The 142223-nt window shown below is 44.9% G+C and overlaps 4 protein-coding genes and 1 pseudogene across 8 annotated transcripts in view; 4 read left to right on the top strand and 1 right to left on the bottom strand.

Moving 5' to 3' along the window:
• Positions 1 to 25440: 25440 nt before the first annotated feature.
• On the top strand, positions 25441 to 97181 carry GRB2 (growth factor receptor bound protein 2). 3 transcript variants are annotated; one of them, XM_036836094.1, is made up of 7 exons: positions 25460 to 25646; positions 31195 to 31220; positions 32748 to 32963; positions 85105 to 85202; positions 91263 to 91385; positions 94146 to 94314; positions 95071 to 97181. In XM_036836094.1, the coding sequence occupies exons 3-7, from the start codon at positions 32886 to 32888 to the stop codon at positions 95254 to 95256; spliced, it is 654 nt and encodes a 217-aa protein (XP_036691989.1). In that variant the 5' UTR covers positions 25460 to 25646; positions 31195 to 31220; positions 32748 to 32885; the 3' UTR covers positions 95257 to 97181. The 3 variants fall into 3 exon arrangements, with proteins under 3 accessions (XP_036691988.1, XP_036691989.1, XP_036691991.1); XM_036836093.1 differs by lacking the exon at positions 31195 to 31220 and having other exon boundaries at positions 25441 to 25646; XM_036836096.1 differs by lacking the exons at positions 25460 to 25646; positions 31195 to 31220 and adding an exon at positions 31305 to 31322.
• A 6586-nt stretch (positions 97182 to 103767) lies between these two features.
• Positions 103768 to 104081, top strand: LOC118886413 (annotated as a pseudogene).
• A 13607-nt stretch (positions 104082 to 117688) lies between these two features.
• On the top strand, positions 117689 to 134594 carry SLC25A19 (solute carrier family 25 member 19). The gene is made up of 8 exons (XM_036836089.1): positions 117689 to 117797; positions 118312 to 118364; positions 122950 to 123119; positions 123304 to 123459; positions 125137 to 125307; positions 130697 to 130880; positions 132220 to 132350; positions 133935 to 134594. Exons 3-8 carry the CDS (start codon positions 122988 to 122990, stop codon positions 134115 to 134117), a joined length of 957 nt encoding a protein of 318 aa, XP_036691984.1. The 5' UTR covers positions 117689 to 117797; positions 118312 to 118364; positions 122950 to 122987; the 3' UTR covers positions 134118 to 134594.
• Positions 134595 to 136240: 1646 nt separating this feature from the next.
• On the top strand, positions 136241 to 140554 carry MIF4GD (MIF4G domain containing). Of its 3 annotated transcripts, none has more exons than XM_036836088.1 (6): positions 136241 to 136388; positions 137555 to 137686; positions 138548 to 138657; positions 138856 to 139011; positions 139103 to 139195; positions 139774 to 140554. In XM_036836088.1, exons 2-6 carry the CDS (start codon positions 137599 to 137601, stop codon positions 139999 to 140001), a joined length of 675 nt encoding a protein of 224 aa, XP_036691983.1. In that variant the 5' UTR covers positions 136241 to 136388; positions 137555 to 137598; the 3' UTR covers positions 140002 to 140554. The 3 variants fall into 3 exon arrangements, with proteins under 3 accessions (XP_036691983.1, XP_036691982.1, XP_036691981.1); XM_036836087.1 differs by lacking the exon at positions 136241 to 136388 and adding an exon at positions 136537 to 136681; XM_036836086.1 differs by lacking the exon at positions 136241 to 136388 and adding an exon at positions 136570 to 136744.
• Positions 140455 to 142223, bottom strand: part of MRPS7 (mitochondrial ribosomal protein S7) — a 3259-nt gene continuing 1490 nt past the window's right edge. The window contains exons 4-5 of the mRNA XM_036836091.1: positions 141945 to 142112; positions 140455 to 141079 (exon numbers count right to left, since the gene is read on the bottom strand). Coding sequence (XP_036691986.1) covers positions 140858 to 141079; positions 141945 to 142112 — 390 coding nt within the window. The 3' untranslated portion in view covers positions 140455 to 140857. The remainder of the gene's footprint in view (positions 141080 to 141944; positions 142113 to 142223) is intronic.

The raw sequence follows: 142223 nt of genomic DNA, 5'->3' as shown, positions 1-142223 counted from the left end.
AAATAAACAAATAAATAAATTTATGGAAAAAATAATAAAGCCTCCAAAGTCAAGTTCATAGCCTCTTCCCTACACCAGCTTCCGTCTCCCAGTCCCCACCACCACCACCGTGCAGCAAGTGGCACTAGCAAATACCCAGCTGCTCCAGCCAAAACCTATCATCTTTGATTCCTTCCCTTTCTATATTTGATTATCAGCAAGCTTTATGGGCTCTAACTCCAAACTACAACCCTAATCTGTCTACTTCTCACTTCCAACTCTACCACCCTGGTTCAGGCCGCTATCAATACCTGCTGTACTACTGCAACAGCTCCTAATTATTGATAGGACCCTGCTTCTTCTCCGGCTGCCCCCAACAATCCAGTCTCTGCACAGTGGCTAGAGGGATCTTTTTTTTTATTTTTAATATTTATTTATTTAGGCTGTGCCGGGTCTTAGTTGTGGCACATGGGATTTTCGTTGTGGCGTGAGGGCTCTTCAGTTGTGGCATGCAGGCTCCTAGTTGTGGCATGCAGGCTCCTTATTTGTGGCATGTGGACTTCTTAGTTGCGGCATGCATGCGGGATCTAGTTCCCCAACCAGGGATCGAACCCAGACCCCCTGCATTGGGAGCGTGGAGTCTTACCCACTGGACCAAGAAGGAAGTCCCTAGAGGGATCTTTTTACAACATAAGTCACAACATGTTGCTCCCTTGCTTGAACTCCTTGCATGGCTTTCCATCATACTTAGACTAAAATCTCATGTCCTTACTATGATGTATTAGTTATCTATTGCTGTGTAACAAATTGCCCCCAAATTTGGTATTTTAAAAACAATAAGCATCTATTATCTCAGACAGTTTCTATGAGTTGGGAATATGGGAGAAGCTTGGCTGCATGATTCTGACTCTGGGGTCTCTCATGATGTTGCAGTCAAGATGCTGGCCAGTTATCTGAAGGCTTGACCGGGGCTACAAGACCCAAGGTGCCTGACTCATGTGCCTGGTAAGTTAATGCTGGTTGTTGGCGGGAGACCTCAGTTCCTCATCACATGGACCCTCCATAGGGCTGTATGAGTGGCCTCAGGACATGGCTGTTAACTTCTCCCCAGAGCAAATGATCCAAGGCAGAACAAGGCAGAAGCTCCAATGTCTTCTGTGACCTCTCCTTGGAAGTTATGCTCCATCATATCTACAATAACCTACAGGTGACACAAGATAGCCCCACTCAATGTGGGGGCGGAGGGACCACACAGGAAGTTAATACCAAGATGCAGGGATCACCGGGGACCACCTTGGAGGCTGGCTGTCACACATGTCCTACAAGACCTTACATAATCTGATCCCTACTTACATTTCCAGTCTTATTTCCTACCACTGCCACCTTGCTGCTCAGCATGCTCCAGCCACACTGGCCTTCTTTCTTTTTCTCCAACATGCCTGGTATGTTCCTGCTTCAGGACCTTTGCACTTGCTGTTCCCAGAATGCCCTTCCCCAAGAGGTTTTGTTTTGTTTTGTTTTGTTTTGGTTTTTTAATTTATTTTATTTTTACTTATTTATTTTTGGCTGCGTTGGGTCTTCGCTGCTGTGCGTGGGCTTTCTTTAGTTGCCGCGAGCAGGGGCTACTCTTCGTTGCGGTGCACGGGCTTCTCATTGTGGTGGCTTCTCTTGTTGGGAGCACGGGCTCTAGGCGCCTGGACTTCAGTAGTTGTGGCACACGTGCTCAGTAGTTGTGACTCACAGGCTCTAGAGCGCAGGCTCAGTAGTTGTGGCGCACGGGCTTAGTCGCTCCATGGCACGTGGGATCTTCCCGGACCAGGGATTGAACCCGCGTCCCCTGCATTGGCAGGCAGATTCTTAACCACTGTGCCACCAGGGAAGCCCGAGGTTTTCTTTTATAAATTTATTTATTGATATTTACTTTTGGCTACGTTGGGTCTTCATTTCTGCACGCAGGCTTTTCTCTCGTTGCAGCGAGTGGGGGCCACTCTTTGTTGCAGTGCGCGGGCTTCTCATTGCGGTGGCCTCTCTTGTTGTGGAGCACAGGCTCTAGGTGCACAGACTTCAGTAGTCGTGGCACGTGGGCTCAGTAGTTGTGTCTCATGGGCTCCAGAGCGCAGGCTCAGTAGTTGTGGCGCACTGGCTTAGTTGCTCTGCGGCATGTGGAATCTTCCTGGACCAGGCCTTGAACCCGTGTCCCCTGCACTGGCAGGCAGATTCTTAACCACTTTGCCACCAGGGAAGTCCCCCAAGAGGTTTTCATAGTCAGAATGTCCCTTTCTCTGAGGGGACTCCCCTGACCCCCAATTTAACATGCCCCCAGTCACTATCCCACTAGCTTTTTAATTTTTTTTTTAGAGTGCTGATCTCTATCTGCTATATTTTCTTGTTTATTTGTTCATTGTCAGTCTCCTCCACTAGGATACAAGCCTCATCTGAACAGGAAATTGAATCTATTTTGGTCATCGCTGCCTTCCCAGCACTTAGAACAGTGCCTGGCACATAGTCATGACTTTGACAAATGAGTGAATGAAGGGCTTTCCAAGGTCTGATGAAGTATCCACAAGAATATCCACCTGCTTCTGACTTCATGCTTTCTAAGCATCCTTCTGACAGCTTCTTTAGTCTCAGGACCATCTAGGAGATGTCCAGGGAGACACATGTGACTAATAATAATATTAGTAATAGTTAACCCTTGTGTGGGGTTTACTATGTACTATGCACTGTTTGAAGTTCTCTACATAACTCATAATAACCCTATGAGGATAGAAATACTGTCATTCCCATTTCAGAGGTGAGAAAAGTGAGGCCCAGAGGGTCCAAGTAGCTTACCATCAGATCACGTAGCTAATAAGTGATAGAGCAGGATTCAAGCCAGGCAGTCTGTCTCCAGAGGCCAAGTTCTTTTTTTTTTTTTTTTCAAACAGCTTTATTGAGATATAATTCATATGTCATGCAATTCAACCATTTAAAGGGTATCATTCAATGGCTTTTAGTATATTCACAGAGTTGTGCAACCATCACCACACCAATTAGAGAACATTTTCAGCACCTCAGAAAGAAACCCTGGGGCTTCGCTGGTGGCTCAGTGGTTAAGAATCTGCCTGCCAATGCAGGGGACACGGGTTCGATCCCTGGTCCGGGAAGATCCCACATGCTGCAGAGCAACGAAGCCCACGTGCCACAACTGCTGAGCCTGCGCTCTAGAGCCTGCGAACCACAACTACTGAGCCCGCATGCCACAACTACTGAAGCCTGCGTGCCTAGAGCCTGTGCTCCGCAACAAGAGAGGCCACTGCAATGAGAAGCCCGCGCACCACAACAAGGAGTGGCCCCCACTCGCCGCAACTAGAGAGAGCTCACACGCAGCAACAAAGACCCAATGCAGTCAAAAATAAATAAATAAAATAAATAAATTTTTAAAAAAAGAAAAAAAAGAAACCCTGTTACCCCCTAGCACTCAATTCCATTTGTCCCCAACCTCCTCCCCCAGTCTTAGGTAACCCCTAATCTACTTTCTATCTTTATGGATTTGTCTGTTCTGGACATTTCATATAAATGGAATCACACAACCTGTGATCTTTTGTGACTGGCTTATTTCACTCAGCACAACGTTTTCAAGGTTCATCCGTGTTGTGATGTGTACCGGCACTCCATTCCTTTTTTTTCTTTTTTAATATTTATTTATTTATTTGGTTGCGTGGGGTCTTAGTTGCGGAAGGCGGGCTCCTTAGTTGCGGCATGCGAACTCTTAGTTGCGGCATGCATGTGGGGTCTAGTTCCCTGGCCAGGGATCAAACCTGGGCCCCCTGAACTGGGAGCATGGAGTCTTAACCACTGTGCCACCAGGGAAGTCCGTCCATTCCTTTTAATTACTGAGTAATATTCTAGTATGGATAGACCACATTTTCTTTATCCATTCATCAGTTGGTGGCCATTTGAGTTATTTGGACTCTTTGGCTATTATGAATAATGTTGCTATGAACATGTGTGTTCATTTTTGTGTGGATGTGTGTTTTCATTTCTTGAGTAGATAGACACCTAGGAGTGAAATTGCTGGGTCATGTGGATACAGAGACCAGGCTCTTAAATGCTTTGCTCTACAGCCTCCTGTAGCAAACGAATACGTTGAACCAAATGGTCAGTTTGGCTTAAACTCTGTCAGTCTTGAGGGTCTTAGCACAACTGACACCTGCCAGACCCTAAGACCTGATCACTTCTGGGTAACCTAAAACCTAAGCGGTGAGGGGTTGGCCTGAGAATGACAGAAAATTCCCCCAGAGGAAAAACTATTGCCAGTTGCAGATTCCTATGTAAGGTCCTTCCCCCACTTCCTTTTCTAAGGGGAGAAATGAGTTTGTATCCATTCACCTGCCATCTTCTCATCCATGGCTCTTTCTGATCAAAGGCAGAAACGTGTGAGGTGACGGGTTAGTGTCTGGAGGTGCTGTCAATACCTGGAAATAGAATATTCCTGTTCCAAAAAAATTGGTCATTTTATTTATTTTTTATTTTTTAAATTTATTTGTTTATTTATGTATTTATTTTTGGCTGTGTTGGGCCTTTGTTGCTGCGCACAGGCTTTCTCTAGTTACCGTGAGCGGGGGTACTCTTCCTTTCAGTGTGCGGGCTTCTCATTGCAGTGGCTTCTCTTGTTGCGGAGCATGAGTTCTAGGCACACGGGCTTCAGTAGTTGTGGCATGTGGGCTCAGTAGTTGTGGCTTGCAGGCTCTAGAGCGCAGGCTCAGTAGTTGTGGCGCACGGGCTTAGTTGCTCCGCGGCATGTGGGATCTTCCTGCACCAGGGGATCAGGGCTCGAACCTGTGTCCCCTGCAATGGCAGGCAGACTCTTAACCACTGCGCCACCAGGGAAGTCCCAAAATTGGTCATTTTAGGGATCAAGTTCAGCTGAGGTCTTTCCCAGCCCTTCAGCTCAGGCTCACACCACCTTTCAGCCCCTTAGGAGCGAGGCTGCGTCCACTCACAGTGATGGGTCTTTCTCCCCAGGGAGCTTGTTCCAGCTTCCGGAATCAGGATGCACAGATGAAAGGACGTTAGCTATGCAATCCGCAAGACCCACCAGCCTTAAAGAAGGGGCAGGATGGGTTTGCCTGAGGGCAACGCCTGGGACTTCCCCTTCAGGTGTCTCTGCTGAGCTCTGGATAATCCCTTGCCAGGTTGGCGGTGTCACATGCTTCAGCTGTCACTGCCAACTTGCCCACCTGAGGGGGCCAGCCTGAGGGGCTTACTGGCACAGTGAGGACTGAGTGATCAATGTCAGCTCATAAACACAGGTGCCCTTCCTGGGGAGGCACTCCGGGGCTCAGGAGAAGACAGCCCCATGGCTGAGCAGTTCATCTGGGGTGTAAAGGCCAACAAACACAGGTTGTTGCCTTGGTTTTGTTTTGATTTTATCATGGGTGTGGTGAGCGTGCCGTTCAGAACCAAATGAACTTTAGCATTCCCTGAATGTCTTTATTGGACTGAAGTTCAGGTCTGTTTGCAGTTCTCATAATAAACCCTTGAACTCACTCTCCACCTTTCCTTTGGGTCCTCACAGAGCTTTTTACTGATGACCTAGGACATCCCTGTGAAATGGCCTGCAGAGTCAGTAACATCTTATCGTATACATAGCCTAGAAGGCAGAAATGTAGGACAACCGGGCTAAGTGGTTTTGCTCAGGATCGCATAGTAAATGGGCTGTGGGATGAGGCTGAAAACAAGCCCTAAGCTTGTCATTCATCACACCCTTCCCACAGCCGGAGAGCTTAAGCCTGAGTTTGCGAGGGGAAGGGGCATGAGGTGTAGGAGCAGATGCCTGCTGCGTGAACCCGCACACGCCCCGGATGCCAGCCGATTCGAACGTGCCCTTCCAGCTTCTAGCCTAGAAGGGAGAACCCCAGCTTAACTTGAAGGTACAGTATGTAGCTGGGTTCTTTTGTCTTTATCCTCGATAAACAGCCAGGCGATTCCAGGCTATTCCAGGGTCGCAGAAGAACAATTCGGCTCAAGCTATCGATGTGTAGTCCACAGATTTAAAAACTGAAAAGTGATGAAGACGAAATTTACCTGATGGGAAAAAACTTTAAATAAGAAAAGATACACATTTTTATATTGTTCTATTCAGCATTGTAATATTAGTTGCTTGATATAACTCATAATTCCCAAGTTAAGAATGATGTTTAAGAGGCCATCTGGGGAGAAAAATTATGTTCCTAAATGGTAAACATGTGAATTTCCTCTATGAAATGTATTCTCAGTGGAGGCGGTATTGCCCCTAGAGGGGGAAAAAAAAAATAGGTTTTTTTTTTTTTTTTAGATTCCATATACGTGTGTTAGCATATGGTATTTGTTTTTCTCTTTCTGACTTACTTCACTCTGTATGACAGACTCTACGTCCATCCACCTCACTACAAATAACTCAATTTCATTTCTTTTTATGACTGAGTAATATTCCATTGTATATACGTACCACATCTTCTTTATCCATTCATCTATCGATGGACACTTAGGTTGCTTCCATGTCCTGGCTATTACAAGGTTCTGATGAACCTAGGGGCAGGACAGGAATAAAGATGCAGATGTAGAGAATGGACTTGAGGACACGGGGAGGGGGAAGGGTAAGCTGGGACGAAGTGAGAGAGTAGCATTGACATATATACACTACCAAATGTAAACTAGATAGCTACTGGGAAGCAGCTGCATAGCACAGGGAGATCAGCTCGGTGCTCTGTGACCACCGAGAGGGGTGGGATAGAGAGGGTGGGAGGGAGACTCAAGAGGGAGGGGATATGAGGATATTTGTATACTTAGAGCTGATTCACTTTGTTATATAGCAGAAACTAACACACCATCGTAAAGCAATTATACTCCAATAAATATGTTAAAAAAAAATTGGTTCTTGGAAGATGAAAAAAATGAGATTTTGTAAGAGTTTGTGGTCTTCCAAAACTTAACTCTACCCAACACAATCTTATTTCTTAGTATTTAATTTCCCTCATGAAGGAGAATTTCATTTACTTTTTCCATTTTGGAGGAAATAATGAAAATTTTTAAAAATTTTCAAACACTGCTCCAAGAGAAGGTCCCCTTTCTCATGGAAAGATTCCGTCAGCCACAGCACATCTTTAGCTCTGATTTTTTTCTAGACGTCAATTATTAATTGAGAGTCAGATTCCCAGGGTCACAGCATTGGAATGAAGGCAGTCAGTCCTGCATAATCTGGAGGATGGCATCGTGCTGGGATTTGCCGGGCAGAGATGGGTGAGCACTGGGAAAGAAGAGGGTCTCGGGGCTCAGGCTGTCTCCATCCCCTGTGCTTCCTGGTCACATGGTTCACTCCAGTGGTTGCTCTCACTTGCAAGTGGTTAATTTCAAGAGCGTCATGAATGCAAACTTTGAGAAGGAAGGTAGGAGAATCTCTTTTTGCGCTGGTGCTAACACTGAATCACTGTGACCCTCAGTATTTAAAATCAAGTGTATGTCCCAAAATACTCGACCTTGGACAGAACCTGCAGACCTAGAACCTTACTTGCCGCTGCTTCCCAGGGTCTGTTATTCAAAGGCAGTCTACCTAATGTGGTTGCTTGTCAAGGGAGGATGTGGAGAGAGAGGTAATTGGACACCAGGACTAGAGGAAGACGAGGACCCTCGCTTGATCAAATGAGATAATATACGTGAAGATCCTGATTAGATGACATAATGCCTGTGAAGATGATTTTTTGCGCAGGATCCTAGCTCCCCAACCAGGGATGGAACCCGTGCCCCCTGCAGTGGAAGCGCGGAGTCCTAACCACCAGACTGCAAAGTATAGAAAGTATTTTGTAAATCCTCCCCCTAAAGATGTGAATAAGCTACATGAATAAAGGCAGGTTTATTTAAGGGTGATGAACAGATCCCTGCCTTGATTTCAACACAAAAACTTGGAATAATCGATGGATGTTTATGAAACTTCTCTATCTTCGGGTGACAGGGGCTCCGTGAGAGTGTGTGATATGTTATCAGCTGTTAGCCCACCTGGTCTTCTGCGGCCTCGTCTCGAACTGCTGGATGCTTAGTTATTTTTCATTACCATCCTGTCCTTTCTTCTTGTGTCCATAGAAACTACCAGTAATGCGGGGACTTGTCCTTTCACGGGGCCTCTAAGATTCTCACAGCTTTGCTCTGAGCCCGAGAGCTTTGCCCCTTTAGCCAGAAATAGGGCTGGTGCATGTACTGGTGGTGTCTTCTAAGTCAAACCCAAAGTGTCCCCTTTTCCATTTGAATACTGCCTAAGATGTGTCCCACTGAGAGGGTCCTGGCTCAGGATTTGGTCCTGGGGGATTAGAGGCTTCCTACTTTGATAAGCCCGAGAGTCAGTCATTCTGCAGAATAATCAGTGCCTCCAACATAAAAAGGCACATGTACTGAGAACCCAGCTTTGCTCTCGTGCAAAGAATGTGCATTAAATATGTTGCATCACTTTTGTGCCTTTTAAGGGTTTGGTTGACAAAGGAATTAGTGAGAAAGTTCCTAATATGTTTGATACAGTTGACACATCAGTGTTCTTACAGTCACTGAGGCAGAAGGATGTGAGGGTTACAAGTGGGGCCCAGTCAGATAAGCTCAAGTTTGAATTGCAGATCTGATACTTACCGGCTCTCTCAAAGTGCGACCTCTGGGCTTCCCTGGTGGCGCAGTGGTTGAGAATCTGCCTGCTAATGCAGGGGACACGGGTTCGAGCCCTGGTCTGGGAAGATCCCACATGCCGCGGAGCGGCTGGGCCCGTGAGCCACAACTACTGAGCATGCGCGTCTGGAGCCTGTGCCCCGCAACGGGAGGGTCCGCGATGGTGAGAGGCCCGCGCACCGCGATGAAGAGCGGTCCCCGCACCGCGATGAACAGTGGTCCCCACTTGCCGCAACTAGAGAAAGCCCTCGCACGAACCGAAGACCCAACACAGCCATAAATAAATAAATAAATAAAAATTAAAAAAAAAAAAAAAAGTGCGACCTCTCTTGAAGCCTCAGTTTCCTTATCTGTAGAATTTGGGTAACAAGAGAACCTTCTCATTGGCTTTTGGGATTTTTTTGGGTTTTGCTGTTGTTGTTGATTTTGGCAGCACTACACGGCTTGTGGGATCTTAGTTCCCCAACCAAGGATTGAACCCGGGCCCCCAGCAGTGAGAGTGCAGAGTCCTAACCACTGGACCGCCAAGGAATTCCCTAGCTTGTTTAGTAAGATAATGAGATCATGAACAGAAGACGCTAAGCCCAGTGCCTAGGACATAATGACTGTTCAGTCAAAGGTGGATGTGGTCCTTGTAGTTGTTAGTGAAATGGGGAGGTGAGTAAGACAGGGGGAAAAACGTGATTTGGAAGAAAAGGAGCTAAGTGAATTCCACACAGATTTTTACAAATCTTATGTTAAAAAAAAATTACTGTATTTATTTTGGAATAGGTGCAAAATATTGCACCTATTCCAAAATAAATATGTGCACAAAATCTGTGCACATAAATAATTCAAAAGAAACAAAGAGGGATGAAAAATAGGTCTCCCTCCTACCCCTTACCTCCCAGTTCCCCTCCCCTAGGCAACTAATATACCAATTTCCTGAGAATCCTCCCAGAAATGTTCAGTATTGAAAAAATTGCTTTGATATAGACTCACAGACATAGAAAACAACCTTATGGTTACCAAAGGGGGGAAGGGGGGGGGTGTGTAGATAAATTAGGAGTTTGGAATTAACAGATACACACTACTGTATCTAAAATAGATAACCAACAAGGACCTACTGTATAGCACAGGGAACTATATTCAAGATCTTGTAATAACATACAATGGAAAAGAAGCTGAAAAATAATATATATATATGTGTGTGTGTGTGTGTGTATATATATATATATATATATATATATATCTGAATCACTTTGCTCTATACCTGAAACTAACACAACATTGTAAATCAACTATACTTCAATTAAAAAAAAATTGCTTTGGAGGGAAATGAGTTTTGAAGGGCAGAAGACTTTGATATAATAAAGACAGCTGCCTGTGTGTCGTGTTGGACCCCAAGTGGAGGGAGTATTTTGAAAGCATATTTAGCTCTCTGCAGCCTGAGCCAGACTGGGTGAAGTCTTTCTAGCTATAATAAGACACATGGGCTCAGAAAAGCAATATGATTCAGAAGCAGGATTCACAGCTCCCGAAGCAGAGCCCCTCATGTTTGGTGGAGGATGTCAGGGCAGGGCAAAGCCACACTGAGAGATCTGAACTCTGGACTGTGGATTCATTCCCGACATTCCCCATGTGCCAAGCCCGCATTGTCGACATTCCGCTTGGGTTTAGGTCCTCTGCTCTCCTCCCCGGACAGGGATCCTGGGGGTCACATAGTTTTGCCTTCAGCTGCTGGAGGGGCCGGAGGACAGGTTAGAGGAGACAATGATGAGAAACCAAGGATCCTTTCTTGCATTCTCCCCCTGGCCTGCTGGAGTCCAGTTTCTATTCTGTAAAATGCACAGATCTTATATTTATCCAGGATCCACTGGGGAAATTTAAACCTGCTCAAGTCCCAAAATGCACCTGTTTAGTGGATAAACAGGGCTATTTGTTAATGGGGTATCTGTGTGTATATATGGAATCAAGGTATATATATGTCTCCAATCTTCTGTCAAGCAAATGGGTATTGAATCACCCAACTGAACGAGATTCTGCGACCTCGGTAACACATTCCAGTACTTAAGTCTACGTCAAAAAGTTCCCACTTGGATCTAACCTGAATTCACTAAGCCGACATTTGTCTGGTATCCAGTCATTAAGGAAAATGGCAGTGATCATCTTCGATGTACTTGAAAACATTCATTAGCCTTTGTCCCTTTAATACTAAATGAAAGTGCATCCAGGTTCTTTCATCTTCCATTTACATTCAATTTCTAACCTCTCAGTTACTGCTGTGACTGTCTGTATGCTCTCCTTTCTTGGCCTCCAAACCAGGCCAGAACTTTCCCTGTTCAGAATATCAGGAAAGACCCCTGACATAGCATCTTTTACTCCATTTTTCGCTTCCCCTGCATCCTCCAAGCCTTTGGAGATGCTTGCCTGGTTCGCCTTCAGTCTGAGTGTGTATAAGCTCAACTATATAAAGCAGATTTTCCCCATCTGACATTCCTAAATATCAGAGTGAGTGAATAAATGACACTCCCTTCTGGTCTGTAGGCAGTTCTGGTATTTATATTGATCTGAACCCATGATGATGCTTGTAGAGTGTCAATTTTCCTAAAGCCCAAACACTCACGTTAATTTGGGAGAGGGTGGAGGTTTGATTTCTTGAGTTGAGCCAAAGACTGAGGGACGGAGTTGATTCCTAGACCCAGAAAGCCTGCTGGCAACACTGTGAAACAAGTTGCTTTATTATTTTGGAGCTCAGAGCAGAAGAACAGAGATTGCCTTAGTAAGCTTCCAGGGATTTTGTGACTAGGTAAAGTCTCATAAAACACTCAGCTGGACAAAAAAGAAGTACAAGAAGCGGGGCGGGGTGGGGGGATGAGGCAGAACTGGAAAAGCAAAAAGTATTAGAATTGATTTACAAGCAATCCTATCCTATTTTCAAATAAAATGAGCCTTAAGAAAGCAGGTAAATGTACATGACTATTCCTCACAACACCCTACTGTTATTATGGCTGAGGACCCTGAAGCTTAGTTAGATGAGATCAGTTGTACCAAGTGCCTCATACAGCGCCCTGAAACATAGTTGGAAGTCAGGACAAGTTCGTTCTCTTCCTAATTGTATTGCTATTAACAAGAAGGGTTAAAGGAGTAATGGAGTTGACTGTTCTGCTAGTTGCCAATTAAACCCTCAGCTATATTGTCATATAAAACACAGGCAGTAAATTGCGTCTGTAGCCGAACTGCCCAGGGAGGGTTGTTCCCGGTGACAATCTGGTTTAAGTTGTCTGGCCACCTTGGGAGGGGCCTTGGGATGCCATTGAATCCCTGAAACCAGTCTTGTTTCTCTCAGTCCTGACAGTTATCTTGGTGTCATAGTCCAGACGCCATAATAACAGTAATAATAACAACAGTGAACATTTCTTAAGAGTTTTCTGAGGGCCAGGCTCTGACTTAAACGCACTCTATGTATTATTTCATTGAGGCTCCTAAGACAAAATGTTCAGACACTGAGGATCCTTGCCAGAAGGGAGGACACCAGAAACCTGGCCGCTAAGCTATCAAAATCTGAAAAAGTTTGAGAAAGAGAGAATAAATTCCATAATGCTCTGCCCTTGGGTCATAAAACCAAACGAATAGACTAGCAGAGACGAAAGATATTTCACACGAGAAGGCAGGGAAAATGCAGCTTTGTGGTTTATTCAATAAATGGGGAAATATGACTTCTGTTCGCTGGTAACCACAAAGAATTGAAACGTGCGGTTAAAGATTTAGGGGTTAAGGAGAGTGAGAGGGGAGGGTAGTCTTGTTTCTTCCTGACTTGTGTTCTGATTCCAGGGAACTGGGGTTTCCATTGCATAGGGTGCAACTGGATATTTTCTCCATGTTTCATCGCTGGGACCTGGCAAACGGCATTTCCTGGCACTCGGGAGCAGCGAGTCCCGACAGCAGCGAGGTCGAATCCATTTTTGGAGCCAAACGCCAGCATTCTTTTGCAGTGAGTTCTGCAACCTCAAGGTAGCGCTTCCCTAGAGTGACCTCTAGTGATGACCACAGGAGTTGCCCGATTTTCCAGCCTATGGAAGAATCCCCCTAAAAATATTGGACTCCCTGCGACAACAGAAGCCTCTTCCTTCTTTCCCTCACTAATTGCCCCGTGGAGGTGATGACAAGTAGGGCTGGCAACATGAGCAAGTTGAAGTCATTCCACTTGCTAATCAAAACCGTGAAGTATGCTTTCATGTGAAACACAAAAGCCCTGAATGTTTGAATGTTCCCAACCTTCCGACCATAGCAGTGATCACCCCGCATTGGAATGAGACACTTGTCCACCTGCCAGGGGTGCAGCCTGCCTGGTCACAGGGTGGCAGTGAGCGTTTTCTCTCCAGAGAGGCCTTAAGACTTTATAGGAAAAATAATGGTGATAATCTACAAACTGTTTTGAGATCGTTGGATGGTTGGTAGTATAGGTGTGTCTACTCAGGAGCCAACAGCTAAAAGATATGGCCTGATGCGTTTTTGTTTTAATCCATTATTTATTTTTTTTTGAAAATTTATTTATTTTATTTATTTTTGGCTGCGTTGGGTCTTCGTTGCTGATGCATTTTTAATAACTATGGGAAATGGATCCATGTGGGATAGTTAAAATGAACATGGGGAAAACTGAGATGTGTGTCTAAAAGGTTATGACTCAAACATTTTGCAACACTTTTACGATGCATTATCTTATTTTGCTTATTTGCTATTTTCACAACAACTCTGTTTGGAGATGTATTATTTTCCCCGTTTTTTCCCTGGTAAGGAAATTAAGTCACAAACAGGTGATACCACATAACAGAGATTACAGTGACAGAAAGGCTAGCACTGGAACTGCCTCTCTCGCCTTAAATCCTGTGTATTTATACGCTGTGTCTCCTGGGTCAGTCCTCCCAACCTCAAGCTGGAAACTGGGGTGTCATCCTTCATTCCTCGCTCTCACTCACCTCTCACTTTCAACCCATCAGCAAGATGCAACCACGTGTCTCCACAATCCGTTGCTGCAACCTGAGGTTTCTCCCTGCAGTGAAGGTCTCAGGTCTGTCCATCCCCACAGCCCTTCTGTCCATCTCCAACACATTATCCTAGTCCAAGCTCACTTAGATGGTTGAAACACGCTTCTGAAATTGTTGTTACATAGTTATTTGTTGACTGATTTGTTGTCCACCTTTCCCCACGGATTATAAGCTCCATGAGAGCAGGAACCTTGTCCTTTTAAATTCACCAAAGCACCCCCAGGGCCAACCTCATAACGCACATTCAGTGTGTTTGTGGAATGAATGAGTGAAAGAAAACATGCTAATTCAGCAATTCCACAGCCTATTAAAATACTCATTTCTAGAGCCCAAACCCCAGAGAATTTTTTTTCTTTTCTTTTTTTAAGATTTAATGTAATTAATTAATTAATTAATTTTTTTGGCCTTGCGTTGGGTCTTTGTTGCTGCCCGCAGGCTTTCTCTAGTTGTGGTGAGCGGGGGCTACTCTTCATTGCGGTGCACGGGCTTCTCCTTGCAATGGCTTCTCTTGTTGCGGAGCACGGGCTCTAGGTGCGTGGGCTTCAGTAGTTGCGGCACGCAGGCTCAGTAGTTGTGGTGCATGGGCTTAGTTGCTCCGCAGCATGTGGGATCTTCCCGGACCAGGGCTCGAACCCGTGTGCCTGAATTGGCAGGCAGATTCTTAACCACTGCGCCACCAGGGAAGTCCCAACCCCAGAGATTTTAATTTGTCTGGGTTGGGGACAGGTATCAAGATAGTATTTTTTAGGACTTCCCTGGTGGTCCAGTGAGTAAGACTCCTCGCTTCCAGTGCAGGGAGCCTGGGTTCCATCCCTGGTTGGGGAACTAGATCCCGAATTCCACAACTGAAGATCCCGCATGCAGCAATGAAGATCCCTTGTGCTGCAACTAAGACTCAGCGCAACCAAATAAATTAATAAATAAATTTTAAAAAGTGTACAGTTCAGTGGCATTAAGTACATTCACATCATGGTGCAACCATCACCACCATCCGTCTCCAGGACATTTTTCATCTTCCCAAACGGAAACTCTCCCCTCCCCCTCACCTCAGTCTCTGGTAAGCACTATTCAATATTTTTAAATATTCATATTTGTAAATGTTTATAAATATTCATTATATTTTTTTACAGCCCCCTAGCATATTCTTTTTTTTTCTTTTTCTTTTGGCAGCTCTGTGTGAGGCTTGCAGGATCTTAGGGACCAGGGATTGAGCCTGGGCCACGGAAGCGAAAGTGCTGAGTTAGCCACTGGACCATCAGGGAACTCCCCGCTAGCAGATTCTAACGTAAGGTCAGAATTGAGAACCGTGCACAGACAATCCATTCAGTCCCCTGTCTTTCAGGCCCTTGGCTTCCAGCCATCTTTCCCTCCACCCAACCTCAGCCACCCATTGCCAGGGTCTGACCCTACAGCCTGTCATCACTACCAGCCACGGCTGACCATCCCCATTTCGAGTGTCCCATTGTCTCAGCCCCATCTTCTATCTTCCCAGCTCCTTTTTACTCTCGTTTCCTCTCCCCAACAATCCTTTGGCTCCAGGGAAGCTTTAATCTATTCACCCTACTGCTTCTACACACACGCACACACACGCAAACACACTCTCACACTTATTTCTCCCTTTCTTCTCTTTTTCCTTTTTCTTTTTTCATTATGGTTAAATATACATATGTAACATAAATTTACTGTTTTAACCATTTATAAGTGTACAATGCAGTGTGCAACCATCATCACCATCCGTAAGGTAAGATAAGAACTTTCTTATCTCTCCAAACTGAAACTCAGTCCCCAACAAATACTCACTTCCCTTCCCCCTTTCTTTTGTGCCTGGCGTAGACTCCAAGACCCATCACTGTATCTGCTGCCTTGCATGCACCCTCCACCCCCCGACCCTGCCCCTCTTTGGTGGTGTTGGCCTGGCAAATCCCAAACGGGCACAACCAGGCTCTTCATCTGCCCTGTGTCTGCAACCAGGCAGCTGAATGTAACTTGTTAAAAGCAGGCAACCAGGCTGAGTGGCCTCTTTTCAATTTACACTCACAAATCTGAGTGGGACCTTAGCACCACCTGCAGTGTTACCCAAATTGGCTTGATCCCCCCCAGTCCAAAAGTTCAGTTTCATACCTTCTGATCAAAACAAACCTCCTGCACTCTTTCCCCCATCCCCAACCTCAGGTGTCAACCCCTTGCATTTAACTGAGAGAACAGAAGCCATCAGTATAGAAAGACTGCATCTGCCCTCCACCCCTGCCATCCACCCACCTACATCTGTCTTCACTTATGCTGCTACTCGTCCATGAAAATGGACGAATTGCAAGGACTTTGTTCCTCAATTCCCTTCTCTCTCCTGTATCCTGAAGTTTCCCTCTCTACTAGATAATTCCCTTCAGCACACAAAGCATGCCCTAATAGGTCCTATATTTAAAATCTCTTCCTTGGCCATCCAAATCCCACTCTTTTTTAAAAATTTTATTTTATCGAAGTATAGTTGATTTACAATGTTGTGTTAATTTCTGCTGTACAGCAAAGTGATTCAGTTATACATATATATACATTCTTTTTCATATTCTTTTCTTTTTCTTTCTTTCTTCTTTTTTGTCTGCATTGGGTCTTTGTTGCTGTGCGCGGGCTTTCTCTAGCTGTGGCGAGCGGGGGCTACTCTACGTGGCAGTGTGCAGGCTTCTCATTGCAGCGGCTTCTCTTGTTGTGGAGCACGGGCTCTAGGCGAGTGGGCTTCAGTAGTTGTGGCATGCGGGCTCAGTAGTTGTGGCACACGGGCTTAGTTGCTCCTAGGGCATGTGGGATCTTCCTGGACCAAGGATTGAACCCATGTCCCCTGCATTGACAGGTGGATTCTTAACCACTGCGCCACCAGGAAAGTCCCCATATTCTTTCCCATAATGGTTTATCGCAGGATATTGAATATAGTTCCCTGTGCTATACAGTAGGACCTTGTTGTTTATCCACCCTATATATAATAGTTTGCATCTGCTAACCCCAATCTCCCAATCCTTCCCTCCCCCTCTCCCCTCCCCCTTGGCAACCACAAATCTGTTCTCTATGTCTGTGAGTCTGTTTATGTTTCATAGATAAGTTCATTTATGTCCTATTTTAGATTCCACATATAAGTGATATCATATGGTATTTGTCTTTCTCTGACTTACTTCACTTAGTATAATAATCTCTAGGTCCATTTTTTTTTTGACTAATATCTACTATTTATTGGACAATTTGCAAAGCACTGTGCTACACATCACATACATTATTTCAACTGTTTCTCATGGAAGCCCTATGAGGTAGGTATTGTATCCACATCTTACAGAGAACACAACACAAATGCAAATGGCACTATTTCATTCCTTTCTATGGCTGAGTAGTATTCCATTGTATATATGTACCACATCTTCTTTATCCGTTCATCTGTCAATGGACATTTAGGTTGTTTCCATGTTCTGGCTATTGTGAATAGTGCTGCTATGAACATAGGGGTGCATGTGTCTTTTTGAATTATATTGTTTTGTCTGGATATGTAATCCCATAAGTGGGATTGCTGGATCATATGGCAACTCTATTTTTAGGTTTTTTCTTTTTTTTTCTGGCCATGCCCTGTGGCATGTGGGATCTTAGTTCCCTGACCAGGGATCGAACCTGGGCTCCCTGCATTGGAAGCGGAGAGTCTTAACTACTGGGCCTCCAGCGAAGTCCCTATTTTTAGTTTTTTGAGGAACCTCCATACTGTTCTCCATACTGTTCTCTTAGTTTTTTGAGGAACCTCCATACTGTTCTCCATAGTGGCTGCACGAATTTACATTCCCACCAACAGTGTAGGAGGGTTCCCCAAATCCTACTCTTTGCTCTGTTTTATAGCAAAACTCTTACAAAGAATTATCTGTACTTACTGCCTGCACTTCCTTACATTCCTTACTTCTCTTTCCCCCCAATTCTTTCTCTAATCTCCTCCATCAGACTCTCACCCGACCAGCTATTGAGACTGTTCTTGTCAATATCACCCACAATCTCCATCTCTCTAAATTCAGTGGTTGACTCAGTTTTCACCTTGCCCATCCTCTAGCAACATTGGACACAGCTGACTATCCCCTCCTTATGGAAACACTTAATTTCGCCATCCGGACATAGTCATAATATCTACCACGTCTTATTATTGTAGGGACTAAATAACGTACATAAAGCCCTTAGACTTTTCCTGGCCCCAAATTAGTGCTCAGTACCTGCCAGCTAGTCTTAAATATAATATTTTCATCTTTCATGGGAGGATGGGTTCATGTAATACTTGTCTAATTAAAACTTAGTTTGTAAAAAAAAAAAAAAAAAAATTAGGGAGTTCACTGGTGGTCCAGTGGTTAAGAATCAGCCTTCCAATGCAGGGGAGGTGGCTTCGATCCCTGGTCGGGGAATTAAGATCCCACATGCCATGGGGTAACTAAGCCTGCGCGCCACAACAAAGAGCCCATGTGCCACAATGAAAAATCCCACGTGTCACAACTAAGACCTGACACAACCAAAAATAAATAAATAAATAAATATTTTTTTTTGACCTATTTTTTTTTTTTTTTAATAGCTACTTTATTTATTTATTTATTTATTTATAGCTGTGTTGGGTCTTCGTTTCGTGCGAGGGCTTTCTCTAGTTGCGGCAAGCGGGGGCCACTCTTCATCGTGGTGCGGGGGCCACTCTTCATCGCGGTGCGCGGGCCTCTCACTATCGCTGCCTCTCTTGTTCCAGAGCACAGGCTCCAGACGCGCAGGCTCAGCAGTTGTGGCTCACGGGCCCAGTTGCTCCGCGGCATGTGGGATCTTCCCAGACCAGGGCTCGAACCCGTGTTCCCTGCATTAGCAGGCAGATTCTCAACCACTGAGCCACCAGGGAAGCCCAATAATTTTTTTTTTTAAAGAAAAAATTAAAAAGCAAAAGGACATCAGAGACTCAAATAATTTTTTTTAAATGGGAAATTTTAAGGGAGAAGGAGAGGGAGAGTCTCATATGCAGAATATCTAATTTTAAAAAAATATATAATAAAACCAATATTGGAGAAACTTCCTAGTATTAAAATCGCTAATGCTTCTTTCTCGCAGGCATAGGAACAGTGGGGACATTTCCACCCTTTGGATACATCACTTGAAATCTAGCTCAGGCCAAAATGGAATTGACTTCATCTCCTTAATGAACAGAATGTATTCTAATGAAAGAGCCACATGGAAAGTGAAACAGAAGGAATAGAGAAGGGCCACCCTCCTTGAACTTGACTCTGACATTGCTACAGAGAGCTGTCAGGATCAGAGTCCATTTGCTTATCCGGGCTTTTATTTTTTAATTTATTTACAATGTGGTGCTAAGAAGTGGCACCCACCCAGACCTCGACCACACCAATGGGCTTTACTGGCATTTCTCAGCCGCAGGCAGCTTAAGACCCAGGGGAGTACACTGGGGAAAGAGTCCCAAGTTCTCTCCTGCCCGTAGCAACTCACATCCTGATTCCTGTAATCAAGGATACATTGGGAAGATCCCAGAATCCCCACGACTCAATTATTCAGTAAGTATTGTCCCTCAAAGCCTGGTCCAAAGATGACCAGCCTAAGAATTACCTGCAGCTGCTTATTTAAAATGCATATTTCTGAGCCCTTCCCAGACCTAATGAGTTGAATATCTCTGGGTCACTGGAGCTTGCATTTTAAACAGGTCTCCAGGCGATTCTCTTGTGCATTAAAATGTGAGCACTGCTACATTAGAGAAGAATTGTTGGCCCTTTTCTCCATTTTAAAAACTCGCTATTTGGTCTAGAGGGGCCTCAACTTGGTTCTACCTATTAGAATGCCAGCTACTCTTCAAGACAACTCAGATACTACATCCTCTGTGAAGCCTTCCTGGACTCCCTATCCCCAAGTTCTCTCTCCTGGACTCCCTTCACCCTGAGTCCAGTGCTCCGAAAGCACTTGTTATGCGGTATTGCATTATTTGGAGTCAGGCTTTATCACCACTGGAGTTTATAAAGTTCTTAGGGACACTGACTTGTAAAAATTCATTTTTCTACCCGTCCACCATTGTCCCTAGTTCCCAATCTTGCACACAGTGTTCAATAAAAATTAGTCACATAAATGAATATTGTTTGGTAAAACTGATTTGGCGAATACCAAAGAGAAAAGAGGAGTGACGGCCGAGAGTGTGGAAGGAAGGAGACAGATAAGAAAGAAATTACAGAATTATAGCTGGTTACTATACTATGACTGTCAATGCCTAAGAAAAGTGGAGAGTGAGCGATATTTTAAGAAAAGATAGGATGTTTTGGCATAAATGTCTCTTAGCGATAACCGAGGAAGTGCTCCCCAACAGGCATGCCGCTTCGTTTATCTTTTCTGTTTCCTTCCTCTTTCCTTCTTCCCTTCCCCTGTTCCTCTTTCTAGCATTTCGCATCTACTTTCTCTCCCTTGTTTCTATTTACCTTCTTTTTTAAAAAAAATTTTTATGAGAACGTAATTGATTTTCAATGTTATGTTAGTTTCAGGTGTCTCCATTTACCTTCTTTAAAACTCCTTCTATCCTTCTACCATACCTTAAGCCAGCCTGTCATTTGGTTGCTAAACATTAATTACGAGGTGTCGACTGAAAAAAATGCACAACCTAAAGTGAAGAATTATGTTTTATTCAGCGGACATTCTGAGGACTTCAAGCCCAGGAGATAGGACTCTCAGATCACTCTGAGGGAAGGGGGGGCGAGCCAGGATATATAGGAGTTTTTGCAACAAAGACCAGGTTGTTAGAACATCAAAAGATTACTGTTAATTAAAGAAAACCAGATATCGCAAGTTAAGGAATTTAGCACTTTTCTCTATATGGGAAGAAGCAAGAGTCTGGGCTCACTGAAGTCATTCCTTTGAAATGCACCTCGGCTATCTGGGGCCAGTCTCTGGCTTTTCTCCATCCTGAACCCCCTCAGGGTGTACAGCTGGGGGTGACGGCAGTACCTGAGGGCTTGGCAGTGGGCAGCCTGTTTGTCTCCATCCTGAGCTCCCTCAGGGCTCACCACTGGGGCGGCTGTAATGTGATGGCTTGATGGCTGCAACATCCTTTGTTTACTGATACGGCAGGCAATATATTTCATCCACACAGGCATTAGACTAGGTGTGAGGAGCCGAGAAAACAAAACATGGTCCCTGTCCTTGAGGAACTTGTGGTCTAAAGGGGAGAAGGACAAGTAAGCAGATGGCTCACATATGGTCTTAACGAAAACAGGAATGATGGAGTTGCCAAGGGTGCTGTGAGAACACATTGGAGGGACCAGAGCATCACGGCAGGCTTCCTGGTGGAGGTGGCACTGCATTGAGATTTGGAGGACAGACAGGAGCCAGGCGATGGCAGGGAAGACAGGGAGAGGACGCATTCTAGCCCAAAGGGGCAGTATGCACAAAAACTTGGAGGTAAGAGAATTGTACAGTCATTCAGGAAGCTGCAAGTCATCCAGAAGAGTAGCTGAGGGCTTGGCAGTAGAAGAGTTGAAAGGGCTGAGGCTGGAGTTGCTGGCAGGGGCCAGCCACGAGGGCCATATGGGGCATGCTAAGGGCCTCCTCTGTGACCCCCTGATTTGATTTGTATTTCAGAGAGCCCACTCTGGCTGCATTGTAGTGACTTGGAAGGGGGCAGGATGATCGGTGAGCCCCCCAGGAAGGATGGTGGTGTGTTGGACCAGGTCAGGTGATGGAAACGGAGTCAGGAGGTAGAGGAAGGGAAGTCACAGGACTTGGTGTCCCGGTGGTAGGCTCAGCATCAGAGGCCACCCTCAAAGCTTGAGAAGTGTGCTAGAGCAGAGGAGATTCTAAGATAAGAACTTCCAAGATCAATTGAGCAGGTGGGAGTAGAATTTCAATGACCAATTTTGGTTGTCACTGGCTGTCTGGTTCTTTCCCACTAAAGAAAAACTCAGAACAGTGGGCTCAGAGGAGGTGCCTGAGATGGGCTTTCAAGGTTCAGTCAATGCCAGGGCAGTGTCCAGTTCTGACCGGCAGGTGGCATCACCACAACTCACAGAAAGCAAAGTGAGAAACCCTTTCCGACGACTCAAAATAACCGCAAACCCCAACCGAAAAAAGAGCCGTTTTGGTGATTAATTTCTGCATTCCAAAGCGACTGATGTGGCCAATTTGTAATTAGCAAGTTTTGCTACAGTTGCAACAGCTTTTCATACCAGGGAGTGGCTTGCACCTCACAATTTGCCTCTTGCTCCGATTTCTTTTTGCTATTTAACACGCATTCTAAATATTACTGCTTCTAGTGTGGATTTTTTTCTCTGCATGGAATGATCTTGGGAAGCATTCTCTCAAGTTTCTGAGTCTGTGTCTGCATAGAGGAGTTTTTAATCGAAGAGACAATGTAACAGATGTTGAAGGTTTTTTTTTTTTTTTAAGTCATCCCCAATCGCTTCATTTCAACACGATTATTTTTACTTTTAAATGTTCCCTTCCAAATCTGGTCCATAGGCATATATTTTTACATAGACATACTCAGAGTCTGTTTTATCAATTTTGAAAGGAAGCGCATCATTTTTTTTCTTTTCCCTTAGGTATCTAGTCTCTTCTGAGATCTCACCCACTTCCTTAGCTTCAAATATCACATTCGCACAGAAAGGCAGCCACAGCTTTATCTCTAGTCAACCTCCGGTATTTATTCATCCATCCCTCCATCCATCCATTAATTCACTCCAGGCACTGTGCTGGGGGCTGGGAATACAAATGTGAGAAGGTGTGGTCCTGTTTGGGAGCTTGTAGAGCATTTGGTGGTGGATGGGGAAGGGGGGAGAGTGAACAAACCATTATGCAGCAGTGAGATTGGAGGTCCAGTGGGAATTTTGAGGAAGAAACCTTAAAACTGACTTGGGGGCCTAAAGAAGGGGGAGAAGACCAACTGAGCAGAGGAAACTGAATGTGCAAAGATACAGACACTCAAAAGATCATGGCACCTTCCGGAAACCACAGTGGTTTAGTATTGGTGGAGTGTGTGTTGGCCAGAGACCGAGAGAGTGGGGCTGGCAGGCAGCGGCTGGATCCGTGAGGGTCTTGCACAGATCTTAGGACATTATCTTGTAGATGATAAGTAGCTTCGTTCCAATTGATTTTTCACTCTGCAGCTAGAGGGTGAATGTATTTTATAGATGAAAAGCTGACCACAGCCCACCCCTGCTTCAGTATCTCATAGAATCAAGTGGCAAGCGGGATCTTAGTTCCCCAACCAGGGATCAAGCCTGTGGAAGCGCGGAGTCCTAACCACTGGACACCAGGGAAGTACCTCACGTCCCTAGTTTTTAGCAGCACTGGAAAGGCCCAGCATGCCCCTCTCCAAATGCTTCACCCATGTGCCACATTCTTCATCCCAGCTGTAAATGGCTTCTGGAGTTCTCTCTTACTGTCTGGCCTTTGCACATGCTGTACCCTCTCCTGGAATACTCTTTTCCTCTCAGGCTAACAGAGTCTCAGTTGAAACCTCCCTCCTCAGTCTTCCCTGATCCTGGACTAGGTCAGGTCCCCTGCTGTGTGCTCCCAAAGCTGCCATTCCTGAGAGTGTTATATTCTCAGCGGCATGTCTTCCCCTTCAGACTGCGAGCTCTGTGACAGGTTATCCTGCTGTTTCCAGAGTAGATGCTCAGCTAATATTGTGCAGAGGAAGAATGAATGCATTGAGCTTTTGCACAGTGTACTGGATATTTCTACCTGCATGTCTCCCAGAATGATGAACTCTACATTTCCCAGACTGCGGCATCATCATCTTCTTACCTGTCCCTTCCCTGTACATGCCCTGCCCCACCACTTCCTGCCTAGTCAGCTCCTCCCCCTCTTTAAAAAAAATATTTATTTATTTGGCTGCGCTGGGTCTTAGTTGCGACATGCAGGATCTTTAGCTGCGGCATGCGAACTCTTAGTTGCAGCATGTGGGACCTAATTCCCTGTTGAGGGATTGAACTGGGCCCCCTGCACTGGGAGCATGGAGTCTTAGCCACTGGACCACCAGGGAAGTCCCAGCTCCTCCTTTTGACTGGCAAATGTGTCTGCTGTTCTCTCCACTCAAAACAAAGAACTGCAACTTTTCCCTCACTTCCTTCCCCTCTGTGCTCAGCAGCTAAGTCCTTCCCTTTCATTTCTTTTTTTTTTCTGGCCACCATTCTAGAACAAAATATCAAAGTGGGGGAAAAATATGGGTTTTAGAATAAGACAGGCCTAGGCTCAAATCTCAGATCTACTATATTTGGGTTTCCTTGGGTAAGTTTCTAACCTCTTTAAACCTCAATTTCCCAGTCTGTAAAATGGGGATATTATCCACTGTAGAAACACTATGACTTTAGTATACATCGGGTGGTGAATAGATGGTCCTCTTGTTATTTTCACCTCATGTCAGGCATCTCTTGCTCAAAAACCTTCAGAGGTTGTTACTCGTCAATGAAGCCTAAACTGTACATCTTGGCCTTGCCTCTCATTATTCCTCCCCCTAAATCCTAAACTCTGGCCAATCTGAAATATTGGCTGACTCCATCCCTCTTTCCTCTCTGCTTTCATGTTGGCAGTTCAAACACCAAGTCCTCCCTGATTACCTGAGCACCAAGTAACTGACTCCCTCCTCTGCAGTCCTGTATGTAGTTCAATGGCACTTAGGGCCAACTGTTTTGCCTTGCAGACTAGGCAACTCTCCTCTAGATGACAAACTGCTGAAAGCAGAGGCTTTGTTGGGTTCATCTATCACCCTGCATAGTGCCTTACATGAAGCTGATGTGAAAGAACAATTCATTCTCCTTATTTCAATGGGCTTGTTTTCTCTATAGAATCAGATGTTTGGTTATTCTCACGTCTAGCTATTTTGTTGGCTTCCAGGAAGCACCTTACCATTAGATGCTCTGTTCTCTCCTTTAACTGCAAAGAGCTTTTGGAACTGAAAAATAAAGAGTTACTCCTACAGGCCTCATCTTCTGCCACTCCCCGGTTACGAATCGAACTACTTAGCATTGCACGGAACACGACTCTCACACCTCGGTTCCTTTGTACGTGCGTGACGTTCCCTTCACCTGGAATGCTCTTACCCCTGCTTCTCTGGCGAACTCCTACACATCCTCCAAGACTCGGCTCAGACGTCACCACAATCACCTTCTCTGGGTAGGCTTTTCTGAGATGGGCAGAGTAGCGCCCCCCCCCCCCAACTTTTTAGCTTCCTCAGCACTCTCCAAATAATTCTAAAGGACTTAGGGCATAATTTGTTTGCTTTTCTTCCACTCTTCTAGAGTGTAGAATCTAGACCCTGAATTCCTTGAGGGCCGGGATTTCTGTTCGTCGTTGTACCTTCTACGCTTAGCATGTATTAGGCGCTTGATTCAATCTATGAGCGACTATGTTAATTCATCTAATACTGCAGAGTTTGTTTGGACCAGATTCTCAAATATTTCAAGACCTGGTCCTCTATTTGGAGTGCTTCACGCTGGAGGGAGATTCTCCCTCCAACCCCCCAGCCAAATTGCCTTGGTTTGGTGGAAGGGGAAAGGACGTGGATAAGAGTTACTCCTTCAGGGGTGAGCTCTAATTTACCCGCTCTGGCACCGAGAGGGTTACAGCAACCCCGGGGGTGGAGCCCTGCCGGTGCCACCTGCTGCGGGGCGGCCCGGCGCCTGCGCCCTGGCCTGTAGCTGGTCTACCTGCGGGGGCCTGGCCAAGGAGGAGCGCTTGCGCTCTGGGCCTTTTCCGCTGGGGGAAGTCTCGCGGGGGCGGGGCGGGGCGGGGCCGCGGGGGGAAGTTCTCGCGGGACCCCGACGAGGAGCGGAAGCGAGGCGGTAGTACCGCTTCAGCGACCGGACGGCGGCGGCGGCGGAGACTGTGGCGGTGACGGCGGCGGGAACAGTCGCTGCCCTCGCGGAGCAGCAGCGGGGTCGGCGGCCGCTCGCACCGTTGCGGAGGGGCCGGCCGGGCGCGGAGCGGAGCAGCTGCGCCACGGTGAGTACGGCCGGCGGCGGCGGCGCTGCTCCCGTGCCCTTTCCTCCCCTCTCCGCAGCGGGAGTCGGCCCGGGGGGCCCGGGCCTGCGTACCGAGGGCTGCCGGGCCTGGAGGTCGGGACAGTGAGGAACGGGGCGGGGAGCGGAATCCCCGGGCTCTGGGCTCCATGTTTCCCTTTCTGGGGCGCTTCCTTCCTGGGGACCTTTCTTCCCCTGACCCTTGGCTCGGGACAGAGCCCCGGACCCCGGGGCAAGAGGCTGGGGGGCTCCTAATTAAATTTCGTGCCTTTTTCGTGGGGGTTTGCCCAGAAGGGGCCCAGGAGAAGCCCGAGAGCACGGGGTACTCATTCTGTGAGTCAGTCTGACTTGGTCCGGGAGGCGGGGGATTCGCAGAGGGCTGCAAATGTGGTGATTGATGCTTCTTCGACCTGGACGGTCACCACGTCACCGTCTCCTGGTGTTTCGGGGCCGAATTTTGGGAGGAAACCCACCAACCTTATTAATACTGAGTGAGGATGTTTGCTACTGGAGCCAGTCAAGATGCCTTTGCTTCTGTAGCGCTTTTTTTTTTTTTTTTTTTTTGACTACTCTCTAAAAAACATTTGTCAAGAAAAATAAGCAGCAGTTGATTGGAATGCTGCGAGGAAAGATTTCAGTAAGAGAGGGGAAGGACTCACTGGTATTTTTCATTTGCAGCGCTCTCCGTGTCTATGATTTACATATGAGTTACAGCATATTTAGGGAGTTAAACTAGGCTGGCTTCAGATGCAGTAAGAATATAATTTGCAGAGGAGCCAAGTGCCTCGCAGTCTGACTTTTGGTACTGTGGATTATCAGAAAAAAGTGGGAAAGACACGAGAGAAATTAGCATTAGTTTCTTTGGCTTTCTAATGCCTCTTTCACTTTGTGCTCCCCAGTTGTTGCCTTCCCTTACTATTTTTCTCCATTCCACTGCGGACACTAAATGTTTACTCGTATAATGCAAGTCACTTGCCCCCTCCCCCCCCCCCGTTTTTTTCTAATCTACTTCCCCTTCCTCCTTTTCGTCCCCTCTCTGGCATAATTTTTCGAGGTTTCGGCTCTTCGGCACAATTTGGTTTCTCCCTCATATAAAGATCCCGTTTCTCTCCCGGGAAGATGCCCTCTTTCCTGCTTTATTCTTTACTTTTGAGCGTCCACTGTGTTCCTTCAGTCTGCCAGAAGGGTTGCTAGAGAGCCATGCGAACGTTCTCCCGCTGGGAACTGGGAGGCTCAAAGGATTGAATTCAGCTGTAAGTAATCAATACTGCCACTCGGTCACAGGTGTAGCTTGTGTTTTTGCCTTTTAGTTGTTTTCTTCACTTTTAGATCATGTTTTTGTGCCTGCTCATGCTTTTCTTCTTATGTCTGTTTTATGTTAGTAAGGGAGATCGGGTCATTTTGGGGCTTGTGTGACTTCTTTTTGGCTTTTAGTGGGGGTGGTGAATGTTAAAAACGAAAACCAACCATAGTCCTATATTACAATAGAATTAAGATAGCTTGAAACATTTAAGGGAATAGAATTTATTTAGACCATTGATGAATTAATTAAAGCTTGCCCGTTGTAATAGTACTAATTTATTCATTACCAGCCTTCTAAGATAAGGTGTCTTTTCCTGCATCTGTTATAATCAGCCTTCTTTGTTATTGTTGTTGGGTTTTGTTTTTGTTTTTGACAGAAAGAAAGAAATTTGTTCTGTTGCTCCTTCCTTTGTTCAAAATTTTCTGAATCCCAAAATTAAAAGTTAATTCTTGTCATCAGCTTTCTTTGATACTAAAAGAAAGCATTTAAATGTTTGACGCAGTTTCCTTCCTCAGCCAGTGTATTCAGATTTGAGGGACTACTATTAGGTTTTAAATACTAAGTTGGTGGTACTTACAGATTCTTCTCAATAATTCCTGTTATGTTGCACGTTATGCCGCAACAATTCTAATTGTTTCTTAGAACAGAAGAGTAATAGATTTTGGAGAAATGAAGTAATACAGAGTAGAGACCCACCATGGTCTCCTGAGAGAAACTAATATTAATAGTTACTTGCTCAATTCAGAAGAACTTTCCAGCACTCCTGAATGGCCATTGAGAGCCTTTCATTTTATTTGTCAAAGTTGGGTTTTTCCCAGTTATGCCAAGTGAATATGTATTATTGTCATTTTATGCAAAGACATTGTAGTGCATTGTCTGAGATGCAAAGTTTAAAATCTACTCAAGGCACCCTTACAGCACAGCAGTGATTTTTTAAATTTAGCATGCATAAGAATTACCTGTGACTCTTACTTAAAATTAGGTTCCTGGCTAAGGCCACTACGTTGCCAAACTCCAGAAGGCACCTCACAGTGAATCAGTCCCTGAATGGGGTGAGTTTGATGTAGCTGATCCAAGAACCAAAACTGTTGTCACAGGATGCACTCGTAAATTAATGAGACTGAAATGTGGCTTTAAATTACTCAAAGGTACACTTTCTGTATATACATAGTAAATGTTTAAAAGCCCAGTAGAATAAGTGACTATAGATGTGATTAGTTTTATATGTGTGAATATTTGAGCATAGTTAGGACTTGATTTGGAGGTATTTAATTTTAGTTTATACTTAACAGGACCGTTAATTTGCCTGCCAGAGCGTTCCTCTGAGTCCATATGTGAAGGGAAGTTCTAGATTTACTGAGAACACGTGGACTGAGATTTAAAGAGTTACTGGTGATGCTGGTTTAATACCTCTTAGCACTTTATGCCAGGGACTCAGCATTTACAGGTGCTGTCTCTTTTAATTAGCAAAATGACCTTATAAGCTGTAGATGCTATGATTTTCCCCATTTTCCAGCTGAGGGACACTGGGGATTAGAGAATGTAAGTTACTTCTCCAGTGTTGCCCACCTAGTTAATAAGTGGTACAGTGACAGTTGAATCCAGGTCTAACTCCAGAGCATCAGTAAGATTTTAGTTTTTGTTTTTTCTGACTACAAAAGCAATACATGCTTATAGTAAAGACAATAAAAACACAGTTGAGGTGTATGGTACAGAAAGGAAAAATATTCTGTGAACTCGCTTGCAGAGGTAATCATTGTTAACCTTTTGAATTTTTTTTTTTTTTAGCACACACTGATATATTATTTTATGGAAGTATGATAAACTAATTTTTCTGCAGTTTTTTTAAAAACTTGATAATAATGTATCTTGGTACTTATATAGAAAGATATTTCTTGTTATGCTCATGGATATTGATCAGGGATACATGTATTTTGCACATGGTATTTGTGTCACTATTTTAGTGAGATGAATCTGGGACGTGGCATTGCTTGTCCAAGGGTATGTATTTTAAATTTGTCAATAGGTGCTGTAAAATTACTCTCCAAAAACATTGAACTAATTAATTCCCTGATAGAGTGTGGGCTCTGTGGTGATTTTATTTTTATAATCAAGTAGTAAGCATATTGTTAGGCATATAGTAGCTGTTCAAAATGTTAATTTAATAAACGTTGGATAAAGAGTCTGAGAATCTCTTTATCCATAGTATCGCAGAGACTGGATGTTATAAATCTTTAACAAATTTGACAATTAGCAGGTGAAAGAAATCTCATTGTTCTAATTTGCCGTTTTTTTGTTTGTTTCGGTTTTTTTGGCTGCGCCATGTAGCTTGGGGGATTTCAGCTCCCCAACCAGGGACTGAACCCGGGCCATGGCAGTGTAAACCTTAATTTGCCATTTTTAATAATGAAGACAAACATCTAATATGTTTTAAGTAGAGTCACGCTTTAACTTAATTTGAGTGACTTAATGTCAGGCTCTGTCTAAAGCGCTTCATATATGTCTATTATCTATATTACCTAATTCAATGCTCAGTGAATCTTATGAAGTTGGTGATTTTATACCCATTTTACAGATGAGAAAACTGAGGCTTGTTTAAAAGCCTTGCCCAAAAGTATAGCTGGTAAGCATCAAGGTCATTACTTGAACTTGGGGTCAGCCTGCCTTTACAAACTATGCAGGCTTAACACTAAGCTATACTGGCCCAGTAAAGCATACTGGCCCAGTAAAGTGTCGCGTATTTTATTTTCTGTGAATTTTGGGAAGAAGAGAGTTGAATGGAAGACAGAAAATAAAATCCTACAAATACCTTTAGGAGATTGCAGTTTACGGTACAGTGCGTATTGCTTTAAATGAACAGTTCAAGCTGCACTTGCCTTGTTAAAATTCTCTGCTTGTGATGGGCTGCAGGGTGTGTGCTGGTAACAGTTCAGACATACTCTGTCATCAGGCTTCAGGGTTAAATGTACTCCCAGCCCATTTTCTTGAGAAATTTACAGCAACATCTACTCTGTTAAAAACATTATACATTGTGTCCGCTTTCAGATTTCTTTCTTTTTAAGTAATTAATGCGGTGTATGTGATAGAATTTTTTTGTCTTTAATGAAACACACCCTTTTGAATTTCTTTAGCCTGCATGTTTTTCGGTGGATAGCCTAATAACCTGGCCTCCTCTGGTTTTCTCTGTGAGATGCTAATTTTTACTTGGCACCACCGCAAAAGTATTGATTGGTTGGTTTTCATTCCTATTAAACTGTATCTTACAAAGCAATTGTTACTTGAAACGTGATTTTCAAGAGTGTTGTCTGTTTAAGTTTTCTCTAGGAAACCTGTGGTAGATAAGTTGAGCAACAGCAGGAGAGCAAATGTTGAAAACTCTTGGTTTTTATGGTCTGCCTGTTCAGTCACACTGCAGCTGTCTGGAATCATGAATGACATAGAAGTTTATGCCCTGTTACTGCATAGTACCTTGACAGTGACAGTGCTTTAGGTTTCTGTCTGATTTCTGTTTTTCAAAAATGAAACTTTTAAAGTTTTTTGGATCTGTGCAATTATTCTTCAACTTCCCATCATTGATACATAGTCCCAACAATCAGACCTGAAGACCAGTGAAAATAAATGGTCAGGTCAGGGTATGGAAAATATTGATAGGCGTGTAGCGGAGATTTTGGAGCAGCTGTAATAAGTTTTAAATAGGTACACACTGGAAAGTAGGCAAAAAAGGAGAAACAGTTATTAATTCCGGGAAAAATTGAAGGATTGTACTAGAAAGGAGGGTTGGTTATCATACATTATTTAAATCACCAGTGAACAATGTTTCGTAATGTAATAACTAGTGCTTAAACCGGAATATGTGGCATTACTGGGATGGGGCAAGGCAGAATTGGCAGGGGCGGAACAGCTAAGTCCTCATCTTTCAAGTGATAGGTGATGGCTGGAATAAATTAAGAAACAGCAGTAGAAGGGTGTTATTTAGAAATACTGTGAGTAAACATAAAGAGAAAGCTAAAAACAAAATTGAGGGTGATTGCTTGGGGTAGGGATCTGCTGTTTTTCATAAGCCTTTTAATGCTCTGACTTTTAAAATTATGTATATGGAGTCATTTGATAAATAAGTAACTATGGTGAGTATAAGTAAAGGGTGTTTAAGGACACACGAAAATACTGAGACTAATCTTGTTTTTTTTTTTTTCAATTTGCTGGGACTCTTTTTGCTTTCCTGTTTTAGAGCCAGCACAACACAGGATATCCTAGGTATGGCCTGATAGAATGAATAAACGTTGGTTTAGTTTATTAGTTTACCTGCAGTGGAATGTTTGGCCTTCAGAATTCGGCTGAAGGACTTTTTATTACCAGGTGATTCTTTCCTCCTTGGTAATACTCATTTCCCTCTAACCTTAGTATTCCCAGCTGGTTTACTCCTTAGTCCTTTTGTAACTATGCTTGATTAATGCCCCAGTTGTTAACTTTAGAACAGAAGAAGAATAATCACTCGTGCCCCTCAAATGAGTTCTCTGTTAGGTGGTAATTATCCACCAAAGGGTGTCACTATAAATAATCTGTCCCCGTTCTGCCAGTGTCAGTGTTGTTTTCTGCTTTTATTTAGCCTGTATGAAAACAGTGACTGACAAAAGAAGAATGGGGCTTCGTTTTCCTTTAGTTACGGGAAGGTCTAGGATGTGTCCCATATTCAGGGCTCGAGACTCTTCACTTCCGCAGTGATTGTACTGCCCAGGTTCACCATCACCTGGTATACTACCTAAGGGTTATTACAGAATCTTTGCCTGCAAAATGCAGTTTGGATCAGTCTAGTACTCCCCTGGCTCCGAGAAAAGCACCTGTTCTCAGGGGTAACTGTGAGAGGCTTCTGTTTGGCTTTTGGGCGGTAGCTAAGATTCTGAAAAAGGGATTGCTTTCAAGTGTAGATTAGGAGTTCAACCTTGCTCCATAGGCTAGTTAGGAATAATGCAGAGGCTGCTTTTGGAATGCTGAACCTTGGACGTCTATTTTCAAGGGCTTTTGGGGCCCCGAAGTCTTGGGGGTCTTCGAGGGAGGGGGAGCCTTCTGCACGAGCAGGTCTCCACCCACCAAAGGCTCTGAGCTGGATTTCCTTTCTCTGGTCACCTGAGCTTGCCGATCACAGTTGGCAAGTGGAGAGGGAGAGTTGCCTATGCTGAGAGTAGCAAACTGAATAAGAAAGTAGTTCCTAGGGTCAGTTTCTTCCACTTTCCTAGGGGCAGACCAAGGTTTAGTTTCTGAGAACAGTTAAAGCAGCTCAGGACCAAAGCCCACATTGCTGGCTTTTGACTGTGGATATAGGACCCAACATTTTCAAAACACCAGAAAGGTTGGCAGGGAGAAAGGAGGGAGAGAGGCCTATATAACTGAGAAAAGTAGGGTGCCATCCCGAGGGCGAGGGCTTTCTTTACGTGGATTGCATTTCGTGCCTGGAGAAGAGCGTGAGGGGCGAGGGAGGAAAGGCGGAGACCGATCGGACTCCAGCCGGTTCCTGCACACTGAGCACACCCAGCGGGAGGGAAGAGGAAGTGTGTTCTGGAATAGCTCGAGCAGCTGCCGTCATTGGCCGGCAGGCCTGTCAGTTGCCTGGGGGCCGAGGCTGGAAAGAGGAAGGAGGAGCTCAGGGCTCCTGCCTGGAAGGGAGGGAGGAGGGCCGAGCCAGGCCGAGCCGGGGGGCGTGGGGGCTGGGACGGCAGGCCGACTGGCAGGGCGGGGCTGCCTTCGATCTGGCCACTTCTCTCAATCATTGCTCTTCTGATTCAGGGTGGCATTGTGTGTCCCGGAGTGCAGGAGCGAGTCCCAGCCGAGAGGCGAGGCTGAGCCCAGAGCACTGGGTTGCTTCAGCAGGGAAGACTCCCTTCCCCCCTGCTTCAGGCTGCTGAGCCCTGAGCCCCGCTCAGAATGGAAGCCATCGCCAAATATGACTTCAAAGCCACCGCAGACGACGAGCTGAGCTTCAAAAGGGGGGACATCCTCAAGGTAAGTGTTGATGCCCAGCAAACGCTCAGATGGCTTCTCCTTGTACTCACCTGCCTTCTTGTGCCCTGATAACACACAAAGAAGCTGTGCTTGTTCCTTTTTCATTGCCCACTTTTAACATTTACCATCCTGTGTGATTTGGAGAGCTAGATGCTGAGTAGAATATCAAACATGACTTCAGAGGGTTGGTGTGATGTGTGGTCTTTAACTGCCTTTGTGTGAATGCCTTGAGCATTTCTGTGCTTGTTGATATTGGTAATTCAAGTAAAGTCAGAGCAATATGATTATAGTAAGGAAGCGTATGAGTAGATTGGGTTACCTAATCTACTAGAGTTTTATAAAAAAAAAAAATGAGAGGAGTTTTTTGAAAGACCCAAACTTGAAGTATTTTTGTAAAAGCACTCAATTAGTCTTATCTTACGTAGTCAAAAGATTTTTGCATTCTGGAATGTGATCCTAGTAGGTTAGAAATTAATTTCCCCTAGTTTAGAGAGGTGGTTGGAAGTACGTGCCAGAACTCATTAAAGAACCTCAGTGTATTCTTATTCTTTGTGAAACAACTAATGGAGTTCTAAATAACAAGGTTCAACTTGTTGTTGTACCAGTCAGATTTCGATTTTCTTAAACTTGAGGAGCAGTTACCCCATATTAAACTGTGATTACCCCATATTAAACTGTGATTGCACCAAAGAAACCTGCTGACAGTTTAAAAATAAGCTTCCTTACAGTTTGCAGCTCATTTTGAGCCCCACTGTTTACATGAGGTTTGCCTTCCACCTGGCACATGTTAATTATGTTGTTTACCCAATTAACTGGAGCAGCTTGCTCTTTTGGATATGTAATTTATTTTTACATGGGTGGGTGTTATCAAATAGTGTATCAACTCTGAGAAAAACCTGAAATTTAATGTTTGAGTCTTCACTGTGTCTCAAGTTTTGACTTTTTTCCTCTAAACCTGATTGTTGGAATTTGCCATCCATTTGTTTACTACTCTTGAATGAAATTACTAGGATTTTATAAAGAAGAAGGAAGTGGAAATACAGAAATATGATTCTTTATAAAAGGACTAGTGACTATTGTTTTTAAGTTTTGCAGACCTATGGAGAGTTATTATTTTGTTCACTGCCCAAGGTGTAGAGTTCTGCTCTGAAGTTACCTGCACAGTAGTTTTTGTGATGTTAGAAATGTAGGTCGTACTTCATAGAAGGTGATAAAGAGCCCTTTAAGGAGAAGGAAACTCTGTGAGGTTTTTTTTTTTTTTTTAACATCTTTATTGGAGTATAATTGCTTTACAATGGCGTGTTAGTTTCTGCTTTATAACAAAGTGAATCAGTTATACATATGTTCCCATATCTCTTCCCTCTTGCGTCTCCCTCCCTCCCACCCTCCGTATCCCACCCCTCTAGGTGGTCACAAAGCACCGAGCTGATCTCCCTGTGCTATGCGGCTGCTTCCCACTAGCTATCTATTTTACATTTGGTAGTGTATATATGTCCATGTCACTCTCTCACTTTGTCACAGCTTACCCTTCCCCCTCCCCATATCCTCAAGTCCATTCTCTAGTAGGCCTGTGTCTTTATTCCCGTCTTGTCCCTAGGTTCTTCATGACCTTTTTTTTTTTTTTTTCTTAGATTCCATATATATGTGTAAGCATACGGTATTTGTTTTTCTCTTTCTGACTTACTTCACTCTGTATGACAGACTCTGGGTCCATCCACCTCACTACCAGTAACTCAATTTCGTTTCTTTTTATGGCTGAGTAATATTCCATTGTATATATGTACCACATCTTCTTTATCCATTCATCTGTTGATGGACACTTAGGTTGCTTCCATGTCCTGGCTATTGTAAATAGAGGTGCAGTGAACATTTTGGTACATGACTCTTTTTTTTGTTTGTTTTGGTTTTTTTTGTTTGTTTTTTTGGACTCTTTTTGAATTATGGTTTTCTCAGGGTATATGCCCAGTAGTGGGATTGCTGGGTCGTATGGTAGTTCTATTTTTAGTTTTTTAAGGAACCTCCATACTGGTCTCCATAGTGGCTGTATCAATTTACATTCCCGCCAACAGTGCAAGAGTGTTCCCTTTTCTCCACCCTCTCTCCAGCATTTATTGTTTCTAGATTTTTTGATGATGGCCATTCTGACCAGTGTAAGATATCTCCTTGTAGTTTTGATTTGCATTTCTCTAATGATTAGTGATGTTGAGCATCCTTTCATGTGTTTGTTGGCAATCTGTATATCTTCTTTGGAGAAATGTCTATTTAGGGCTTCTGCCCATTTTTGGATTGGGTTGTTTGTTTTTTTGATATTGAGCTGCGTGAGCTGCTTGTAAATTTTGGAGATTAATCCTTTGTCAGTTGCTTCATTTGCAAATATTTTCTCCCATTTTGAGGTGTGTGAACTTTTTGACGGTATCCTCAAAGTCAGCACTAAATTAATCATCAGAAAGCAGACAGAACCAGCTATAGGTTTTAGAGAGAAATACATCATCTGTTTCTATTTCTTTAGCTAGAAATCAGCAATCATAACTTAGACTACTAAATTACTCTGTATCATTGATGTACTGAGGAGATAATTTGATGTTTTCTTAGATGATTACTATTTTCAGCAGATAACCTGCTCCTGATATCATAATAAGATTGGTTACTCAGATAAAGGGAAAAAAAAAAAGATTGGCTACTCAAGTAGCCACATTTGTCACTTGTACAAAAATGCTTTGGGACCAAGCTTGGGGGTTTTTTTGGTTGGTTTGTTTACTGAAATACAAATTAGATTTCTCCATTAAGCTTACCCTAGAAACTTGAAACTTGAGCCTGGAAGTTCATATTTTTTCTCTAAGTCTATCCAGTTGCATATTTAGCACTAAAGCAACAAATCAAAACAAAACTGTGAACTTTGAGGTCTGTTTTAAAGAATTTTTAGACAAGAACTTTCCCTGTTTACTACCACTAAAGTTAGTCTTGGACCATGATCATTTTATAAGTTCTCCACCTTAAATTGGTAAACTTCTTGAACAAGTGTAATATCCTTCTTTCCCATCCTACAGTTAGGATGATACTGTTTAATTTCCCCCAGAAATTTTTACGATGGGAGAGAAAGTGAATCAGAGTGCTCACATTTACTTTCAGATTTTCTTTGGGGAGAGAGAAACATACATATATTTGGTTCTTTCCAGGTTGGCAGATAACTGGCATATGAAGTCATAATGCCATTATTGCTTTTGAATGGTGGCCGTTAGCTGTTTGTTAGTAATCTTGTGGCTTTACTCTAAAAAGAGTGATGATACAGTAGTTGCCCTTTGTCTCATAATTCTGTGAAACAGCTGAGTGAAGAGGAGGGACATTGCTTTGTCTTAAGCGCTATTAGTTAAAAAAAAAAAAAAAAAAAAAGGCAGCATTTTCTTCTTTGATTATTCAGGGAGTAACTGGCTTCATTTGAGTGGCTCTGATTTGATTTGCTCACTCTTTAGGATGGTAGTTGTGAGCCAAATCATGTTTTGAAGTGTCCAGAAAGCATTGACCAGTTTCCCTCGATTGAAATATGGATATATTTACTCTCTGTTGATAAAACAGACATGTGCATGTGGGTACTGAGTACATTTTATTTGAAGATAATGAAATAGAAAGGGGCTCAGCCCTCTGCCTATGACCAGGTTCAGAAGGATTACACCCTCTCACTGTCTTGGAGTTCCTGGTTAACTTTTGCTGAATGTTGACTCGTGTCCCCCAGCAGACCACTTCCTTACTCTCTGTCCACATGTTGACTTGTACTGCCCTGAGAAGAGAGAACAAATTAAAAACATCTTACTGGAAGCTGTAAATAGAACTTAATGCTTGGATATATCTGCCTTTGTTAATTTCCCTCTTATAAAAGCTTGTGTTTTTCTTGGGGAGGGGCGGGGAGGGCACTGGGGCTAGGTATGGAAGAAATTGCTCTTCTTTTGCAGTTTCAGGCCTTAGGTGGGTGAAATGAACCTAAATTTCCCCACCATTGTAGGGCAGCCTTGAGATAGCCCCAGGGGTTCTCCACTGAAAATGAGGCCCCTGAATACTCTGCCCTAGGCACACAAAACGCCTGAGCTTACCTAAAAGTTGTGTCTGCCATCTAGGGGCTTCTGTACATGTATTGATATTTCAGACAGTGCTGCATAGGAATGAAGAGACTGTTTTGAGCTCTCAAACCTGTGCTCATTGCGTTCTGTAGCCGGGTTGTTATTTTCTATCAAGACAGACCTTAGACTCTAGAAGAGAACCAACAGTAGATCATCTCAATATCTTTTTCTCTGTCTGGCACGAACTTCCTTTACCAGTTTCCTAAACTGCTTTAGAACTAGGTCTTGGGTTCAGTGCTGATGACACTATTTTACTGTTACATTTACAGAGCGTCTCCTTGAGCCACATCCTGGGGTAAGTTGCCTTGAGAGTTAGGGGAGAAATAGAAGATGTACTTTCTCCCTTCAGGAACTCTAAAATCAAATAAGAGAAGTGAGGTTAGTATGTGAAACAGTATGTGACAGTGTGTAAAATTAGAGGATCTTTATTTTTTTAATAAATTTATTTATTTTATTTATTTATTTTTGGCTGCATTGTGTCTTCGTTGCTGCACACGGGCTTTCTCTAGTTGCGGTGAGCGGGGGCTACTCTTCATTGCACTTCGCAGGCTTCTCATTGCGGTGGCTTCTCTTGTTGTAGAGCACGGGCTCTAGGCGCGCGGGCTTCAGTAGTTGTGGCACATGGGCTCAGTAGTTGTGGCTTGTGGGCTCTAGAGCACAGGCTCAGTAGTTGTGCCACATGGGCTTAGTTGCTCTGCGGCGTGTGGGATCTTCCCGGACCAGGGCTTGAACCCGTGTCCCCTGCAATGGCAGGCGGATTCTTAACCACTGCGCCACCAGGGAAGCCCTAGAGGATCTTTAGAACAGGAAAAGACTTTCTTATTTTACAGGTGAGGAAATGGTGGCCCATGGAGGTTAATGATCTATCCAAGATCACAGCTATTAGTACTTAGTGCTGAACTGGTATTGAACAGAATGCTGAAGTTGTGTTACACACTGTAACTGCCAGTGTAATTTTGAAGGGAAGAGATTGGTAAGAGCCGAAGTCCGAGAAAGCTGTGTGGAAGAGGCATGACTTGGACTGGACCTTGTGAAGACCAGGACAGGGCTAGGTGAGGAGAAGGGAGGGGCGGGGGCTGTGCTTGTTGTGTTTGAGACAGGAATGCTAGAATAAGGTTATAGGCTGTGACGGAGTGGAAAATAAGGTAGAACTGGAGCCAGATAAGAAAAACCCAGTAAGAGTTTGATCTTGTCCTTAAGCCTCTGAAGGTTATTAGCTGATGAAGAAAGTGTCCTGTGTGTATAGTGGATTGCAAGGAGGGAAGCCTGGAGTCCCAGCCTGGCAGGTTCCAGTAATCAGGTTGTGAGATGAGTGCCTGTACAGGTATAGGAGACTAGGAATGAAGGACAGGGGGTGCTTTGAGGAAAAGAAAAAATAACGGGATTTCTGCCTGTCAGCTGGGGGTATTTGAATAAGTCTCCTGTGTAACTGAGAAAAGAACGTCCATTGAGTATGCTCCTGAGAGCCAGGAATGTGAACTAGAGTGTGATTGGTTACAGTTTTCACAACAGCTCTAAGTCCTGAATTTCAGTACATGAGTCTCATTTCAGGTGTTTGAACTATCAAACCTAAAAAATAAGAGGTTGGGGTGGGGTTTTTCTTCACTATTTCAAAGTACTGGTATCAGTATACTTTTTGAAGTATTTCTTTGCCTATTGATAAGAATTGTTATCAATCTTGTTAACTAAACTCAGAATATTGCATTTAATCTTTAAGAATGAGGACAGTTTGAGTTCTCTTACAACATAATTTGTTTGCCTTTCATCATATTCATTTCCCCCCTGTCATCTGAATGGACTGTTTCCAAATAGGTGCTAAGAATGAACTTTCGGTTCCTGTCCAAGACTCCTTTGGGGGTGGAGGGGGTTGCTGGCTGAAGACCAGTCATCCCTGTTTGGAGAAAGAAATGTCTAAGGAAATGCACCATTCCTTTGGGGTCTTCAGTTTTCACCTCTGTGAGCCATTATAGTTAAGTCATCATTGAATAGCTACTATTTATGAAGCATTTAATATATGCCACAAAGTTATACATGATTTCTAATTTTGGGCATCAGAAGGTTGGCATTATTAGCCCCATCTTATGGGTGCAGAAGTTAAGTAACAGGCTCAGGTTCACACATCTAGTAAGAGGTAAAGCTGGGATTTGATCTTAGGCCTGGCTGCAGTGCTCCCCCTACAGTACATTAATGCCCCTGTTAACTGTCAGGTATGAGTAAACCAGAAATATAAGCTTATCTGCAGTCCTGAGTTACTCACCTGCCAGGTATGGACAGCTGTCTTATGGCACTGCTTCTGCATAGTGACGTATTGGATATCCTATCTAAGTAAGCTGAGGTTAATAATAAAAGAAATGAAGGGGGGAAAAAAAGGTCATTTCGCCTTTCGGATTAGCAAAGATGATAAAGACTGACCCCACCCTCTCTTGGCCAGGGTGTGGGGAAATGGGTACTGTCACCTCCTGCCAGTGGAGGTTTGTACGAATACAGTTGGTCTTTTTGAACATGGCTTGGTGATAACGTATTAGACCATAAAATGACCCAGCAGTTCCACTTTCAAGAATTCAATCTAAGAAAATTCACAAACAAGTTTTTTTAAATGTAGACATAGGGATGTTTATTTCAGTGAATCTGTGTGCCACCTAGAAATTTCTGCAATTAAATTATGAAATATCGTTTCCAAGATGTTAAAAGGTGTAAAAATAGGCATCTTCGAATCCATGGAATTACCGTATTAGGAAAAAAAAACGTTAAGTAGCCCATCAGTGGGAGGCTACGTAAACAGATTATGGTGCCTGTAAAGTGGGATACTGTGAAGATGTTAACGTTGATGTAAAACTATATCAATACAGTATATGTGTTGCTCAGACCAGTGTTTATGGATCCTCTATTAAAAAGTGAAAATGTATCTGATTTATTGAGTTCTTAGTATGTCTGTGCACTAAGCTAAGTATTTTACTTGTATTTTCTTTTAATCCTCACAATAATCCTATTAAGACAGATGCTATTATCCCCAATTTACTGATCAGGAACCTGAGGCTTATGTTAAGTCACTTGCCCAAGTTCACATTCAAATACAAGCCGGTTAAGTCCAGATTCCATGTTCTTAACCACTACCCCGTGGGGCTTTTTTGTACCCAAATGAGGTCAGACGAGGGAGGGAGGGAGGGAGGGGGCACGAGCCCATTTAGGGAAAATTGCTATCTATTTCTATTGGCTTATTAAATACATAGACTTCTTTCTGAATGATCCCCTAAAAGGTAATAGTTATCTCCAAGGAGCTGGATTTCAGGTGATTCTTACTTCTTTTTTGTTCTTTTTTTACATTACTTTAATTAATCTATCAGTTTTATTAAGTCAATACAGTTTTATTCAAATGGTAAGTAGTTAACATTTTGCATGTTTTACCTTGATGGATATTCTAGGAAGTTAAAGTGCTCTGGTCAGAGGTTGGTTGGTTGTGTATTTTTAATGACTGAGGTTTAACCTGCCTTTAGGCTAAAGTCCACTGTGCCTATGTTCAGAGTCGTAAAACTTAGAGACCTTTTAAAAAGTGACTCACAACACCTTTTGGAGGAAAATCTTGGTCTTTTTGGCAGATACTTCCTCTGTTTTACCTCCTAGTGGATGTGGAATGAGAGAGACCTGTGGTATTGTGGTAAAGAACGTGCTCCAGGGCTAGACCCACCTTCTTCTTCTGGCAGATCTGGCCTTTTGGTCTTGGGAAGCTGACTCTCCTTTGGTTCTCCAGTCCTCAAAATGGGAACAATAGCATCTACCTTCCTAGAGTCACAGTGAGGATTAGAAGAACTAATATGTTAGTGTGCTTAAAGCAGTGACGCGTAAAGTAGATAGTAATGCTACCTGCCACTAGTTTTATTAATGTTATTCAGACGCACAACTTTGATAAGAGGATGTCAGTCCTACTGCTGGCTCAGGTAACTGTTAAGTCACATGACTCGACACAGAAAACTGGCCGGGTGCTTGTCCTGATACTACCTCAAACTCAGAACTGTGCAAACTTTGTCCCAAAGCTTAGCAGAAAGCATGGTATTGATGGAGGATTTTGTGAAAGACAAGTAGTTTCTCCATTCTTAAAAGTCTTTGGCCCTCTCTCAGGGTTAAACCTGAAAGCAAAGAGGTGGGTAACTGCACAGTGTCCTATTGGGGACCTCACTTTTGTATATTTCTTGGGCTGAATGGAGCTTTGGGATTATGCTGTTGGCAAATATTAAGAAGTGATAGAAGAAACAGCCTTAGGAAAAATTCGTTGCTGTATTTACTCTAAGGATATTAAGGAGTCTTTCATTATTATGTGTCCTCAGGGAGGATCTGTGGGAGAACGTTCTCTCTGGTCGTGACACCTAGAATAGGCGTATTTCCCCTTCAAACAACCTTTTTAAGTCTTAAGGATGCTATAAATAATGCTTTGATATGTTTCCTTCTTTATCTTGTAGGAAAGCTTAGAGCCTACTATGGTCCCATTTCTAGCAGTCGCTCTTATACTTTCTGTCCTAATATTTTTGTTGAAACAGGTAGTAATTATTAGTGGTAAATAAAGTTTTTTTCACCCTAACAATGGCTTTGATTTTTAACTAATTTATTTATTCTTTAGTTTAACAGCAGACTTTTAAAATCTAGGTTTAGCACAATGGCAAAGCCTTTTGTAGTACTTTGCCTTTGAAAAAATACAAAAAACATCAGTTTAGTTTTTTTTTTTTAAATATAAATTTATTTATTTATTTTTGGCAGTGTTGGGTCTTCGTTTCTGCGCGAGGGCTTTCTCTAGTTGCGGTGAGCGGGGGCCACTCTTCATCGTGGTGCGCAGGCCTCTCACTGTCACGGCCTCTCTTGTGGAGCACAGGCTCCAGACACGCAGGCTCAGTAGTTGTGGCTCACGGACCTAGTTGCTCCGTGGCACGTGGGATCTTCCCAGACCAGGGCTCGAACCCGTGTCCCCTGCATTGGCAGGCAGATTCTCAACCACTGCGCCACCAGGGAAGCCCCCAGTTTAGTTTTAAAGTGAGAGGAAATGCATTTTGGACCTTAAAACTGTAGACTTCACAGAGAACAAGAAAGCAGTGTGTGTTTTCAGTCAGAATATTGATCATTGCATGTCTTTGTGTCATTATTTCGTAGATCTTTTATTTTCCTAGATAAATATGTATGGTTTGAAATGGATTGCTAGAGGAAAAAGAATATATTTACAACATTTTATCTTTTTGGTTTCATTGGGTCTTTGTTGCTGTGTGCGGGCTTTCTCCAGTTGTGGCGAGCGGGGGCTACTCTTCTTTGTGGTGCGCGGGCTTCTCATTGCGGTGGCTTCTCTGTTGCGGAGCACACGCGCGGGCTTCCGTAGTTGTGGCTCACGGGCTCTAGAGTGCAGGCTCAGTAGTTGTGGCGCACAGGCTTAGTTGCTCCGCGGCATGTGGGATCTTCCCAGACCAGGGCTCGAACCTGTGTCCCCTGCATTGGCAGGTGGATTCTTAACCACTGTGCCACCAGAGAAGTCCCTACAACATTTTATTGTCAATATTTCCATTTTTCCTTAACATTTAAAATTACTTTAATATACATTAATAGAAAAAAAAGAGAGGAAATTCATAATTCTGCATAAACTCCCCACTCCAATATTTTTACTGTTGCAGATCTCTTCTAGGCTTTGTTGTTGTTTATACTGCTGTAATTATAGTGGCCTTAAAATACAACATATGTTACCATTTTCCTGTATTTGTTTTACTAATTTTTTTTAACGGTTTAATATTTAAAAATATTTTTAAAGTTAATGTTCTATAATTGACTTAGCTATTTCCCCATTGCTGGATACTTAGCTTGTTTCTCTTAAAAATTTAGTTTATCATCTCAAAGGAGGCTTTTGATTATGTATGATGCTCTGTTGTCCAAAAGGATTGAACAGATTACCTACTTGAGGTCAAGTTGAATGAGAATGGCCCATAATCTTAGTCAGAATACATAATAGTAGTGCAGCTAATGTTGGCTTCATTTTCTGACCTCCTTTAACAATAGAATATTATTTCACAGTTTGACAGTGTTTTATAGGACTGTGGAACCAGACTTGTGAAATGATTAAACCTCTTCACTCAGCATCTAAGATACTTGACAACAGCATATAGTTTTTCTGAAGCACATTTTATTTTGTGCTGTTCCTTCAGGTGATTAATTTGCTTTTTTATAGCTGTGTCAGGTTAAGTTAATAAGTAATTTTGATAGCTGAGAAATTTGATGTGTATTCATAGATGTAGTTTTAATTCAGTTTTACTTCTCTGGCTGAATTAATCCCTTCTAGAGGGAGATAATCCATCCTCAGTCATGTTTGGAAAAAGATGGAAAGACAGACAAACCAGCTTTGTTTAGTTGATGCTGCAAATGTTTAGCTTTAGAGCCAGAGGGCTCTGCTGAGAGCTCTTGAGAAAAAAGTGGAGTGATTTATTGAAACGTCCTCATGCTCTTACATGTACTGAGATATAAAGAAAAAAGAAAACTATCATGTTGGTTCTCTCTGGATGTTGGGATTATGGAGAACTGTCACTTTCTACAGCATGCATTTCTATAATGGATATTTTTACAGGTATATATTAATTTCATAATCAGAAAAGCAGTAAAAACCAAAAACACTACAGTAGTTTTCTAGATTTAAATTACAAGTCAACAAACATTTTAGGGTCTATTTTGCTTTCTTAAAAGGAAAAAAAAAATCAGTGTACAGCTTCATGGAGTAAATTTGTTCATTTCTTCTTGGTGAAGACAGCACAAGCATCTCCAAGTTATCTAGGGCTATTACATAGACTTTATGTAAAATAGAGAATACACAACAATAAACTAGAAGCGGTCTCGGCCCTTTTGCTTATGAACAAGTAAGATTGGCCCTAAAACTGGCCTTGCTGCCCAGATTTCTAGTTATATCTAGCTTATCTTTTCCCTGCACCTTATATGAAACTAACGTTATGTGCTTTCTTACTTATATGTAATTTTGACTTAGATCAGTCTCCAAACTGGATTATGGTTAGTAATGCAGCCAAATTGCAGTTTTTCAGAGGTTTGATTATCCGTGTTGCCTTCCTTGTCTCCTGTCCATATTTAGTCAAGTTTACATTTTATTTATCAACTTCCATAAAAATGTTAGGCTCTGAAAGGTAAAATTAAGAGACAAAATAAAGATTTGCAGTTATTTGTGGGTTTTAGTTATCTGTTGTGCATTGAAAAAAATCATGTGTCTTCATTTCATTCTTTTAAAATGTTTATTAGAGTTATTTAATTGAAAAGTGTAAAAGAAAGGCCATAATCCCTCCTGTCACCCAGATAACTTTTTGAAATAAAATAAAACAAATGTCGAACTCGTTAGAAAATGTAAAAGGCAAATACTCTTCCCGGAGAAAATAACTGTTCTGTTTTTCTGTAACCTTTCAGGAAGAAAGACATTTAATGAGTATAGCCATAGTTACTTTTACTGTACTTTCTGGGTACGATGAGAAGCACTCTGAAACCATATTCAAAATTGTAATAATGAAAATAAGCAGATACTTCATCTTTGGAAGGAAGGATGGGGGTTCTGTTTAAATGTACTGTACCTCTTTAGAAAAAAGCAGTAGCTAGAAAGATCGCTTTGCCAGGCTATTAGAGAAGATCATAATGATTAAGACTTTCAAAGTCACATGTTAAAACTGAGTCAGAGTAGATTTCGAACCTGCAATTGGTGTGAATTTTCCCAAAAGTTGTGCTAATATTGTCTACATCAGATATTCAGATGAATTTGTGACTAATGGCCTCACTTAGTGCTAGAAGTGGAAACTTGTAGCCTTGCAGGTCTTTCCTTGAGATTAATTACTTTATTGGTCTCCTAAATTTAGGTTACTGTTTGAGAAAGAACCAGTACTTTACTTGGAAAGTCATTCTCTTTGTGTTCAGATGCCCTTTATCTGCCTTCTTGGAGCACCTAATATAACTACATACACCTGAACAGCTGTTGTCCTTAAAGACTGTAGAAGTGATTTTCAAATTTAGTTATTAGTTTGTTGGTATTGTGTATCAAAGTGTAAGCTTTCTGCATGTTCTTTCCCTCACTCTTCTTTCTTATTAGATATTAAGGGCCTCGCAAAAGGGGCATGCTTCTCATTTGCATATTCTCAGATAACCTGATGAAAAAGTATTGATTACCTGCTTTTGGGGGTGTTGGGTTTTATCAATAAAAGAATAGCAACCTCAATTTGAAGTGAACTATGGCATGTTTTTCCTTTTAATATAAATGTTTATCTTGCACTGTTGGTGGGAATGTAAATTGATAGAGCCACTATGGAGAACAGTATGGAGGTTCCTTAAAAAACTAAAAATAGAACTACCATATGACCCAGCAATCCCACTACTGGGCATATACCCTGAGAAAACCATAATTCAAAAAGAGTCATGTGCCACAGTGTTCATTGCAGCTCTGTTTACAATAGCCAGGACGTGGAAACAACCTAAGTGTCCATCAACAGATGAATGGATAAAGAAGATGTGACACATATATACAATGGAATATTACTCAGCCATAAAAAGAAACAAAATTGAGTTATTTGTAGTGAGGTGGATGGACCTAGATACTGTCATGCAGAGTTAAGTAAGTCAGAAAGAGAAAAATAAATACCATATGCTAACACATATCTCCATATATATATGGAATCTAAAAAAAAAAATTGTTTCTGAAGAACCTAGGGGCAGGACAGGAATAAAGACAAAGATGTAGAGAATGGACTTGAGGACATGGGGAGGAGGAAGGGTAAGCTGGGACGAAGTGAGAGAGTAGCATGGACATATATAAACTACCAAATGTAAAATAGATAGCTAGTGGGAAGCAGCCGCATAGCACAGGGAGATCAGCTCCGTGCTTTGTGACCACCTAGAGGAGTGGATAGGGAGGGTGGGAGGGAGATGCAAGAGGGAGGAGATATGGGGATATATGTATATGTATAGCTGATTCGGTGTTAAAAGCAGAAACTAACACACCATTGTAAAGCAGTTATACTCCAATAAAGATGTTAAAGGTAAATAAAGTGATAGGAACTGAAAAAAAAAATATATATATATATAAATGTTTATAAATACCTAGGCTGTAGCCTTAAATTTCCCTCTAAATGCTGCTTTAGTTGCTTCCCATAAATCTGGGTATGCAGTTGTTTTTGTTTTCATTAATTTCGAAATATTTTCTAATTTGTTGTTTTTTTCTTTGACCCATTGGTTATTTAGGAGTGTGTTGTTTAATTTCCACATATTTGTGAATTTCCCAGAATTCCTTCTGTTGTTGATTTCTATTTTAATTCCATTGTGTTTATAGAACATACTCTGATTTCAGTCCTTTTAAATTTATTGAGGCTTGTTTTGTGGCCTGGCATTTGGTCTGTCCTGGAGAATGTTCTGCTGTGTGCTTGAGATGAAATGTGTATTCTGCTTTTGTTGGTTGGAGTGTTCTCTAGATATCTGTTAGGTCTAGTCAGTTAATTATTTTTTCCTAGAGTATGTCATGATAGTTGTAGAATTTTGATGAATTCTTAAGAATACTTACCTAGTATCTTGGTGAATCATAGCAACAAATTGAGTATCTCCTAGGTTAAGGGTATTATGCTTAGTGCAAAGGGTTGGAGATATAGATAATATTTAGTAATACACTGTTTTAAGAGCTGTGCTAGAGGTATGCACTGGGTGTTCTGAATGAAAACAGACTTGGTAGGACATGAGTATTGAAAAGTTTTCTGAGCTAACTTAGAAACACTCATGACTGCTTTGTCCATCCAGATATGCCTGACTTACTGAGGCCTTCTGTTTCTAACATTAGCGAAGCTTACTGTCAGACTCTGAAGAGTTGTTGGAGTTGTCCTAGAACACTTAAACTTGGAAGGTTAATTGCCTTGCAGTGTATTTGGCAGTTATAAAAGTAGAGGTGAGCCATATTGATAACAATATGGCACATGCAGAGAGCATCAAAGTAATTATGACACTTCTTTCACGTTTTGTGAAAAACTTTAGATAAGTGCCATCAATCTCAAATTTTATGCCCATGATGCTACCACCCCACTTTTTAAGGAAATATTTTTATGGAAATAGGTTTCTATTACACATTTGCATGTAGAACATACTGAATAGTGGTTTTTTTTAAAAATTAATTAATTAATTAAATTTATTTTTGGCTGTGTTGGGTCTTCGTTTCTGTGCGAGGGCTTTCTCTAGTTGCAGCAAGCGGGGGGCCACTCTTCATCACGTTGCGCGGACCTCTCACTATCGCGGCCTCTCTCGTTGCGGAGCACAGGCTCCAGATGTGCAGGCTCAGTAGTTGTGGCTCATGGGCTTAGCTGCTCCGCGGCATGTGGGATCCTCCCAGACCAGGGCTCGAACCCGCATCCCCTGCATTGGCAGGCAGACTCCCAACCACTGCGCCACCAGGGAAGCCCAGAATAGTGTTTTTAAGTGGGGTTACTTTAAACTAGAACTTTCCAGGTATTGAAAATAGCATGAACTTTACACTAGTATTATGGTAACTTCAGAAATGGAAAGGATTAAACATTTTATTTTCTCCAACACCATATGAATATGAATTATATTTAACAAGTTTGTGTATAGTCCAGAGTAATACACACCTGAAATCTGCTATCTAGATGTTAGTTTCTAAAGTTTAGAAAGTCTGTGGTCAAAGAAGTGGAAAATGGAATATATTTTCATGAAGCTTTTGAAAGAGAATTGCTCAAGTAAATAAAGAAGTTCAAGATACCTCCTCATAGACCTGAAAACATTTACTCATTGGTTATCAAATGTAGTATGGAAGCCCCAAAATTCAGCATTCTGTTTACAGGGAGGGTAGAATAAGATGTCAGTGCTACTTGTGCTCTCAGCCAGGGTCCCTCAACAGGATCCTCTCATTAAGATAAAAGTAAAACTGCTACAGCATCTTTACTGAACATATATATTTTTTAAACCTTTTTATATTGGAGTATAGTTGACTAGCAATGTTGTGTTAGTTTCAGGTGCACAGCAAAGTGATCCAGTTATACATATACCTGTATCTATTATTTTTCAAATTCTTTTCTCATTTAGGTTGTTACATAATATTGAGCAGAGTTCCCTTTGTGAACATAGTTTTTCTTAACATAGATTTTTTTATTTTAGAACATTTTTAGATTTACCAAAAAAAAATTGCAAAGGTAGCACAAAAAGATCCCATATATCTCACACCCAATTTCTCATTATTAACATTTTATATTAGTATAGTACATTTGTTACAATTAATGAACCATTATTGATACATGATTATTAACTAAGGTCCATACATTATTCAGATTTCATTCATTTTTCCTAATGTCCTTTTTTCTGTTCCAAGATCCCATCCAGGATGCCATGTTGTTTAGTTGTGTCTTCTTAAGCTCATCTTGGCTGTGTTGGCTGAACATAGATTAAAAAACATATATATATATATATATTTATATATTTATATATTTATATATATACACACACACACACGCTTAAAGTTTAGTATTTGTTCTTTTGATTCTTTGATAGTCCCTACTTAATGAAGAATTATTTTCTAAAAGCATATAAATTGGTGTTTCTGTGGAAGATGTTATTTCTCATGTAACGCTTATTGGCATTTTAAGGTTGGACCACATAAGTATTTGGCTTCCATATGCCGAATATTTACCACACTCTTCTGTACTATAGCCACTGGCCTTATATGACTTATTTAAATTTAAATTAGCTAAAACATTCAGTTCTTCACTTGCGTTGGCCATGTTTCAAGATCTTACTAGCTACACGTGGCTAGTGGCTGCTATATTGGACAGTGCAGATACAGGATATTTACGTCATTGTAGAAAGTTTTCTTGGACAGCGCTGCTGTAGAATGTCACCACCCAAATAACAGTGTTTTTGTGTTCAAAGTATTTTGGGTTTCACTTGGAAATGCTGGGAATCATATCTTCCCCCTTGTTGCAAACCATTAGTGGTTCCTCTGGTCTTTGGAGGTGAGGCCCTTGGGTAGAACTGGGACGGGGGTGGGAAGTAGAATGCTGCTGTGGCCTAGCAGTAGGACTGGGGTAAGAGCTTCTCTTTCTCTTGAGCTCTTGCCCGTCTGCACTACTCCCTCCCTGGGGAACCTTTGACTTCCCAAACGCTTTTCTCCACAGCCCTGCACCTTTTCTCCCCCAGCCCATGCAGACAGAGGCAGATCCTGGGAACCTGTTGTCATCTAGTGAAACCAGAAGAGTGCTCATAGAATGGCTCCACTGGGGTGACATGTAATGTGTTGTTGAGTCCAGTGCTGGCTCTTCTAATTTGGGTTCCTTGTGTCATTGGATGTGTAATGTGGTCTCGAGCTGAATGTGCAGACAGCAGCATCTGAGGCACATCGAGAGAGCAGAGGCAGCACTTCTTTGAATTCAGCAAAACCATAATTATCGTGTTTTCAGAACTCTGTTTTACATAAATATCTTAGGCAAAGTTTTACTCTTATTGTAGAGTCATTTTGTTTCTTTGGTTTAAACTGTTTCTTTTGGTTTAAACTGCACCAAAATTTTGCACAATTAAATATCCTCACCCCAAAAGCTCTACAGTGTTTCATTAGTGAACATATTTGCCAGTAATGTCAAATAATGGGTTGATTAATCTTTGACTATATTTAAACAATACTTGGTCAATTTTCAATTAGTTGCATCATTTCTCTGAACACTGAGCTATTTCACACCTTGTGGTCTTCAGACTTGGCGTTCCTTTTGTCTAGTATAACCTTGGCCACCTCCCATTCTTCCTTTGTGACTTAGAGCAAGCCCACCCGAGCTCCAGAAGTCTTTCTCAACGCTCTTTTCTCCCTCTGGTGCCCCAACACTGCCCCTTAGTTGTGTACCTCTGGCCGTTGGCATATTTCCGTTTCCCCAGGCCTCAGATTCCCGTATGTCAGCATCTCGCACAGTGCCCAGCAACACGGTCATTTAGTTTGTTGGAACAGAAGAAGCGTTGAAACCCACACCAGGTTCATTCCACTCAGTATAAATTGAGTCCAAGTTGGTATTGTCTTTGTTACCCGGTATTGCCCTGTCACAGGTCAGACTTGGTTCTTATGTTGCCTCAGCTGTTTTTGCATTTATTTAGGTGACATAAACCAGAAATAGGAACTCTGGAATTTCCGCTGTAATTTTTTATTCTCTTTATTTTTTCACCACCTTAGTTAAGCTTCTTAGCTACTTTTCCTTTGAGTCTCTGTAAGGTATAATTACACTTTACTGTGCATGTGATCTAAAGAATATTCAGTCAGCTTTATTTTTGTTACTGTCCAAGAAACATTCCCGGTTTCCACCAATTTTTGTTTTTGGACACTTATTTCATCTATAGTCATGGCATTTTATTTCAGCAGATGGTTCATACACATGTAAGAAATATTGCTATAGAAGGAGATTCTAAACATTTTGGCTTTCTCTCCTGAATTTGTTCTTTATTCTTTAAGTGTGTAAGAAAAACGAGAAAAAAATTTACAGGAATAGTTTGAAGTAAGCCTGATGATTTGTTCTAATTTACATAGTTTACACAACTCCCAGCCTTAGAGAGAAAGAACAGCTTGCAAGGGGCTGGATCACGGGAAGAAGAATCTTGTCTTATCGGATGTTCTCTTGAGTTTACTTCACTGCTAACAATGAGGTGGGTTGGGGAGAGAATTTCTTGTTTTTCAAGCTTTGCCAGAACACTTTGCTTACAAGCAACTGTGCGAACTCTTACTGGTGTCCCTGTATTTCCAGGGACGCTTTCTGACCTCCTGTTAACGACACAGCTAGGACTGGCCGTGTGCTTTGTGGTGCCAAACATAGCTGAAGCAAACCTGGAAGGCGTCCAACCTGAACAAGATCCTGAAGTCAGAACGAGCAAGTGGTGCAAATGCTCTTAGTCAGAGTCTGGAAAGTCTTCAGAAGAAATGAATGCAGGCGGATCTGACAGGCTGATGAAAATTTGTTCATAGACTGACATTTCAGTTCTTCTATGCCCTGCGTAATTGGTTTCAGTCAACAAGGCACCAGTATCTCCTTATAAATTTCTTCGTAGAAGCCAGCTCTTGGAATGTATGCATCCTGGTGATAAACCTGGAGCTTGAATGTTGTTAAGATATTCAGAAAATAATGAATTTGCAGCTCTAGTAGGACCTGGCTTTAACTTTGACTCTGTAAGTCAATCTAAGCCTCAGCTTTAAGCATTCATTAATTTTAAGTGTTTGTGCCTCTTCATTGGTAATATGATGGATGGTTCATGTTTTGAGTAAATAATGCTATCCTTAAAGCAAAGGAGTACATATGTTTTGAGTTGTTTTTCTAATAGTGGTAGGTATACTAGAGGGTCAGTAAGTTCTTTTTTTGGGGGGGGGAGGTCTGCGTTGGGTCTTCGTTGCTGCACGCAGGCTTTCTCTAGTTGTGGCGAGCGGGGGCTACTGTTTGTTGCGGTGCGCGGGCTTCTCGTTGCGGTGGCTTCTCTTGTTGCAGAGCACAGGCTCTAGGCCCGCAGGCTTCAATAATTGTGGCTCACAGACTCTAGAGCGCAGGCTCAGTAGTTGTGGCGCACGGGCTTAGTTGTTCCGTGGCATGTGGGATCTTCCCGGACCAGGGATCGAACCTGCGTCCCTTGCATTGGCAGGCAGATTCTTAACCACTGTGCCACCACAAGTCCCAGGGTCAGTAAGTCCCTAAACACCATCGCTGTCTTGAGCTGTGCCATCTTAAATAGGCTGGTTGGCTAGAGTCAGAAAGTGAGCCTTTGACCAGCCCAGCCCGTACCAGCCCACAGTCCTTGTCTCAAGAGTCTTATATTGTGACTCTCTGGCTGAGCGCAGAAGAAGCAAAGGGATAAACTGGCATTTTTCTCATTACCAGGGTAGATCAGCATCTTTCAACTGAGTAAAGCAGCATATGGTTGTTTATGCCTTCTTAAATTTTTATATCTTTTGGTTGTGGCCTTATAGTGTAAAGAAACCTTCAGTTTTGCTAGAACTTTAAGCTGCTACTCCTTGTTCCAGCTTAAAATCATTTAAATGAGATAGTTTTGATATATCCCAGTTTGAACTCTGAGGAATATCTAGTGGCACATTGACATAAAATGTAGAAAATCATAACATATTATATTGCTTTTTTTTTTTTCAGGTTCAACTAATATTTATTGCATACTTAACCCACACCAAGAACTGTGCCAGCACTCCCTTTATAATATCTCATCCAATCCTCTAAATAACCCTACAAAGAATATATTAGTATCCTCCATTTCTACAGCTGAGAAAACTAAGACTAAAAAAAGTTAAGTAATCTGTGCAAGGTCACACAGCCAGTAACTAGAGACCCAGAAGTGAAGTACCGGTAGCCTGACTTAAATTCTAGCATGCTTTCCACTGTTGATCAGACTGTCTCCTAAATTTCATCAGTTCTTTAAAGTAGGATAATATGTGACCATGTCCAAGGTACATAAAAAAAAATTCTCTAACACAGTTCAGGGAGATGGTGCTCTGACTGGGTGAGCTGAATATCTGGATTCATGTGGTAGTTCTGTATTTCATTATAAGTTAATATATAGGTATTGTGGCTAACTGGCAAGTCTCTTGTGAGTTCCTGCTACACCTCTGGGGAAACTGACAAAATGGAGTTCCTGAAAAAGCAAAGCAGAGAACCAGTGTTATCCAGATATGGTTTATTTTAAGAAGGACTTTCCTTTACAGCAATATGGCTTCTTCTGCTTTGCTCTTTAGGCAGAGAAGGCTTTTAATTCAATGTCTGACTGATTTAAATTATGACACATTTCCTCCCTGACATATTGCATTTCTCTCTTTTTATATACTACATTTAGGTTGGTCTGGAAGCTTTTGAGTGTGTGCCAAGGAGACAGTTTCAGTCTAGCGGGGACTTAGAGTTGAGCTGGTGAGGCTCTGTATACATATTTGTGAAAACAGTTTGTAAAGAAGACAGTTATAGGAAGTATGTCTTCTGATTAAATGATGATTTAGAGGATTTATAGCAAGATAGAATCAGATGTAGTGATTGTGTACTATAACTAAATAATTTTGGACCCAAGGTACTAGAAAATGGTAGCTACCATCCAAGTAATCAGAGCCTTCTAGGTGGGAGGAACATGAGAACAGAGATGGACTTGAACATAGAGATACCTTACTGAAGGTAAAGCTTTCATATGGGCCCAGAAAATTAGCTCTTATTGAGCTCAGACAGACTTGGGAGCCAGGCAGGCTCTGTACCAGGTACTTGGCTCCTTAATCCTCTCAACAGCTCAGTGAAAGAACTTTTTCCAGTGTTTTAACAGACAGGTTGAGTGACTTGTGTAAAATTGCCCAGCTAATCGGTGGGAGAGTAGACTTTTGAGCAAAATCTGATCTTGTTCACATTTTGAACTGTGGACTGATCAGAAGGCAGGCATTTATGTTGATGAAACAGCAGCGTTTTCTAACAGGTCCTGGAACAGTGAGTTTACCCAAATGGTGTTTTAGAAAGACTGTTTTGAGTAGTACAGGATTGAAGAGGAGAGAGATTAGAAGCAAGATGGAGCGTAGGGATGAAGAGCCCAGGCGGGAGCCAGACCATTTGGATTCAGACTTCAGCTTTGCTGTTTGCCATGGTTGTCACGTTGTGCAAGTTTTTAAACTTCTTTGTGCCAAAATTTCCTCATTGGGAAAATGGGGATAATAATAGTACTTACCTCATCAGATTGTTGTGAGGATTAAATTAATTGAAACATGTAAGCAGTTAAAACGGCAAATATACAGTTAGTTATTATCAAATAGGAAGCAGTGGGGTTTTTTGGGGGGTTTTTTTGGGTTTTTTGGGGGGCCGCACCTCGAGGCTTGTGGGATCTTAGTTCCCCGACCAGGGATCGAACCTGGGCCCTAGGCAGTGAGAGCACAGAGTCCTAACCACTGGACTGCCAGGGAATTCTCAGAAAGCAGTTTTGTTGCAGGCAAGCTGCTGAAATAAGTTAGTGGGAAGTGCAAATCTAAAGGGTGTTATAAGGGAAGAAATCACAGGACTGGGCAGGAGATGCAGTCGAGCCAGAGGATTCCGCGGCTTTGAGACTGGGGAGAGTATTGGTATCATCAACAGGATGGGAACTTTAGGAATTACCTAATTGGGGAAGATAAAGGGTTGAATGCGAAACCATAGGAAGAGGTTCGACTAAAAATCTTGTGGACAGTGTAGACCCTCCCCACTGCAGAATAAAGTGAGCAAGCAAGAAGCAGCCTTAATGTTGAGGAATAGGAGTCACCCCTGAGACCGACTGCTCTGGGCAATTCCTATTTCACTAGCTGTCTTAAAACAGAGTAATAGATGGGAGTATGACCCTTTGTGGCAAATGCTGCATTCCATTGCTGTAGATTTTCTAAATTGGTTACAGTACAACTTTTAATTTTATTTGTGGCTAATAGAATAGTGTGGCCCTATTCATTTAGAAAAATTCAAGTGAGAATTCTCGGTTATAAGACCCTGAAGTACTGAAACCTTGGTTAATTTTATGCTCATTGTTAGCCCCATTATGCTGCTGTGCTTATCATGGCAGGCTTAGGAAAAGCGCCCTGCCACGGTAAAAAGATCACAGGTTCAACAGCTCATTCATATAAACACAGGCACTCCTCCCCAGGTCCGGCAGAGAGGGACCGTTAACAGTGCTGTCCGTTGTCAAGGAGAAGTTCTGTGTTTGCCTCCATTTCATCAGAGCACTATTCATGTGCGATTCCCAAAACCTTGTCATACGCTCAAAATGTGACTAGAAATAAGTTTCTCCACTTGTGCTGACTGACATGTATCACGAGCTGTTTTACCTGGGAATCTTTGGCTTATTGATGGTCTGTTTAGTTATGATTTAAGAACTATTGGTTGAATCTCTAGTGCAATAGTTCTTAACCTGTTTGGGGACCATACCCCTTGGGACTCTATTAAAAGCTATTTCCCCGGGCTTCCCTGGTGGCGCAGTGGTTGAGAATCTGCCTGCTAATGCAGGGGACACGGGTTCGCGCCCTGGTCTGGGAAGATCCCACGTGCCACGGAGCAACTAGGCCCGTGAGCCACAACTACTGAGCCTGCGCGTCTGGAGCCTGTGCTCCGCAACAAAAAGAGGCCACAATAGTGAGAGGCCCGCGCACCGCGATGAAGAGTAGCCCCCGCTTGCCGCAACTACAAGAAGCCCTAGCACAGAAACGAAGACCCAACATAGTAATCAATCAATCAATAAATAAATCTTTAAAAAAAAAAAAAAAAAGCTATTTCCCCCCTTCCAAATGTATATAAATAATCTGTATTTAGAACCTCTGCTTTATTTTATAATAGAATATGCTAGGCGTTGAGACAATTCAACATAAATGTAAAACAGTTCCTGCCCTCCAAGAATTTCGTATCTGGTTGAGTAGAAATGACTAATACAGAAACAGTTATGTTTAAATGTAATAGCATAAAGTGCCTAGGATTGTAGCATTATGGTAGGTTTTCAGTAAATGAGGTGGTTATTGTAATGGTTGCTAACTGTTGAAGGCATCAAGCATTCAGAGAAAGAAGTTGTTGGGGATTATAGGTAGGAAAGAAGAGAAGCACTGGTCCTAAATGGCTAAGATTTGGATAGGAGATTTGGAAAAAGGAGAGTGGCATTTCAGGTGTCAGGATTCACAGAGGGTTGGCGTGTCAGTGGAATGAGTTTCAAAGACAGTGATCAATCTGACAGTCTCTTTTTTAATAATTGAATATATATATGATGGTTAATGGTCAATACCCAAATTTAGCCCAATCCATTACCCAGAAATAATCAGTTTATTTTATTAACTTTCCTAATAATCATTTTTTTTCTGGACGTTTTAAAATTAAAGATCATACTGTATATGAAATTGTCTTTTTAAAAGATAAATATTTTCCCATTGTGTTAAGCCACTCTTGTTTGCAAATAACAGGATACATTACTCATATTAGTCTAAACAATAAAAAGTATGTATTGGTTTATATAATCAAAAAGTTCAAAAGTAGGATAGAGATCAGATACAGTTTGATCAGGGTTCAGCTCTGTGTTTCCATGAGTTTTTGTAGCTATACTCTGTTCCACATGTTAGCTTTGTTCTGAGGCTGGTTCCCCTTGTGACCAGTATGTCTATCGCCAGGGACCTTGACTAGAAGACATGTTGTTAACATCAGAGGGAGAGAGAAGTGTGCCCTTCCCGCCTCCAGCAGGTGTTTTGAGATTTGGGTTGATTGGTATAGGTAACCAAAGACTGAGCTGGTCAGTGTGGGTTAGGGGAGATAGACTTGCCCTGGGAGATTTGGTTGGGGGGTCAATCCCACCCAAGCTTCATGGCTGCTTCATAGAGGCGGAATAGAGGTTGAGGAAGACCACCCATTGTCTACCCCACCCGTCCTATTATAAGCTCTTAGTAAATAACATTTGTGGGACTTCCCTGGTGGCACAGTGGTTAAGAATCCGCCTGCCAATGCAGGGGACACGGGTTTGAGCCCTGGTCCGGGAAGATCCCACATGCCGCGGAGCAACTAAGCCCGTGAACCACAACTACTGAGCCCGTGTGCCTAGAGCCCGTTCTCTTGCTCTGCAACAAGAGAAGTCACCGCAATGAGAAGCCCCCGCAATGAGAAGCCCGTGCATTGCACCGAAGAGTAACCCCCGCTCGCTGTAACTAGAGAAAGCCCGGGCGCAGCAACAAAAGACCCAAAGCAGCCAAAAATAAATAAATAAATTTGTTAAAAAAAAAAAAAAATAACATTTGTAACTGCTGTAGAGTATCTCATCGTATGTACCATAATTTAACCATTTCACTACTGCTGCTGGACATTTAAGAGTGTTTCCTCCCCCATCCCCCCACTATTTTATTTTCTTATTTTTAAAAAGTTATTTATTAAAAAAAAAATTTATTTATTTATTTTGGCTGCGTTGGATGTTTGTTGCCACACGCAGGCTTTCTCTAGTTGCGGCAAGCAGGGGCTACTCTTCGTTGCGGGCCCGCGGGCTTCTCATTGCAGTGGCTTCTCTTATGGAGCACGGGCTCTAGGCGTGCGGGCTTCAGTAGTTGTGGCCAGTGGGCTCAGTAGTCGTGGCTCGCGGGCTCTAGAGCGTAGGCTCAGTAGTTATGGCGCATGGACTTAGTTGCTCTGCAGCATTGGGATCTTCCCGGACCAGGGCTTGAACCCGTGTCCCCTGCATTGGCAGGTGGATTCTTAACCACTGCGCCACCAGGGAAGCCCCCCCCCCACACTATTTTAAAAAATGCTTAGGTGAACATCCATATTATATTTAGAGGTATTTTAAATAAGAATAAAATTTAATACTTGATTAGACTTGAATATGAAAGAAAAGGAGAAATAATTGTGAAAATGGTAGTTCCATAGACAGACCCGATGAGTTGGATAGTAGGGAGACTTGGGAGGACGATTGGTTTTGGTTTTGGCATGTTCAGTGAGATGCATTCCTTGGGTGGTTCTGTTCATGCTCTTGAGCAACCCCTGGGTACCCACTGGTTATTAATTTTTCCCTCTTACGTTCTTCTGTTTTACCTTTTAAAAACTCTAAATGTACTGATGGTGCTTTTTTTTTTCCTTTTGCTCATCATTTTCTATCCCCCACTGTCCTGTTGCACTTTGATTTCAACTTTTCACCTTGGTATAGATGGTACCAGGTGTTCCTTTCACGTGAAGCCAGTCACTCCTAGCACAGTTGCAAAGGCAACATCTTGCCAGAGTAGCCTGTCCCTGCTACTCTCTTCCAGTTTTACTGTGTTTAGCTTCTATTAAAAACGCATAACTGATTTACTCTGAGTAAAAGGACAGCTTAATTTAATTCATTAAAGTAGGAGTTAGAATTTCTTTGATATAAGATTCTGTCCAGGAAGATTTAAATGATTCTAATTTAGAGGGTTTTGGGTTTTGTTTTTTTGAGACAGCTGAAAGTAGGAGATCTGGTGTAAGATGAGCCATTAGCTTCTGCCCGCTTCATGGACTTTTTCCCAGTTTAAATGTAAGCATCTGGGTGGGCAGCAGATGGAGCTACTGTAGGATTGGTATCCGACACCTGCCAGCTTGTGAAGCTCACATATTCTCAGTATCACAATCATTTGATACTAGAACTGCTAGAGAATGTCCTAAAAATAAAGATGGCCAAGAGCAGAGGAGAGGCTTAACAAGATTAGTTTGATCTTAACTTTTTCTTCATGGTTTGCCATTAGAAGTTTGGGTATATGGCTTAAAACTACCAAATAAAAAGAATTTTCATATTTGCAGACTGCACTGCCTTCCAAAAAAATGGGAGGAGTTATTCCGTTTGAAGATTGACCTGAGTAAATAAGTAGTTGGTAGATATCTTTTTCCTCTGTGGACCTCAAAAAACTTTTCGGGTTGGCTGAATTTCTCTGTCTGGATATTATGGGAAGATTAGGTTGGGTACCAGATGCTTGTATGTGAGACAGTTTAGAGTCATCGTACTATTCTGAGCTCATTGTCCATAGCATTCTTAATCCGAAATAACTCTGTTCCCTCAGCTGCAGAAAGTATAAAAGCCTAATAGAAACCTAGCTAGATAATTGATTCTGTGTAGTTTTAGACAGAAATAGTGCAGACAACACTCTTTGGGAGGCTTGTTAAGGACAGTGTAAAACAACACATAGCGAGAAGTATGCACAGAGGTTACAAGCATGGACTCTGGAATTGGTCAGACCTCAGTTCCAGTCCTACCTCTTCCACTAACAAGCTATCACTCCTTGGGCAAGTTCTCTGGCCTCTTTGAATGGGCCTTAGATTCCTCATCTGTAAAGTAGAATAATACCTACCGACCTTATGGAGTTGTTGTGAGGATGAAATGGCCTACTATGTCATGAATTCTGGCACATGATAAATGCTTAATAGATGTAAGCTGTGTTATTTTAGTAATTTATTAAAGGAGATATGAACTCATTCACCAAACAGGCATCGAGTGTTTACTTTATATAGGTATGTGATAAAACTAGACACTACTCTGTGGTTGTACAGTTAGTTTCAGTTCACTAGTGGAGATGTGTACAAGGAGAGTGGTGGTGATAGATTTCACAAAGGATGGACATTGCAGCTAAGTTTTGAAGAGTAAGATAAGACTCGGTGAACAAATATGGAGGGAAGGGCATTCCAGGCAAAGGGGGCAGAGGCATGAAAACACAGAAGGTGAGGGAACAGCAGATAGTTGGCTATAGACAGGATGTGGGGTCTTCGTGGGGGAAATGGCAGAGGTCGTTGGAGAGTTGGGCAGAAACTGTATCATTAGGGAGTTTGTATGCTGAACTAAGTACTGGACTTGATTCTTTAAGGGTAGGAAGTAATTGAAGGGTGTTAAGCATGGAAATAACATCAGTTGCATTTTAAGAGAGAAATTGTTATACCAGAGTGCTAAAGAAAGGGAAGTCAGGATATTGTACTGTGTAGAAATGATAGACATTTTAATTGAAGATGACATCTATTTACATGATAGAAGGAACCAGACTTGGGGATGGATAAGGAAGAAATCTGACTAAAGCAACTTGGTGTGGCTCTGGGTACTGTTAACTGGGAAAGGTAATATGGGGGATGGAATACTTCTTGGAACATCCTGAGTTCCATCTGGTTGTGGTTAAGTTTGAGGTGCTTGTGAGACATCCAAGGAAAGAGGTTAGGTTGTTGAAGAGGTTGACTTGGGCTACAGAAATTTGCGTATGTCCAAGTAGAATATAGACAGTAATGGAAGTTTGTGTAGAGGTGAGTTTTTTCTAAAGTGAAAATGTAGGGTTAGAACAGTACCAAAAAGAGAACCTTGAGAAATGTCAAACATTTGAAGAGGAACTAGCAGTGATCAGTGCCATCCATGGAGGCATTCCTGCTGTCCCTGAAACGTGAAGAGGCCATTGTAAAACTTTACTAGGAATATCTTAGGTTGACTTTTGACTTTTTGGAATGCAGTCATTATATTGACTTTCTGGTACACAGGTCAGCTGTGTCTTTGTGTTCTTTGGCTGATTTGCTCTTAGGACAAAAATTGAGAGTTGTGATTTCGTAAGAACGAGACTTAGTAAAACGTTTTGCAGGTATAACGTTCTTTGCATTTGTACTTTTGGGTTCCTGAAATAATGATCAAACAGTATATCTATCACTGCCCTCTAGATAATCCACATAGTTTTCCAAGGTGGAAAAGGTTTTCCAGAGAGAAAGCTTAAAAGCAGAAGGTGCTTTTGTGAGTGGAAATGATAGGATTCCCTGTAGCTGATTTCAGAGGTCAGGAGTGGAAGACCTGTCACTTCTTCGTGGGTGGGGATTGGCGCATAAAGATAAGTTAGGCGTTCAAAACCTTTGAAGAAGGGTCTCTTGATTGTTAATTTTAGAATCCAGGGGATCTGTGTGATGGAAAATAATCTCCCTTTCCCCCCAAAACAGACACATACCCTTTGTGACAAGAATGGATTATGAAGTATGGCGTGCAGAACAAACTCTCCACTCCGCACCTTTATTTTCGCTTCTGTTTCCTTCAAATACCCAACTCAAACAGTTCTAAATTTTTTTTTTTTTTATCCTCTAGACTTACTTTTCCTCCTTCCTCTACTCCCCAAATGAGAAAGCCTTTAGCTTTTAACTGTAGTACTTCATTTGGCTGTCAGCGTTTATCACATTAGTAATTGGGTGATCTTGGCTGGAGGTGGGGGGCTGTAATGCCCTTTTGAAGATTGGCCCACACACCATTGTACTTAGGTGCCCACACAGAAGCAGAGGCAAACTGGCTGGATTTTGAATGCAAAAGCATGATACTGTGGGTGGGAGCATATATAGTTTTAGAATTTTTAAAGGCAAGACAAAGCCCATGCACCTAATGGGGCCGGTGGAATAACCTTTACAAAAGAGAATTTTTGTTTCTGTTTTTCTTGTCCTGCATCTAGCAATTTAAAATACTGAGAACAGGAATAAAGTGACAATTGTTCAGCACGTGTATCTATCTTTTATTTTTTTTTAATATAATATTTTTTTAATAATTTTATTTATTTATTTTTGGCTGCGTTGGGTCTTCGTTGCTGCGCATAGGCTTTCTCTAGTTGCAGCGAGCGGGGGCTACTCTTCGTTGCGGTGCGCGGGCTTCTCATTGCAGTGGTTTCTCTTGTTGCGGAGCATGGGCTCTAGGCATGCGGGCTTCAGTAGTTGTGGCATGTGGGCTCGGTAGTTGTGGCGCACGGGCTTAGTTGGTCCACGGCATGTGAGATCTTCCTGGACCAGGGCTCGAACCCGTGTCCCCTGCATTGGCAGGCAGACTCCCAACCACTGTGCCACCAGGGAAGCCCTCTGTCTCTTATTGATAAAGATCAACGCATTAAAAAAATATCCGCTGGCTCCCAGATTGTTAATACTTCCTGACTTTTGTGTGTTCTGAGTAGTTTGGTGGAGGAGATGATCTGGATCTTACCTTCTCAGTGGGGGTGATTTCTCCTCTCCCCCAAGGGGGAGAAATCTGGTGGTTGGAGGGTGAAAAAAAAACTTACTCTTTTTATGCATAGAGTACATAAATAGATATTCATGTATCTGTGAATCAAAATTTCATGGTGGGGGGGGTGGTGATGTTAGTTTTTTTTTTTTTTTTTTTTTTTAAAGGCTGAGAAATATTGGGCCTTTTCATTCCGGTACCTGCAGTGCCTTGAGCCCCTGTGTCTCAGGATGTTAGTGCACCTTCTTTACTCTCATCTCTAAACCGGCCTAAGGGTGACTAGCTCTGTCACTAATCTGAAGCGCTTCAGGAATGCTTATGGGTATTTTTAGGATTATGGCAAAACGTGATTCTAACACTTACCAAGAATATGTATATAATGCTTCCAAAAATATATTTATACAGTTCATTGGGGAACTTTGAGATGGTTTAAACATGTGAAAATAAGCTGAGAAAAATACTAGGAGTGGGAAGACATGAATCCTAGGACATTTGCAACATTATAATTTACAATATTAATTTAATAGTCTGTATGAGTGGAGTTGCTCAGTTAGTAACGGGCATGTAATGAGTGTAATATATTTTGCTCATGGAATCATGTTGTTTTCAGAGATGTTAAAACCTACTAAATTGGGAAGGTTTTTTCCCCCTAATTTGGTGAAGAGTTTATTGTCCCGTGTGCCTGCTCCCCACCCCACCCCAAACCCTGGTTTTTAGGATGGTTCCTCAAATTGCCTAGAGTATTTCCCTCATACCTTCATTCAAGATGTTTGGTATTTTGCAAGTAGATATATGAGAAGTAGTATTACGGTATGTCCTGGTAGATTAAGCAGTTGGTAAAGAAATGATAACATTTATGATGACAATTTTAAAGAGCCAAGTGTTTGGGCCCATTTTTCTTGGATTTCTGTATCCCTGCTCATGGCATAGTGGATTGTCTTGACCTATTTTTCTGTTCTGATGCTGCCTGCAGGAAAAATACTTATCTTTACCAGTCTGTAGTTTCCTCCCTCCCTTCCTTTTTTCCTTTTTCCCTTTTTCCCTTTTCCCTTTTCCCTTTTTCCCTTTTCCTTTTCCAGGAGGCAGATTAGCACAGCGTTTTTTTTTGTTTGTTTTTTTTTTTAATTTATTTATTTATCTTTATTTACTTATGGCTGTGTTGGGTCTTCGTTTCTGTGCGTGGCTTTCTCCAGTTGTGGCAAGCGGGGGCCACTCTTCATCGCGGTGCGCGGGCCTCTCACTATCGCGGCCTCTCTTGTTGCGGAGCACAGGCTCCAGACGTGCAGGCTCAGTAGTTGTGGCTCATGGGCTGAGTTGCTCTGCGGCATGTGGGATCTTCCCAGACCAGGGCTCGAACCCGTGTCCCCTGCATTAGCAGGCAGATTCTCAACCACTGCGCCACCAGGGAAGCCCATAGCACAGCGTTTTTAAGAACAAGCAGACCTGAATTTGAATTGAATTACAGTTTCAGTTTTTATTAACAGTGCAATCATCTATAAAATAAAAATACTCTCTCTGTGAAGGGTTGTCCTTAATATACATATAAAGGTCACATAACAGGTGCACAATACATTGTGCCTTTTTAAGTTCTAAGTTTAAAAAAGAACCTAGCATTCCAGCCCAGCACTCTTATTTCGCAGGGGGTTTATATGAGGCCCAGACAAGCCGAGGGACCAGAGCAGGGTTAAAGGGAAGGGCAGCACTGATGCTACTAGATCTCAGTGTTCTTTTCACTCCACTCCACTTTCCTTTTGTGTCACGTCATTCCTTACTGTGCAGACACACGTGCTAGTGGTGGTATTTTGCTTTCCTGTGTGAACTAATGCTGAGTTTGACCTAAATTGCACGGGTAGAGATTACATTTGTGCAAATTCTTAAGGATAGTTCTGTGGAAGCCTTCTAAAATAGGATAGTTATCTTGCCTGTATTTGTGACTTCATTTACTAAGTTTTATTATAGGAAAATGAATTGGAAAATCTCCTAAAATCCCATCTGGTCCTTTGATTTTTGTGTGTGAAGGACTGACAATTACCAGGAATTGTTCCAAATACATAAAACTGGTCCCTGTTGTCCAGAATAGTCTTTCTAAGATGTGTGTGTATATGTGTGTGGGTGGGTGAGAGAGAAAACGAGAGAGAGAGACACACACACGCACACTAAGTGCTTGAAATCTGTTGAAACCATACTTCTGAGATTTAAGCTACTGAAACATTTGCTTATTATGAATAAAAAGAAAACCAGGCATAAAAATTCATTATGTAATAATCACATTTCCTGATTTACATTTGGGAGATAGTTTATCATTTTTTCCCTGGTGGCGCAGTGGTTAAGAATCTGCCTGCCAGTGCAGGGGACACAGGTTCGATCCCTGGTCCGGGAAGATGCCACATGCTGAGGAGCAACTAAGCCCGTGCACCACAACTACTGAGGCCCGCATGCCTAGAGCCCGAGCTCCGCAATAAGAGAAGCCACCGCAGTGAGAAGCCTGCGCACCGCAACGAAGAGTAGGCCCCGCTCAACACAACTAGAGAAAGCCTGGATGCAGCAACGAAGACCCAACGCAGCCAAAAATAGATAAATAAGTAAATTGATTAAAAAAAAAAAAAAACTAAAAAAAAGAAAGATCTAGAATATTTTTGTGACATACTGTTTCGCCAACAAAGGTTTTTCTTGCAAGACATGCCCTTGAGGATACCAAGGTTAATAGATTGAGGCACCTGCCCTCAGTTCAATCTAGTAGAAAAGACAAGTAATTACAGTGTATTGAGACTAGTATGATGATAGAACTGTGATAATAATACAAAGATCCGTGATTGCAGAGAGGAAGTGATCCTTAAATCTTGAGTTTTGCCATCTTAGCCAGAGGAAACACATATAGAAGTCTGAAAATCATAAAACATCTTGGCAGTTGGGAAGCAGCTCGCAGTAGCTTTAGTATTGTTGGAATTTGGAGTTCAAGGAAGGAAATAGCAGGAAGACTGGAGAGTTAGGTGAGGGCCAGGTAATTGAAAGCTTCGTGTTCGGTGCTGTGCTACCTCACACCAGCCAGGAAATGCTGTGGACTTGGAGCAAACGATTGATGAGTTTTGCCATATTAGTCAAAGGTGAGCTCTCTGGAATTGATCATCTCTGTCCTTTCACTTAAGTTAGTTATTAGAATCACTGCCCACACAGATAGGTATAGAGTAAGAAAAATAGCTCTTTTTGGTAAGTAAATATTTAAACTAAAAATGTAGCCATTAGGCCTGTTAAGATGAATTGATTCCAAATTGCATTTTACCTAAATTGTTTTTTAAAAATGCTTATTTTTAACATTTGATTAGAGTTTTAAAGACCTAATTCATTTTACTAAGTATCTTCTACATTGTGGGTGGTTTACTGCTGTTGGTGGTGGTGATGGTTGTTTTAGTCCCAATTCAAGTTGCGTTATAGCCTCTCTCTACAGACATACTCATTCCCCACTCCCTTCCAGTGTTTGGTGAGTGTTCAGTATGTTACACAATACAAAGAACAGTAAACAAAGGTCACAATATGATCGGAGAACTTGTTGTCAACAAAGGTAGAACTGTCATTGAGAATAATAGACAATGAACACTTCCGTATTGTCTCAAAAAAGCTTGTGGCATTGGAAATGGTGTTCAGCTACTCTTCCTAAAGATACCTGCATCTAGAGCTCTGTTCACTCACTCTAAAGCAGAGTCTCTGTTGTCAGGCCTCACCCACTTCCAGTAGAGTTCCTAGGCTGCTTTCGTGTTGCCTCAATTTTAAATATGAATACACAACCAAGGAGCACCAGATGTTAGAGGAATGGGAAACCATTGAAGCATTTTAAGCAGACCGACAGTCCAGCTTTTTTTTTTTTTTTTTTTTCATAAGCTTTACTTTTCAGAACAGTTTTAGATTTACAGAAAAGTTGTACAAAGTGTTCAAGTATACCCCACACCAAATTTCCCCTATTTTTAGTGTCTTATGTTAGTATGGTGTATTTTTTATTTTCTTACAATTAGTGAACCGATACTGATACATTATTTTTTTTTTTTTTTTTTTTTAAAACTTGATTTAATGACACATATAAAAGCCTGCTCCAAAGAATTAAAAATTACACAGTCTACTCAAGCACACCTGGAATCTACACTAAATTGGCTGAGTAACAGGATGGAGGCAAGTCTCTGATACATTATTATTAACTAAAGTCCATACTTTATCCAGATTTCCTTAGCTTTTCCCTAATGTCCTTTTTCTGTTTCAGGATCCCAACTAGGATACCACATTACATTTAGTTGTTGTATTTGCTTAGACGACTCCTGGCTGTGACAGATCTGGTTTATATTTTTTTCTTTTTTTTTAATAAATTTATTTACTTTATATATTTTTGGCTGCGTTGGGTCTTCATTGCTGCACATGGACTTTCTCTAGTTGCGGCGAGCGGGGGCTACTCTTGGTTGCAGTGCACGGGCTTCTCATTGCAGTGGCTTCTCTTGTTGCGGAGCACAGGCTCTAGGTGCGTGGGCTTCAGTGGTTGTAGCACGCAGGCTCAGTAGTTGTGGCACGCGGGCTCAGTAGTTGTGGCTCTCGGGCTGTAGAACACAGGCTCAGTAGTTGTGGCGCACAGGCTTAGTTGCTCCGCGGCATGTGGGATCTTCCCGGACCAGGGCTCTAACCTGTGTCCCCTGCATTGGCAGGCAGATTCTCAACGACTGCACCACCAGGGAAGCCCCTGGTTTACATTTTATTTATTTGTTTGTTTGTTTATTATTTTTTAAATTAATTTTTATTATTTTTGGCTGTGTTGGGTCTTCGTTGCTGCTCACGGGCTTCCTCTAGTTGCGGAGAGCAGGGGCTACTCTTTGATGCAGTGCGCGGGCTTCTCATTGCGGTGGCTTCTCTTGTTGCGGAGCACGGGCTCTAGGCACGCAGACTTCAGTAGTTGCGGCATGTGGGCTCAGTAGTTGTGGCACGCGGGCTCTAGAGCGCAGGCTCGGTAGTTGTGGTGCACGGCCTTAGTTACTCCGTGGCATGTGGGATCTTCCTGGACCAGAGCTCGAACCTGCGTCCCCTGCATTGGCAGGCGGATTCTTAACCACTGCGCCACCAGGGAAGTCCTGGTTTACATTTTAATGATGTTATTCTGGTTTGCAGAATTGAGTACATTCTGAAGGGGACAAAGTGAAAGCAGTGAGACCAGTTAGGAAGCCACTATGTAATAATTCAAGCAAGAGATAATGGCAGCTTGGACTAGAGTTGTAGCAGTAGAAGTGGAGAGAAGGGTTTTTTTTGCTTTTTTAAAAATTTTTATTTTATTCATTCATTATTTATTTAGGCTGTGCCAAGTCTTAGTTGCCACACTTGGGATCTTCGTTGCAGCACGTGGGCTTCTTAGTTGCAGCATGCATGTGGGATCTAGTTCCCCCACCGGGGTTCAAACCCAGGCCCCCTGCATCAGGAGTGCAGAGTCTTACCCACTGGACCACCCGGGAAGTCCCTGGAGAGAAGGGTTTTGATTTAGGGTATGTAAAAGCCATCAGACTATATGAGAAAATTAAGGGGAATGAGAGTAGGTAGAGAAGAAAATAGGTTCTGGGTTGGAGCCCTTGGGACACTTTAAAAGTTAATGAGATAAAAAAGACACTAGAGGGATTTCCCTGGTGGCGCAGTGGTTAAGAATCCACCTGCCAATGCAAGGGACACTAGGGTTTGATCCCTAGTCTGGGAAGATCCCACTTGCCGCGGAGCAACTAAGCCCGTGTGCCACAACTACTGAGCCTGCACTCTAGAGCCCACGAGCCACAACTAGTGAAGCCCGCGTGCCTACAGCCCATGCTCCACAACAAGAGAAGCCACTGCAATGAGAAGCACGCGCACCTCAACGAAGAGTAACCCCCACTCACCATAACTAGAGAAAGAAAGCCTGCATGCAACGAAGACCCAACGCAGCAAAAAAAAAAAAAAAAAAAAAAAAGACACTAGCAAAGGAGACCAAACAAGAGCGGCCAGTTAGATAGGAAGAAAACCTAGGATGTGTTGTGTCCTAGAAGCCAAGAAAGTGTTTCAAGGCAGAGTGAATGATCACTGTATTATGTGCTTCTGATAGGCCACGTCAGATAAGGGTAGGGAATTGACCTTTGGATTCAGCCATCACTAGTGACCAGGCCATCACTAGTGACCTCTGTGAGTAGTTTCCGTGGAGTGGTGAGAGCAGAAGCATGCTTGGAGTGGGTTCAGAGAAAATGGGTTGGGACAGGGAAGGGGACACGGGGAAACTTGCTGGGGGTGGGGAGGGTGGCGGTGGTTATGTAAATTTTACAGCAAAAGAAAACACTGCAAAGTAATATTTAACTATTGTTAATAATATGTATGCAGAAGTATTTAGGAGAAAGAGCACTGATGTCTGCAACTTTGAGATACATTAAAAAATAAAATGGATTAATGATAGGTTGTATAGATATGTGATAAAACATATTGTTAATGGCATAATTTAGGTGGTGGGTAAATATGTGTTCGTTGGAAAATTCTTTTAACTTTGCTCTATGTTTGAAAGCTTTCATAATAAAATGTTGGGGATGGGGGAGAGAACAGGAGGAAAGAAATTGGAGACAGAATGTGAACAGCTTTTCCGAGGAGTTTTTATGTAAAGGCAGTAGAATCAAAAGAAATCTGCTTTCATCCCGTCTCAGAATTGGGAGAAATAACAGCATTTTTATTTACTGATAAGAAAGATCCAGTAGAGACAAAAAATTGATGATGCAGAAAAAAGAAAGGAAAAGTACTTCAGTGAAATGTCCTTGAGCAGGCAAAAAGGTGGGATCTAGCACAGGAGTAGAATTTTCTTTTGTTAGGAGCATGGACAAAAGTAATAGAAGGCAGAGGGTAAGGATATAGGTACAAGCGGTTGTATACACGTGGTGGGAGCTTTTACAGATCTCTTCTGTTTGCTTCTGTTTTTTCCGTGAAATAGAAAGTAAGCTCATCTGCTGGGAAGGATGGTGGAGGAGCTGTTGAAGCTCAAGGAGATAGGAAAATGAGATAGTCATCTAGGAGCGAGTGAATGGACTCAGGAAATACACTGCGAGCCTGCTTGAGGTCTTTCATGAGGTCTAATAATTAATATTTAAAGTTTCAGAAGGAGAACAGTGCAAATGAAAGACACTATCAGATTTTTTAAAAAGAAAGAAAGAAGATAACTTCTCATAGCTGGTGGATGTGGATTTTTGGATGGGAAGGGACCACCAAGTCTACCCAGCAATACGTACAAAAATAGATCCATGCTCAGATAGGTTATGGTTAAGTTTCAAAATGACAAGAAGAAAGAAAATATTCTAAGAGCATTTAGAAAAAAGAAACAAGTCTCTATAAAGAAATGATAATCAGATTGCCAGTGAACTTTGTACAAACAACTTCAAATACCAGAAAGCAGTGTCTTCCAAATTCTGAGGGAAAATGCTGTTCGGCCTAGAATTCTGTTGAATTCTACACCTCACTGAACTGGCGTTCAAGTATAAGCAGAGAATCAAGGCAATTTCAGACATGCCAGGACTGAAAACATTTGCTTCCTAAGCACCCTTTCTTGGGAAAGTATTGATATTAATGGTGCGCTACCATAAAAACCAAGAATGAGGAAGACATGAAATCTGGGAATCGACACATCCAACCAAGGAAAGTATTGGAGGAAAATCCCAGAATGGTAGGTCGATTGAAGAGTGAAATGGGTGTTCCAGGCATTTTTTTACACGTACCATCCTTGAAAAGTTGTAATAATTTAAAAATATAATAAAGCCAGAAAAATTGTTTTAAGGCCATTAGAGCTCTAGGGAAAGCAGAAGGCCATCCAATAAAGGGAGTACAGTTTTTAAAACCGGCTTAATTGTATCTCCCAGAGCTGCAAACTGTAACTTCAGCAATGAGAATTCACCTGTAGAAAGCAGGGCATTTTGGGGACTTCCCTGGTGGTCCAGTGGGTAAGACTCTGCACTCCCAGTGCAGGGGGCCCGGGGTCGATCCCTGGTCAGAGAACTAGATCCCACATGCCGCAACTAAAGATCCCGCATGCTGCAACGAAGACCCAGCACAGCCCCCCACCTCCCCCCCCCCCAAAAAAAAAAGAAAAGCAGGGCATTTTGGTTCTGATCAGTTCAGATTTGGTAGCTTAATCATTATAGATCTATTATGCATAGCCATTCATAGCCTTTGACTTCGCGGGGTGGGGGGTTATAAAGGCCTAATAATACTATTCTGTAGTGGCAAACAGTAGTCATACCTGAGTTGATCATAATGTGGCTGATGATTTTTGTGATTTGGGGAAGCTAGTTATTGTGGGCAAGAGAGCGAACCTCATATGCCTGGTTTCCCCTTGCATTTCCAGGCAGCATGGATGTTGTTCTGTTGGCTGACCCAGAACTGTGGAATGGCACACAAGTCTCCCAGTTTAAATACTACATGAAATCAGGGAGTTGTTCTTTTTTTTTTTTTTTTTTTTTTTTTATTTATGGCTGTGTTGGGTCTTCGTTTCTGTGTGAGGGCTTTCTCTAGTTGTGGCAAGCGGGGGCCACTCTTCATCGCGGTGCGCGGGCCTCTCACTATCGTGGCCTCTCTTGTTGCGGAGCACAGGCTCCAGACGCGCAGGCTCAGTAATTGTGGCTCACGGGCCCAGTTGCTCCGCGGCATGTGGGATCTTCCCAGACCAGGGCTCGAACCCGTGTCCCCTGCATTGGCAGGCAGATTCTCAACCACTGCGCCACCAGGGAAGCCCCAGGGAGTTGTTCTTGTAGTCTGGAATTGAGGGTCTGACAAGCCCATTGTTTGCATAATAATAATTTAGTCCTCTTAGTCCCTCTGTTCTCTGCAGGTTGTGACGTTTTGTGGGACGAAAGTGCTGATTTTGTACAGGGAACAGTGTGTAGGTGCTCAGATAAAACTAACAGGCGGAGCAAGGCTGGGCTTGTCTGCTTTTGATGGTACAGGCCGAGAACAGAGCAGCCTCGTTGTCCTCCGGCTGCCCCCATCCCCCCCCCCGCCCTCCCCCCAGGCCTCCCAGCGAACCTGCCCTCTGAGCCCTGCAGCTGCCTGAAGGAGGCCATGAAAGCTGGTTAATTACTAGACAGGCCTCCCTTCCAATGGTAAAAGGAGGGGTAGTTAGTTTAGCCTGTCTGTAACAGCAGCTATGTTTGTCTCCAGTTCCGTTAGAGAGGTGCCTAGAAAAAGTTGTCACATCCTGAATTCCGATGTCTGTTTTCCTGATGAAAATGTCCATATTTGGGGTCACGTTTGGAAGTAGAGAAAGTTTAATATGTGAGTAAGCATATGTCAGGGTATACTAGTTCAAATTGAGTATTTTCATAGATTCTAAACATTGCAAATTATAGTTATTTGAATTGGTTGTTTGAAAAAGTAATGTCAGTTTTGTGTAGATTTTTAATTATATAGCAATTAAAACATCACCTCAGCACAACTGAGGGATTATCTCTTTTATAAATTTATTTTTTAATTTTATTTATTTTTGGCTGCATTGGGTCTTCGTTGCTGCGCGCCAGCTTTCTCTAGCTGTAGCGAGCGGGGGCTACTCTTCGTTGCGGTGCACAGGCTTCTCATTGCGGTGGCTTCTCTTGTTGCAGAGCACGGGCTCTAGGCGCACGGGCTTCAGTAGTTGTGGCTCGCGGGGTTTAGAGCGCAGGCTCAGTAGTTGTGGTGCATGGGCTTAGTTGCTCTGCGGTATGTGGGATCTTCCCAGACCAGGGCTCAAACCCATGTCCCCCGCATTGGCAGGCAGATTCTTAACCCCTGCGCCACCAGGGAAGCCTTGGGATTATCTCTTTTATACACTTTCTTTTTATTTATGGTGGAGAGTAAACTTTAAGTTTTAAATTATGTGACCTTGAGAAGCCAGTGATATGGCTTGAAATTTGATATCTGTTCCCTGTTCCTGCAAACAGAGGGTGGAGGAGTAAATTTAGAGTCTTTAATGTGTATGGGTTTTTTAATGTTCATTTTAGAGTCTTTTCAAAACAGTCAAAATCCCCCCACCCTAGTCCAAATGTCCATCTCCTCTGGCCTGGCTTACTGCAGTAGCCCCTTAATTAAGTGGTCTTCCTGCTGCCACTTTCATCCCTCTCAGATCTTTGTATCACACAGAAACCAGAATCGTCATATTAAAGAGCAAATTCAGTCCATGGTTTCCCAGAATCCTTATTCTACCCTTCAGGGCCAGAGCCCTGCACAGTCTGGCCCAGTTCCCTTTTTCTCTAGCCTCCAAGGCTCTGCTTTTCACAGAACTCCCTTGGATTTGTCATTTCAGTTCTACACTGTGCTAAACCCCTTCTCACCCAAGAGCCTCTACTTACGCTGTTCTCTCTGCTTGGAATATTTCTCCTTGCTCTCATTTGTGTCCTCCATTCCCACCCTCAAACCTGGCTAAGACCTACTCACACTCAGGGTTTCTGGTTGAAATGTTACTGCCCAGGTGAGCTTTCCTTGACACACGTCTGCATAGTTCGATTAGGTCTCCCCAAGGTGTGCTCTCATACAGAGCACTCTGAACTTTTCATCGTAACTTATTATACCTGAAGTTATAATTACTTTCCCTTCCCTACTGTCAGCTCCTTGTAAGTGAGGATCATTTACTTATTGTGGTATCCCCAGGACCTAGCACAGACGATGACTCCAAATGGACACTCATACTTGTCTACTCCCTGAGTCTTAATATAGTACATCTTTGATTATTTTATTAGGATAGAGTCCTAAGAATGGCTGGGTTTTACTGGGTTAATAGGTATGAAAATTCAGATCTTTGATACGTATGGCCAAATTGCTTTCAGTAAAACCATACACCTTTTTATACTCCCACCAGTACCATCCAGCCACCATCACTGAATATTAACTTGTTTTTATCTTTGCCACTGTGATCATCCAAAAAGAAGAGGAAGGGGGAGGTCTGTGAGATCTCTGAGTGATAGAAACAGAAGACTGGAATAGGCCACTTGATCTAGTTATTCCAGTCATGACCACATGATATCCCGTCCTTGAAGATTTCTGGGCTGTAAGACTTCAGCCTTCCTGGTGGCACTTGAGCACAGTGGAGGAGACAGCAAGGAGGGTGACTCGTCTTACGTGTCAGGCAGTAGTCTTCCTGCAGTGGAGTAGCATCGCCATGGTGATTACCTGTAGGAAGTGACTCCGCTCGACTGAGCCACATCCAGCCATCCACAGTGTCTGTAATTACTGTTTGTCACTTAAACATGTGACAGCTCCATATCGCAGAAGGGCAGTGTGCAGCCTGGAGGAGGACAGCAAGTAAAGTGTGACTTAACAGCAACTCTCTCTTTTTTTGAACCCCATTTTAAAATATAAAAGGGAAGATGGCCTTGTTTACCACACCCTCTTACATACTCTGAGTTGCTCTGCCTTTAGGTTCTTGCTCTATTCCTGGACTCTTGGAAGTTGCCCCTTTTCTCATTTCTCCAGACATGAATTGAGTTTTCTGTATCAACTAAGCAGCTCACTTGGAAACATGTAGCTGTGAATTCCATATTCAACTCAAAATCAGCAGTTTCCATTATCCCACTTCTTACTTGTTCCCTCATTATTTACATACATAACTCCCTTAGCTGTAAACACTTCTGAGGGTAGGGACTGTGTCTTTCTGCCCCCGCCACCCCCCCTTTAAATCCCGTTGCAGCTTCCTAGCACAAAGCTTTCAGTGTAGTAGACACTCGAACATTAACTGAAGTGCAATTCGAAGAGGACAGCAACGGTAACTCATCAGGACAGCCTAGTAATGACCAGATTACAGATCCTAGATTTTCATACTTCCACCACCTTTCTCAATTCCCTGTAACTGTTTTAATAGTAAACAGAACTATTTGGCTGCTTAAGATGGTGGACCTCAAGGCTGTTTTACAGTTTTCTTCTCCCAAGTTGTTGGTAGAATTTGGATACTTCCTGTGATCTGTTTGCCTCATAACAAATGTCACTTTGTATAATGAAATATCTCCTCAGTGAGTTCCAAAGGATGGATAGAACTGATCTGAGGGGAATTTCAGTCAGGGTCCTGGTAGGAAACACATGACACATTTAAACTGGCTAATTTGAGGAGATTTTATTAATGAGACTATTTACAAGGTGTGGGCAGGGTTTCTCTAGAAACCACAGGGGATGGTACAGTGCCCAGAGCTAGTAACCGAGTTCCCATCTTGAGGCCTGCAGAAGACAGTGGGGCAAAGGAAAGGGGAGGTGTTACCAGAACCTGGAGGAGGAAAGGACTGAGTCAAGAAGGCTGAGACTTTGAGTTGCAGGTCTAAGACTGTCCACAGAAGCCCCAGACAGGAAGCTGCCTTCTGCGGCCTCTCCACTGGGGAGCTGGGAAGCCTGTAGAAGAGCCTGCTGTTGTGGTCCATACAGGTGGAGGGCACAGAAGGGCAGAGGAGAATGTCAACTGAATCTGGAGAGGCACGGGGGTACCATCTACCTTTTACAATTATGCTTTTTACTCACAGTGGCTTTAAAAGAGGGAAATTTGCCAGCAGCTCTATATAGCTGTTTTTCTAAAGTGCTTTTCAGAAAAAAAATTGGTGGCCAAGAGGGAGGCCACCGAGTCACATCTGCCCACCAAGCTTTTTTTTTTTTTTTTTTTTTTTTTTAAGTGAAACAAGTTAAAATGTTTATCAGAAGGAAAGAGTACGTGTGGATAGACATGTGGGCGGGCTCAGAGAGAGAGAGCGCCCTGGTGGTAGTTTGAATCACTTTTATGGGGCATTCCTCCACCAGGCTCTTTTGATTCCACCTCGGAAAAGTATCTTGACTCTCTCCTTCCCTCCACCACACTCTCCCACTGCAGCCCAAGCGCTGGCGGCTGTAGTTGTTCCCGCCTGGTTTTCCCTGCACTTCATTCTCACAGTGCAAACATTGGAATGTTGAAAAATGCACACCTGACTGTCACTCTTCAGTGACTTCTAATTATCATCCTTAGCATACCCATTTGAACTTCCTAATTTGCACACTAGAACCTTCTGCCTAGACCGCTTATAGGAGATCCTCTGAGTGTCCCCTCAGATGTTACTCTCTGACCACATTCCCCCTCCCTCCCAGACTAGGGTAGGTCCCTCTCTTTTCTGCTCCCTAACCCTGTGCTTAACCTAACATGAATCCACATTTTCAGTTTAGTATTGTACTTAACCTGTTTAATTGCCTGCATTCACCTCCACTCTGGGAATGGTGTGGGGAATTACCACTGCACCCAAGTCCCTCTGTCTGTCATGTGGTTACAGACTCTCCTGCCATGGAGCTAGATTAGCTGCTTCAGAAAATTTTGGAACTAGGTTTTTTTTTAGTTCAGAATGGTAGCATTCTAGGTGTAAAGACCCCCTAGCCTCGAGTATTTCAGAGCCATAGATCTTTTTTTTCTTTTTTTTAATACAGCAGGTTCTTATCAGTCATCTATTTTATACATATTAGTGTATACATGTCAATCCCAATCTCCCAAGTCATCCCCCCACCACCACCCCACCCCCCACACTTTCCCCCCTTGGTGTCCATATGTTTGTTCTCTACGCCTGTGTCTCTATTTCTGCCTTGCAAACCAGTTCATCTGTACCAGTTTTCTAGATTCCACATATATGCGTTAATATACGATATTTGTTTTTGTCTTTCTGACTTACTTCACTCTGTATGACAGTCTCTAGGTCCATCCACGTCTCTACAAATGACCCAGTTTCGTTCCTTTTTAAGAGCCATAGATCTTTATGCGGTTGCCAGTGATTAGCTGAGTGACTGATGCCTTTTTTTCTGTTACATTCTGTGAGGTGGCTTTGGGTCACGGAATGACTAAATCAGTAGACCCTATTTAGTTCACATCTCGAATCAATAAGGCCTAAGTTAAACTTAATAACCTCTGTTGTCATTAATTTTGGGACGGAGGAGGGCTTTTTTGGGAGCTCCTGTTTGTTTTATTTGCTGAAGCAACAGGAAGTGAGTTAGATCTTAGAGGGTGGAGCTGATGAATGTGAGCAGGTTTGCCTGTCATCAGAAAACAGGTAACTGCTGCTCCCCTGGCTTAGGAGGCTTTGTTTGTTTTTTATTTAGTTTGGTTTTTTTGAGGAGAGGGTTGTAGAATTAAACCTAAAATTGAAAGCCTTCTGTTAATGAACAAGGAGAGTAGCTAAATATGTATTGTTAAAGTAAAGAATTAGCCATAGTTTCTAATTATTTTGGTTATTTCCAGTTAGGAGTTCTGATACCATTAGTAAAGGTTTTACTTTTCAACTTAAGGAAACTTAACCAATCTTTTAGTTAATGGCTGCCAAGTGTGGCCAAGGAAACCATCCGTCCCTCCATTTGCTTGATAGCAAGTTGGGAAGTCGGCCATGTTCCTTCTACTCAAAGTTCTATACAAGCTGAGCAGAACTAAAGATGCAAACAAAGAATATAACCAGGGGGCAGGGGGGATAGGAAGAATATAACCTAGCTCACACTTCCCCCAGGAAGTTTTCCTGTATCCCCTAAGCTGGACTTAGGTCTTTCCCTTCGGTGTTTGGAACGCAGATATTTTCTGTTGAATGGACATTTGCCACAGTACCTGTTAATTCCCCCACTACTGGCATCCATCACACTGTGTTGCAACTAGCAGTTTACTAGATAGACTCTAAGCTCCCTGGGGAGGGAAGGGTGGCCATTGTATCCTAAGCTCACCTAGCTCAGGGCTTTGCACTCTTGTTGCAGAGTGCTTGCCTGGTACAGGCTGTCACATGATTGCTGAGTTTTTCAAATGTACAGTATTTTCTCTTTTGAAACTCCCTCATGTTTATCTTTGTCTCTGCCCATCCCCTTCGCCCAACTGCCCCAAGTCCCTGCAGTTGAAATTCTGACACTCTTGAGAGCATTTCACTCTTCTGTTGAGCAGTCAACTACGCTAAAGTAGTATGTCTCCACAAGACACAAAACACAGAAGACAGTTATTTTGAATGGAAACTCTTGGTACCCCTTTGGTATAAAGAGTTTATTTTGGGGGACTGCCTGTGCATTTAGGTTTCACTGCCTTCCAGATTCATCTGGGTGGAGTAATAGCTACATAAGTGTGAACAACCTTCCTGTTTTGTTAAAATGTCATGAGAAGCCTTTCTTAATGACAGCTGAACCTGGAAAGGTTGATAAGTGTCTGATTCGTTGTTTTGTTGTTGTTGTTTTTAAGATTTTTTTGACGTGGACCATTTTTAAAGTCTATTGAATTTGTTACAATATTGCTTCTGTTTTATGTTTTGATTTTTTGGCCGCAAGGCATGTGGGATCTTCGCTCCCCGACCAGGGATTGAGCCCGCACCCCCTGCATTGGAAGGTGAAGTCTTAACCACTGGACCGCCAGGGAAGTCCCTCTAATTCGTTTTTTGAACACTAAAATATTTCTCAGAGAAAGAAAAATATCCTGTTTTGGTTATTCTTCTTACAGTTATTCTTATAATAATAATTTGGTTAGTCTTAAAATAATAATTTGGTTAGTCTTAATTGTTCATCTTGCTACATATATGAACATTATAAAGGAAGTCTTCCATTTAAAAAAATGCGTGAGTGGTCCTGAACTCTTAATATAATCAGTTGTGTGTGTGTGTGTGTGTGTGTGTGTGTGTGTGAGAGAGAGAGAGAGAGAGATCATTTTTCTTTCTACATCAACTTGGCTGCCATTCAAAAGAATAAAAAAGGTGAAGGTCTTCATGCTGTCCTTTGTAAAGCTTTTGGTGGAGGAGTTGTAGCTATAAAATTAACACTCTGCAAAAGTAAGTCACTAGTCAGACATGCAGGCTGAACCAGGCATCTTAACATTCCAGGAAGTGCCCCCATGCTGAGAGCTGGGAGTCGGGACACGTGTATAGACCCAGAGCTACAGCTCTTCCCTCCCTAATCCACCCAATGCATATTTTCTAAATTTCATACTGAAATTTCCCTTCCCTGCCTACCCACCCCACCCTTACACTTTTTTATCTTGGAGAAAGTAGAAGCAGGTAGTGTTGTGGAAAAGATTTGGGGTACCCCGTTTTGAGGTGCTCCCCATAGAAGTTTTTTGGCAGTGATGCTTAAGGTACAGGAAGACTGATTGCCTCATTCTGTTACTTCCTTTATTTTGCCTCTCCTTGGGGGGAACAAATTCATGACAGTCAGTCTTCTTTCCAGGGTCTATTTAAGATGTTATTATTTTCACCAAGGAATCTGATGGTAATGTATAATGTGTGGTGCTCTTTCTATTGTCCCTAGACCCAGCTAGCTCTGTGATCCTGTATGCATTACTTAGAGCAAAGCCCCCATATACCAGTCAGTTCCTCAAAATATGCTAGATGCTATTCTGAGAACCATGGAGAATACCGATGAGAAGTGGCATGGAGCCAGCTTTAGGGTGCTTGCAGTCAAGTTTAGGAGAGGACCAAAGCATTCCAGTACACAGTACAAAGCAGTGGTAGACGAGATGTGAATAGATGAGGAAGAGAGGAAGCATGAGAGACGCAGTACAATGTGTTTAGAGGTCGCTGAGTTGACTAGCCTGACTGAACTGAAGGGTTCGTTTAGAGAAGTAGTGGGTGGGAAGAGCTGAAAGTAGGTGATGGCCAAATTACGAAAAGTGGAATGCCAAATTAAGAATAATTTGGATCCATAGAAGGCTACTTAGGACTTAACAGACAAACAGTGGTGTTTGAACTGATTCAGAGCACCAAATAGATTGAGTCAAACCAGGACAGCCTTAAACTATGAAACCTGGACCTTTTGGGAGGCGGCAGGGCAGGGTGGGGGGTAGGCTTGGCCTCTTGATCCAGCTGTGTTTCCCTTTCAAACTGATCCCCATTGATAGCAGCTGTTCAGAGAAGGTAGAGAGAGCCTCTCAGGCAGCGGGGAAAAAAGGCACTGTTCCTGGGGTGTAACTGGTTTGTATTCAAATGGCAGTATATAAGTGATGAGTGATTTTTACCAATAGAAAATTTGGGAGTTTGGACGTTTTCTTTCCTCTCCCTTCCTCCTTCTTTTTCTTTCTTTTCCTTTTGAAATCGTTTAGAGGGCAAAATCTAGCGTGTGTCACTAGTGGTCAGAAGGTAAACTTGACCAACAAATGCCCTTTGGATTTCTTTAGTTTGGTAAATAGAATCCTTCCTTAAAAGGAAAATGATGTAAAAAATTGATTTAGGGCTCCTTGATCCCCAAAGAAATGAATCTTCTGGAAATACCCATTTCAAAGGGAACTAAAACCACATTTCATGGCACAGATATTATACTTTTGTTGAAAGAGTTCATCACCATAAGGTAAAAATACCCCCTTGATTTGATATCATTACATAAATTTGGAGTAACTCATCTACAGTGTGGGTGTTTTTCATGCTTTGGCACACAGTAGAGCAAGCAGCATAGCCAAGATGTTTTTCATGTTGAGCAAAAACTTTAACAGATGGAGGTGGTGATTGTAGAGCACTTATTTAAAGTGTTAGGAATGAATCAGTGTAGTTTGAGGCCGAGGCAGTAATCCATACTAAGGGAGTCTGAGAAGTTGAAGAGCATTTCTAATAAAATATGTAACAGGCAACTGAAGAGAACTGATTTTAAATGGCTCTCCCAGTACTGTTACCCTAGCCAGGGCCCTATAGAATTTTTCTTAGGGGTTAAAGTCTTTAAAAAGCCACTCTGTGTGCATGTGTGTGTGTGTGTGTGTGTGTGTTTTCCTTCCCTATTCTAAGAACTTGAAATTATGTGGTTGTGTGTGTGTGTGTGTGTGTGTGTGTGTGTGTTTTCCTTCCCTATTCTAAGAACTTGAAATTATGTGGTAGGGTCACCATAATTCTTTAAATTTGTCTTCAAGTCCTGGCAGTATTTCAGTGTTGCTTGTGTGGGATTGATTGATCTTTAAAGAGCTGGGGAAACTCACTGGCTTATGTAGAATTTCTGTAAAGCAGGGACCAGCTGTAAGTGGTATTTTTGTTTTTTATGTGGTGGAAGAGCTTAAATATGTAATTGTTCCTATCTTTTATGCACAAATGCTCTTTCTTATAAATTGCTTCACAAACGCTATAAAACTTTGAATAATTTTTCCCTGAAGAAATGTTGAACCCTGTGCAAGCTGTTAGAATTAGAATGTATGTTGAAAGCTTTGATGGGACTACTGTTTGGGAACTGCACAGCTTTTTTTTTTTTTTTTAAATCATGATTCCTTCTTCTTCTTTTTGTTTTGTTTATTTACAGATGACTGCATATGTTCAGGCAAGAAAATACCCCCATTTTTCAAAATACAGCAGTCTATAAACAAAATTCTTATCTACCATTTTCCTAAAAGACACATTTTTTTTTTTTTCTGTAATTTGTATAGAAAATTAAGTGCAGTTCTTGTCTCCCAGGATTTGTATGGAAGGGACAGGGAAGGGCATTACCTACTGTAATCCTTGAACTCAGCATTTGAAATTTTTTTTGAAGTAAGCACAGAAGTTTTGTACTCTGTGTTTCCACAATAAAACAAGAATCCCAGTTCTCTGTTAATACGTGTGCTCTTGGTACCCATGGGCAGCATTACATCAAAGATACCTAATTTGGTAAAACTCAGCCCCCAGGATTGCCATGTTTTGTTAGATCTAATACTGCTAAATATGTAAGGCAGAGTAATTATTGTGAAGTAAATGTGTCCACTACAGCAGCTGGACGGTAGCTCTGTACTGAGCTATGCTGCTCATTTTCTCATTTAACCCCCTCAGTAACCCTGAGAGGTAGGTATTATCACCACTTTATAGATGGGAAACCAAAACTTAGAAAATGGCCGTTTGCCCAAGGTCACATAGTTCATTGTTGGTGAAATTGGAATTTGAACCCATGTGTTCATTCGCCTCTTGAATCCTACCAGATCAGGTGCATCCGAAGGGGTCTGAGCCCTAAATCTTTGAGTTCTGGCTTTTTTTTCTTTCTTCTGCTTTTTTTTTTTTTTTTTTAAAGTAGATAGATATTTTTATTTTTTTTTGGCCACACCCAGTGGCATGTGGCATCTTAGTTCCCCGACCAGGGATTGAACCCGTGCCCCCTGCAGTGGAAGCGCAGAGTCCTAACCACTGGACCACCAGGGAATTCCCTCTTTCTTCTTTTTTAAACTATTTGGAAACCTTTAAATTGGTATTAGTAAAGATGGAAATTTGCATTGCCTTTAGAATGGTCTCATTGGGGGTGGGGTGGTGGCAGCAGTGAATAAAGTTACCAAATTATATAATGTAGAAAAGTAGAACATGTGGAATGCTCTGAGTTGTCCGTAGTGAAGAAAGTTTTACTTCTGGGAATTTTTTTCATAGGTTAGTGATGGCAAACTATCATGGTGGGGGTTTCTGAAGCCTCGTTGTGTTATTTTCTGCTCCACTATGTATTTTCAGTGTGAAAAGTTTGTACCGGAGGCATATGAGGCCCTGGTGTGTGTTTCTTACATGTAAATTGGACCATAATATTACTGTGTTCTCTTGACTGAAATACTTCTTTCAGTTGAAGTATGATACACGTGTAGAAAAGTTACATATCGTCAGTGCACAGTTCAGTGAATTTTCACAAACTGAATACACCCAGCTTGCAGGTCAAGAAGTTTAACATTAGCGACAGCTCAAAAGCACCCATTGTGTACCTTCCATCGACTGGAATAGTTTTAATTCTCCCATGTAAACTTCACATCATTTTTTATCTTTTAGGTTTCTTCCTGATTGTGGCTCTAACATTACTTTCAGTCTTTCTGCAACCAGAAAAAGAACAAATAAAAACTTCACTGAAACTTGTCTCTTCCTCCTTTCATAATCTCATCTCTTGATCAGTCTGCTTCCGTTAAACCAAAGTGTTTTGATGGCTACAAAGTCATAACTCGAGGGAATATGGGGGTTGGCATAGAACATGCAGCTGTGGGGTAACAGCTAAAAACATTCCTTGGAATTTTCAAAACTGAATGAAAATTTGGTGGTCGAACTCAACCATCTATTTGTTAAGAGGTAATGAATGAGGGGCTTCCCTGGTGGCGCAGTGGTTAAGAATCTGCCTGCCAATGCAGGGGACACGGTTCGAGCCCTGGTCTGGGAAGATCCCACATGCCGCAGAGTGGCTGGGCCCGTGAGCCGCAACTACTGAGCCTGCGCGTCTGGAGCCTGTGCTCCGCAACAAGAGAGGCCGCGATAGTGAGAGGCCCGCACACCGCGATGAAGAGTGGCCCCCACTTGCCGGAACTGGAGGAAGCCCTCGCACAGAAACAAAGACCCAACACAGCAAAAATAAATAAATAAAATAATAAAATAATAATAATAATTAAAAAAAAAAAAGAGGTAATGAATGAGCGAATGGTAAGTTGCCTGTGTTTCGGGGAAGTGGTGATAGGAGCAGTTTCCTCCTTCTCAGAACTCTGATGGGGCTTTAACAGCTTACTTGTGAAGGATGTGAACTTTCATCTAAAGCCATAGCAAATTCAGTACAGTCTCTGTAGGTGCAAACTCATCCACATCTGGTTCTGGTGCCCTTCCCTGCTCTACTTTAGATTCACTTATGTCAATTTGTGCCCTTTGCTGTTTTAAGCATTTGAATAAAACTTAATTTTTAACTCTTAAATTATGCCATCCTGGGCTTTCAGGGCTTGCATGTGAAAGCTGATGTACCAGCTGGGTAGAAAAACCTGATCCCAGGTGGCCCAGGCTTAGCAAGCACTCTTTCTCCTGTGCTTTGTCTCCCACAGAACCAATCTTTTCTTAAATTATCGAGTAAAGAGATTTAGAGGCATGCACAGCCACACCTTGGCTTTCTGGCAAAGAGATATTCTAGATACTAGAATATTCCAGAGAACCAAACTTTTAGCCTCCCATGTATTCTGACATTACATTAAAAATAATCTAAGCATTGGGGAGTTCCCTGGTGGCCTAGTGGTTAGGATTCTGGGCTTTCACTGCCGTGGCTGGGGTTCAATCCCTGGTTGGGGAACTGAGATCCCACAAGCCACCCGGCCAGTATTCATCATCATCGTCACCATCATCTAAACGTATTAGTTCCATATTTCCCTACCTTCTTGGGGAGAAAAGCATACAAACACCAAGTATTAATATCGTTCTGCAGAAAACCATAGTTCTAAAATGGTGCCAAATCTGGGAGTTGCCCTGGAGTTTCTTTTATTGTCGGGGGGGGGGCATTTTTTTAGGGGGAGGTTTGCCTCTGTCCTAACGAAGGTGACAAGAAGAACGTGCAGGGCTTCCCTGGTGGCGCAGTGGTTAAGAACCTGCCTGCCAATGCTGGGGACACGGGTTCGAGCCCTGGTCCGGGAAGATCCCACATGCCACAGAGCAACTAAGTCTGTGCACCACAACTACTGAACCTGCACTCTAGAGCCTGCGAGCCACAACTACTGAAGCCTGTGCACCTAGAGCCCGTGCTCCGCAATGAGAAGCCACCGCAGTGAGAAGCCTGCGCACCGCAACGAAGAGTTAGCCCCCGCTTACCACAACTAGAGAAAGCCTGCTCACAGCAACGAAGACCCAGTGCAGCCAAAAATAAATAAGATAAATTTTAAAAAAAAGAAGAAGAACATGCGGTTGGTTCTAAGAACACCTGGCATGTAGAACCTTTTCTGCAAGGTTATTGGTCACAAATTAAAACTGGCCTTTTCCAAGTGATTACCTTATTCTGTTTTCATGTCCAAATGGGCCATAATGCTTTATAAGATAATTACTAGACCACATTTTTCTTCCAGCCCTTCTTTTTGGTAGACAACAAAATCCTGGCCTAAAGCTCCTTTGCTCTTGTGCTGTTGAATCTTCTGTGATGCTGGTGGGTTCACCTTGGTGCTTAGGGACGGACGTTGATGTCATTGTGGCAGGGAGTGCCTTAAGAGCCCTGTCCCTCTCAGACCTTCGTCCTTGGTGTGCGGGTGTGCTTTATAATTGTCTAGCAACAGAATAACTTTTCTGGCCACAGTACAGTTTTTGAAATGCAGATTTTAAAATTATAAGTGTATTTTACATATATTTATATCATTGCAGTATTTAATAAATTAAAAAAATTTTTTAAGGGAAAATTGATGAAAAGAAAAAAGTTTTCATCACTGAGGCTGATGGGATTTAGCAGTAGCTTGTTACCTTATCTTGTGCACGTGTAAACTCAGTGACTGGCACTGAGGGCCCGAGGTTAGCCAGCATCACAAGTAGGCACCAGCTTTGTAAAACTCCTCAGGGCATAGCCGCGTTTCAGAAGTGAGTTCACTGGGAGGCATCGTTAGTGCAGCTTAGCTATTTGTTGGTATCTATCAGTCTTATCTACCCTTTCCAAAGTTGTATCTCACTTTGAAATGTCAATACATACACATCAAGCAGACCACGTTCTAATTTGGCAGTGAGTACAGCATTTTTCAGCATCATGAGTAAATAATTTGGTAAAGAATTTTACCAACTTCCTTTTAGAATTTTGCTCTGGAGTATAGATTTGCCACCACTATACTAGTCCATCAACATTTTCCTGTGTTCGCCATTTTGGAGTTGGGCTCTCATTTCTATTTTCTCTTTTAAGTTACTTTTTAAAATGTCCTATGCCCTTTGCCTTTTGTTAGAAATCTGGAATTCAAAGAGTGGCTCTTATACTATGCCTAGATCTATTCTGCCCACCCCCCCTTTTTTTTTGGCCGCACCATGTGGCATGCAGAATCTTAGCTCCCTGACCAGGGATCGAACCCATGCCCCCTGCAGTGGAAGTGTGGAGTCCTAACCACTGGACCGCCAGGGAAGTCCGTATTTTGCTCCCTTTAATACTCTGCAGATGATAGTATCTTGGCCTAGCCTATCCGTACAAGTCAGTATTGGAGAGCACACTTGTTTGAGTTCTGAAAATCTTCATGGGATTCATTAGCCTGTAACCTTGGGTAGGCTGTTTTCACTCTGCAGAATGCAGTGGCTCAGTTGTGTGGTCTCTGGGCCTCCCCCTGAATGGGGCCCATTGGTGTGCTTCCAGCATTCTCTAACTCGGACACATCGTGGCCCTTGAGGGTAAGAGAAGTAAGTGGGACTTGCTATGCTTTTTCATTAAAATACGGTTTTCCCACACAAGGGCACACGGCTGTGCATGCAGGTAGCAGCGGGACGGTGGCTGACCCATACTTGGGATAACCTGGAGACAGGATGAGGAAATCCCAAGATTGGATCTCTGTGATTCTGGAAATTGGCTTGAAGATCCCTGGAGAGGTCTTCAGGCTCTCTCTGTTGCTGCCCAGTTGTTGTGCGGTTATACCTACTCTCTCCCTTTATTCTCCAGTGTCAGTGTTTGCTGTTTTCCAGAAATCTCCTCACAGACACTCATCTTTTATTTTTCCCTCCCTCTGCTTTTCTACTGAGGTTTTAATGCTAGATGTTTGGGAACCTGAATTCTCATTTCCAGACACAATTCCTTTTTCTTTTTAAGTATCAGAGTTGACATAATGCTGGTTGTTTTGAAAATTACAAGAAGTTTTGCATCCATGTAACTGATAATACTCCAAATAACACCTTTTACAAACAAACCTAAAAGGCAACATAATCGTCTTCATGGCTACCCACTTAAGAGTGAAAAGGAAATGATTGCTTTCTTTTCCTTGTCTTAATTCTTTTCAGGTTTTGAATGAAGAATGTGATCAGAACTGGTACAAGGCAGAGCTCAATGGGAAAGACGGCTTCATCCCCAAGAATTACATAGAAATGAAACCACATCCGTAAGTTGGGCTCTGCTGACCCTCCAGGGTCAGACCCGTCTGCTTGTTCAAACGATGTTTTTAAAATTGAGATCATTGGGATGGATGTCATACTTTCTATTCTGTCTTCTCAGGGAATTAACAAAGCACGTTGATTTTTCCATGTTAGTAAGAGTATATAATGAGAGCATAATAGTCAATAGTAGTGTATGTTTTAGATAACTGTCAGTGATCTTCAAATGATAAAACAACAGTTACACAGGTCCATAATTCTTTTTCTGTGAAACCCTTTGTGCCAGATGTGTTTCATAATTCTGCATTTTTTGAGTTTTAGAAAGGGTATTTATCACATGGTTTTGTATTGACATGTTTGATATTCCTTTGGGACCATATCTTAATAATCTTGGTATCACCAGAGCACAATACTTGGCATATAATTGGTTCTTGGTAAATGTACACTATAATCACTGCCCTACCCCTCCATCTTAGTGTTCCCACTTCAGAGAAAACAAAGTGCTCTCCTACTCCAGGCTGCTGAGAGCGGTGAGAAAAAAAATTTTTAATTCCAGAACCGTTTATTGTTGATATATGACATGGTGGGGTCCTGGGAGCCCTTACAGACCACTTTCCTCCCACCCTTACCCACCACCTCTTTTATTGTCTCTGCTCCTCCCTCAAAAGCAGTCATTTTCTTGTGAGTATGTCAGGGAGAACTGAAGCATTTAATGCTCAGACTAGAATGCCACTGAAACACGAAGAAATGGTAGATCCTCTGTATCTACTTGTTGTAACACAAAATGGTAAATAAGACTTTTAGATGACTGCCCCACCTCGAGTAGCAGCCCATTTGTCCCTCTCCCCCATTGTCACTGTTCTGATGTGTCCCTGTCATTTCTCTTCCCCCAAGTACTGGAGCAAAGATCTTAACCACATCTTATCTTACACAGCTTTTACGTCATCTTACGTAGAACTGAATGCCGTAGAGCTCAAAAGGGCCTTGACAACGGTCTAGTTCATTCCTCTTTGTGCTGCAAATTAGGAAAGCTTCCAGTATTTTTATTTCAAAACCACTAATTTATGAATTAATAAATTAAACTAATATAGTTCTCATTTTTTAAAATATTTTAATTTTATTGGCATATAGTTGATTTACAATATTGTGTTAGATTCTCTTCTCATATAGGTTATCACAGAATATTGAATAGAGTTCCCTTGTTGGTTATCTTATATATGGCAGTGTGTGTATGTTTATCCCAAGCTCCTGATTTATGAATAGAGTTCTCATTATAAAAGATTCACAGTGTAGAAAACTATAGAGCAATGTGAGTTTCTCCCCATACATGTACCCCTTTTAGAGGTAACCACCACTAGCAACTAAACCTGAGCCAAATGCTACCTTATGAACTGAATCTGTTCTAAAATGATTTGCCTCTATAAAACAAAACAGGTGATTCAGGAGCTTCACCGTAAAACTGTCTGTTGGGTTCATGTTTTGGTCGCTAAACTCTTGCACAGTTCTCACTATGTGCAGAGACCGTGCTAGGTGCTGGGAAGTTAGGTTCTGTAGTTAAATTATGGTATAATAAAATGTCCATGTAGTTAATGGGAAGTTCTTTGAGAGAGCACATCCAGGAAGCCTGGAGAGAGATTGGGTTACCCTGCAGTTTGGTAATGGGAAGATACCTATGCAGAAGTTTCTATAATGAAGAATCTGTGAGGTCCTCAAGGAAACTTCTTATACTTCAAGAAGAACCAGGCACCTTATAATGGCTCACTAAATGTTTCATTGAATGATTTAAAAGGAGAAAACCAGTCTAACTGCAAAGTATATTTTTCTAGTTTTTGTTTGGAACTTGTACTGTCGTGTATCTTTGTAACTATGTGAGTTTGATCTCTCCCCCCCTCCCCTAAAAAAGATATTAGATTCCTTGAAGAATTTATGTCTTCTGCTTTCATACTCCCTTGTAACTTGTGCCTTGCCTCTGCACATAGTAGCTCAGTAAGTAGTTTTGAATTGATACTCAGATGCAAATTCTTGTACAAAGGCTGGGACCAATTTGTTCATGATAATAAAAGCCAGAAGTATTAAATCTTCAGAGGCGTACGTGGAAGAGATTTGTGGCCCCTGGTCAGTGGATTGATAATGTCCCTCATTTGAGGTCCCTGTGATGTTAGATTGGCTGTTATTAACACACAGCCATGCCCAGGTTACTAAAATGCAGGCACAAGCAGTGATATCCAAGAAACTACGAAAGATGAGCATGAGATTATTACAGATTCCCGGGAAGTGTACTAAGCACAGTTTTGCATTCTTGTGGCCACTTAGTGTCCATATTTGCTTTGGGGGCTGTGTGGGCTTTTCGTGGACAGCATCACGGAGTACACCCCGTGGGGAGAAGCAGTTGGATAGTGGTTACTGGGAGTCACATAGTGCATCCTACCTCGGTCCACACAAGCCAAAAATTTGTGCACATCTATTCCTACAATCCGTCCTCAAAATAGATCAAGGATTGGCTAAACCTTTTCTGTAAAGGGCCTGATAATAAATATTTTAAGCCTTGTGGGCCATGTGCAGTCTCTGTCATGTCACATATACTTCTTCGGTTGAATTTTTTAAAACAATCCTTAAAAATTTTTTTAAATAGTCTTAGATTGTGGGTCACAGCAAAACTGGAAAGATTTAGGCTGAGGGCCATAGTTCGCTGACTTCAGCATTAGATCCAGTGATAACAAAATCAACTTAAGTTCCTTTTCATTTTTCCTTTTTTTTGGTGGGGGGGGCTGCGTTGGGTCTTCGTTGCTGCGCGCGGGCTTCTCATTGCGGTGGCTTCTCTTGTTGAGGAGCACGGGCTCTAGGCAAGTGGGCTTCAGTAGCATGTGGGCTCAGTAGATGTGGTGCATGGGCTCGGTAGTTGCGGTGCATGGGCTCAGTAGTTGGGCGCTCGGGCTCAGTAGTTGTGGTGCACGGGCTTAGTTGCTCCGCAGCATGTGGGATCTTCCCAGACAAGGGATCGAACCTGTGGCCCTTGCATTGGCAGGCGGATTCTTAACCTCTGCGCCACCAGGGAAGTCCCCTTTTCATTTTCATATTTCCAGGCTGAAGGGGAATTCAGCAGAACATCAGACTGTAATTTTTATATTAAATAAAATGCCTGTGGCTCTAAATCCTTGTTTTTCTTCAGATTGTTTCAGGTGACGTCGGCATTTCAAATCTGACTGTTGGGAACGTAGGAAAGGCCACCTTCCTTGGATAGTTGTAGTTACTGACCTGATTGATGGATTCGCTTTTTAGGAAGAGTCACTCTCATGCCTGCTCCTCTCTCCCCACTGTAAAGAACTTTGGAATAATAATTGATCAGGAAGCATCCAGGCCCCATGGTGGTGTTCTTCACAGACTCTAGCTGGAAGGCAGGCAGTATTCATCCATCCAAGCTCTGAAAAAGGAAACCATATTGCCAGAAAAGACCATCACCCTGTACCTGTGCAGTGGTGGGCCTCACAGGCCTGTTTCACGTTAACAGGGCTGCTGTGTGACTAGACGTCCATAAGTACAGGGTCAGTGTTGGTTTCATAGCTATGGGAGGGTACGGAGTACCAGGCCCCTCCTTCCATCTCCCCAGCCTCCCTTACTTCCCTTTTTTAGTTTTTGTTAGGCAGCAAGAGGGAAGTTTAAAATGGAGTATGACCTAACATAGCATTTGAGCTGACAAATTAAACACAGACTACGAAATGATTGTTGGCATTAGTGTTGCAGCATGAGTTGTATATACTGAGGGTGGATCCAAATATGTGCTTTTCACATTAAATGCATATGGATGGTTGCCTATGGGATGTAATAAAGACTTGAATTGGAAATAAGCTGCCTCCTCCCATTAGCTTTCTCCCTTGCTATTTGTATTGTAGTATAAACCCATCTTTTAAAAAATTTTAAGAAGTTTGACCATAGCCATGTAGTTACACGTAAATATCACCATTAAAAGAAGTTAATCAAAGTTATAAACAGTATAAAATGCTAAGGAAGTGTAGGATGGTGGTATTAAATGTTTTAACTGAGAGTGATAGCTGTTTCTCATAGTGTCATATCCCTTATGTTGTGGGACATCCTCTCTCTCGAGAGGGAGGAAGGGGGGGAGGGAGTGTGTGTAGTGAAAATGGGAGCAGGTACAAAAGAAGTCTTTATTTAATAAAATGGTCTCCAACTAATTTCCATTTTTCAGTCTGGGTGCTTATAACAGGGATGTTTTTTACAAAGTAAATCTTTGTAAAAATTCCAGTTAGAGAACTTTGCTTCACCACAGGTTTTTGTTTTTTTTTGTTTTTTTTCTAGTTGAAAATAAAAATGAGTTAATTTTAAGCTGAGAGCAAGAAAATACTGCCACCATATCTATATATTTGTGCACCATAAGGGAAGGTCCACAAACATACACATCTAACTGCCAACAGTTGCTGCCTCTGGGGAGTTTGAGGGAAGAGTCTTGCTTTTTATTTTTACTTCACGTACAACTAAGCTATTTTAATTTATGTTCATTACTTATACCTTAAAAAAGGAAAATGCCTGCCTGGTAGGAAGATATGGGGGTGTCTAGGAGGAAAGGATGTGACTGTTGAGGAACTTCTCGCCACCTCTCGGCCAAATGGCTACTGAGTGCACGGGCACTGTAATGTAAACCAGAGAGCACAGATGAAAACAGCAAGTGCGCACGTGATCTCAACACTATGAGCTGTCCTTTCCTAGCGGGAGAGAGTTCTGTTGTGTTACTACATGATTTCTCCTGTGTGGCCTTACTTCCAGGCCCTGGAAGACTTGCCCTCGAGTTCTTTGTAGGCGCAGGAATATAGGCTGTACCAGCTCCTCAGCGGCTTGGCATTACGTTAGTTCAAATGAGAAAGATACAAGGCTGCAGACTTTAGGAATGTTTAAAGGTTACTAATGGCAACTTCTGAATGTATCCTTCCTAGCAGCTCCCATCCTTCTGTTTGAATTTTAGTATAGTGTATTATTTCAGAGACATCTTGCAGTTGCTTATAAGTAAGATAGATGTATGTTAGATTTATAACTTTAACGGACTCTTTGTATCTTTGTTATCCTAGTTTGCATATTTAATGCATGTTAGTTACCATGTATGGAGTCTGACGAAGCAAGTAGGTCTTTGTTAGTTACAAGTGGCATCGTTGCTTTTTTTAAAAACACAGTAAAGACAGGTTTGCAAAGAGAACCTTGTTTTCACAGTCATCTATCCTAATTAGTTGTGGCTTTTCTGTGAGAAGTGAGGTGCCTGTGACTTGAAGCTGTTTCAGAGATTTCTCCTCCTCTTCCTCCTGGTCAGCCCCAGCCCCAGCTGCTCCTACCCTTTTCCATGAATTCACCCACTTTTTCTTGTGACCAAGGTCAGTTAGCATTGGGAGCAGAAGAATCTGTAAGTTACTCCAAATGAAAAAGGGAATTTTGCAACTAGCTGCCTCTGCAGAGTAAAGCATGGCATTTCTAATGGTTCCTGAAAAACCAGACTCTGAGCAGTGACAGCAGAGAGTGGCCTTGAGAGGAGTGCCAACCACAGCTACTAGCAGAGGCTGCTCCTTCACAGCCTGAACCTCTTCCCTTTGTGCTGTTACAAGAAGTGGCCCTGTCTCCAGCTTCTGGACCTTGCAGCTTTCCTACCCCCGTTTCTCTTCTTCCCACTGTAGCAAGGCTGCTGCCTTATCAAGTGGCTGCAGGAAGGGCCTGTGTCACCTTAAATGGTTCATCATGTGCTCAAATCGATAGGCCTGGGCTTTCCCTGCTGCCTTGCTGATGAGTCAGTTGGGGGCCCAGTGAGCTTTGGCCTAGGAGGCCCATTTTTAAGTGTCTTCCTCTGTAGAAAGTGGCCCACGATTGTGTCTTTTGAGTCACTGGGGAATGAAGGAGACAGCTGAAGGGAGATGGTCCTCCTCTCAAGGCGTGATGGGGCACGTGGAGACAGGAGGGGAGGGAGGGAGGCCCTTCCTCCAGCGAGAAGTGTTCTGTTGCTCACGTTTCGGAGGCTGGATATCCCGTTTCTTTGTGGGGAAGCAGATGTTGACTGGCTTGCCTTCCTTCCTTAGGTGGTTTTTTGGCAAAATCCCCAGAGCCAAGGCAGAAGAAATGCTTAGCAAACAGCGGCACGATGGGGCCTTTCTTATCCGAGAGAGTGAGAGTGCTCCTGGGGATTTCTCCCTCTCTGTCAAGTAAGTATTTACTACTTTGATTGCCTGGAATCCTGTCTCCAGCTGATGGAAATTGTGAAGCCAGAGGCCAGGTGTCTGGGTACACATACCAAAGGTGGCAAACTGGGAGAGGTTTAGCCTAAACAGTATTTTATAAATCAGAAAAATTTACATTAAAATCCTAATTTCTGGCTCCTCTTAAAAATGACCTCTAGCAGCACTGGATTTAGATTCCCGTGTGAAAACCGTCTTTAGTTGCTGAGCAGCAGCTGAGCTTCAGAGAGCAAATACTTGCCAGTTTTCCCCAATCCCCACCACTCTGCAGTGCTCTCCACACACACGGCTCTTCCCTCATCCGGGCACCCCTGCCCTCTGTGGGATTCCTACAGCTCTGTGACAGCAACTGATCACCAGGTCAGCTGCCTTGTGCACCTTGACTAGGTGTCTCGCTGAAATCTACCAGTGTCATACTAGGCCTCACACTGACCTAAAAGGTGACCACAGGGGTTTGGGGGTTTTTGCTTTCCCCAGTGGTAAATTTAAATGTGGAATGGAGCTGGTATGCAGGGAATGGGGAAGGCAGGGAGTTATACCACCTTGGGAATCATGGAGAATATAAATTGGAACTTTGAGGATCCTAAGCTAATCACTTCCCGTCCGTGACGTAAGGATTTTGAATCAAATTGTCATTTTTCCATATGTGTCTTGACTCTCTCCATTTCTAGTTAATATATTATCACAGGAAACCCTCCCCTAGGAATCTTACAAATCACTTTATCGTTTATGTAACAAAGAGGTGACTAGGTTAAAAATTCAGATCACTTTAGTATACATTTAAAATGAAGGCTGTAAAACAATTTATTTGCCATTTACAAATGATATAAAGATTTTTCAGTTTCAAAAATCAGCTCAGTATCTTGTTGCATTTTAGGACCAAATGTGCAGTTAAAGTGTGGGTTTCTTTAATATAGATTTAAATTTAAAATTTTTGTGTTTCTTTTCTCAAGATGTGGGAGGTGGTTTCAGGTGACATTTGCAGTATCTTTCAGATATGTTTCCAGTATAGTTAGGTTTTAGTCCCAACATGAAAAAAATCAAACTGGATCTAATAGTTTTCCTCTTTTAACAATGGCGTTTTTTTTTGAAACTTTCTTTTTTAGAGCAGGTTTAGGTTCACAGCAAAATTGAGTGGAAGGTACAGAGAGTTCCCGTGCACCCCTTACTCCCATATGCTTAGAAACAGTGGCTTTTTGATGTGCTTGATTAAACACCTGCAGATGAGGACCTGGTGGGCTGAGAGCACCTTGAGGTGGAAGAGTCCTTACGCTTCTCATTAACTTGTGTTTCTGCCTCTGTTTTCCTTAACGTTTTGTACTGCCCTGAGTATAAATCGAACAGTGGAGGACAAGGAGTACAAGCAGTTAATCCTTGAATGATGGCCAAAAACCCCATGGCAGTTCGAGTTCGGTCATCTGATGACCGTGCGCTGGCTGCCCGCCCGCCCGTGCTTATGCGCTGGCTGTCGGGAACCTCCCAGACCATTCCGTTTTATCAAATAAAACCTTTAAAGAGTTCATGTATTTATTGCTTTAGAAATAAAATTTGAAACAGATGTCATAACCACCTCTAACAACACAAGCACCTGCACCAAGGAGGTTCACGAGTGTGCAGTCTTGAGTTTCAAAGTGTTGAGTCTAATGGAAAAACTGCGGGAGCTAACAGCTCACCGTTAGGGACCCTGTGCCCCTTTCAGAAGCCACCTGCGTTGCACTGTGGGAGTGGGCTCCCATGGGCCCAGAAGTGTCATTTCAGTATGTCCTGCTTCCTCATAAAGCTTTCTTCCTCATCCACCGGTTTTCCCATGAAATAGTGCTGTTTCTAAGCACTTCGCACTTGTACTCAGTGGCTTCCTTAAAGCTCAGTGCTGCCACCTGCTGGGTTGGTTTTAAGAAGTATTTACGCTTTAATACCAACGACGGGAGGAGAGACTCTTAGTCGTTCATTTAACAGATCTTCATAGAGCGTCTTCTGAGGGCTGGGCGCTGGTGTGGACCTCGAGGACCCGGCAGAGAGCGGGACAGGCAGGGCCTTGTTTGAGCTGATGTTCTAGGCAGACAGCACGACGGTGGTGGGCCCTTCCCACTCAGCCAGGCTCATGCTGTGTTTCTGGGCCATTGTAAAGAGAGCATTTGCCTTTTTTACCAGGTGGTAGAGAAGCCTTTTATGGGGGGTAGCCTCTTATTTATTGTCCCAGCATGTTCTTTGCTTTTGAGATCCTTTCCCCATAAGTAGAACTAAAATCCCTGAGTAGAAAACATGACTTTAAACTCTTCCCAGTTACAGGAAAATTGTTGGAAGTTGTCCAATCCCTCCTTTCCTCACCTTATTTCCTATCTTATCTTTTGTAGTCTTCAAATGTCACACAAGGTTTCAGTTCTGTTTTTCATTTGGCACAGTGCAGGGCACATAGAGGCGTGTTCTATAGGTTAGGATATTAGTTTTTATTTACAGATGTCTTCAGAATTAGACAGACTGACAGGGTTTCCCTGTCTGGCGAGGATTCTTCCTGTTGTCACTGGTAATTGTCATCCTAATGGAGGGTCTCAGGGTGCTCTCCAGCCAGGAAGTCAAGTTGTGCTACAGTCCTGGGCACCCAGCCTGTGAGGGGCATGGCCAGCACACAAGTTCTCCAGGACGCCTCCTTGGTGGGCAGGTGGCCCCTGGGTAGCCGGGACAGAGCCCTCTGGCCTGTTCTCACGTGTATCCTCTACCCCTCCCCAGGTTTGGAAATGATGTACAGCACTTCAAGGTGCTCCGAGATGGGGCTGGAAAGTATTTCCTCTGGGTGGTCAAGTTCAATTCTTTGAATGAGCTGGTAGATTATCACAGATCTACATCCGTCTCCAGAAACCAGCAGATATTTCTCCGGGACATAGAGCAGGTGCCACAGGTAAGCCTCGTAAGAGACATTGGGATCATTCTTAGCAATTAAGAATAGCTCCTTAGGCAAGCAGGTGTTTTTTTAAAAGGTTACTTCTGGACCTTCTATGTTCATTATTAAGTCATGTTAAAGATTTGAAGTTTGAAACAAAAAATAGTTTTGCCTTTTCCAGAGGCTGCTTCTCTGAAGCATTGTGTTGCTAGTTACCTTGTGTCTCTTGGAAGAAGGTCTTTAACACACCCTCAAATACTCTTTGCCTGGAAGTAAACTTTGAGGAAAATCGTACTGTAAGGGAGTGAAGTCCACACTCATTCTTAAAATCCTTCTCACATGTAATGGTTAATACCACCTTATTTTATTCAAGCTTTTACCCTTCTGACTGTATGAAACCTTAAGGATTTTCTAAGTGATAAAGTGACAGGAACTAAACCATTTTCACATCTGGGATTGTAAACAAAACCCCACTGGCTGTTTCCGAAGTTCCTTCCCCTTGAAGCAGTACCTGCTGCTCTCTGCTTGATGCTGGGGTGCAGCCCGCCACCACGGTGGGGACACCCTAGTGGTTTTGAGCACTGGTGAAGACTGCACGACACCCACCTCGAGTAAACTGTAAGAACTGGTGGAGAGGGGAGGAGAAGTGAGGGGTTATTTCAGGAAATGTGAAAAGGCTGGCACACATCAGTTTCCCCATCACCGGTCCGCTTACGAGGGGCTGGCCACGATCAGGGATGCAATGTGTGTTTTCTCCCTGCCCCTCTTCTGCAGCAACCGACGTACGTCCAAGCCCTCTTTGACTTTGATCCCCAAGAGGATGGAGAGCTGGGATTCCGTCGGGGAGACTTTATCCACGTCATGGATAACTCAGACCCCAACTGGTGGAAAGGGGCTTGCCACGGGCAGACCGGCATGTTTCCACGCAATTACGTCACCCCCGTGAACCGGAACGTCTAAGAGTCAAGAGATTATTTAAAGAAAGCGAAAAATTTTAAACACGTACAAAAGAATTAAACCCATGAGCTGCCTCTATCAGCAGCCTGTGAGGGAGCTCAGAATACCCAGCTGGGTCACCTGGTGACCCTCTCACTTTGGTTGGAACTCTGGGGGGTGGGCGGGGGAGTTGGATATAACAATGCCAAAACTTACCTATAAATTAAGAAAAGAGTTTTTATTACAAATTTTCACCACTGCTCCTATTCCTCCTCCTTTGTCCTTTTTTTCATCCTGTTTCCTCTTCTGTCCATCAGTGCATGACATTTAATGCCACATATAGTCCTAGCTGATGCCAATAATAAAAGAAAAGAAACCACGTGGGCTGATATTTTCTCTATGCAAAATGTCTGTTTTAGTCGGGACGACAGAAAGAAGAACAGCCGCTTCTGTGTCCTGCGTTATATGCACACACACAGGAGCGGGCCGGGAGCGGGTGGCCCTTGCCCTTTAGCTTCTGCCAGAGGAGGGAGGGCAAGTGGGAACCTGCCTGCCAGCCCCCAGCCACCACCAGAATGTTGTGTCAGAGTTGGATGGGAGTGGGGGGGGGGTGCGCCCCTCAGGGCTTCCTGCGAGCCAGGCCCCAAACCTGTGTCTCTCTTCCACATTGGTTTCCCTTTCAGATGGTGTTCCTGAGCATGTTGTTTTTCTTAGTGCCTTCTGCCTTATTTCAAGGGTTGCTTATGAGTGGTGGTTTTTATTTGTTTTGTTTTAAAAATAAGTTAAAGACAGCCAATTTGTTTCCTACTCTGTGTAAATATTTTTTCCCTCGGGGGAGGGGAGGACAGGGTAGGGAAGAGGAGACGAGTGAGATGAGGGTGTGGGCGTCCTGCCTGTGCACAGCCGGAGTCTTTAAGGTTCAGCTTTAATATTTGTAGCCCCTGGAGGTTAAGGGAGCCGGAGCCCCAGGGCACAGTGGGACCGGGTTACAGCCCTCCCCGCATCTGACTGGATCTGGCTGCAAGGGGGGCCAGGGTCCTTGACCTTGCGGTCTCAGGTGTTGTCTGTCCCCTCCGTAGCCCCAGACGCCCCCAGACACCAGTCTCTGGAGCCAGCAAGTTTCAAATGCAGGAAGGTTTAAACTGTATCAGGGTCTACCGTGTTCCTATACTGGGGTGGGGTGTGCGGGCAGGATGAGCGTTCTCCCTTCATTTTTCTTGCTCTGAAAGCTAGGGGTATCTGTTCAGGGCTTTCACCTTTTGTGTCCCCCACCTGAGCTGCCCAGGTGAGCTCCAGGCCGCATTCAGGAAGCAGCTGGGTGGTTTTTCACGTCTCCATTCACAGCGGGCTGTGTTCATAGCTGCTCCACCCGACCCCCTGAAAAGGAAGTGTATCCGTGACGCAGTGACAGTTGGAAGGAAGATTGGAACGATAGGAACGCTGAGTCCGTTGCAAAGCTCTTTCTGTCCGTCTCCCGTTGGCTTCTTGTCCCTTGCGGTGATGTGCCTGTGGTCATCCTCTCCCCACCCTTCCCACAACAAAAACGGGGCCACTGGGAGTTGCTGGCGGCCTTTGGCTTCTGAAGCGGTCGGTCGGCGTCTCCCCTGGACTCTGGTTATGGAGCCGGACTCGGCCTGCAGCGGCCGGGGGCCCAGGAGGCGCTGCCCTCCCAGACAGAGCGTCCGCCTCTCGTCACCCCGTCCACTGGCTTCTCCTCTCCTTGCTGGTGATGCGAGGAATGTCTGGCATTCTGCACCTGGACCATTTGATTGTTTTATTTTGGAATTGGTGTATATCATGAAGCCTTGCAGAACTAAGTTGTGTGTGTATATATTTAAAAGAAAATCAGTGTTTAAATAAAAGGACCTGTGTACTTAATCCTTTAACTCTGCGGGTAGCATTTGGTAGGTAGTGATTAACTGTGAATAATAAACATACAATGAATTCTTCACTCTGTATCTTTTCTTTTTTTCCCCTCGCCTTAAGGTAAAAAACCTAAAGACTCTGTCAGGGAATCAGGACGCTTGTGTCCTTATTTCCAACTCACCTCGCTCCTTGGGGACCGTGTGGGTCTCACTGGGCCCCTGGAAGAGTGACGCCCACATCACTGCTGACCAGAACCCCTGTGAGCGTGTTCCCAGTGCAGAGTCCCACACGCCGGGCCCACCCTCAGGTTGCGTTGAGGGCACCAGCAGGAGCGCCTGGTGCTTCTGACAGAAGCCACGGGCCGCAGTTTGAAAACCGGTGTAGGCTCAGTTCTTCGCAAGGACTAAGCACGGCTGGCTTGGTCCTCGTCCCCTCCTCCCACCTAAATAAATAAAGGACAGACGGACAGAATAAGCCATGCTGAAGGAGTCTCAGTGTCCCGAGTCGTTACAGCAAACTCACTGGCCCAGCGGGCTGCTTCTGGGCCTGTCACTGGGCCCGTCACCACCCACAGCGCTGGCTACAGGAGGCCAAATAAGACTTGTTTAGAGAGAGAACAGAAAAGAAACCAAACCCAAGGAATTTCCACTTAACGTTCTTGATCCTGTTCTTACATAGGGCCTCAGCACGCTTCCTCGCTTGTGGCTGCCCTGCTTGGATGAGAGAGTCTCCACTTCCCCCCTTCTCTGCAGCGACCGCGAGAGAGAACTTGACCCAGCGCTGCCCTGCGGGAGGCCACTGGGCTCAGGGTCCACCCAGGCTGGCCGAGCAGAAGCCAGCAGAAGTTTCCAGAAGGGGCCGTTGAAGTGAAAACTTCAGGCAGTGACTGTCAGCCTCCTTGAGGCTTTTTGCCCTGTTTCGACACACGGCCTCAGAATAGCCTCAGAATTAATGGGAAAATGGCTGCTTTTGCACCACCAGTTTGGTCACAAGTTCCTTGGTGGCTGTGTGCCCCTCCAGCCCTGGGTCTGTCATCTCTGGCGGGGGAGGGCGTCTGGGTGGGAGCGCCTTCGGGGAGACTGCACCGTGGGATGTAGTGGGGCAGCTCAGCTGCCTTGGACGACTGACAGCTCTGGTGGGTGAGTGGCCTTGCGGCCTGCTTCCTGGGCTCCTCTTCAGAGCAGCCCTCCAACATTCTTCATACTTGGTGACCCGGGAGATTGCAGCAGCAGCTCGTCTTCAAGGATGACTGTGGAGGGGCGGTGGTGACAGCTCCGCCCCAGTGCTCTGAGGCAGTCTGCCACGCTGGGGCTGCCCAGGTGGCACATGGAAGGAGAAAGGGGATGGGCACAGTGGTCTGCCTTTTCTCGACACTTGTCCCCTTGACCTGCTTACAGTAGGTGACCTTCAAGTCAGAGCATCTGGCTTTTCCAAAGTGCCTGGGTAACTAGGAACAGTGAGCAAGGAATTGTATTTATGCGTGCGGGAAGTAACTCCTAAGACACTGGATTTACATGTTATGCAAATTCTCCAGGTCGTATCTGAGAGACATAGAAAAATAGATCTGATCTGTTTTTCACAGAAGAGCAAGGAGAGGTGGCGTACTCGTGGAATGTGTGTTCCTTTGGAGACTTCTTACACTGGGGCTCAGGGGTTGTAGGCACCTCCCTCCAAGCAAGTCCCGAGGCAGGGGCCAGACGAAGCAGGGCCATGTAGCCACGGAAGGAGCTGGAAGTGGGCAGCCCTGGAGAGTTGGGATTTGGTGTTTTGTTTTTTTTTTCAAGGATAGCTTTACTGAGATACAATTCACTATCATAAAGTCGCCCATTTATGTATTTATTTGGCCACAACATGCAGCATGTGGGATCTTAGTTCCCAGACCAGGAATCGAACCTGTGCCCCCTGAGGTGGAAGCTCAGAGTCCTAACCACAGGACCGCCAGGGAAGTCCCACAAGTCACCCCTTTAAAGTAGACCATTCAACGGTGTTGAATATTCACAGATTATGTGATCAATTTTAGAACTTTTTCATCACCCCAAAAAGAAACCATGTATCCATTATCAGTTACTTGCCATCTTCCTCCAGCCCCTCTCAGCGCCTGGCCACCACCAGTCTGCTTTCTGTCTCTATGGATGTGCCTTTTCTGGACTTTTTGCATAAACGAGATCATAAAATACGTGGCCTTTTGTGGCGGGCTGCTTTCACTCAGCATCATGTTTCCAAGGCTCATCCCTGGGGTGACACGTACCAGAACGTCATTCCTTCTTACAGCCGAATAGCACTCCCTGGTGTGGAGACACCCTGTCTTCTTTATCCATTCATACAGTGATGAGCATTGGGGTTGTTTCCACTCTTTGGCTGCCGTAAACGATGCTGCTGCAGACGCTCACGTGCAAGGTTTTATGAGGACACACCCTGGAGGGTTTGAAGCAGAGGAGCAGACACAGTCCTGTTCGGCTAGAAGAGTGGAGAAAGGGGGCCACGGAAAAGACCCCGGTGAGCAGTTGTCCTGCCGAGCGAGGGGGGCGGCAGGGGGAGCGAAGAGAAGCTGGTTGATCTGAGTCACATGTAGGAGGACCGGTTGGCAAGACATGGGGATCAAGGAAGAGGAGGGGTAGAGATGACCCTTGGATCCTTCTTGAGCAGCAGGGGCCCTGAGGTTGCTGTTGACTGAGACAGGGAGCCCTGGAGGAGGGCGAGCTGGCTTGCGGTGGGGAGGGAGGGTGGACCAGTTGCCTTTGGTGTCTGTGGCAAACGTCTGGAGCAGCAGAACGTGTTCACCTGGAGCTCAGGAGACAAATCTGAGCAGGGGATCAGGGTTGTGGGTGTGGAGGTGGTCCTGAAGCCCCCGCCCTGGGTGAGCCCTCACCCGCTCTCCGCGAAAGAGGGAAGAGGGCAGAATTCGGGGCCGGGCCCTGGGGACTGGACGAGGAAGAGGCCAGAGAGGCAGGGGGCAAACCAGGGCTGCACAGCGCGGGGGCAGCTGGGCGTCCAGGAAACGGCCCCTGTGGCCATACTCCCCCAGGCCCCTCGACCTCCACCCTGTCTCTTTCCCTGCAGGTCCCGATTGTCCCCAGACTGCCCAGCACGTCTTCCCTCTTCTGCTGAGAGACCTTCCCCCGCTGCCAGGTTGTTGAGAGGACAAAGTGCATACTCCTGGCCCGTAGGTATGCTGCAAGGTCAGAGACAGAGTGAGCTTGGAGTCACGAGACCCAGGGCTTTATTCCAGGCTGCGTGGCCTTGGGCAAGGCCCTTAACCTCTGATCCCTTCATTCATCTGTTTTCAAACAAGCCCATGTTGGGACTTCCCTGGTGGCGCAGTGGTTAAGAATCCGCCTGCCAATGCAGGGGACACGGGTTCGATCCCTGGTCCGGGAAGATCCCACATGCCTTGGAGCAACTAAGCCTGTGTGCCACAACCACTGAGCCTGCGCTCTAGAGCCCGCATGAGCCACAACTACTGAAGCCCGCATGCCTAGAGCCCGTGCTCTGCAACAAGAGAAGCCACCACAATGAGAAGCCTGCGCACCGCAACGAAGAGTAGCCCCCGCTCTCCGCAACTAGAGAAAAGCCCACGTGCAGCAATGAAGACCCAACGCAGCCAAAAATAAATAAATTAATTAATTTTTAAAAAAAAAGCCCATGTCACCGGGTTGGCCTGAGGATCCAGCGGGACTGCATCTGTAGATGTCTTACAAACTCGCGTGATGGGACCGGTACTGATTATGATCTTGGCATTCAAGGCCTTTTACAGTCTGAGCCTGGACCAATCCTCCAACGCTTTGGCCTCCAACCCTTCTGAGGGTCCCTGGCTTTCACCAGCATCCACCGTTCTCTCTGATCTGAGGCCAATCTGCTCAATTTCCTGACCCGCTCCCCGTGAACGCTGGTTCCACCGCAGTCTCCAAACCCCGAACACAGGACCACTCCTTGACCCGTCCTGTGAGCCCACCCTCCTACCTCCATCAAGCCCGGTGCCCTGCTTCCATGACCCGCTTGCCGGTGGTGGTCAATCTCATCTGCAGCCGGGAGCCGTGGGGCCACGCTGAGGACTCCAGACTCTGGGGTGGCCTTGGACGGGTCACTTTGAGAGTTAGTAACCAGGTCGGTAACCTTAAACAAGTTACCTTTCTAAGCCTCCGGTCAAGAAACTTAGGTCGATAAACCACCTGAGGATTGCACAGGATAATGTGGGTTAATCAGTGCTAGCTCCCACACCTGGTAATTCATTCGGAGTCCAGCCCACTCCTGGTCAGCCCTGTGCCCACCCGCGACTCTTGTTCTTGTTGAGGGCAAGGGAATTCATCCAATATTTTCATTTATTTAATTTAAATCTTTGATCCGTTTGAAGGCTGTCCTGGTGATCAGTAAGAGCTTGGATCATCTCTCTTTGTTTCCAGATGGCTGCCCAGTTGCTCAGATAGTATTTATTAAAAGATCCATTGTCAGGGACTTCCCTGGAGGTCCAACGGTTAAGACTCAGCGCCTCCACTGCAGTGGGCGTGGGTTTGATCCCTGTTCGGGAAATCCCGCATGCCACGCATGTGGTACAGCCAAACAAAAAAAAATTATCCATTGTCAGCTCTTAGATCTGAGAGGATGCATTTTGTACACTGAGTTTCGGTATGGTGGGGTCCTGTTTCTCCGCTTTACGTCCATGGGCCTGTGCTAGGCATCCGGGGGTGCTTCCTGAGACTTCACAGCAGGTTAGGACATCTGATGGGGCTATTCCTCCCCCATCGCTCTCCCTTCTCGACTTGTCCTGGCTCTTCTTGCTTGTTTATGTTTTCAACGTAAACTTTAGAATCAGCTTGTCTAGTTCCAGAAAAAAAAATGCCTCTGGGTGTTTTTATTTGGATCATGTTAGATTTATAAGCTACCTTCGGAAGAATTGGTATTTTTTTTAAATTAATTTATTTATAAATTTTGGCTGCATTGGGTCTTCGTTTCCGCATGCAGGCTTTCTCTAGTTGGGGCGAGCAGGGGCTGCTCCTCGTTGCGGTGCATGGGCTTCTCATTACGGTGGCTTCTCTTTTTGTGGAGCACGGGCTCTAGGCACGCGGGCTTCAGTAGTTGTGGCACGTGGGCTCAGTAGTTGTGGCTCGTGGGCTCTAGAGCGCAGGCTCAGTAGTTGTGGTGCACGGGCTTAGTTGCTCCGCGACATGTGGGATCTTCCCAGACCAGGGCTCGAACCTGTGTCCCCTGCATTGGCAGGCAGATTCTTAACCACTGAGCCACCAGGGAAGTCCCGAATTGGCATCTTTATGACATTGAGCCTTCCTATCCAAGACAACAAACAGTATGTCTCTCCATTCTCTCTGGGAATGTTTCAAAGTTTTCCTCCTGGAGGTTTTGCAAGTTTCTTGTCATGTTTATTCCAGGATATTTTATCTGTTTTGTTGATTTTTTTTTTTTTTACTGTCGTTTTTATTTATGTTTAATTAATTAATTATTTACTGGCTGCACTGAGAGGCTTGCAGGACCTCAGTTCCCCGACAAGGGATTGAACTCAGGCCTCCACAGTGAAAGCGCTGAATCCTAACCACTAGGCCACCAGGGAAGTCCCGTCTCTTGTTGGTATTTTAAATCAGGCCATCTCTTCTATCTTATCATCTCACTGGTGTTTGTCTATAGATGGGAAGGTATAGATTTCTCTATGTAAATGTTGATCTCACTTCCCTACTGAATTATATTATTGGATTATTTGAAGTGGTTTGGCAGTTGATCTTACAGACAAAACTGTGTCTAAATCTTACATTTAAACTCCTCAACCAGGCAAGCTCCAAGAAGGTTCTTCCACTGCTTCCAGGGCTCCCTGCAGTGGAACCAAGCAGACAAAATTAGTTTAATGAGCAAATACTGAGGCTAAGAGATGGAGATGCTGTCTTAGATGAAATGCTTCACAACTCCTATAATGGAATCTGTTTAAATCTGTTCAAAAATCTTATTTGAACACAATTCAAAATATTTTGATCTGAATAAAGGATATAAGTCCTTTTACAAACACTTTCTGACCATGAAGTTTCTCTCTCAAACAATTTTGTAGCCTAAGAAAAGTAACCCATGGGGAGAGGTTACGTTTCTCAGAACAAAATGTCACACCTGTCAGGGTGGCTAGTAAAACAACAACAGCAACAAAAAAAGGCAGTACTTCCCGGGTGGCGCAGTGGTTAAGAACCCGCCTGCCAATGCAGGGGACATGGGTTCGATCCCTGGCCCGGGAAGATCCCACATGCCGTGGAGCAACTAAGCCCGTACACCACAACTACTGAGCCTGTGCTCTAGTGCCCGCATGCCACAGCTACTGAACTCATGTGCCACAACTACTAAAGCCCGCGCACCTAGAGCCCGAGCTCTGCAGCAAGAGAAGCCACTGCAATGAGAAGCCCACACACCGCAACAAAGACCCAACCCAGCCACAAATAAATAAATTAAATACAAATAAATTGTAAAAAGAAAAACAGCTTAAAGAAGAAAAAAAGACCAAAAGCAACAAGTGTTGGTGAGGATGTGGAGAAAAGGGAACCTTTGTGCACTGTTGGTGGGAATATAAATTGGTGCAGCTGCTGTGGGAAACAGTACGTAGGTTCCTCAAGAAATTAAAAATAGCCTTCCTGGTGGTGACATTCAGCCGGCCAGTCAGGGCGATGGACTTTCCGTCGTACAACCATGGCCCAGTTTGTCCGTAACCTCGCAGAGAAGGTCCTGGCACTGGTCAACGCTGCTGTGACTTTCTCAAAGCCTTGATTGGCCACATTTTGGCACTATGCCTAGGTTGAGCTGGTTCCTCCAACCTTGCTGGGTTCCCTACAGCTATTCAGAGCTTGAAAAAATATTGTCAATAGTGCTCAAACTGGTAGCTTCCAACAGCTCACAATTAAGGAAGCTCTGCTCAATGGTTTGGTGGCCACTGAGGTGTGTGGTGGTGGTTTTATGTTGGCAAGATCATAGACAAGCGTGGCATCATTGGCTATGATGTTTGAAGACCAATCTTTAACATGTGATTATATCTGTTTTATTATTTGGGTGTTCTTGGACCATGTGTGAGCAGACTGGTATTTGAATAAAATGAGACAGTGTGTTAAAAAAAACATTAAAAGTAGAACAACCCTGTGATCCAGCCGTCCCACTTCAGGGTATTTATTCAAAATAACTGAAATCAGGATCTCAAAGAGATATTAACATTCCTGTGTTTATTGCAGCACTATTCACAATAGCCAAGATGTACAAACAACCCAAATGTCCATCAACAGATGAATGGATAAAGAAGATAGGATACACAAACACACACAGGAAGACTGTTCAGCCTTAAAAAGAAGGAAATTCTGCAACATGCAACAACATGGATTAACATTGAGGACATTATGCTTTAGTGAAATAAGCCAGTTCTGGAAGGATGATTCCACTTATATGAGGTATCTAAAGTAGTCAAATGCATAGAATCAAAGAATGGAATGGTGGTCGCCAAGGGCTGGGGGAGGGGGAAATGAGGAGTTATTGATCAACAGGCAGAAGATTTCAGTTCAGCAAGATGAGTAAGTCCTAAAGATCTGCTTAGTACATTTTATGTGTATAATGTATACATAAAAACTTCAGAGGGTAGCTCTCATGCTGTGTTCTTCTTTTTAATTTATTTTATTATTTTTTTAATTAATTAATTAATTTTTGGCTGTGTTGGGTCTTCGTTGCTGCGTGCGGGCTTTCTCTAGTTGCTTTCTCTACTCTTCATTATGGTGTGCGGGCTTCTCATTGCGGTGGCTTCTCTTGTTGCGGGCATGGGCTCTAGGCTGGTGGGCTTCAGTAGTTGTGGCATGCGGGCTCAGTAGTTGTGGCTTGCAGGCTCAGTAGTTGTGGCACACAGGCTTAGTTGCTCTGCGGCATGTGGGATCTTCCCGGACCAGGGCTCGAACCTGTGTCCCCTGCATTGGCAGGTGGATTCCCAACCACTGTGCCACCAGGGAAGTCCCCTCGTGCTGTGTTCTTACCACAATAAAATTTTAAAAATTAAAAAGATATAAAGAAAGCTCATTGGCTATAATAGCTGGTTCTGGAACCTCATGGAAGAAGGAAAGTGGGAAATAGCCATGTGAAGGAAAAAAAAAATTCTTTGCAAAGCTCCGCAAGGATTCTAATGCATGAGGAGCCCTGCTCTGGCCCATCCTCCTCCTTTGATGGGACAGATGGGGGAACGGGTGCCCAGAAGCAGTAATGAGGGTCTTGCCCAAGCCCTTAGAGCCTCACCTCTCTTGTGAACGGTCACCCTGTTTTCAGCTCTGGTGAGGACCAGACCAGCAAGGACCAGACCAGGGGTGCCTTCTTGCGCTCCATCTGCACCCCTCACCCTAAGACTTAAAAATGAGGAGGAAAATGGATATTTTAAGTTACTAATTGTTTTCCCTCCCAACCCTTGTTTCCTTTCCTGGTCTGACGAGCTGGTCTGAACAGAAGAAAAAGATGGTTGAACATCCTCCCTCCCCTTCCACCTTGTGCTCTTAGACTCCCAAGGGAGCTGGAAGCAGTGGGAAGCGCTCTGAAGTCTGTCTCAGTCAGCTCAGGCTGCTGTAACAAAACACCACATCTTGGGGAGTCCAAGATCATGGTGCCAGTGGATTTGGTTCTTGGTGAAGACTCCCTTCCTGGCTTGAGATGGTGGCCCCCTCCTTGTGTCCTCACAAGGGGAGAGAGAAAGTGAGACAGAGAGAGAGACAGAGAGTGCTCTGGTAATAGAGGTGCTAATCCACCATGAGGACCCCACCCTCATGACCTCATCTAAACCTGCTTACCGCCCAAAGGCCCCACCTCCTAATACTCTCACCTTGGGGGTTAGGGCTTCAACATATGAATTTGGGGGAACTCCAACATATGAATTTGGGGGGACTGCAACATATGAATTTGGGGGGATGCCAACATATGAATTTGAGGGAACACCAACATTCAGTCCAGGACAAAGTTTGTAGTCCTAGCTCCACACCCTAGTAGTTGTGTAACTTTGGACAAATTACCCAACGCCTCTGAGCTTGTTTCCTTATCCATATGATGGCATACATTGTCTGCCTCCTAGGGTTTTGGGGAGAAGTGACTCATATATAAAATATCAAGCACAATGTGAGAAGTTTGGTTCACGCTCAATACATGTTTCTCTTCATCTGTCCATCTGTGGCGGAGAGGCTGTCTGCCATCTTCCCGTCTTCCTCTTTCTTCTTCTATATGAGTGGAATGCTCAGTGTTTAGCCTGTACCTGCCTATGCAGAGTAAATACCTTTTGTCTCAGCCACTGAAGCATTTAGGTGTGGCCCCGTGACTAAGTTCTGACCAATAGGATCCAAGTAAAAGGCTCTGGTGGCAGTTCCAGGCAAACCCCCCAGGACCCCTTCCACCTTCCATTCATCCTCCATCCTCTGGCTGGATTCCACCTGCTGACTCGGGTCAAACAGTGAGGACCACACCCGAGGAAGGTGGCATGGTGAACTGGGAAGAGTCCATGCCCCTGGGAGGTTTGTGGAGACAGCTGCCAATCTAGACCTGGACAGGACTTTGATGAATTTAAGGCACAATTACTGTGGGGCTCTGTCACTTTCCCGGAAGCTAAATCTTACCCTGATACCCCATCGTTCATGCCTGTCTACCAAGTGGCCAGTCCCCACATTTCCTGACATCTCTTTTTCTCCAGAATTCAAGGAACCTCAGAAGCAGGTGTATCCCACCCCAAAGGTGAGCAAAGAAAGGCATCCAAAGATGCCCCCACCGTCTTCTCTGTTCAACTCTCCCACATGTATAATTCTCCTCCACATTTCCCTGTCTATAAATACCTTCAGGTGGTGAAGGCAGGCGTGGGAGAGGGAGGTCATTGCACTCTGAGCCGGAGTAGGGTCCTGTTTCTTCCATCCCTGCTCTCCACATCGTCTACTGAACATTTTGAACATGGACTTGTGCCACGTGCTGAAGACAAAGAGATGAATAAGAAAGTTATCAAACACCAATCTCCACTCAAGACCTGCAAAGGATACTGAGCAATGATCTATCCCAGGACAGGGATGGGGACAAGGTGAGGCGAGAGGGACCACAGACTTGGACGGGTCGGGAAAGGCTTCAGAGAGACGCCGGGGGAAAGAAGGGAAAATTGTATATGCCAAAGCACATGGCATCAAAAAATAAAAAATAATAAGTATTGACGAGGACGTACAGACATTGGAACCCTAATGGCTTGCTGGTGCAAACGTAAAATTGCTGTGGAAACTGGTCTGTTTAGCTCAAAAAGCTAAAAACATAGAATTACCGTATGATCCAACAATTCCACTCCTAGTCATGTACCCAAAAGAACTGAAAATAGAAATTCAAGCTGAGACTTGTATACTAGTGTTCATTGCAAAGCCATTGCATTGGCTATTCACAGTAGCCAAACGGTGGAAACAACCCAACTGTCCATCAAGAGATGAATGGATAAACAAAATGTGGTTTATACACGCAAATGGAATATTAGCCATGTAAAAGAAGGAAGTTCTGATCGATGCTACGATGTGAATGAACCTTGAAAACATTATGCTGAGTGAAATAAACTAGACCCAAGAGGATGAATATTGTATGGTTCCACTTATATGAAGTATCTAGAATAGGTATATCATAGAGACAGAAAGTAGATTAGAGGGGCCAGGAGGAGGAGGGAATGGGGAGTTATTCCTTAATGGGTACAGAGTTTCTGTTTTGGAGTGATGGAAAAGTTTTAGAAATAGATAGTGGTGATAGTGGTGATTGGACACCATTGTAAATGGAATTGATGCCACTAAATTGTACACTTAAAAATGAAATGGGCGATTGGGATTGACATGTATACACTAATGTGGATGAAATTGATGACTAATAAGAACGTGCTGCAAAAAAAGTAAAATAAAATTTAAAAATTAAAAAAAAAAAAAGTTGAATTGGGGACTTCCCTGGCGGTCCAGTGGTTAGGATTCCGCGCTTCCACTGCAGGGGGCACAGGTTTGTTCCCTGGTCGGGGAAACTAAGATCCCGCATGTCGCACAACACGGCCAAAAAAAAAAAAAAAAAATCGTTGAATTGGCAAATTTTATATTATACACACACACACACACACACACACACACACACACAGCACAGCACACGGGTTCCTGCAGGTTGAATTCTAGAGCAAACATGACCACAGGACCAAGGGGCAATGGCATTTTAGGGGAATGGCTGCCACTGAAACCACAGGGCCTGGGGTGCGGAGTGCAGGAGCACGTGGATTTTCTCTCATAAGGTCAGTGCTGTTCTGGTTTCCATCTTACCACCTTATCTTCTTCCACTCCACGCACTGGGTGACTTGATGCTGCACTCAGAGGATTGGATGAATAGAGCAAGACGTAGCACAGCAAAAGACATGGTTGTTTTTGAGACATCCATGTCGTGGTATGTTTCAGGAGTTCTTTCCTTATTGTCACTGAATAGTAGTCCATTGTGTAGATATCCTACATCATATAGTGCTCTGTTGATGGACATCTAAACCATCAATATTTCCAGTTTTGGCTGCAATGAACATTTTTATACAAATTTTTTGGTAAACATGTTTTCATTTCTCTTGAATAAACACCTAGAAGTGAAATTGTTGGGTCATAGGTGTATAGGTGTTTAAGTTAATAAGAAACTGCCTGGCCTTTTCCCACGTGTTTGTGCCATTTTACACTCCTACCGGCAATGTCTTGAGATTTCCAGTTGCTCCACAGCTCTGCTAAAATTTGGTGTTATCAGTCTTTTTAATTTTAACCATTCTGGTGGGTGGGTGGTGGTATCTCATCGTGGTTTTAATTTGCACTTCCTTTGACTAATGATGTTGAATGCTTTTTCAATTGCTTATTGCCCATTTGTATCTTTCTTTGTGAAATGTCTGTCCAAATCTCTTACCTAATTTGTTTATTGGGTTGTTCATCTTTTTTTATCTTTAAATTTATTTATTTTGTTTATTTTTATTTTTGGCTGTGTTGGGTCTTCGTTGATGCACACGGGCTTTCTCTAGTTGCAGCGAGCGGGGGCTACTCTTTGTTGCACTTTGCAGGCTTCTCATTGTGGTGGCTTCTTGTTGCGGAGCACGGGCTCTAGGCACGTGGGCTTCAGTAGCTGTGGCACACGGGCTCAGTAGTTGTGGCTCACAGGCTCTAGAGCACAGGCTCAGTAGTTGCGGCACATGGGCTTAGTTGCTCTGTGACATGTGGGATCTTCCCCGACCAGGGCTCGAACCCGTGTCCCCTGCGTTGGCAGGAGGATTCTCAACCACTGCGCCACCAGGGAAGCCCAGGGTTGTTCATCTTTTTATTATCAACTTTACGTTCAGATTTGAGGTTCCCAGAAGTAGTCACCCCTGAGTCTGGTGGGATGAGAAGTTGTGGAGGAAGAAGACGTGATCTGTGGTTGGCATGGGGCCTTCATGTTAGAGCTGCATCCTTATGTGCATTTGGTGGTGAGTGAAGACTGGCTTCGTACAGACACAGCAGGAAATACCTTCTCAAGGAAGCTCAGAAATGCGTGATAGGTGAGGGATTGTGAACCACAAAGGTGGATGATATGGTCAGAGAGAATCAAATGCTGAAAACCAGGAAGCCGGAAGCCTGGAGAATCCTCCAGCAAACTTGGAGACCCTTCTCTTTGGGCTGACATTGACACTCCGTATAGCTTCTTGACATTTGGCTCTACTGAGAAGAACAAAAGAAGAAAATTGAAATGCATAAGAAATCAGCTCTTGAAAGTTACTGGACAGTGAATCCTCTTTCTTTTTTGTGTTTTTTTTCTCTTGGTTAGTTTACTGGTGTTTGAGTCATTTGCTGAGTGAATCTGAAAGGACAAAAAAAGGAACTGGATCAAAGTTGTGTCTATCTTTGGCCCCTGCAGTCTGTCAGAACTTCTTCCAGAATCCACCAACAGTTGTTGGTTTTTCATGATTTTCTCAAACTTGTAGTCCTACAGTTTAAAAAATAAATAAGTAAACAGATAATGAAAACTTACGTCCACACAAAAACCTACACACACATATTTATAGCAGCTTTATTCATAATTGCTAAAATATGGGAGCAACCAAGATGCCCTTCAATAGGTGAACGGATAAACAAGCTGTGTGACACATCCAGACAGTGGACTACTATTCAGCGCTAAGAGGAAGAGAGCTATCAAGATATGGAAGAAACTTGGATACGTATTACTAAGTGAAAGGAAGTCAGCTCCAAGAGGGAAGAAATTCTGATTTGTTCATTGCTATATCCTCAGCTCTAGCCATGCAGACCCTCAATAAATATTTGATGGTGGTGGGGGGAAAGATGGGAAAGCATCCCTTCCTCTCATCCGGAGTCATCAGAAGGGAGAAAAAAACAAGGGCCACTTAGGATGATCAGCTAAGATGTGTATCCCCAATTCAGTGTCTCCCCAAATGTGGGCCATCAGTCAAAATGTTTATTCCCAGGCCATGTGCCAGATCTGCTTGATCAGGACAAGTGTAATCCCTGGAGAGGGTAATCTGCATTTTTAATTAAGCATCCCAGATGATGCTTCTATCAGCTGAAGTTAAGAACCCTTGAGATGCTTACTAAAAATGCAGATTTTTTTTAGACCTGTGGAGGGACAGAGGCAGCAAGGCTTGCTTGCACACCCTGTTGTCCAACCCCTTAATCTTTGTAGATGGAGAAACTGCAGCCCAGAGAAAAGAATGCCTTGCCAAAGAGCCACGGCAAGTCACCTCCTGGCTCTCAGGCCTCTTTTGGATGGCATGGCCAACCAGCCACTCAGGCAGTAAGAGATTCTTTCTCCTCGGATGGGAAGGATCATCTGCTTAGACAGCTGATAAATACCAACTCGGTCAAGCCCAAGGAGGTGTTTACTCCCTCCAAGGAGGTGGGGGAAGTCCAAAGGAACTTTTCATAGTCTATTTGGGGTAAATGTTGATGAGGTCACAGAAGGATTCACTTCCCCAAGCTGACGGGAACCATTATTTTCCGGTTTCTCTTTTCACATGATTTGATTTATTTAGTATGTTTAACTTAATACGAAATGACCAGATTTCCAATATGCAAAAACTAGAACCAGGGTGTAAGCCCAAGAAAACTGGCACCTGCCACTAATCTCACCTCAGCTCGACCACCAATTTGCCATCTGACCTTGGAAGACCTTCAGTGCATCGCCTAGCCCCTTTGGGCCCTGGACCCTGGCTATGAGTCTTTTTAGTTCTGATGGTCTGTGGTTCCTTGAGTCTAACTCATTCTACAATTAGCCTGTAACCAAAAGTCCTGCTGGCTTATCTGTCGCATGACCACTGGGAAGCCTATTCTAAAATGTGGGCTTGCTCTAGTCCAGGAGAACAAAGTAGAACCAAAGATCTCAATAGCCAAAGAGCTCATCTGGAGAGAAGTTAGTGATCACTCCATGAAACTGCTGGAAAATGAAGATATAACACAGAGGCTGGGGTTTCATGGGGAAATAAAGCAATCTCTAAGCAAGGAGACAGAGGAAGTGAGTAATGACAAAGATGACCCTGAGGACACAGTGGGGGACATTTTCAAGAACAGGAAGTCAGATTTCTGTACCAGGTTCTGCCTACTGTGGGCCACCTTAATATTTTATCCCCACGTGGACAGTACTGTAGCACTAATGTTGAGTGGAAAAAAAAGTGAAAATTTTGTGTACCTATGAACAACTGATTTTCAGCAAAGGTGCAAAAGGCAATTCAGTGGGGAAAAAATAGGCTTTTCAACAGAAACAGTGTTGCAGGTGTTGGAACAATTAAATATCCAAATGAAGGAGGAGGAGGAGGGAGAGGAGTTGGGAGGAGAAGGAGATCATTCCATATCACACACTGTACACCAAAATTAACCCCAAATGCGTCAGAGACCTAGATGTAAAACCTAAAACTCTAAAGTTTCTATTGGAGGCCTTCCCTGGTGGCACAGTGGTTAAGAATCCGCCTGCCAATTCAGGGGACACGGGTTCCAGCCCTGGTCCAGGAAGATCCCACATGTCGCGGAGCAACTAAGCCCGTGAGCCACAGCTACTGAGCCTGTGCTCTAGAGCCCTCGAGCCACAACTACTGAGCCCACGTGCCACAAACTCTGAAGCCTACGTGCCTAGAGCCCATGCTCCACAGAAAGAGAAGCCAACGCAATGAGAAGCCCGTGCACCGCAACGAAGAGTAGCCCCCGCTCACCGCAACTAGAGAAAAGCCCGCACACAGCAGCAAAGACCCAACACAGCCAAAAATAAATACATACATAAATTTATTTTTTTAAGTTCTGTTGGAAAATATAGAAGAAAAGTTCAAATCCTTTGGATAGGCAAGGAATTCTTAGGTATGATACCAAAAACATGATCCATAAAAGGAAAAAAAAAATCAATAAATTGGACTTCATTAAAATTAAGAACTTCTGGGGAATTCCTTGGTGGTGCAGTGGTTAGGACTTGGCACTTTCACTGCCAGGACCCAGGTTTGATCCCTGGTCGGGGAACTAAGATCCCACAAGCTGCGCAGCACAGCCAAAAAAAACCCTTTTGCTCTTCGAAAGACCCCAAATGTAATGATAGGGGACTTACATCCAGAAAATATAAAGAACCCTCAAAACTCAATAATAAGAAACAAAACAATCCAGTTAAAAATGGGCAAGGGACTTCCCTGGTAGTCCAGTGGGTAAGACTCTGTGCTCCCAATGCAGGGTGCCTGGGTTCGATCCCTGGTCGGGGAACTAAATCCTGTGTGCATGCCACAACTAAGAAGAAGTCCAGTGTCGCAACTGAAAGTCCGCATGCCGCAACTATAGATCCCGCATGCTGCCACTAAGACCTGGCACAGCCAAAATAAATAAATAAATCAATATTAAAAATGGGCAAAATATTTGAACAGATACTTCACTGAGAAGATATATGGATAGCAAGCACTTGAAAAGATACTCAACGTTAGTCATCAAGGACATGCAAGTTAAAACCATAATGAGATACCACTATATATTTATTAAAATGGCTAAATTTATTAAAAATTACCTTACCAAGGATGTGGCGGAACTAGAACGGTCATACTGCTGGTGGGGAAGTAAAGTAGTACAACCACTCTGGAAAACAGTTTGGCAGTATCTTAAAAAGTTAAATGTACACTGACTATATGCTCCAGATATTCCACTCCTAGGTCTGTACCCAAGAGAAATTAACACAGATGTCTGTACAAAGACTTATATCTGAATATTTGTAGTGAAACTGCACTCCTTTGGATGGAACTCAAACCCAGTCACACCTCAGATTGGGACTTCAATCCACAATCCCTGACTTAGGAGTGGACTTGAACCCACTGTCTTTTTTTTTAATATGAATTTATTTATTTATTTATTTATTTATGGCTGCTTTGGGTCTTCATTGCTGCGTGCAGGCTTTCTCTAGTTGCGGCGAGGGGGGGCTACTCTTCGTTGCGGTGCGCAGGCTTCTCATTGCGGTGGCTTCTCTTGTTGTGGAGCGCGGGCTTCAGTAGTTGCAGCGCGTGGGCTTAGTTGCTCCATGGCATGTGGGATCTTCCCAGACCAGGGCTTGAACCCGTGTCCCCTGCATTGGCAGGCAGATTCTTAACCACTGCACCACCAGGGAAGTCCCGAACCCACTGTCTTTTAATTGAAATTGCACACCTGGTCTCAGGACTTACTGAAGCTCAGGCTCTTTTGTCTCAGTGCAGAAAGAATCTAGCGAGAGGCGAGAGGTGAAGTGGCAGGCAAAGAGTGAGTTTATTAGCATAGGATGCTTGTGAGAGATACAAGCAGGCAGACAAGGGAGCACAGCCCCCAGAACAAACTGGGCTACATTTTTATAATCAAAGAAAAAGTGGGGAGGGGAGAAGACCAACTTCTTCCTCATTTTGGGGTACATCATTAGTTCCTCCTTTAACCCTATATGATCTAACCAGGACTGTCATGGCTCTATTGAAATCATATGTATATTAGCAAAAGGGTGGTAACATATACTAAAATATGGTAATTCATCTCAGGTTTTGTTATCATGTCCTCTTTCACCAGTTTCTTTCCCCTTTCTCCTCTATTTTTGTCTTGACTATATGCAGAAATGCTACTCTTCAAGGACCGTTAATTCTCTGACTTCATGTAACAAGATGTAGACCCCATATCTATTGTCTTGTGTTTTAACTATCAGGACTTGTGGCTTGAGTGTGCCTGGGGCTTGAATGCGCCTGGTCTTCCTTTGAGGTAGAGTAGATTGTTGCTAGGTTGCTGGATTCTTTTCTTGAGTAGTTATTAGCTTACAACAGTCTCCCAAACTCCCTTAAAATTCCCTTTCTGTCTTTAATCCCCTAGTGGGATTTCTAAAATAAGTATTTAATTATCCTACTCTATCCCTATCAATAGCAGCTTTATTTATAAAAGCCAAAAACTGGAAGCAGCCCAAATGTCCATCAACAGGTGAATAGATTAAAAAATTATTGTATATCTGTACAATAGAATATTACTCAGCAATAAAAAGGGATCAATTAATAATACATACAACACGGACGAACCTCAAGATAATTATGCTGAGGGAAAGAAGCCAGACAAAAAGAATGTCATGTTTGATTCCATTCATATAAAATTCTATAAAATGCAAACTAACCCATAATGACAGAAAGCAGATCAGAGACTGCTTGGGGAAGAGGGAGGGAGAAGAGAGGGCAAGAGGGAGGGATAGTAAAGGGGCATGAGGAATCCTTTAAGGTCATGGATATATATGTTCACTATCTTGTTCACACATAAAATTGTTCACTTTGGAAATATGTAGTCAACTGTATGTCAGTTACACCTCAATAAAGCTGTGTGGAAAATTGTGATGAGCCTAGAACACTTTGTCATACCAGAAAACAAGGAAACTAGTCATTTTATTTAAAGGATTCGGGTGCCAACCCATTGGCCAACGATGGAAAAATATGAGTATCAAATCGGGATAATAATTACAGTGGATTGAAAAAGAACAAATATAATGTTCATAATGATAGATATAAAATATGTGTTCATAATGGTAATAATAAAAAACCTCATTGATCAATATCCTGTGGAAGATACTAGGGAATCAATTAATTATTTTGAAAACTGCTAAAGGTAAAGAATCATGTATGTATCCTGACTTTTTTGTACTAAGTGTACCTCATGTAATCAATTAGCCGATGAGGGGATATTCCTCTTCATCTTCATCTGTATTGCAGCTAATAAATGCCGAAATGATATCACCATTTATAACCCCTAAGCAATGCAATGATCAATGGCTGCAAACATCCAAAAATGAGAGACAAGCAGGAATAATAATTCTCCTCATGGAAATACACAATAATAGACAAGCAGTCTTGTAAAAAAAAAAAAATCAAACCTGATCTGATCAAACCTTTTAGATCTAACTAACCAATATGCAGAGAACACAGGAGGCGGAGGAAGATGTTAAAACACCACCGGGATGCCACCAGCAAGATCCAGCCAGACTGGAGAAAACTCTACAGGACAAACCACCTAGTTTCTTAAAAAACAAATAAAGAGAGAAAGAAAGAAAAAGAAACGAAACCAGGGACTTCCTTGGTGGCACAGTGGTTAAGAATCCGCCTGCCAGTGCAGGGCACATGGGTTCGATCCCTGGTCCGAGAAGATTCCCACATGCCACAGAACAACTAAGCCCGTGCGCCACAACTACCGAAGCCCGAGCGCCTAGAGCCCGTGGTCAGCAACAAGAGAAGCCCTCATGTCCTGTAACTAGAGAAAGCCCGCGCGCAGCAACAAAGACCAAACACCAAAGATAAGATAAATAAATTAAAAAAAAAATGAAACAAAAAGGAAATGAAAGAAATTGCAAGCGAAAAAAGAGAAGAAGAGGGAAGCCATAGCTTTTTTTTTTTTTTTTAAGACGAGATATATTAACCAGTCGCAATGTATGGTCTGGATCTCAATTCAGACAAACTGTATTTGAAAAATGACATTTATAGGTCAATCAGGTAGATGTAAACACTAATTTGATATTTGATAATATTAGGAAATTATTGTTTTGGGGGGTGGGTGATAGTTTGGGGGATATGTTTTAAAAGGGGAATGCTTGTCTTTTAAAAATACACTGTGAAATGCTTACTGGTGAAATCACGTCTGGTATTTACTTCAAAATAATGTTGAGGGGGGTGCTGTAATAGGGAAGAACAAATCTGACTCCATATTGGATCTGTTTCTTTTACTTTAACCTTTGTATTCTATTGCTTTTGCTACAAGTTAATCACTAAAGAGATGTTGCCTATAAGCTTAAATTATACATAATGGCCCATCTCTGGGAACCCTGCCTCCCAGGTAATAAGCTTTAAGCTAAAATACCTTTGTTTAGCTCACAGGAAACATCCTGACCAGGCCCACCTATGAATGACTACAGGAAGGAAGAAATTAACACATCCCCTCTGGAGGCTGACTGGAATCAGGAAATGTTTGACTTTACTCCCTCCCCTTTTAATATAAAAGAAACCTGAATTCTAACTGAGGCAAGATTGTTCTTTGGGACACGAGTCCACCATCTCCTCAGTCTGCTGGCTTTCCTAATAAAGTTGCTATTCTTTGCCCCAACAACTCTTCTCTCAATTTATTGGCCTGTCCTGTGGCAAGCAGGACCAGGATGAGCTTGGACTCAGTAACAGTGCCACTTAGGTGCGGGAAAAACAAGACTCACCAGGAGTTGGTTAATTGTTGAAGTTGAGTAATGACTATATGGTGGTTCATCAGGCTATTCTCTCTACTTTTGTATAGTATGAAACGTTTTATTTACTTCTTTACTTATTTATGTGCCGCAGCACATGGATCTTAGTTCCCCAACCAGGGATCAAACCCATGTCCCTTGAAGTAGACGTACGGAGTCTTAACCACTGGACTGCCAGGGAAGTCCCTGAAACGTTTTTAAATTGTTCAATAAAAATGTTTTTAAATTGTGTGTCAAAATGATTGCACTAATATGAAAAATGCAGTTTAAAAATCGGGAAGACTGTCCTGCAAAACGCTGATACTACTTGCGTGAGAGCGGTCGGATGAGTCATTTCCCCCTTCATTTCTACATTTTCTGTAATGTGTCTATATATTTTTATATTATCTTATAATGAGAGTTATGCATAATAAACCCTAGGGGGAAACAAAACCTCTGTATTTTTGCCGTCCTCGTTCTGGTCTTAAAGACTCATCTATTCTTTCCCCCACGCCCTCCAGGCTTTTGCTAAACTTCCCGCCATCTTTTCCAAGTTTAGATGATCCGGGTACTGGAACTATGAAAGTTTTGAGGAAAGAGGGTCACGTTCAGCGCGCCCTAAACTTCCGCCCGCCAGCACTCTGATCCAAGGCACACGCCACTCAGCGCGGCGACCTCCAACGGCGGAGCCTGGCTTCCGGACCCTCCTCCTTTCAACGCGTGGGTAACATTTGGGCATGCGCACGCCGAGGGCCTACATCTCCCAGCAGGCTCTGCGCCCTGTAGGGGGCCGGCCTCAGTAGCGGAGGACTACATTACCCAGCGACGCCTTGCAATAGGCGTTGGTCGGGTGACTACTGTACAACCGTTGGTCCAGCGTCTGTCGGAAGCTGCGCGGTGATTGGCCCACAAGCCCGTCAATTACTGCCAAGCGCAGTTAAGTTTTGCCGTTAGACTGCGTGAGGAGGGAGGGAGAGAAGAGAGTTCGGGGAGCCGGGCGGCGCCTTCGGAGCCGGGTGAGTGACCTCTTCCTCCGCCCTCCTGGCACTCAGCTCGGGGAGCTGCACCCCCGCTGCCCGGGGGCGCATACACGCGCAGGTACTCACGCGGGGGCGGGGACTGTACCCACACGTGTCGCGTCTGATCTGAGAAGCATCTTCAGGGACGCAGGAAGCAAAATCCTGGACACACCCGGGGCACCTGTACATGCGGGTGCCCACCTTGTGGGCGTTTTCTCGGACTCGGGGAGAAAAAACACATCCTGGAGCGCACGTGGACACTTGTGTCCATACGCGGGGACATCTGCAGAGACCCTCAGCTGAGCACGTGGGCTCACGGGCACACACGCTCACCGCGGGGCACCCGCATACCTGAACCCCAGGGGCTTCCGCAGTAAAAAGAGGGGTGGCACGACAGACTCACACACACACACACACCCGCCCTGCCACTCACACCAGCGGCCCCCTTTCTTGTAAGTACTTTATTATATCATGCATATAATCATATTTCATGTTTATTTTGTCTCTTTAGATAAATATCAAGGCTTTTTGGTACAAGAAGGAAATTTTGAACAAGCAGAAAAAGTAAGGCCACTACTGAATTATATTTAACAAGACCTTTCACGTGTATAAGGACTTTTACCTTTTTGACAGAGCTTATCACATACAGTATCTCGTGTGGTCCTCCCAGGAATCTGGCTAGGCAGGGCCGCCATCATTCCCATTTTCCAGAAGAAAAAGCTGAGCCTAGGTTAAATAAACCTGCCCAAGGTACATGAGAGAGACAGAATTTTGACTCAGGCTTCTTGATCTGACGTTGAGGTTATGTCCAGTTATGCAGAGCTGCTTATATGTAGAAATGCCTCCTTCCCTCCCTGACAGTAGGGATCTGACACTGCTCAGTGTGACCTGAGCACTCTCTGGGCAACCACCGGAGAGGCTTTGCCTCTCAATCACCTGCCTCACGTTTAAACTGCTCCTCACAGGTGCCTGGGGAGTAGCAGCTTGAGTTAATGTCACAGAGAAGTTGATGGGAAAGCCGAGATCTCCTCGTTTGAGGGTCTGGGGAGAAGTTACCAAGGAATGGGCACATTCCTGGCGGGAGTCGGGATATTTCATACCATTAGACTTTTTTCTCTTTTTTTGTTTATGGCTGTGCTGCGTGGTTTGCGGGATCTTAGTTCCCTGGCCAGTGATCGAACCTAGGCCCCAGCAGTGAAAGTGCCAAGTCTGACCACTGGACCGTCAGGGAATTCCCCCATTAGACTTTCAATAAATGTTATTTTACAATACTTTGCCGATCGAGCCCCATGGAAATGTCTTGTTAATTTTAAGGATGGATTGGAGTGCTATTTTGGTAGTTTCCGAAAAGTGAGGGCTTGGGGCTGAGGGGATGGTGTGGACAGATTCCAGGGAGGGTGAGAGGAGAAAAAGAAACAATGGGGTGAAGGTGTCACTGTGTGGGCCCTGATTTCCCTGTTACTAAAGGTATTCAAGAACTAGGTTAGGGGCTTCCCTGGTGGCGCAGTGGTTGGGAGTCTGCCTGCCAGTGCGGGGGATGCGGGTTCGAGCCCTGGTCCGGGAGGGTCCCGCATGCTGTGGAGCGGCTGGGCCCGTGAGCCACGGCTACTGAGCCTGCGTGTCTGGTGCCTGCGCACCGCAATGAAGGGTGACCCCCGCTCTCCGCAACTGGAGAGGGCCCTCGCACGGAGGCGAAGACCCAACACAGCCAAAAATCAATCAATCAATTAATTAATTTAAAAAAAAAAAACAAAACTTGAGTAACTAGCCCTGGCTTTAAAAAAAAAAAAAGAAAAAAAACTAGGTTAATTCTGAGGTCTCTTCTAAAATCATTTTATATTTACTTTTAATTGGGGTTTGGGGGGGCCATAATGAATTCAAGCAACGTAGAATTGTGTAAAGAAAAAGGGAGGGAATTCCCTGGTGGTCTGGTGGTTAGGACGCATTGCTTCCACTGCAGGGGGCCCGGGTTCGATCCCTGCTTGGGCAACTAAGATCCCACATGCCACGAGGTGTGGGAAAAAAATAAATAAAGTAGAGGGGAGGAGATCTGCCTTCCCTCTTCCCTTGCCAACCCTACCCCAAAGGTAACCTTACCAACCTGTTGGTGTGTGTCCTTATAGACTTTCCTGCTATGCTTTATACGACTGTTGAGGGTGTATGTAGGTCTTGCTGTTTTTCTTTTGCAAAAGTGGGGTTACACTAGACATACTGTTCTGAAACCTGCTTTTTTCATGTTTTAGTCAATTGTGGACATCTTTTCCAATGTGTGTTTAGCTCTGGCTCATTCTTTTTTTTTTTTTTAATCTTTTTAAAAATTTTTGGCTGTGTTGGGTCTTCGTTGCTGCACGTGGGCTTTCTCTATTGTGGCGAGCGGGGGCTACTCTTCGTTACGGTGCGCAGGCTTCTCATTGCTGTGTCTTTTCTTGGACCACGGGCTCTAGGCACGCAGGCTTCAGTAGTCGCAGCATGTGGGCTCAGTAGTCGTGGCACGCGGGCTCTAGGGCGCACAGGCTTCAGTAGTTGTGGCTTGAGGGCTCTAGAGCTCAGGCTCAGTAGTTGTGGCGCACGGGCTCCGCATCATGTGAGATCTTTCCCGCCCAGGGGTCAAACATGTGTCCCCTGCATTGGCAGGCGGATTCTTAACCACTGTGCTACCAGGGAAGTCCGCTCATTCTTTTAATAGCTGCATGGTATCCCATTGCATGGAGGTGACTTAGTGTCCATCCCTCTATTTATAATCATTTGCATTATATCCAGTTTTATAAATAGTGATGCAACGCATGACATTTTACACATACATTCTAGTATTTCTCTAGAACAACAGTTCTCAATCAGGGGCAATTTTGCACCCCAGGAGACATTTGTCAATGTCTGGAGACATTTTTGATTGTCACAAGGGGAGCGTGGGGATACTGGCATCTGGTGGGTAGAGACCAGGGGTGCTGCTAAACATCCTGCAATGCTCAGGACAGCCCCCAACTACAAAGAATTCTCCATTCTAAAGTGTCATTAGCGTTGAGGTCTGCTCTAGGTAAAAATGGAGTTAGATTTTTGGGGTTTTTTGGCCATACTGCACGGCATGCGGGATCTTAGTTCCCCAACCAGGGATCGAACGTGCCCCCTGCAGTGGAAGCATGGAGACTTAACCACTGGACCGCCAGGGAAGTCCCTGGAATTAGATAGTTTTTAAATATTTAGTTTCTAAAACACCCCAGTGCCCAAAATTTATGACACAGCTACTCAATGTAATATGATCTAGCCATTTACAATGATATTTATGAAGATCTTGTAGCAACATGGAATCATGCTTATGACATTTTGCATTTTAAAAGCCATGTACCGGAAAAAAACCAGAAGGGAATATGTGAAGTAAAAAGTGTTAAGATGATGGGTTCTTTTCCCTCTGCCTCTCTTCTCTCTCTTTCTGCAAAGTCATTATTATTTTTATAATCTCTAAGTTACTTGTTTTTTTTTGGGTTTTTTTTTTTTTTGGCTGTGTTGGGTCTTCATTGCTGCGCACAGGCTTTCTCTAGTTGCGGTGACCGGGGGCTACTCTTCGTTGTGGTGCGCGGGCTTCTCATTGCGGTGGCGTCTCTTGTTGCGGAGCACGGGCTCTAGGCGCATGGGCTTCAGTAGTTGCGGCGCGCGGGCTTCAGTAGTTGCAGCACGCGGGCTCAGTAGTTGTGGTGCACGGGCTTAGCTTCTCCGCGGCATGTGGGATCGTTCTGGACCAGGGCTCGAACCTGTGTCCCCTGCATTGGCAGGCGGATTCTTAACCACTGCACCACCAGGGAAGTCCCAGTTACTTGGTTTTTAATCATTTATTCAGTCATTGTTTTTAGAGCCTTTGGGGCATGCCAGGCACCGTGCGGGTCTCTGGAGACACCAGTGTAACTAGGCTGAGTCCCTACCTGTATGGAGCCTGCCTCCTGGGGGCGGGGAGGGCAGCACCTTAACAAGTGCTGTGAGTGCTAGAAAGGACATGAGTACATCTTCTGGAGGGGATGCTCTTTAGCTGACCCCTGGAAGGTGAGAGGAACCAGTCTAGGGAAGGGTGGGGCTGCAGTTCAGACATGGGAACAGCAGGTCCAGGGATGGGCCGGTAGATAGGAACGTGAACAGCGTTTTCTAGGAACTGCTCAGAAGCACTGAGCCCACCCTGGCTGAAGAGACTGAACCGTGGTCCAGGGGGAGGTTGAAGAGGTGGGCCTGCATCATTTCACAGCGTAACTCGGCTCCACTGCTGTGGGTGGGCCTGCGCTGTGTGCAGAGAATAGAGGAGGGAGATGCAGAAGGGCTCAGGGCCCTTTGGATCATGGCGGCTCGTTAGAGAGTCCCAGGCCCCGTTCCTGGAGCCCGTGTGTCTGAGGTTCCCCCTCTGCACTCAGCCTGAGGGGGCTCTGCCCTCACGCTCACGCAGCCTGGGATTTCACCTCAGGCAGGAGCTGGCCATAAAGCCAGGTGTCTTGGAAAGCCAGCTGATCTCTGGACGTGAACTCTTTCCTACCAAGCCTGTTCATTCACTCCATCAGCAAATATTATGAGCAGTTACTGTGGTGGGCTCTCTTCCGGGCACTGGAGTTGCAGGGATGGATGAATGAGACCAACGCCGTGTTTTCATGGGCTTGAATTCTAATGGGGGAGAGAGACAAGAAACAAATGTATGAAATCAATGTCTGGTATATAAATGCTCTAGGGCTTCCCTGGTGGCGCAGTGGTTGGGAATCTGCCTGCCAATGCAGGGGACACGGGTTCGAGCCCTGGTCTGGGAGGATCCCACATGCCACGGAGCGACTAGGCCCGTGAGCCACAACTGCTGAGCCTGCGCGTCTGGAGCCTGTGCTCCGCAACGGGAGAGGCCGCGACAGTGAGAGGCCCGCGCATCGCGATGAAGAGCGGCCCCCGCTTGCCGCAACTGGAGAAAGCCCTCGCACAGAAACGGAGACCCCAAAGCAGCCAAGAATAAATAAATAAATAAATTAATTTAAAAAAATGCTCTAAAGAAGAATAAAGCAGGATAAGGAGAGAAAAGGGATGTGGGCGCTGCTTTGGAGGCCTGGTCCGGGAGGATTGCTCTGAGGAGTGATGTGTGCGCCGGGACCCTAAGACCTTGCTCTGGTGTTTACTCCGTGTCTCTTGCATTTAGCCTGAAGCTGATGGACATTGTATGGGCCACAGGCAGGGATGGTGGGCTATGACCCCAGAGCAGACGGCAGGAATGTCTCCAATCTCGAGGTGGCCGTGGCTGGGTCTGTGTCTGGACTTGTCACTCGGGTGCTGATCAGCCCCTTGGATGTCATCAAGATCCGTTTCCAGGTACCCTTTTCCCCTTTTTCTGTGTAATGGGCCAGAGGACAAGTTCACTCTTTTTTGTCAAAGCAGTTCCTAGAGCTTGCAATTTTGTCAAGGAGAAGCACTTTGTTGCCTTTGTTACCTTCTCTGAAATTCCTCCTCCCCACCACCCCCCCACCATCCTGACCATTCTCATCTTGATTCCTAGCTTCAGATTGAGCGCCTGTCTCGCAGTGACCCCAACGCGAAATACCACGGAATCCTGCAGGCTGGAAGACAGATTTTGCAAGAGGAGGGCCCAACAGCATTCTGGAAAGGACACATCCCAGCCCAGCTTCTCTCCATAGGCTATGGAGCTGTCCAAGTAGGTGGCAGGGGAGGCCGCCAGGCCCCTGGGGTCACATTGCCCAATGGGGGAGCCCAGGGTGGTGAGGCGTGCACCCAGGCTGCCCGGGGTAGGGCAGCAGGAGGCGGTCACACACTGCTCACTCGTCTTGGCTGGGAAGCTACCTGACAAACTGAAGACATAGTCAGACTGAGCTGTACTATAGGCATCGGCTTCCCCACGTCCCCCAGCCCTGGAGACTTAGCACCCACTGAATATGAGGTGCTGCACCTAGGATACTGTCTTGACACCCAGCCCAGAGGGGCTTAGCAAATGGCGATACAAATGCTTTTCATTTTTCAAAATAGCATTATTCACGTCTGTGCGTCCTTTGAACTTCCCAACAGCACTGTGAGGAAGGTGGAGCAGGTGTTACGTGGGTCGCAGAGAGGTTGAGTGAGCTGCCTGAGGCCACACAGCTTGTAGGTGGCGAGGCTAGGATTAGGATCCAGGCTTCTTGACTCTTGCTCATGAGTTTGTTCAGCTGAGCGCCAGTTTACCCCATGGCGTCTAGTCTGTAGCCGTACAGTGGTGGTGATGGAAATAGCCAGCCCCACACAGTGCTCACAGGGGGCCAGGCCCCGGGCGAAGCACTTCACATCTGCCACCTTACAACAGGCCTCTGGTAGGTTCTGTTGTCATCCTTATTTTACAGATGAGAAGACTGAGGCAGAGAGAGCTTAAGTAATTAGTCCAACCAACGTCACTAGCTAGAGAGTGGCAGAGCCGTCCCTGCCTGCTCTTCGTATGACATCACAGTGATTGCTCAGGTCACGAGCCCCTGCCGCGCCATCTCTGCGCCCAGGACACAGATGCTGCATCCTGATGGGCAAATGCAGCAACGTGTGCTCTCAGGGCCCCAAGCCATCTTGAGTTGGCTGGAGAAGGATCTGAGCCCAAGGAGGGCTTACACCACAGAATATGGACTATGTGGGATTCTCCCGACAGAATTTCAGCTCCAGGGCAGAATGTTTCTCAGACAGGGCCACTGCCAGCTGCATTAAAGGGGTCCCCAGCCTAGAATCAGATAATGGCCATCTTTTCCCAGTTCTCAGAAAACTAAGTGATGAGTAGAATTTTCTTTTTCATTCTTTCTTTTTTTTTTTTTTCTGGCCTCGCTATGCAGCTTGCGGGATCATAGTTCCCCCACCAGGGACTGAACCCGGGGCCACGGCAGTGAGAACACCGAGTCCTAACCACTGGATTGCCAGGGAATTCCCGACTAGAATTTTCTTTTTCTTTCTTTCTTTTTTTTTTCTTTTTAATATTTATTTATTTGTTTGGCTGCGTTGGGGTGTTAGTTGCGGCATGCAGGATCTTTTTTTTTAGTTGTAGCATGTGGGATCTAGTTCCCTGACCAGGGATTGAACCTGGGCTCCCTGCATTGGGAGTGCGGAGTCTCAGCCACTGGACCACCAGGAAAGGCCCCCAAGTAGAATTTTCTGATACAAAAATTTTCTCATGTATTTTCTTAACCCTTGGGTATTTGGCTCTGCTCAGAGTATGAAAGGGCATCTGAGCTTTGCACAAAGTTATGTGTTTATTGTATTCTGACCCTACTCAAGAAGAGTATCTCCTGGTCCCTAGGATAGGCCCCGCCTGGGTCACGGGTGCATTCGGGGGGTGTTTTCCATGACACTGTCACAACTCTTGCAGTTTTTGTCGTTTGAAGTGCTCACCGAGCTGGTGCACAGGGCCAGCGTGCGCGATGCCCGAGACTTCTCCGTGCATTTTGTGTGTGGCGGCCTGTCTGCCTGTGTGGCCACCCTTGCCGTGCATCCTGTGGACGTGCTACGCACCCGCTTTGCAGCTCAGGGTGAGCCCAGGGTGAGTGGCCGGGCCAGAGAAGGGGCGCCCAAGGGACGAAGGGCATCCCAGGGTGGGGGCTGTTTTCCTTAGAGGGAACAAAGCCGGGGCGGCCTGGGGTTTTCGGGCCATCCTTCAGCCTGTTCCTGAAACCCGTGGTGGTGCCTGGCACCAGGCAAGGTGCTCACAACCTCACGGGGGACACAGAACCTGCAGGGGAAACAGAGCAAATACCAAATCGGCACGGGGAAGGTGTCTGGGAAAGTGAGACTTGAGATCCTATCACTGTATTATTGGGAGGGAGGTTTTGGTTTCCAGAAAGAATGGATTGGAGGAAATGGGATCCTTGAGTCAGACTCAAGGAAGAACTGACTGAGTGAAAGCAAGGGATTAAACCCTCAAATAGGGGCTTCCCTGGTGGCTCAGTGGTTGAGAATCTGCCTGCCAGTGCAGGGGACACGGGTTCGAGCCCTGGTCTGGGAAGATCCACATGCCGCGGAGCAGCTGAGCCCGTGAGCCACAGTTACTGAGCCTGCGCGTCTGGAGCCTGTGCTGCGCAACAAGAGAGGCCGTGATAGTGAGAGGCCCGCGCACCACGATGAAGGGTGGCCCCCGCTTGCCACAACTAGAGAAAGCCCTCGCACAGAAACGAAGACCCAACACAGCCATAAATAAATAAATTAATTAATTAATTAAAAAAAAAAACAAACAAAAAACCCTCAAATAGATGCACCATCAGTAATCTGGGCTTCCCTGGTGGCGCAGTGGTTAAGAATCCACCTGCCAATGCAGGGGACACGGGTTCGAGCCCTGGTCCGGGAAGATCCCACATGCCATGGAGCAACTAAGCCCGTGCACCACAACTACCGAGCCTGCTCTCTAGAGCCTGTGAGCCACAACTGCTGAGCCCGTGCGCCACAACTACTGAAGCCCGCGCGCCTAGAGCCCGTGCTCTGCAACAAGAGAAGCCACCGCAATGAGAAGCCTGTGCACCGCAGTGAAGAGTAGCCCCCGCTCACCGCAACTAGAGAAAGCCTGCGCGCAGCAGCGAAGACCCAACACAGCCATAAATAAATAAATAAATAAATAAATAAATAAATAATCTATAAGGTGTATAAAGGTTAAAAAGACAGATAGTTCTTCATGAATTATAGTGAAAAAACACCAGCCTCCCCCCTGATTCTATTCCCCAGAGGCAACCACTTTTAATATTTGTGTGCTTCTTCCGTAATTTACTTCCTAATTCAAAGTAACATGCTCTTTCTCTTTCTTCCTTTCCTTCTCAGTTTTAAATTATAGACATTAACTACTGACTACTATGGAAGATGAGAATTTAACTCTTTTACCATCACCCTTGGGTGTGCTTATGCTTCCTCACCTGAGTACAGTACAACTGATTAATAGAGTTTTGGCTAAATCAGTACTCAGTGTTTATGCTATTATGATTATGTAAATGTTACTGCTGAGCCTCAAAATATATTATGATTATGTTTTCTTTTGTATTTTTGTCTTTCCTGAAGTTGGCAATTGCTTTGTATTTTATTTGTTTCGCTTTCTACATGCTTATCACAAATTCACTTTCAAACAATCTCCCGATAGGGTGAGCCTGTGGTCATCAGTCCCATGTTTTTATGTAGCCCCTCCTAGAGCCCCCCACCCTTGAACCCTTCACCCTATGGCTTCGATCTGGACTGTTTGCTCCAGGACTATGGCCAGCTGTTCTCTTAGGAATTCTCACGTAGGAGCCCATGTCTTCTCTTTCTTGATTAGTCCCTCATTTTGGTGGAGCACATCCTGAGGTATAGCTTCCTTACAGAAGCCTGATAGAAAATGCCTTTATTTTCCCCTTACACTTAACTGATGATCTGGGTGTAGAATTCTAGGTAGCTCTCAGTATCGCTGAAGAGGCGTCCAGAACCATCCTGATGACTAACCCTTTATATGAAGCCATCCACTTCGCACTCTTGGGAACTTTCAGGATCTTTTCTTTTCTTTTTTTTTTTAACTTTTTTGTGGCCCCACCGTGCGGCACGTGGGATCTTAGTTCCCCAACCAGGGCTCGAACCCACGCCCCCTGCAGTGGAAGCGTGGAGTCTTAACCACTGGACCACCAGGGAAGTCCCTCAGGATCTTTTCTTGATCCCTGGCATTCTAGAAATTTACCAGTGGAGTGCCCCAGGGCGGGTCTCTTTCATTCATTGTGATGGGCACTTCCTGGGCCCTTTAGTCTGGACACATGTTCTTCATGCCTGGAAAATGGTCACGAATTATTTATTCACAGTTGCCTGCCCTCTGTTTTTTTCTTTTTCTTTCTTTCTAGAATTCATGTCAGTTGGACACTAGACATCCTGGACTGATCCTCTGATTGACATCTTTTATTTACCATTCTGGGAGGTTTCCTTACTTTTATCATTTGGGCCCTCTATTGAGTTTAAACAACGTCTGCTAACATATGTTGGTTCCTAAGAACTGTCTTTGGTCTGTTTGTTTTAGTCAGGTTTATTAAAGCATAACTTACATGCACAGTAAAATCCACTCTTGTTAGCGTACAGTTCTGTGACTTTTGACAAATGCATACAGTCACGTAACCACTACCACAATCAAGATATAAAACAAAAGTTCCGTCACCCCCTGATTTCCTCCTGCCCTTTGTAGTTTGTCCCTCCCCACCTCCAGCCTTCAGTAACCACTGGTCTGTTTTCTGTCTGAAGTTCTGCCTTTTCCAGAATGTTACATAAATGGAGTTGTGCCCTGTGTAGTCGTTTGAGTTGGCTCCCTTCACTTGGTAGATGCATTTGAGATGTGTCCATGGGGCGCCTGTGAGTAGCTGGCTCCTTTTTATTGCTGAGTAATATTCCATTGTGTGGAAGGATTGTGGTTTATTAGTTCAGAGACTTTGGGGTTGTTCTCCAGTTTGGGGTGTTATGAATAAAGCCACTGTAAACATTCACATACAGGTTACTGTGTGAACATTTCATTTCTCTTGGGTAAATTCCTAGGGGTGGGATTGCTGGTTGTATGGTAAGGAGTGTTTCATTGTATAAGAAAAAGGCAAGCTGTCTTCTGCACGGCTGTGCCGTTTTGCCTTCCCACCAGCAGGTCCAACTGCTCCTTATCCCCACGAATACTTAGTATTATTCGTTTTGTATTTTAAATTTTAACCATTCTAAATGGTGTGAATAGTGGTATCTCATCGTGGTTAATTTAAATTTCTTTAATGTTGAGCGTCCTTTTACGTGCTTATTTACCATCTGTATACCTTCTTTGGTGAAGTATCTGTTCAGATTGTCCATTTTTGTGTTGGGTGGTTTGTTTTTATTTTACAAATATTTTCTGAGTCTGTGGCTGTCTTTTCCTTTCCTTACAGTATCTTTTGAAGAGCACATGTTTTTAATTTTGATGAAGTTCCATTTATCAATTTGTTCTTTTATGGATTTTGCTTTTGGTGTTTTACCTAAGAAACCTTTGCCCAACTCAGAGTCACAAAGATTTTCTCTCAAGAGCTTTTTCTTGTCTGAATCTTACCTCTTTTTAAAATAGATCCTCTGCTTTTATTTTTTTTATTTTAAAATTTTTTAAAATTAATTTTTATTGGAGTGTAGTTGATTTACAATGTTGTGTTAGTTTCTGCTGTACAGCAAAGTGAATCAGTTATACATATACATATATCCACTCTTTTTAAAATTCTTTTCCCATATAGGTCATTACAGAGTATTGAGTAGAGTTCCCTGTGCTATGCAGTCAGTCCTTATTATCTATTTTATATATAGTAGTGTGTATATGTCAATCCCAATCTCCCAGTTTATCCCTCCCGCCCCCTTTCCCCCTTGGTAACCGTATGTTTTCTACATCTGCGACTCTATTTCTGTTTTTATTTATTTATTTATTTATTTATTTATTTATTTATTTATTTATTTTTGGCTGTGTTGGGCCTTCGTTTCTGTGCGAGGGCTTTCTCCAGTTGCAGTGAGCGGGGGCCACTCTTCATCGCGGTGCACGGGCCTCTCACTGTCGCGGCCTCTTCCGTTGCGGAGCACAGGCTCCAGATGCGCAGGCTCATTAGTTGTGGCTCATGGGCTTAGTTGCTCCGCGGCATGTGGGATCTTCCCAGACCAGGGCTCGAACCCGTGTCCCTTGCATTGGCAGGCAGATTCTCAACCACTGCGCCACCAGGGAAGCCCTCTATTTCTGTTTTGTAAATAAGTTCACTTGTACCATTTTTTTTAGATTCCACATATAAGCGATATCACATGATATTTGTCTTTCTCTGACCCTCTGCTTTTATCATGAAGGTGATGCCTTCTCTGTGGTCTCAGGATATTAGTTAAAATTTCGTGGGTGGTTTCTTTTCTCTGTAGTTTTCTTCTGCTGTCTATACTGTCTCTTCCTTCCAAATGACTTCTCCTGCCCCTCATCAATCATTTTGGCCTCTGTTTTGGGGGAGGCTTTCCTCAAATGTCTGGTGACTCTTGGCTGCCAGCTTGGTTAAGAGGGGACACAGAAAGCAGAGTGGGACTCTGGCACGAGGGCAGGCTTGTTGTCCGATGGCCTTCCTCTGAGGCCCGGCCCTTTCATGCAAGTCCCCAGGGCAAAAGCCTTCAATGTGGCTGCCAGCATCTGGGAGCCAAGTGTGTACTGTCCCCGCTCAGTACAGACTTGCCCTCAGTCACCCTCTTGTCAGTGCAGTGCTTCCCGCACCCACAGCCAGGCAGATTCAGCCCCTCTGGTCCACTGCAAAGAATATATGTCGAATAGAAGTGCACTAAAAAATCAGTGGCTCTTCGTGCATAAACATCACCTGTTGATGGTTCCAGAAAGGTTAAGTATATGCATATGGCAAAAAATCCAAATAGCATAAAATGGTGATAGCGAATCTCCTTCTTCCCCCTTCCCTCCCCTGTCCCCCTGTTTCCCGCTGTGGAGGTAATAATGTTACTGTTCCTCCTTTCATGTGTATCCTTGTGGGGAATAGTCTCTGCATACAGTTTGTTTCCTCCACAGACACTATGCCTGCTCTTCATGTCCTGCCGGGTTCACTTAACTGTATATTTGGGGGAGTCTTCCCTATCGATCATCTAGATTGCATCTTCCTGTTGTAATTGCTACAATATGTTCTTTTGAACAGGTGTGCCGTAATTTATATAACCGATCACCCAAGGGTGGACTTCACACCTCTTGCTGTTCTGCATACTTTTGTGCACTCCTTGGTATATCTCAGTCGTGTAAATAGCTAGAAGGGGAGCTGCCAGACAGTCCCACCCTTGGAATTGTTGTCCAGCAGTTTCTTTGTCCTCCTGTCAGGAGAAGTAATGCTCCTAGTAGCTGGTTTCTGGACAAGGGGAAATATACCTGGTGGGCTGGGTTCTCGGGCTGAAGCGACGTCGCTCATCATTGCATGTGTGGTGTCCAGGTCTATAAAACCCTGCGAAACGCCGTGGTGACCATGTACAGGACCGAAGGCCCCTTGGTCTTCTACAAAGGCTTGAACCCCACCTTGATCGCCATCTTCCCCTACGCCGGGTTCCAGTTCTCCTTCTACAGCTCCTTGAAGCACGCGTATGAGTGGGCCATGCCAGCCGAAGGAAAGAAAAATGGTGAGACCGGCCTCACGGGAAAGGGAATCTGGGTCCCACTCCGCCCCTCTCCCAGGCCATAGCATCTCTTTCTGAATCAGGTAGGAAATAAAGTTTCCCTGCAGAAGCTAAGACACCACAGATCTCTGAACCCCCAGCTCTGTAATACAGCCAACAAAACAAATCCATTCACTCACAGATGACTTTATTTCTTTCGGCTCTTGCCACTGTTATTTCCAGCTACCGGTCATGGTTTTCATTTTTGTCAAAGGTCCAACTTGCAGACAGCCTGGTTTTGCTTATGTGTTGGGTTTGGTTTTCGTTTGGGGACTCTGGGGAGGGGGATGGGCATCCTATTTCCTCCCAAGCCTTGTACTGAGTCGCAGGGCAGAGCCTGCAGGCCATTATTGCCTCCAGCTGGGGTGATTACTGTTAAAGGCTCACACCCCTTCTGCCACCGGCCTGTCCAATCAGCAGTCCATTGTCATTCTTTTTTTAAAAAATTTTATTTATTTTGTTTATTTATTTTTGGCTGCGTTGGGTCTTCGTTGCTGCGCGCGGGCTTTCTCTAGTTGCAGATAGTGGTGCGCGGGCTTCTCATTGCGGTGGCTTCTCTTGTTGCAGAGCAGGGGCTCTAGGCGCGCGGGCTTCAGTAGTTGTGGCACGTGGGCTCTAGAGCGCAGGCTCAGTAGTTGAGGCGCACGGGCTTAGGTGCTCTGCGGCATGTGGGATCTTCCCGGACACGGGCTTGAAACTGTGTCCCCTGCATTGGCAGGCAGATTCTTTTTTTTTTTTTTTAAACTTTTTGGCTGCATTGGTTCTTTTTTTTAATATTTATTTATTTATTTATTTATGGCTGTGTTGTGTCTTGCTGCACGCGGGCTTTCTCTAGTTGCGGTGAGCGGGGGCTACCCTTCCTTGCGGTGCGCAGGCTTCTCATTGCGGTGGCTTCTCTTTGTTGTAGAGCACGGGCTCTAGGTGCGCAGGCTTCAGTAGTTGTGGCACGTGGGCTCAGTACTTGTGGTTCGCGGGCTCTAGAGCGCAGGCTCAGTAATTGTGGCTCACGGGCTTAGTTGCTCCACGGCACGTGGGATCCTCCCGGACCAGGGCCCGAACCCGTGTTCCCTGCATTGGCAGGTGGATTCTTAACCACTGCGCCACTAGGGAAGCCCTGTCTGTTGTCATTCTTGCTGAAAATGTGGTTGTGTCTGGTTCCCTCGCTCCTGGATTAAATTCTTCGGAGATCGAGGATGTTTGTAGGTTTTGGTTTTCTGGTCGAGGATTAGACTGTGTAACCTTGAAGTTTACCCTAGATTGCATTTCTCTCATTTTTCCCCTCCATCCCACTTCTCTGGTTCAGAGAACTTCAAAAACCTGCTTTGTGGCAGTGGAGCTGGAGTCATCAGCAAGACCCTCACGTATCCCATGGACCTCTTCAAGAAGCGGCTGCAGGTTGGAGGGTTTGAGCAGGCCCGAGCCTCCTTTGGCCAGGTGAGATGTCCCCCTGCAGAGAGCTCTGATTCCAGCCCCTCACTGGGCGCATGAAGGAACTGGGTCAGCTCCTGTCCATAGGGCAGCTTTCGCCCCCATAGCCCTCTCAGCCCCTGCATGTCCCTGGTGTCGATGAAAAATTAATCAGTTGATCTAAGAAAGAATCGGAAAATTTTATTCCAGCCAAATTTGAGGATTATAACCCAGGAAGAGCATCTCAGAAAGCTCTGAGAACTGTTCCACCTGCTAGAAGTCAAGACACAGTTCATATAAGTTTTTTGAGACACGGGGCTGTGCATCAAATGACATTTCGGGGGGGGTTTATTTTGGCTGCGTTGGGTCTTCCTCTAGTTGCAGCGAGCGGGGGCTACCCTTTGTCGTGGTGTGCGGGCTTCTCATTGCGGTGGCTTCTCTTGTTGTGGAGCACGGGCTCTAGGCGTGCAGGCTTCAGTAGTTGTAGCAGGCGGGGCTCATTAGTTGTGGCTCGCGGGCTCTAGAGCTCAGGCTCAGTAGTTGTGGCGCACGGGCTTAGTTGCTCCGTGGCATGTGGGATCTTCCCGGACCAGGGCTCGAACCCGTGTCCCCTGCATTGGCAGGCGGATTCTTAACCACTGCACCACCAGGGAAGTCCCATTCATTTGTTTTAGTTTTTAGATTCCACATAAAAGTGATAACATACGCTCTTTGTGTTTCTCTGACTTACTTCACTAAGCATGACACCACCTAGGTCCATCCGCGCTGCAGTTTTATTCCTTTGCATAAGTAAACATATGTTTAACAATAATGGGGTTACACGCAAGGTTTTATAACCTCCTTCTTCCACTTACCAACTTGTCTTGAAAAGATGGTTTGAATTTGGATAGGGAGAGTTGGTGAGAGCTCAAGACAGAGAAGGGAGGCCCTGCTCCTCACAGAGCTTTAGCGTGAGCAGGTGTGGCTGGAGGTGTGTGGGCACTGAGGGTGGACCAGTGGGGAAAGGCAGATCAGGGAGGGAAGTTGAGGCCAAATGGTGAAACGCCCCAAACACCACGCCGTGGGGCTTGGACTTGATTCTTTGTAATGTCATTGGCATCATCATCGGGAGTTACTGGAGCTCTGGGAGGGGAGCGAGGCTTGAGGAGAGCTGTGCCTTGGGGACACGGGTCTAGCAGCAGTTTGTGGTCAACTGGAGGTGGCCAGGCTGGCGGCGCTGGTCAGGCTCAGAGCTAACGAGGGGCCGGTTCAGATCTACTGCCCAAGGGGGACCAGGAGGGATGGGCGCACGGTCAGAGGCACCCCCGGGAAGAGGGTCCAGAGTTCTCTCTGGGTCCTTAAGAGCCACTGTCAGTGGGAGCCTCCAGGGCAGGAAGGAGCTCTGTCCAGTGCTGATTTCCAGGCACTTCATCTGTTAAGTCTGAATTAGCCCAGTTGGAAGAGAAAGAATGAGGTTAACTTATTCTGTCTTTTTTGCATTCATTCCTTTGTCCAGCAAGTATTTATTGGGTGCTTGAACGTGCCAGGCTCTGTGTTGACAAAAGAACAGAGCTCACACCCATGTTGCCATCACCTCCTCTCTCCTCAACTGGAGAACCTTCCTCTCCCCAGGTGCGAAGCTACAAGGGCCTCCTGGATTGCGCCAGGCAGGTGCTGCGAGAGGAGGGTGCGCAGGGCTGCTTCAAAGGCCTGGCCCCGAGCCTGCTGAAGGCTGCCCTCTCCACCGGCTTTGTGTTCTTCTGGTACGAGCTCTTCTGTAACCTCTTCCACCACATGAAGAAGGCAGACAGCTAGCCTCGAGGGCAGAAGGGTGGCCTGAAGTCTTTCCCCGGAGGGGCCCTCCTGAAGAACGCTCGACCTACCGTCCCGTGTTGCGCTGAGAGGTGTTGCCCGGCCCCTCCCTCCAGGCCAGCTGTCCTGGGCGCGAAGAGCCGTCGGCAGCAGCCTGGGTTCCACCAGAAGGGCCAAGGGGGTTCTCCACGGGAGAGCACAGGGCGAACGCAGGACCTGGTCTGCGGGGACCCAGCCCCGCCAGTCAGAAGGAGCTGGACGTTTCTCCTCTGTGTGGCGCACACTCAGGGCAACAGCTGCCCTCCTGCACGCCTTCGCTCCGGCTGCCCGGAGAACTCTCCTGCGTCTGGGTGGGCCGCAGCTTGAGTGTGAGGCTGGGATCAGGCCTTTACAGGGGTCTGGTCCCCACACCTGGGTTCTTACCCCACCAATTATTTAATAGACATTAAAACTAAAAGCGCATTCCTTATCTGTCTCCTCCATCTTCCCTTCCAAATCACATCCCTCCTCCCCAAGTACGAGGGAAGGGATCCCTGCCTTCCCTAAACTCTACTTTTCTCAGCAGTTTCATCCCTCAGGCAACTTTGCTTCTAGCTCTGGGGGAAGAATCCCAGCTGAATCAGTCACTTTATAAACTCCACCCTGCTCGGATCTTCGTGTCTATAAAGGCACCACCCGGGCTGTTCTCTCCCTGGACAGGCTGGTCACAGCCCGTGGGCCTCCAGGGAAAGCAGAGCCCAGCGACCCCACAGGCAGTGGGGGGATGTGCTGACGGGGGCGGGGCGCCGGTAAAGGCAGCAGCCCTTTTCCCCCGCCTCCTGGGATCACTCCTCTCTCCCTGTGGGCTGGGTTAGCCCTCCCGGGTGGGTGGGAGCTCACGGCTGGGCTGGTGAGCATCTGCTGCCCGCTCAGCGTGCGCCTCCTGGGTCCCGCGTGGTGCTGTGTGCATCCTGTGTAATCCCAGAAAGAGGGGGTCGAGCAGGCAGCCTGGTGCGTGCACGGTTGGTGCTCCGGAAGTTGTCAGGGCACAGGAACCCACAACAGACACCCATCTAGGCACAGTTAGGGGCATGAGAGGACGGGAAATCTACAGAACACACCCCCCACTTTCCACCCCAAGTCTCCCCAGCCCCAGGGAAGCCTGGCCTGAGAGGTTGGCTGTGTAGGGGGAGCCCCGTGCAGGACTTAGAGCCTGACCTCGCCTCAGCCCCAGCTCCAGCCTTCGAGCAGGTCTTGGGTGGGTGTCATGGCTCTCGGTCCCCATGGATCCTGGGCCCTTTCTCACCATTACTGTTTCGTCTCTGGTCTGGGGCTTTGTGATGTGTCTGGTCCCCAGAATCCTGAAGCTTCCCTGCTCCTGGTTGCTGATTAAGAAGGTTCACCTGTGGCTGGAGGGCTCCCACACCCACAGGGTTTTTGGCAGGCAAGGCTTGCAGCTGCAGGGAGGCAGCTGCCTGGATGTATTTTTTATGAAATTCCACTGAAGTAAACTTTGTTCTCTTCAGCTCTCCCACTCATTGGTTTCTTTTGCTGCAGCTGAGATTCTCTTGTTCATTTTCTGGTGACCACTGTGGCAGCTCTTTGAACAGGAGGAGCGAGCTTTGGATACAGGAACCTGCCATCAACACTTCCTTCTCGTCTAAGCGATGGGACGAGACGGTTCTTCTCCAGCCTCTTCTGTATGCTCTCCTGCAACCCAGGGCTGACCTCAGAGGGGGCCCTGTCTGGGCTGCTGGGCCCGCGCCTCCCCCCGAGTCCCGACCAAGACGGACTGAGCCAAGGGCTTGCTCAACCTCAGGGTCACTCCCAACACCTTGGGCGCCGCAAGTTGGCAACTGGGATCCTTTCTCTTGGGCTGGCCCATTGATTTTCAACTTATTTTACCAATATCGTTTGTACTTGGAGTAGGAGAGGGGCTTAGTGGGACTTGATCCAGCCCTTACGACCTCCCTGCCTTCTCCCCTTTGGGGGGAGGGGGTGGGAGTGGGGAGCACACGGCCAGCACCTGTGAAGTCCTGCCCCTCCAGCCCTCTTCTCTGCCCTCCCACCTTTCTCCCTCCCGCCGCCCGGCTGCGGACCACGCCCTCCGCAGGCCCCTCCCACGCCGCGCGGCCGGGCCAGTCCCCTGACCCCGTTTTAACCTGAGCCCTGGCGTGGGGCGGGGAGAGGGGGAGTGCTAGCGCTCGAGACCGAGGGCTTAATGCGCGCTGAGGAGCAGGTCCGACCCAGTACCGAGGAGCCGGTGTGGCCCCGGATAGCCCCTGGGAGCACCAGGTGAGGAGAGGACAGGGGCGGTGGGAGCAGTGTCGCGGGCGTTCTGCGCGGCCCCATGCCAGCAACCTTCGGGCGGGCCTGGCCGGGCGGCGAGGGCAGCGACGTCGGGGCTCCGGCAGGTGGCGCTGGCGAGGCGGCCCCAGGCCCCGCCCCGCCGCCCCGCCGCCCCGGGTCCCGCCGCGCCGGGTCCCGCCGCGCCACCGCGCTAGGAAATGACCTAAGCGGAGGCGAGGCGCCCACAGCATGCCCCCCGAGCGGCCTACGGGCACGCGGGCGCGGCGCCGGCGCGGCAGGTGGGTCCCGGCGCTCCCGCCGCCTCTCGAGCCCACGGGAATGGCGTTTGGGAAGCTGCCCAGGTCTGGAGACCCCTAAGGTCCTCTCCTTTGGCCATGGGGGGGGGCACCGAGTGCGGAGAGGGGACTCCAAAGGGGACCACCTCTGGGGGACACGTCACCTCGCTCCCTTTCTTAAGGAGGGATCCAGAATGGAGCTCAGGACTCTCAGGGAGTCCTGAGCGGGCAGGGCCGGGTTTCTAACACTCGAGAGGCCAGTTTAACTAGTCCGTCCCGGGGAGAAGCTGGCCAGGACAAGGGGAGTCAGGGCGGCAGAGCCGCTTCTGCACCCAGCCCTCTGGTCGGCCCCACCCCGAGGGCAGGAGGAGTGTGGGCTTTCTGGGCTGAGTACTCTGACTAAAGGGAGAGGGTTGCGGAGAGGGGCTTGGACCCCTGCTGGGACAGACATGTCCGACGCTTGGAGACCCCAGCCCTCTCACTCGCCAGGAGCCATGCTGGACCAGCAGCTTCCAGGTCGGCTTATAAATAGGCAGGGGAAGTGTTTAATATCCACATATCCACCCTCACCCCACCGCTTGGTATCAGCTGAGAAAAACCCTGCCTGCTGCTGGGACTGGAGGGTAGACGCATTCACCCTTCATCTCTTTACTCTTGTGTAATCCCAGAAGCTACAGGGGTTCTTTAACTGAGCAGCAGGTGCCTGGCTGGTGCCCAGTCTCCACCAGAAGCCAAGCTTGGCGGGCACCCAGCCAACCACTGAATGCCATGGACTGCCCAGGAGCACCTGTCTCAAGCACTGGCCAGCCCTGCCGCAGGCCGGGAGAGCTGGGAGCCCTGGCCCCGTGCGCCACACCTGAGGCCTCTCCTCTCCAGGTGCTGTCATTAGTCCCAACCTAGGGAAGAGTTGCTGCAGCTGGATGGTCATGGGGGAGCCCAGGAGAGAGGAGTATAAAATCCAGTCTTTTGATGCAGAGACCCAGCAGCTGCTGAAGACAGCCCTCAAAGGTGAGCACGCGGAGCCCCCTGAGCCTGGGCCCAGAGCTACAGAGACGGGGCCAAGGGGACAGGCCTGGAGTACTGAGCCCTCTCCCTTCCCCTTCTGAGAATAGGAGTCAGCAACATAATTCTGGAACTGGAAGACAAGCTACATTTAGGCCAGTATTTGGCAGTATGAATCATAGAGTCACCCCCTCAGATTGTAAAGCCTTTTTTTAAAGTTTAGGTGCCCACGAGAGGAGAGTGAGGCACAGAGAACACAGTTCCTGCCCCTTAAGTCCTTACGCTGGACCTGGTTTGTGCGTTGCTGCAGCCAACTCCCTTGACTGTGCAGAGTTGCCTGACGTGGGACAGAGGACGGAGTGTTCTGCTTGGCAGGGGAGCTACAGTAATTGTCCTGGACCAGTGCCTTCTTGCAGCACTTTCAGGACAGAAGTTTGACTCAGCTAACGATTAGCAATGCCCATCACGTGCCAAGCTGAGCCTGTGGGGAGGCCCTGCCTGGCCCGCTCTTGTCAGGGGTTCACGTGTGTGTATTATAAGAACACTTTCTTCCGTGAAATGGCTGTCAAAGGCATTGTCATTCAGCATTCCATCCTCAACCTAGGGCTAGGAAAAGATGTGTCCTAAAAAAACGAGCATTCTTTGATTCTCTAACAGCCACATGACCCTCCCCGTTTCCTCTGACTGGGCCATCAGGAGGCTCACGGCTACAGCTGCTCCAGTGTGTAGTTTCCTGTTTCCTGGTCTCTTTAAACGGAAGCGTATAATGGGAGTGCTCTTCTGTGAACATCTTGAATCCTTCAGAAGCAGGTGGAGGCAAATGTGATAATTAAGCAGCTCTAGACTCCCCACCTGTCTTTACCCTAGATCCAGGTGCCGTGGACTTGGAGAAAGTGGCCAATGTGATTGTGGACCATTCTCTGCAGGACTGTGTATTCAGCAAGGAAGCAGGACGCATGTGCTACGCCATCATTCAGGTTGGGTGGGGCTGGTAGAGAAGGGGACGCTTTGAGGAAGGTGCTTCAGGAGTGGGCAGAGGCCTGGCCAGCAGGGCAGAGATGCAAAGGGTTGGCCTCAGAGGCGAGAGAGGACAGCAGGGTCCTCGGCCTTGGAAGCTTGGGTGGAGTTGCGACGGCCCTGTGACTGCCCTTCACCACCCTTTCCCTGGCTCACAGGCAGAGAGCAAGCAAGCAGGCCAGAGTGTCTTCCGCCGTGGACTCCTCAACCGGCTGCAGCAGGAGTACCAGGCTCGGGAGCAGCTTCGAGCCCGCTCCCTGCAGGGCTGGGTCTGCTACGTCACCTTTATCTGCAACATCTTTGACTACCTGAGGGTGAGGCCCTGCCAGCCACGTCCTGTGCGGCACAGACGGCCTGTCTCCTGTGCCACTAAGCCGGGCTCTGGCCCCCGCTCTCCCCCCGTAGGTGAACAACATGCCCATGATGGCCCTGGTGAACCCCGTCTACGACTGCCTCTTCCGGCTGGCCCAGCCCGACAGTCTGAGCAAGGAGGAGGAGGTGGGTGGCCCTAGCACAGAAGGCTGTGGAGGTGGGCTGTCTCCGGCTTAACTCAGAATGCCCGCCCACTGTTCGTGGAGACTTTCAAGGGCATCACTTGCTGGGGCAGGAGCCTGGTGGGGGCATTTAAGGCCTGTCACAGTTACAGGGCAAGCTGCTAGGTCTGGAGTTTATCCAGAACAGAGCACAGCCAAAACCTCCTGGCTCAGAGGCTGCCTTCCCAGTAGGAAAGCCAACCTATGATAGGACTGGTGAGAGCGTCAGCCAGCTGTGGATACAGATGACCCCAAAACCACACCAGGGTTGGGGGGGAGGGGGCAGGAAAGTGGGGTTCAGAAGCAGTTTGGAAACAGGGCCTGAGTCCAGCCTGGCCCAGGTGAGAGACCTTAAGCAAGTCTCTGAACTTGCTTCCTTTCATGTAAGACGTGGACCACGCCCACTGGGTGGGGTGAGGATGAAGTGGGGAAACACGTGCACAGGGCCAAGCCCGGTGCCTGGTGCACGGTGAGCGCTCAGTAAATAGCTGCTGTGTGGGATGGGGGGCCCGGCCCGGGGTGACCTCCTGCTGCCCCCTGCAGGTGGACTGCCTAGTGCTGCAGCTGCACCGGGTCGGGGAGCAGCTGGAGAAGATGAACGGGCAGCGCATGGATGAGCTCTTTGTCCTGATCCGGGATGGCTTCCTGCTCCCAGCCGGCCTCAGCTCCCTGGCCCAGCTGCTGCTGCTGGAGATCGTCGAGTTCCGGGCAGCTGGCTGGAAGACGACCCCGGCTGCGCACAAGTATTACTACAGCGAGGTCTCTGACTAGGCCTCCAAATCACGCCTCCTCCCCAGCGGCACCGGCCTTTCTTCTACCCCCCTCCCAGCCTCGCCGTGGCGTCTTCGCCTCTCCCAGACTTCTTCCCTTCCAGACTTCCAAAAGCACCCGAGATGTTTCCCACTTACGCGGTGGTCCCGCCCTGAGCACCTTCACTCCGATTCCAGGATTGGGGAAGACACCAAGCACACCTGCCCCACGGTCCCATCAGCGTTTGGCTCCCCTCACCTTCAACCTGGGCCAGGCAAAGAAGGGCAACTCCTGACAAGCACTGCACTATGTAACCTTTGGTACAATAGCTATCTTGGTGCCTCAGTTTCCCCATCTGTAAAATGAGTACCCAGAGCCATTGGTAGGGTGCTTTGGGATATCAAAGGGGAGAAGCAGAGTCACACCAGAAACTGCTTTTTATACATTTTGTACAAGGACCACTTTGGAACCGAGCACGTTTCCTCCAGTTGGTTTTAATGAATGGCAATACCACATCACATGCTACGCCAGCTCAGGATGAGAATTTTCTAATAAACTTTTTCTGATACTAAAACTGCTTCCTTTCATATCACCCAAAGGTCCACCCCAAGCTGAAGGAAGAGCCCTAAGTTTCTTGGGGAAAATCCAAGTTGCTATGTCCCCTCTTTGCAAGGAGATGGGGCAGGGAGAGCGAGTTCTAGCCCCCAGAGAAAGGACTAACAAGCAATAAACATGCTGCTCCATCCTTCTTAGGAGGCCCGCCTGCCCCTGAAAGGCAAGTATACGCTTAACCCACAGGTGTTCTGCAACATGGCGGTGGCTCACGCCATTTCTTACAACAGCGTGCTGGGCTCCTCCCAGCTCCTCCGCCCACCCGTTACCACCAGCGGTAGTGGGCCAGCGCGCGGTTGGCCTCGGCCATCTTGTGCGTGTCGTGCTTTCTCTTGATCACAGGGCCCCGGTTGTGAAAAGCCTCCAGCAGCTCCTGGGACAGCTTCTCCGGCATCAGCATCCGCCGGTGCTTCTTCTCCCGACACTCAGTAATCATCCACTTCATGGCCAGGAAGCGGCGACGCCGCTCAGCTAGCGGCACAGGGACCTGGGCAAGATTGAACACGGGCAAGTTAGTCTAACAACTTGCCAGGACTGCAGCCTCCCTCCTCCTAGAGCTCTTAAGAAGCAGCCACAGGTCCGCTCTGGGCCAGCCCTGGCAAGGCTGCTGAGGAGGGGGCCTGCCTTTTCCCCTCTGAGCCTCTCTCACCCCTGGCTGACCTCGGTGCAGCAGACATCAGGCATTCATCGAGCAAAGACTTCTTGAGTACTGGCCTCTTTCACCTCTAAAGGGGGCTCAGCCAAGTTGAGACAGGCACCACTGGAAAAAGCCCTGTCAGCTGGGCATGACTTAGCCAACACAGATCATGCGTGCCTAGAAAGAAGACCCTCTTGTCCAAGAATCATTTGCCAGGCCCCCGCTATGTGCCAGGTACCATGCCGACCCTAGGGACACAGACATTAATGAAAAAGCCTCTACCTTTATGAAGTTTACATTGAAAAAGGAAAGACAAGAACACCGGATTACGACGATGAAATATTAAATGGCATGATAGAGACACCTAGTTCAGTTCAACAAACGGTGATGAAGCATCATTCAAGCACTACACTAGACAGTGGTGTATAAACATGAGGTATAAACATAGTCCCTCACCATGAGAAGCTTATAGTTTATAACACAGAATGCTGAACAGAACGGGGGGTGGGGTGGGCCTTCAAAAGAGGTCACGTGGATACTTTTTTTTTTTTTCTCTCTTCCATCTTCTACCTGTAATCTTTACACTGTGGGGCTCAGATGAGCTGATCCTGACACTCCCCAGTCCTTAGAAAGCTATCAACCTTGGCCCAACTCTACCCACCCCCACCATCGTTTCACACATGAGCAGCCCTGCTTTCCCGCCCTGACCACTCACCTGATAGAAATGGCCACCCTTGAGGATGGATACCAGCCCAATCACAGGCTCACAGTTTTTCAGTGCTTGGTGGAAGATGGTGTAAGGGTTGCATTCAATGGTTGCCTGTTCCTCTGCAGAAGCAGCGTGGTACTTCTCAAACTGTTTCCTTTTCACAGCTTCCAGAGTCTGCAAAGGGATACAGTGGAAGAGGCTGCCCCAGGCTCCCTAAACGGTTAACCCAGCTGAGCTAGGACCTTGCCCCTTACTCCCATCATCCTTTTCTTCTTCTGTAGCTGT

The sequence above is a fragment of the Balaenoptera musculus genome, chromosome 20, assembly GCF_009873245.2.
Source record: "Balaenoptera musculus isolate JJ_BM4_2016_0621 chromosome 20, mBalMus1.pri.v3, whole genome shotgun sequence".
In the NCBI taxonomy this organism is placed as follows: domain Eukaryota; kingdom Metazoa; phylum Chordata; class Mammalia; order Artiodactyla; family Balaenopteridae; genus Balaenoptera; species Balaenoptera musculus.
The sequence above is the reverse complement of the archived record's forward strand: the minus strand, read 5'-3'. Positions and strand labels throughout refer to the sequence as shown.

Bases quoted from the DNA above. Each gene is read 5' to 3' on its own strand.
- SLC25A19 (XM_036836089.1), top strand. From the start codon at position 122,988: ATGGTGGGCTATGACCCCAGAGCAGACGGCAGGAATGTCTCCAATCTC. The intron at 123,460-125,136 runs GTAGGTGGCAGG...CAACTCTTGCAG, and splicing joins TAGGCTATGGAGCTGTCCAA to TTTTTGTCGTTTGAAGTGCT. The intron at 125,308-130,696 runs GTGAGTGGCCGG...TGTGGTGTCCAG, and splicing joins CAGCTCAGGGTGAGCCCAGG to GTCTATAAAACCCTGCGAAA.
- MIF4GD (XM_036836088.1), top strand. From the start codon at position 137,599: ATGGTCATGGGGGAGCCCAGGAGAGAGGAGTATAAAATCCAGTCTTTT. The intron at 137,687-138,547 runs GTGAGCACGCGG...TCTTTACCCTAG, and splicing joins GCTGAAGACAGCCCTCAAAG to ATCCAGGTGCCGTGGACTTG. The intron at 139,196-139,773 runs GTGGGTGGCCCT...TGCCCCCTGCAG, and splicing joins GTCTGAGCAAGGAGGAGGAG to GTGGACTGCCTAGTGCTGCA.
- GRB2 (XM_036836093.1), top strand. From the start codon at position 32,886: ATGGAAGCCATCGCCAAATATGACTTCAAAGCCACCGCAGACGACGAG. The intron at 32,964-85,104 runs GTAAGTGTTGAT...AATTCTTTTCAG, and splicing joins AAAGGGGGGACATCCTCAAG to GTTTTGAATGAAGAATGTGA. The intron at 85,203-91,262 runs GTAAGTTGGGCT...TTCCTTCCTTAG, and splicing joins ATAGAAATGAAACCACATCC to GTGGTTTTTTGGCAAAATCC.